This window comes from Eschrichtius robustus, chromosome 8 (assembly GCF_028021215.1).
Source record: "Eschrichtius robustus isolate mEscRob2 chromosome 8, mEscRob2.pri, whole genome shotgun sequence".
Taxonomy (NCBI): domain Eukaryota; kingdom Metazoa; phylum Chordata; class Mammalia; order Artiodactyla; family Eschrichtiidae; genus Eschrichtius; species Eschrichtius robustus.
In genome coordinates, this window is record NC_090831.1 from 101,408,701 (window position 1) to 101,538,014 (window position 129,314).

Here is a 129,314-nt window from a genome sequence, read left to right on the forward strand (position 1 = left end):
CTCCTCCCACCCAAGGTGCTAGTTCCCTAGTTCCCATGCCATCTGGGTGCTCATCCAGACCGGGGGTGGAATCAATGCGACACAAGTGTTATTTCCTAATTGATTATGTTAAAATCAATGTTGCGGTTAAAAACAAAGAACAAAAAACTGCCATAACAGTTATGTCTTTACTTGTTAATAGATTATTGATCTCCATTATTGATATTTTTGGCAGGTGGGACCAGGTCGTAATCAACTTTGATCCTTTTCCAATAGCATAAGATGCTTTCTCAACTGCCGTATGTCCCACATATAATACCTGCTTATTTCGATGGCAGAATTAGTTTCCTATGCCAGAATATGAGCACAGCCCCTCAGAAATTTTAAGTTATATCCCTAAACAGAAACATTTCTTTCCTCCAAGGAGAAAAAAAGTTTTATTTGTACATCTTGATACATAATTCACACAGCATGCAATTCACACAAAGTGCACAATTCAGTGATTTTTAGTATATTCACAGAGTTGCACCTCCTACCACAATCAACTCTACAACATTTTCATCTCCCCCCAAAAACCCCCAAACTCATTAGCAGTCACTCCCACTTGCCCCCAAACCCCCCAGCCCTAGGCAACCACTAATCTACTTTCTCCATATAGAGATTTGACTATTCTGGACATTTCAAACAAATGAAATCATACAATATGTGGCTTTTCATGCCTGGCTTCTTTCACTTAATGTTTATCCATGTTGTAGCATGTTTCTGTACTTAATCTCTTTTTAATTGCCAAATAATATTCCATTGTATGGATATGCCACATTTTGTTTATTCATTTATTATTTGATGGGCAGAAATAGAGATAGCTTTACATCTTGTTTTGATTTCTGGCTGTTATGAATAATGCTGCTATGAACATCCGTTTACAAGTTGTTGTGTGGACATATTTTCATTTCTCTAATACCAAAGAGTGGAATTACTGGAGATCATATGGTAACTCTATGTTTAACCATTTGAGGAACTGCCAACTGTTTTTCCAAGCAGTTGTACCATTTTATATTTCCACCTGCAGTTTATGAGGGTTCCAATTTCTCCACATCTTCACCAGCACTTGTTATTATTTTTTCACAATAGCTATCCTGGTGACTTTGAAGTGGTATCTCATTGTAGGTTTGATTTGTATTTCCCTGATAGCTAATGTATGTTAAGCATCTTTTCACGTGCTTATTGGCCTTTTGTATATCTTCTTTGGAGAACTGTTAATTCCGATCCTTTGTCCGTTTTTTTTAACTGGGCTCTTTGACTTTTTCTTGAATATAGTAGTTCTTTACCTATTCTAAGTACAAGTTCTTCTCTCACTTGGTATATGATTTGCAAACATTTTCTCTCATTCTGTGGGTTGTCTTTTGCCTTCTTGAGGTATTCTTGGAAGCACAGAAGTTTTTAATCATGATGATACCCAATTTATCTATTTTTTTTCTTTCACTGCTTGTGCTTTTGGTGTCATTTATTTAAGAAAGCACTGCCGAATCCAAGGTCATAAAGATTTACACCCATGATTTCATCTAAAAGTTTTATAGTGTTTTCTCTCATATTTAGGTATTTGGTCCATTTTGAGATAATTTTTATATGTGCTGTGAGGTAGGGAGTCCAACTTTATTCTTTTGTATGTGGATATCCAGTTGTTTCAGCACAATTTGATGAAAAGATTATTTTCCTCAATTGAATTGTCCTAGCACCTTTTTCAAAAGTCAATTGACTGTAAATATGAGAGTTATTTCTGGACTCTCAATCTATTCCTATTTTACACTTTTTCTTAGAATTGTTTTCTTAATATTACTTTTGCTTCATTCATTGATATTGTATACAAATACAATCAATTTTTGAATATTAATCCTGTATCATGCAACTTCGCTGAACTCATGTATTAGTTCTAATGTTTTCTTAGAGTATTCTTTTGAATTTTCTTTGTATAACATTAGAGATAGTTTTACATCTTCCTTTCTAATCTGGATGTCTTTTATTTCATTTTCTTGCCTAATTGCCCCAGCTATACCCTCCAGTACAAGGTGAATAGAAATGGCAAGAGTATACATCCTTGTCTTGTTTCTGATTTTAGGGGGGACTCCTTCAGTCTTTCATCATTAACTATGATACTAGCTATGGGTTTTTCATAGATGCCCTTTATCAGGTTGAAGAATTCCCTTCTATTCCTAGTTTGTTGAGTGTTTTTGTCATAAAAGCGTGTTGGATTTGTTGAATGCTTTTCCTGTGCCTAATGAGGGGATCATGCGGATTTTGATTTAGTCTTACCTATTTCCTTTTCCAAACATTAAAAGAAAACTATAAGAAATGTCACTTTCTAAATGAATCATAATTTTACAGAAAGGCATAAAATAGTATTATTGCAAAGCTTTGGTAATCTAAAAGCATCCAACTGAATCAGTTGGAAAAATAAAAGCAAAAGAAAAATAAAGCTGCATGAAGAAATTTTTTTCTTACTAAAAAGATAAAACTTCATCTGCTAATTATCAGAAAATATATTCTTGTAAGAAAAAAGTTGCATAATAAATTAACAAGTAGTACAATCATTATCACTTTTACATACACATGAAGAAATACATGATAGAATTATTAAAGTTCCCTGGTAATTACCGGCATCTCTTGTTCCAAATGTTTTCATATTAAAATAGAGATTTATATTTCAAAAACACCATTGTATTGACTTAATCAAAACATATCGTGCTTTATGTTTTAAAATACCACATTAGCAAGCATGTTTGTTGCATAAAAGTTCAGAGCTGTGTTGGCTGGGAAGATAAAAACAAAATATAATTCTCAATTATGGTGTGATTGTGCTCTGTGTAGTATACATAATGCCTTCTGCTTTAATTCGCTCCAATATTGGTCCATAGATCTCCTTTGAAAAGGGCCCCATCAGGCCTTTAGCTTGAATTTCACCTAGAAGAAAATAAATTTGTAGTTACCATTTTAAAGGTGGTATGAAAGGTTAACTTCTACAGCAAGAGTCTCCATACAGCAGTAAACTTTGAGTCAACAAATTGTTGGAGGCCTAGGGATTTTTCAAAATAGCAGCTTAAATGTCCCCTACTAAACTATTACTTTGGGACTTCCCTGGTGGTCCAGTGGGTAAGACTCCGCGTTCTCCATTCAGGGGACCTGGGTTCGATCCCTGGTCAGGGAGCTAGATCCCACATGCCTGCCGCAACTAGTAGTTCGCATGCTGCAACTAAGAAGTCCACATGCCACAACTAAGAGCCCACATGCCGCAGTGAAGACCCCGTGTGCCGCAACTAAGACCCGGCGCAGCCAAAATAAATACATAAATAAATATTTTTAAAAAATTATTACTTAATCAACACTGTAAGAAAAAGCGGTTAATTGAAAGCACAGCTGGACTTAGGGACAGAGTCTGAATTTATACACTTAACTGCATTAACCACCAAATCAGAGAATAAAGTCTAGTGAGAAAGTAAAGTCAACCTAACTGGTCTGCTTTATTTGCTGATGTCATTTTTTAAAAAGCATAACACCAACAGAATGAAATTAAAACCAGTCTGGTTATTTGGGCACTGGCATCTGTTAGGGTGGCTGAAAGAGTAAGTCTGGGCACTTTCCTTAAAGACTATGATGCCCTCATCCCTCATCACTTCTTCACTCTGGTTCCTCAATAACTAAGTAGTTGGTTTAATTTGATATTAGCTAATATGATACTGTAGACTTTTTTCCCATTATTTCCCATTTATATGTTTTGGTGTTTTTTACTCCCCTCACACCTTCACAGGGGCCAAATGGGGTGTTACATTCAGAGATAATGCTTATTGAATGCAAACATCATCTTAAGGGGAGAGTGGAGGGTTGAAATTTGAATTCATTTAGTTCAAAATATATATTGACTATTGATAATATGTTGAGACATGAGGATTAATAAAACGTGGCCTATATTTTTGAAGATCTGGAAATGAATACCCTCTGCTATTTCAGTGTTACCCCCAAAATACAAAAAATAAGGAAAGAAAAGAAGGCAGTTAACATTCCCTGGGGACCCTTCTATGTGGTAGGAGCTTTATGTGTTATTTCACTTTAGTGTCACAACAACCCTATGAATTAGTCATGACAATCCCCACTTTAAAGGTGAAGGAACTCTGACTCAGAGATGCTAAGTAACTTGCACCCCATCACTCAGTCATCTTGCGACTGAGCTGGGACAGAAATCAGGTCTTACTCCAAAGCCAAGGTTTTTTTACTCATCACAAGGTGATCTCCCAGTCAGCTAGTCCTTAGATCTTCTGAACTGGCTCACTTTTAGTGAAAGCCAGTGTCATACTCAAGACTAATTATTTGATATCCAGGCCCTGAATGACTTGGAGATAATATGGAGACGGACTTGGTCCCCCAATGAAAGAACTTACCGTCAAGTAACATCTTGGCTGCCATAGCAGTGGGTAACCCCACAGTTTTAGCCATAGCTGAAAAACCATTGACATCCCCGTAAACCACAAGATCAATAGTTTTATTTTCTAAATGTCCAGAAGGATGTCTGATTCCAAAGTTGTCTCTCATCACAATCATATCTTTCTCTCCAGGGCCTTAAAATAAATAAACATACAGTTTAAAATGCCGCTATCATTACAACTCCAGTATCGTATTTCATTCCCCTGCTCCTGCCCTTCTGCACTCGTTTCCCTTCCCATTATGTATATCCTTAAACAATTATGTATACTGCTTTTTAGCACAAAGACCAAATTAAAAATTCAAGGAAATGATAACTCTAACCAGGTTCATCTGTCCAGGTGGGAATCACTATAACCCGGTTACAGACACGAGGGTACTGCCATAGAGGCCATCCCTGCTTCTCCCCAAAATGCTCCTTCAGCATTTCCTTAATGTGTCAAAAACTAAAAGTAAAACTAATGATTTTTTCCTTTGCCATATTACCCAAGTTCACTCTTACTTAATAGTTCTCTTATTCTCCCCTCTGGAAAAAGAGTCCAAGTGTTCTTTCCCCATTCCCACTGTGTGGCTCCCGCCCTTCAGTTGAATTCAGGAATTCAGGAATTCAGGAATTCAGGAATTCTTATGATTCCTCTGCTGGGATGTTTAGCCAATAGCCCACGGCCTACCATAGGAAAGCTTCATGGCCAAATGCTTGGAGAGTGCATCCACGAGAGACTCTGCCCGAGGGACTTGTTCATCCCCAAGTAAGCCCAACCTGAGAAGCACGAGAGACGGCTGCATTAGTTCAAGTCCTATACATATGCTCAGTTGGGAAGCAGAAGGGAACGCTCACTGGATTTTGTCTTGAAAGGGCAGAATCACAAGATGACAGTTCAAGTTATAGGACTCTCAAGTTATTGTAAAACAGTAATAATGAGAGTAATGTTTTAACCTTTAGAATCATCCCCAGACTCTCCCAGGAGTGTTGCCTGGAGCTAGACCTGACGCACTGTAAGTACACACTGTTGCAAAGCTTTTCATGAGATTAATTTACAGGTTAGTTCTCCCACATGAAGGATACCAGCAGAACGGGCCACAGCCACATGAATAAGTGTTTTAAAGTAGTTAAAGGAAGACTGGGAGAATGTCCTACAGGAGAGAAAAAATATCCCACCTTTCTCAGGAACTGAATAGTGAAGCTGCTCAAAAATAAGTATTTCCCAAGTTATAATTGCCATTGAATTTCTCACTTTATCTACTTTTTATCCCCACATGAACATGGTATGTGGTAATCTCTCTACAACAGGCCAACATTAGAGCAGCAAATTAATCAAAGACAATGTAAAATGTTTGCTTCTATCTTGACTTTTCTTTGACTAGAAAGCACTAAGTAATCATTGATCCAGTATTTTGCTCTAGGTTGACTGGTGGGTACCTACCATTCAACAGCCTCCAGCTGGGTATTGTCTCCTTCTAGTTTCTTAAAGACAGCTTCCTTAAGCACATCACACTTGGAGGAGGATGAAATTCCCACTAGATCACAGAGGAGCTCTTTCTGGTTAGAAAAACAAAGATACAAATTCTAAGTTCCAAATAAAATAAAAAATGAGCTGAGAAATTATCCTATTAAGACATTGGACCTCAAAAGAACCTCAAATTTTAAATTAGAAATAATTAGAAATAGTAGATTGTGGCACACACATGTGCATACACACATCTGCACACCCACACATCAATAAATGCATGGTATTTCAGAATGATATTTCAGCAATAAAAGAGTCATAACACCAAATCAATACCAAAAAGGTGATACCATATTTACCATCACATTACCTACCTTTGCAGGTCCTCTCCATCACATTATCCCTCATTATCCCTCACCGTCCAGAAGTCAATTTTGGACAGCATAGAGTGGAAGGGGCTTATTGCTGTGGTTGCTAGTAGCAACCAGAGTTCTTTTGTAGGTGCAAGAAATGAGGAAGATTGTGCAGATAATAAAATCTCAAAGGAAGAGCACTTAAACAGTGGTCATAGCTTTTTCTAATTTCTAAACAAGACTTTTTCCAGGCTCCCAAGGAAAAAGTTATGTTCTAGATTAAGGATCAACAAACTAGTTCGCAGGCCAAATTGAGCTCACCACCTGGTTTTGTAAATAAAAAGTTTTATTGGAACATAGCCATGCTCATTTGTTTATGAGCTGTCCGAACTGAGTAGCCTGACAGAGACCACATGACCCATAAAAGCCTAAAAAATTTACAATCTGGTCTTTTACCAAAAAAAAGTTTGCCAGTCCCTGTTCTAGACTGTAGCTACCAAGACAAGGGGACCAGCCCCAAGAATGCCTGCACCAACCTTCCCAATCAAACTGCCTCAATATCAGATTCACTATGGATATTTATTCACTCCTGTCCAACAAGTAAATTTATGAAATCTGAAACTTAGACTGAAAAGACTCTCAGATACACAAAAGAACTGAATTTAAAAGCAACTGGCTAACCAGAATACCCAAGTTTCTTTGGGACACTTAATGGGAGTAGCAGTATTGATTCTTTTCTCTTTGTGATAAATTTCTAGCATTTCTAGCATTGGAATATGGGCACATTAATTTAAGTTGAATGACCAGCTGGTAACAAGTTAATTCCTGGCAGTTAGTGGAAGCTCTAGATTTTAATACAACACAGACATGGGCATAAACTCAGTAATTAAAAACTCAGATTACTCATGGTTACAAATGGTCAAATAAAAGAACTAATGGGATTCGGGCGCTGGGAATCTAGTTCTGCGATACCACCGGGAGCTCTCCTGCTTTCTCAGTTTCAGGAGCCCCAAGCTTAACTCCTGTCATGGGTCCACCACTTAGACAAGCAGCAGAGCCCAGAGCACAGTGCAGAGAGCGAGCCCGTCTCTGCTCAGGGCTGAGGGAGAGATCAAGTGGTAGAAGTTGCTGCAGGAAACAGGCCCCGAGAGTCAGCGTCTGTGTCCTCTCCATCCTCCCCAAACAATGAAGTTTGGAAAGGGGGGCTTTGGGGCTAGGACTTAACTTCCTGCACATAAGCCACAGAATGGGTTCTTTGCTGGTCCAAACCCACGTTCAAACCTGACCATTTCAGAAGGCATTTCTGAAGGGCAGCAGACAATGTGTAATTCCGGAGTCACTCACCCAGCTGAGCGGATTGGCATCAGGTCGAAGGGCAGGAAATGCATCTCTGTTTATAAGACCCAATTTTACAAATCCATTCAAGGCTTTGGCATATCCCTGTAACAAGAGTTATTAAGCAATATGTAAACATTTGCCTTCAAAGAAAAAAATTTTTTTTAATTTTTTGAAAATAAGGATCAATTTTTGTAATTCATTTAGAAAAGAGGCTGAAAATAGCCATTTGTATTGCTAGTATTGATGCAGCCACCCTCGGGTTCAAACCGAAATCAGTAGTGTCACAACAGTTCCACTGGTTTACACAAGAGCCCTTGCAAAACTTGGGTCTTTACTTTTGTTTCTGGGTAATGTGCGAGTGGTATTTTCTGACAGCATAAGGGAAAATTTCATCTTGTGTTACACGCTCAGGTCAGCAGAATTGTATTTAATAGAATAGTTGTTCTCTCTCTTATAATGGAAGGAGCTTGTAAGAATATCTCCCAACGAAGATAATCCATTCTACTGATTAAGAGCCATTATCCTAACGTATATAAGGAGCAAGGGAAAAAGGTAGGCGTTAGAGAGGTATTTCTAAAATGCCATCACTCTGATAAAAATTCCTCACATGTCCTTCATTCTCTACAGGACAGGCCGAGGTTCTTGGCACGTTATGTAGAACCCATCACAATATACCCCTCCAGCCTGACTCACTAATCATCTTCTCCACCGCTCACTATCCTCCAAACAAGCTGCTGTGCTCTTCCAGAGCCCTGGGGCTTGGTGCACGCTGCTCCCATGCTTGGAACATGGTAACCCCTCTTTCTCATCTATGAAATGTTTACTTTTCTCTTAAGACCCAGCTCAGCACACATACTGAGCCCCCTAGGTGAGTGGGCACTCCCTTCTTCTCTGTATTCCTGTAGCATTTCGTACATACCTCTACGATGGCACTTAACACAAACTGTAATTGTCTATTCAGCTGCTGAACTGCAGGCATAGAAAGTATGTGTATGTGTGTCCTTCATCCCCATGTCCTCACCCCATTATCCATCATTCCAATATGCTGAGAGAGAACAAATGACTGGATGAATAGATTCTGAATGAAGATGAAGTGAAGGAAGATCATAATGTCTGTTCTCCTGTGAGCAAATCCCGTTGGGGGCAGGGAGGGAGGGGGGAATGGGAAAGCCCAAATAAGGAGCTTTATAGCCACTGCAATTGAGAGACAGCAGGTGGGGGGAGGAGGAAGAAGAAGAAGAAGAAGAGAAGAAGAAGGCAGGAAATTATTTCAGGAAGCAGTAAAATTATTAAGATATAAAATAGTTCCTGTTGCCACTGGATATTTCACAATTTAATGTGTGAATTCTCACATGTCTGAACGGCTGTATTATTCAAACTGTTCAAAGTTACTAATTAAAGTATTAAAATTCATTTGCTCTAACCCAATGTAAATATACTTCAAAGAGGAGAAGCAAAAAAGCAATACCCCGAGCCTGCTTCTAGGATGTGATGAATGCTGGGGATCCCTTCTTCCAAGATCTCAAATACTGAGACATTTCTCAGCTATTTCTTCATCTCAGAAATAATTTTATGGTGACCTCTAGAAATGAATTTATTATGTGTACTCATTTATCAGTAAGTACTTAGCAAACTGCTGCCGTGTGTGAGACTTGTGCTAGGGGCTGAGGCCATGGAGACGAAAAATGCAGTCCTTACCCATGAAGAAACTACAGTCCAGGAGAAGGGTCAGATAAGTCCAACAGATAAGGCCTGGCACATAGGGAGCAAAACCACGACCACTGAGGACCACGATACACTGGGCTATCATAGGTGCTACGACAGAGGTAAACGCCGAGCTAGGGGAGCACAAGGAGGGGAACTCACGTAGATGTCGGGGAGGGGAGTCAAGGAGAGGAATTAAGAAAGATCCTGTAAGGTGATACAAGCTGGGTCTGGAAGGACTCAGGTGACAAGCAGGTGCAGGAGAGAAGTCAAGGTCTCCCTGTCATACTTGGGTGACAGGGTCTCATCTCTAACGCTGGAAAGAATATTCAGGTTACTGAAGGGTTGCTGACACTGCTCAGGACATGAACTCTGTGACATCTTCCATCCTCTGGGGTTCTGTGGGGATGGCTCTCGTCTGTGCACATCCTTGAGAGCTTTAGTTAATTCTTAAATCTCTTAAAATCCTCTATTTCTGGGTCTATATGTTTGGCAGGAGCCTAAATCTATTGGAAAATCCTAACTCCTATAACCCCTGGGGGAAAAAAAAAACCAGAATCAAGAATCTGCCAGATCTGGGGACAGTATGGCTGCAATTCACACGAGAATTTCTGCTGGGCTTGAAGGCTTGTGAAGCATCCATGGTTCCACGATCTCCTTAGGATGTTATCACTGACAATTCATTTAATTCCTAGACAATGAGGACATCACATTCATGAGAGCACAGGTACCACGGAATCTCACAGGGCATCGAGATCTGAAATCAGGTCTCTAGTTTTTAGAGATCTATGTATTTTAGGTACACTGGTTGTAGTGGGTTGAGTAGTGTATCCCTCGTAACTCATGGCCACTCAGAACCTCAGAGTATGACCTTATGTGGATCTTTGCAAATACAATTAGTTAAGGATCTCAGTATGAAGCGACCTATATTTAGGGTCCTAAATCCAGTGACTGGTGTCCTGATAAGAAGAGGAGAGGACACAGTGATATAAAGAGAAGGTGGTATGAGGATGGAGACAAAGAGATGGGACCAGTATGTCTAAAAGTTAAAGAACATCAACAATTGCCAGCAACCACCAGAAGTGAGGCGAGAGTGGCAAGGGACAGTTTCTCCCTCGACGCCTCCAGAAGGCTTGCCCTGCCCACACTTTGATTTCCGACTGTGACCTCCTGGATGGTGAGAGGATAAATTTCTGTTGTTTTCAGTTTGTAGTAATTTATTATAACCACCCTGGGACACAATTACACTGATTGTCTTAATCTGGTCACACTTGTAACTACCCTTTTGTGATTACAAAACGTGTGCTGGAATCTCTGCAGCAGCGGCGCTTCCTGGGTCCCGGGGCGGCTTCCCTGGTGAGTCAGGCGTGGCTGGCCGCTGGGCAAAAATCAGAGCCGCCTCCGCCCCATCACCCACGATGGAAACCCTCCAAGAAAAAGTGGTCCCGGACGCGTGTGCCTGATGATTCCGCACAAAAGAGGCGCCCAACATGAAGACCCTGGCGCGCCCGGGGGGCTGGCAGTGTGTTTTGCGCTCACCAGCACGTGCACCAGCTTGTCGCTCGTGTACAGCAGCCTCGGCGGCCAGAAGGAGCGGCCCCCGCAGCGGCAGCGGGCAGCGGCGACCGGCAGCGCGCGGCGGTCCACAGAGAGCAGCCCCCTGCCGCGCCCCGAGGCCCCCGCGCGACCGCGGCCACTGCACGGATACCTTGGCGTGGCGGACAAGGAAGATCTCCAACACTTGGCTCAGCACTGGCTGGTTCCCAAGGACGATGGCCCTGGAGCTCTGCGACAGGACCAATGTTTATGGCATGGGGCCCCAAGACTCACTGCAGGGATCCCAATCACCCTTGAGTACCTTCTCACTATTACGAACCTTCTGGACCGGATGAGTGTGCAATGTACCTCTCCCGTGAGCGAGGACGGAAGGGGAGTCATCACCGCTTTATCACAGGGAAACGAGCCTTTAAGAACTGGGCACAGACATTCCATTTTCACTTTTTTCAACCAGACCGGAAACCAGAATCGCCTGCTAGAAGTCATCCTGAGAATAAACCTGTGTTCTGAGGAAGGTGTGTGACCAGACTGAAATCCCAAGTACCCTCTGTATCAGACATCGGGGCCCTGAACTTCCTGAACCACCAGACACGGACGAGGAACAGAACCGGTCGCAGGGAGAGCGTCACTCCTCAAGCAGTGCCATGTACAGATGCCCCGGAGGCCTGACTACAAAGCAGTGCAGTTGGTTTACAAGGGGAAAATTCCAGAACTAATACACCCTAATGAGTGTTGTCCCTTTCAAGAGGGGTTACCTTAGGACAGGAACACTCATTGCAACGACGCTGCCATGGCTAAAAACATCTTGGATCTCTTTTAAGTATTGCCTTTGAAACTGAGACATGAGCAACTCAACATTAGTGGTATTCCTTTGTAGAAATATCACGTTAAGAGTCATTTTTCTATCAAATTGTATCCTAACCTGAACCTTTGTCATCTGTTGGACTCTGTGTGGTTTGTAAAAAGCAGCCTTGAAAGTATGGACATGATTTCTGAAGAGTACATCTTTACTAAAACTAAAAATAGAATTACCATGTGACCCAGCAATCCCATTCCTGGGCATATACCCAGAGAAAAGACATATGCACCCCAATGTTTATTGCAGCGCTATTTACAATAGCCAGGTCATGGAAGCAACCTAAATGCCCATCGACAGACAAATGGATAGAGAAGATGTGGTACATATATACAATGGAATATTACTCAGCCATAAAGAGGAACAAAATTGGGTCATTTGTAGAGATGTGGATGGACCTAGAGACTGTCATACAGAGTGAAGTAAGTCAGAAAGAGAAAAACAAATATCGTGTATTAACGCATATATGTGGAATCTAGAAAAATGGTACAGATGAACTGGTTTGCAAGGCAGAAACAGAGACACAGATGTAGAGAACAAACGTATGGACACCAAGGGGGGAAAGCGGGGGGTTAGGGGGGATGAACTGAGAGATTGAGATTGACATATATACCACTAATATGTATAAAATAGATAACTAATAGGAACCTGCTGTATAAAAATAAATAAATAAATAAAAAATTTTTAAAAAGGGTACATCTTTACTGACTTTCATAAGCAACTGCCCAATATTTATTTATTGAGAGTTTTTTAGTGTGCTCTAGGCCAGTATTTTTATAGATTATGATTATGTGGTAATTTATCCTTCCTAGTTATTTAATCCTGAATGATGGTTGGAAAAGGCCTGGAACAGGGAGGTGAGTTGCCATGTTCACGGTGCTCATTGTTAGAATGTGATGGTATTTGGCTTGGAAATGCTGCGTTGCATTTTTTGAACCCTCAGGCTTCAAGGACAGCTATGACATTTTCCAAAGTGCAGAAATGCTCCAAATGACAGAATTGAAAACCAAAAACTTTGTCGTTCAAACAAAAAAGATACCAACAAGAGAAACTTAAAGACAATTTGCTTTAGTAATAATTGATGTAGGTCACTTCACTTAAGCCCTAGTTTCCTCTTCTGCAGAATGATACCACTGTACCAGAGGACCTCTTAAGTTTCATTCCAGATCTGAAATTCTCTCAACAAGCCTCTCGTTGACCCATGTAAGGACTTTGCACTTGGAACGATGGAGCTCCCACAGTAGCAGGAGCCCTATTTTAGGGGGTCTCCCTGCTACCTATCCCCCTCTTGTGGTTAAAAGCATACTTCCTCCCCAGACCCCATCAGCAGAAATCCATCCCCTGCTTCTCTGGTGCTTCTTGCACCAAAAAGAGTTGGCGAGGGAGAGAATTTTCATGCTTTTCCTTGGCGACAAGAACAAGGAACTGCACTTCTATGCGTTTTTGAGGAGAAGAGAATATAAGGAGATTCCCCATTATACTACTCATTTATCCTATGAACTATTCAGATTCACTCACTGCAAATCTTACATGATGTTCACTGCCGTTCCCTGGTGTTCAGGAGTATAAAGGACTTATTTTATTTAGAACCAAGATCAACTAGTATGAAAGATTTTCATTTACACAAGTAATATTGTTCAAAAATAGCCTTTAAAAAATATACCAATGTTTTCTTTACACATGGCTTAGGAGGCATTAATTTCTCTAATGCCAAATTTGAAGGCACCAGCAAATATTATGTATGGGGACTGACACTGTTTTACAAAACATGACCTGGTTTGTGATTAAAGAAGGTTTCTCACATTAAAAAATAAAAAAATTTTTAAAAATGTGTACTGGACATTCGTATTTATGGTCCTAGTAGCGACACCCCATTTTGTGGTAAAAACATTTCAGATTCACTTTGGGGAAAGTGACACTGACTACATCGTCAGCACTGGCGACATAAAACAGGGGCCAAAGCCGATTGGCACCTTTTATTGCACTGACCTCAGGGGCTAATGAGACAAAAACTCTACTTCTGGCTGTGAAGAAGTACTTTTTGTTTCTCACTGGATTTGAACCTAAGAGGATGCCACCATCTCGCCATCCCTGTGAAACAGGGGACGCAGCCAATGCTTGAAGGAAGAGCTGAGAGGTGAAGAGAAACTACTACGTGCCAGTGAGGTCACAACCCTCAAACCTCAGTACACCTGAAGCTGACCCTTCACCTGCCCCCCCTTCTCATGAGTCAAAAATTCCCTTTTTGCCCCAGCCACTTTGAGTTGTCTCCTGAAACAGTCAATCAAAAGAGCCCTGAGGGGAGAGCAGCTCGGGGCTCTGTGACCACCTAGAGGGGTGGGATAGGGAGGGTGGGAGGGAGACGCAAGAGGGAGGGGATATGGGAATGTATGTATATGTATAGCTGATTCACTTTGTTATACAACAGAAACTAACACGCCATTGTAAAGCAATTATACTCCAATAAAGATGTTAAAAAAAAAAACCCAATTTTTAAGTAAAATATTTACATATAGAGTAAAAAAAAGAAAGAAAGAAAAGAGCCCTGAGAAAACAGATGCCAATCTGGTTTGGTTTTTTTTGTTTTTTATACATTACAAAATGATCACCATGATAAGTCAATTACCATCTGTCACCATACAACGATACTACATTATTATTGACTACGTTTCATACCTGTGACTCATTCATTTTGTAACTGGAAATTTGTACCTCTTAATAGCCCTCACTTATTCCCCCTTCCCTCTGGAAGCTACCTGCTTATTCTGTGTATCTGTGACTTTTTAAATTTTTTTTTAACATTTGTTCATTTATTTTGTTTTTAAATTCCACATATAAGTGAAATCATGTGGTATTTGTCTTTCTCTGACTTATTTCATTTAGCATAACACCCTCCAGGTCCATCCATGTTGTTGCAAATGACAAGAGTTCATTCTTTTTTACAACTGAGTGATATTCCACTGCGTGTGTGTGTGTGTGTGTGTGTGTGTGTGTGTGTATACACCACATCTTCTTTATCCATTCGTCTATTGATGGGCACTTAGCTTGCTTCCTTATCTTGGTTATTGTAAATAGTAAGCATAGGGGTGCCAGTCTGGTTTATCATCTTAATTATTTCAATTATGAAGAAAAATTAAGTGTTCACATCACTTATATCAAAACAGGCAACATGATCATCTCAAATAGAGCCACTTACCTTGTACCTCAGGGTCCCCCGTAATAAAGTGTGAGCAGATGGAATGCCATAAATCTCAGCATATTTGGTACTGTCTCTGTTAGGATAACTTTCCAAATTTAATCCAGGGAAATAATCCATAGGAGTAACCGAATCCAGAAAGGAGACACCCCCTACCACATTCACAACCTGAGGAACATTGAAAAGGCACACATGGGGTTAAGACAGTGTGTATTCCTCTTTGGATTTACCTGCATTATTTTCATAAGAAAGAAATCCAGGTTTTACAAGAAAGCAATAGGGGATTTGAAAAAAATTTTTTAATGAAACTACGCTAATCAACATCCCATATTCAAGCTGTTCTACTAATATCATAATTCACAAGGCCATTGTTCTCCCAAGCTTTAAAATCTGACTTAAAGCATTTCGTTTTTTACTCAGATCTTGTTTCTGATTTTTCCTTGCCCCTGGATGAGATGGCACTGGATTATGTCTCGCTAGAGTTTTGCTTTGTTTTTAAATAAACAATACGCTATAAGCAACAGATACTCAAAGTGGCTTCTGTGCTCAAACAGCAATGGCCATATTCTCACTCTGTTCTTCCTCTTCACTCCCATCCCTCTTCTTGAATGCTAGCTACATCAGGCACCAGTCTTGCACGTACATTCACACAGCTAGCATTTACGGACCACCTGCTATGTGTGTGCCAGGATCACACCTGGGAATAAGGACAGTGATGAATAAGATTCAACTCCTGCCTCCGTGCAATCCTTTGTTCACTGAACAAGCCTTTACTTAATGTCTACCAAGACCCAGGAGCTGCAGTAGAGCAACAATAAAGTGCTCACAGCCTGGACTAGTCAACCAACGTGTGCATGTTGGGAAATGGAGTGGGAGAGATGCCCTCTCACAAGAAGGACAATGCAATGAACATACAGTGAAACTCAAAAACAAATGCTACCTCCTGATCTTACTGCCTCTGAGAAGGTATGTCACCGATTCCCAAGCTCTTCTGATTTCTCAGTAATCCTCGTTCCTACATCTCTACCCCCATCACACACAATCAAAATGCAGTGAAGCATTTTTTTCCGTTAATTTTGATTAAAGGGCTAAATTTTTCTTTCAATTTGTGAGGTTGATGATCATCCTTGAGATCATGGAAAACATTCTGGAGTAATGAAATCAGGGCTGAGAACCCTGGTGGAACTAGACTTTGTCCTGCTTGCACCACTGGAAACAATCTCTGACCACATCTCTGACCACAAGGGAGCTGGTGACGTACCTTCTGGTGGAGTCTGAGTAATTTGCTCAGAGGAGTCTACGGCTAAACTTAATGATTCACAGGTTTATTTGTAGGGAGGTTCTGCGTATGTCATGGTATGAAAGGGAAAATGGAAAGGTATGTGTATGTATAGCTGAAGCCCCAGAAGGAAACGGGCAGTGCTGACCACAGAGTCACGCCTGGAGGGGCCTCCGCAGTCAAAGGCTCACTTTGAAGAGCACCAAGGACCATCAGAAATCCCAAGAGTGAGAATCAGAAGGAAGTGAGGAATGCTTTTCACTTAAGTTTCTTGTCAAACTCTTCTGAACTTCACAGTGAACATTTCCTGAAGAGCCATTTCTGTACTTTTTCTTTAAAACAAATTTCTTCCATCAGGATTTTAAATTTTTTTTTAAAAGTCTAATAAAAAGGCAAATGTTTACTTTTAGGGTCTTCCCATCTATCTCTCTTCTACAACCTATGGCAATTCTAAAGTTTGGTTTACTTGTTTGCAGGTTAGGGATTTTTAAAGAAAAATTCAATAAAGACCACTATATTCCAGCACTGTACTAATCAGAAATAAATCAGCTGGTTCCTAAGTCTATCATGAGACCCTTGTAAAGAAAACAGGGAAATATAAGCTGAATAGTAATGATCCATTTAGAGACTGACGGCTGCTAAAGCAAGTTGACCTCCAAATTACTTGGTCATTTGATATCAATTCAGAGTTGTATTTCTAGTTTCCTATCACGGGATTCATTAATAAGCCCTGTCCTATATGACTTAGATAAGAAAGAGAGACATATTTATCCATTTGGCAGAGAATATGCATTTTTTTTGACTCAACAATGATTACATCCAAGACCCACTCCCAGCAGAAACAGTAGCTCATTACTCGCTGCTGGTGCAGACTGCTCTAAGTGTGACCCTTCCCCACACGTGCGCCCACACCCACACGTCCCCCGACCACTGAGAACCACTGACAATAAGCTGGATTACTAAACCAACAAGACATTTAACACAGACAAGCATTTATGCGGGCCCACTGTGTGCCAGGTGCCTTCTATACATTACCTTTAATCCATGCAATAACCCACTTTTCAGAGGTGAAAACTGAGGCTGAGAGAGTCACCCAGGGGCAGATTTAAACCCAGGTCTATTTGACTCCAATGTCCGTGTTCTTTCTACTATACCATACCGTCCCCTTAACTGTGCTCATCTGTGGATCAGTAGTTTGAAAAGGATATTAATTGACTAGGTACAGCATTCCTGATCATGCCACCAGTGATGCACCTGAAAACTGAGTTAAGAATGGCTGCAGGCGGGCTTCCCTGGTGGCGCAGTGGTTAAGAATCCGCCTGCCAATGCAGGGGACACTGGTTCGAGCCCTGGTCTGGGAAGATCCCACATGCCATGGAGCAACTAAGCCCGTGAGCCACAACTACTGAGCCTGCGCTCTATAGCCCGCGAGCCACAACTACTGAAGCCCGTGAGCCACAACTACTGAGCCCGTGAGCCACAACTAGTGAAGCCCGTGAGCCACAACTACTGAAGCCCACGCACCTAGAGCCCATGCTCCGCAACAAGAGAAGCCACTGCAATGAGAAGCCCGTGCACTGCAACAAAGAGTAGCCCCCACTTGCCGCAACTAGAGAAAGCCCACGTGCAGCAACGAAGACCCAACACAGCCAAAAATAATAAATAAAATAAATAAATTAAAAAAAAAAAAAGAATGGCTGCAGGCAATAGAGAGCAGCAGCTACAAAGGGAAGGCTGGGTGCTGCAGTCAAGGGAGGGGCAGGCAATAGGAAGGGAGCCAGAAAACCTATCTCAAAGCTGTGTTTGCAGAGCAAGCACGATCCTTACTTAGTGTATTTGTTTAGCTTGGGAGTGGCTTGGGATAGGAGGCTGAAGGAGATGATGGCAAAGGTCTGCCACGTCACCCCCAGGTGTCACCAATGTCCCACCACCCATGGAGGGAACAGAACTCAGAGAAGACACAGTCACTGTCTCCAAACATGTGGAAGGAAATCAGATGCATTAGAAACAGGATTAGAAGTTAGAAGTTAGCAATAGTACCAGAGGTAGATCTCATTGTCCTACATCCTTGCAGTTATTTCCAATGAGATACATCCTAATTCCTAGGCCACTGCCTGAGTTGCTGGAAAAGTTTAAGGTTTCAACTTAAAGCAGAAGACAGAGAAGTCACCTGGCTCCCCCGTGATGATTCTGTGTATTACATAAGGCCTGCTCCATGGTGGAGGGTGATGGTGACAGAGGCAATGGAGGGACAAGAGAGGTTTTGAGATGTTTAACAATCTGGGTTAGGAGACAGACCGACACACTTGAATTACTGAGTGAATAATACAGCATCCGGAAAAAGTGTTAGACACAGACAAAGTGTGGGAGTTCAGACAAAAGAGTAGTGAACAGGGGCTGGAGTGGTCAGGAAGAGCTGCATCCACAAGAGGAGACCTTGAAAAAAGTATGCCTTTAGCAAAGAAAAGAAAAGCATCGTGTTTTCTCTTGGTGTCCTCCACAGTGTCAGGGAGATGCAAAAAGCACTCCTCTTTTACAAAAGGAGTTCAGGATAAAAGCGAAAAACTTCAAGAAATTCAACAAATATAACTTTTGCTGCCTGAAAATAACCTCTTGCTTTTCCTGAGCTCCTACCACCATTAATTTCTTTATGCAGCTAATATTTGCTAGAGACTTAGGACATGCCTGATGATCTGCTGTTTAGCAGATTGTAATCTATATGACCTCACTGAGCCCTACTGCAAGAACCCTGCAAGGCTGGTGTGATTATGCTTATCTTCAGGCAAGGAGCCCAAAGCTCAGAGAGATGATATAATCATCTCTGGCCACCCAGCCAGCAATGGCAGAGCTAGAGGACCAAGCCAGACCCACTGGTATCAGGTTCCGTGCTCTTTCTGTTGCACACATTGCACTCCACTGACCTTCTCCTTGTTATCTTTATCTTTTATATGGCCTCCTGAGAATAAGCATTTTGCCCAACTGAAGCAAGAATTCTTCCTGCATTCACATGTGAGTTTATACCTAACATAGGCCAGTCTCTGTTCCATGACTGCAGAAGGTAGGAGGGGCAGTTGAAGAGGAGATCGGCAGTGCCATAGAAAAGGACATGTGCCTGGTAGAACCTGAGACTGAGACCCAAACCTTCATGATTCTTAGAATTGGAGAACTAGATTGCCTGGCCTTTGGTGACACTGAGGGATGTCAGCACTTGGACCAGAACTCAAGGGTCCTGATTCATATCCTGAAACGTGTGAATGTGTCTTTGCAGAATCAAGGTCAAGTGTCTTGCTTGTCCAGTAGTATTTTCAGTGCAGCTGTGGTCCTCTGGTCACTAAATCAGTCCATCTCAAATTCAGCTGCACATTAGAACCATTTGGGAAGTTTTTAAAGATCCCCAAGCCCAAGCAAATCAGAATCTCTGGGGATGAGGCCCAGACATCAGGATTTTTTAAAGTGCCTTGGTGATTCCAGTGTTCAGCCAAGGCTGTGAGCCGCGCTTACAGGTACAGAAGTCAATGGCTGACAGTGACATTCACCTTAAGAAATTCTTTCAATTGACTCCTGTTTTTACACGAAATACATTTAGATCACAGATACACTGAGAACTTATAATACTGCTGCCAGAATTATCTTTTTAAGACCCACATCTGATCAAGTAATTCATCACTCCCTGCAGAGCTGGGACTATGGTGAGGTGAGTAAGGTGCTTAGGGCACAAAATATAAAGAGGAACCCTTGGTCTAGTTATGTTTGTTCCTAAATGTGAATCTTCCCTTACAGTTAAGAGCATAAACTGTGAAAGCAGACAGATGTGATTTGGACACTGCCCAGCACAGTCATGAGCGGCAGTGACTCTGCCAGGCTGGCACCTTCTTATCCCTCGAGGCTGAGCACATCTTCTCTTCCCTGTTCATTTTCCTCTCCCTGACCTCCTCACCAAGGTCAAGTCAAAAGTCAATTGACCTCTCTTCTGCATCACTGTGGCACTTTAGCATACTTTGGAACTTCTCTCATTGAATTATACCTATTTATTCTACTGTCTGCCTTTCCTGCCATGAAGCGATCTGGTAAAAGAGGGGAAAATAAGGCTTCAGAGTTAGTTAGATCTGGGTTTGAATCCCAGCTGCATGACTGTGAGCATTCTCTTTGCACAACAGTTTCCTTATAGTAAAATGATGAAAATAGTACTAAACTCAGAGCGCTCTTACGTTCTGCCACACAGCAGCTGGGAAGAAATCTGAGTTTCCTTCCTTGACCCATCACACCCTCCATTCCGAGAGCCACCCCCATTCTAGTTGTGAGTACTCTGAGATCAGAAACTTCATTCAGCATGACAACCTTTAGTGCCTTGGCCCAAGTCTAACACATAGTAGGGACTCAGTAAATGTTTGTCAGGCTGAAATAAATCGTAAGATGACCAGTAGTTACGCATGCAGAGAAGTTAAGAAGTGAGTGTTTCAACGGCAGAAACAACTTGCAAGAGGGCGAAGAGGAAAGAATGAGGCTGGGCTTTGCTGGGAACCGTGAGGAGACCACACGGAATGGAACAGAAAACACACACTGGGAAACAGTGCAGGAGGAGAGAACGGAGGGCAAGCGGCACAGCCAGCATTAAAGGGCCTTGGTATCGGGGAGAAAGTGTGTGGACTTTCTTAGGCAGTTATTGCAGGTTTGTATCTCTAAAGCTTTGATGATGGGCCTTCACCTTTCCATTGAGCAGGTAGGTGGCGGGCTGCATTATGTTCATCAAAACTCCCACTGGACTCCAGCTAAATTTGTATCTCAAAGGATTGTCTGAATGTTCAGGGGCTGGAAGGCCACCGCAGTAGGAAACATAAGATTCAATCTGTAAAATAAAGTATCAATAAATTAGGGAAATTAACAATTAGTTACGGAGAATAATCTAGCCTAATCTATCCGAGTAATTAATTGAGTACAATGACACAAATAAGGTAAACCTGTTACAGTTTCTCCTTTCTTAAAGTTACAGAGGCTTTCAAAAATACATCCTTAAAGCCAAACACCATTTGATTAAGTCAGTTTATTTATATATATATATATATGTATGTTTATATATGTATTTATATTTTTTAATCATCTAGAGATTGTGGCTAACGTTTTGCTCCATTAAAAATCCAACTATTAGTTCAATTCTGCTTGGTCAGTGCCTCCTGACTTTTAATTCAAATTATATACTTCATTATAATTTGATTATATATGTATAATTATTAGTATTAATTAATATGTGATTAATATAAAATATTATTTCTTGATATGATATATAATTTAATTAATTTGATTCTATATTTGATTATATATATTACATATGTGTGTGTGTATATATATATAACCTGTTTTATGTTATATATATATTATGTTAGGTTAGGTTTAATCTGAGTCATCACATTTTCATGTCCAATAGTTCTTTCTTATGTGTAAAAGATACTTTATATACCAACAGGTTGATAATATTACAAAGAATTTTTCCCACTTTCAAAAGTCAAACCTTATTATAGAATCTCCAAAGCAGTCTAAAATCTTTTATCAAACCAAAATATATATTATAGTAGCATCTACTTCTCTAAAAATCTATTGTTAAGGCTTGGACTTTCTTTTTACCATACAAATATTTCTGCAGTTTCAAAATTTTACTTGAAATTTCTAGTTAAAGTATGAGTTAGAATATAGCAGTTTCTTCTCAAAATAGACTAAAGACCCTAAATGTAACACCAGAAACCATGAAACTCCTAAAGGAAAACATAGGCAGAACACTCTTTGACGCAAATTGCAGCAATGTTTTTTTGGATCTGTCTCCCAAAGCAAAGGAAATAAAAGCAAAAATAAACAAATGGGACCTAATTAAACTTAAAAGCTTTTGCACAGCAAAGGAAACCATCCACAAAGCAAAAAGACAATCTACTGAATGGGAGAAAATATTTGCAAATGATATGACTGATAAGGGGTTAATATTCAAAATATAAAAGTAGCTCATATAACTTAACATCAAAAAAACAAACAACCTGATTAAAGAATGGGCAGAAGACCTGAATAGACATTTTTCCAAAGAAGAAATGCAGATGGCCAACAGGCATATGAAAAGATGCTCAACATTGTTAATCATCAGGGAAATGCAAATCAAAACCACAGTGAGATATCACCTCACACATGTCAGAGTGGCTGTCATCAATAAGAACACAAATAACAAATGTTGGTGAGGATGTGGAGAAAAGGGAACCCTCATACACTATTGGTGGGAATGTAAATTGGTGCAGCCACTGTGAAAAACAGCACAGAGGTTTCTCAAAAAACTAAAAATAGAACTACCACATGACCCAGCAATCCCACTCCTGGGTATATATCTGAAAAAAACAAAAACACTAATTTGAAAAGATACTTGCACCCCAATGTTCATAGCAGCATTATTTACAATTGCCAAGATATGGAAGCAACCTAAGTGCCCATTAACAGATGAATGGATAAAGAAGATGTGGTACATATATACAATGGAATACTATTTAGCCATAAAAAAGAATGAAATTTTTCCATTTGCAACAACATGGATGGACTTGTAGGGTACTATGCTAAGTGAAATAAGCAGACAGAGAAAGGCAAATACTGTATGACATCACTTATATGTGGAATCTAAAAAATACAACAAACTAGTAAATACAACAAAAAAGAAGCAGACTCACAGATATAGAGAACAAACTGGTGGTTACCAATGAGGAGAGGGAAGGGAGGAGGGGTAGAGGATTAAGAGGTACAAACTATTATGCATAAAATAAGCTACAAGGAATATATCCAACACAGGGAATATAACCAACATTTTAAAATAATTATAAATGGAGTATAACCTTTAAAAAAAGAATACAGTAGTTTCTTTAATCAGAATTATAGAAAGATTATTTCTGTACACAAAAATCTGGACCTCTTAATATTTTCCTAAATGGACCTTTGGGTGTCAGTTGGGCTCACCGTGGCTCCCACTTCTTTGGCCTTATCTATCGTTTCCATTGCCAACATATGATCAAGACCAGGGTCCAATCCCAATTCGCCAATGATTGTGATGCCAGCATCTTCCACACTGAAAGAGGTGGAAAGAGAAGGAAGGAAAATTTGGATAGAAAATAAAAACAATTCCATGGAGCTACTTTGTTGAAAACCTACTGAAACTTACCTCTTTTCTAATTCTTTTAGCACCGGGGTGATGTAGCTTGCAGTGATCATGTTGACCTTGCTTGCAATGCATGCCTTGGCCACAAGAGGATGCAATACATAAGGCAACAAGCTTAAAAGCAGAAGGAGAAACTAATCAGAAGCTTTCTTTTCCAACCGTCCCTCCAATGTACCTTGAACTTCACTAAAGTGAAGACATCACACTGATTATTCTCTCAGAGATGATCAATGACTCCTTGAAGACTACAGAATAAATTCATCCTGTTATCATATTTAAAACTCTCCACAATATGACCTTCACTTAACCTTTCTATTTTTCCTCCTTGCATCTCCTTCATAAACCATATATGGGGACCACAGAAGCTATTGTAATTCTCCACTCACAGTCTTTACTTTTCCATTTGTGAACCTTTACTCTCACCGTGTCTTCCACTTGAAATAGTCCCTCACCCACCCACCCCCATCCAGATCATACCTTCCTTAAAGAAATGTCTGAAAAGGTAACTCCTCCAAGAAGCTTTCCCAGATTCCCCCAAATCCAGATCTTCCTCTGTATGCACTCAGCTATCCCTGTGTAACATCTAATGGACTTTATTCTACTCATCCTTATATTTCTATGATTTTCTGTCTTGGGTCCCCTAGTAAAAGGTAAGGTTGCTATTCTTTTTACCTCCACATCTCCCAAATGGCTATCGTTAAACTAAGTCAAAGTGACCCACATGTTACATTAAAGAGTAGAGTCTAGGAAAGGCCAGGGGAAGAAATAAGTTTCAATGGTATTGTTAGGTGTAAAAGCTATCGAAACAGCTAAATGTCTATATGGTGAGCAAAAACTGAAACTGTACTCAAAACTCAACGTTGGGTCTTCTAAGAATCTGGCTCTGGTGTTTTACTTTGGTGCTGGGACTACACAATCACAAAAAAATGAATTTCCATAAATTTACATATAAATGAGTATATTCAGATTCTATCCAAGAAATAAAAAGCATCCTGTCAATCACACAGTAATATTTAAGTTCTACTAGCTTACTGCCTATTTGGCAAAGCAATCTACACAGTACCAATGAAAATATAAATACAAACTTATAAACATTATTACAGTATATCACTGTACTTGTTAAATTCCTCCTGTTTATTTCATATTTTCTCTATTTCACATAAAACTAAACAATAAAACCACGTCTCAGGCACTTATTTCCTCCTCAGGTTAATAGAACAGAGTATTGTTACTTAGATTTATTATCATGCAGAATAAAATTGGGTACATATTTTGCCAGTAACAATATGAAAGCCCTTGATCTCTGTTTTTTGGCTTTTTTAATCAAAAATAATTATTACTAAATATGGTAGCCCTTTAAAAGCCAATGAACGAAATACTTGCAAAACTCTTAGTTGGAAAAGTATTAATAGAAAATGTTCAGTGGCATCATCTTAAAGGTTAGTGGGGATTTTTTGTCACATTCTCCACTTTGAAAACCTGCCTGATAAAAATTTTATCCAGATCTAATAATATTTTTAAATTTGGGCATTATCAGCACTAACCTAATAATATGCTGAGAACTAGAATAATAGAACTTTGATTGATGGTGCCTATTTTGGACAAAGGGATTAGAGTTCATAATTCATTGTGTATGTAATATAGCAACTACTCAAGAGGACGTAATTAATCCAAATAGTTGGAAATGCCACTTGTGAAAACATACACAAAATACACATCTAATTTTCAAAGTAATTTATCAAACTCAATTCCTACTTTGCATTAAATCATTAAAAACCAGAACTGCAAATTAAAACCATGATAATTTGACATATTATAAAATTTTTGTGAAACATATTCTTCACTCATTTTACTTTGATAGTCCCTAACATTGTGTTTACATCAAAACATTCGTTCTCCAACTTAAAAAATGAAAAGCTATTAAGAAACACTACAGGAATGTTTAACAGCATTTCCACTATTCACCACAGAAACTCAACCAACTGAGAAAAGTGAAATATAAAACAGATTTTGCTCATGCTAAATCTTATTGAAGGTCACCAAGTCACGGAATTCTAAATTTTACACCTGTTAATAGATTATTGTCGTGTCCATTATCTTGTCATATTTTGCTTCTGATTTTGTTCAAAATGTGTTTTGTTATGTTCTTTTCTTTTTTAAATCAAAAAACAATGTTATGTTTAGGTACCTATGTGTGGCAAAACAAATTCTCTTTGTTTTATTCAGTAGGCTAGAATTTTCAGTTTTGAATAAGGACTTACTTTCATAATTATAACCTGACAGACAAGATCTATTGGTTATTGATAAATTTTTGCTGAAAAATAATTAATGCACATTAAATTTTTATAAATTGAATAATGTTTTTAAGTGCCCAAAGTGAGTCTATATTAAGAGATAATGCAAAAGTTCCCACTTAGAATTACCTTTCTTTGTGTCTGTTTTCCAACCCCCCTCTTTTTTTTTTTTTTTAAGATTGATTGATTGATTGATTGATTGATTGCTATGTTGGGTCTTCGTTTCTGTGCTAGGGCTTTCTCTAGTTGCGGCAAGCGGGGGCCACTCTTCATCGCGGTGCGCGGGCCTCTCACAAGGCCTCTCTTGTTGCGGAGCACAGGCTCCAGACGCGCAGGCTCAGTAGTTGTGGCTCACGGGCCTAGTCGCTCTGCGGCATGTGGAATCTTCCCAGACCAGGGCTCGAACCCGTGTCCCCTGCATTGGCAGGAAGATTCTTAACCACTGCACCACCAGGGAAGCCCCCCCCGCTTTTTTAAGGAGGAAATCACAGAACTTCCTCCAAAGATATCATTTGAATCTGATCTAACTATGAAAGTCATCTAATTATGAAAGCAGGTTACCTTTCTTCCTTCCATCTTGGAAAAATTATATTCTAAGAATAAATGGCTTATTCTTATCACTTTGGTATTTTCAAAATGAAGTATCTAGCCTTCATTTTGTAGCCCTGTATCTAGAAGTTAGATCTGCATTTGTATTAGATAGTAATGAATGATATATTTCAAGATATGTTCCTCTGCTAAGGCTAAAAATGGTCATAGGGCTAGAGAATCTACTCACTTTCATTTAAGCTTTATAAGTCTAAAGGAAAAAATAGCCACCAAAATATAAGTCATTAGTGCCTCATGACCCAGCAATTCCACTTCTAGGTAAATACCCAACAGAAATGTGTGTATATGGTAACCAAAAGACAAATACTAAATTGTTCATGGCAGCACTATTCATAATAGCCAAATTCTGGAAACAACCTAAACATTCATCAGCAGTCAAATGGATAATAATAGTATATTCGCATAATGGAATATTACACAGTAAAGAGAATAAACTACAATTACAGACAATAACACAAATGACTCTCACAATCACAATGCTGAAGAAAGAAGGCAGCCACAAATGAGGACATACTGAAAGATTCCGACTGTACAAATTGAAAACTAGCAGAAACTAATCTCTGTGTTAGAAGCCAGGACAGTGCTTACCCTTGAAGGATGGGGCTGGTAATAAAAAGGGGCACAAGCAGCACTTCTTGGATACTATTATATTCTGTTTCTGATGTGGATGATGGTTACACCATGTGTTCACTTTGTGAAAATTCTTTGAATTACAAACTTACGATTTGTGCACTTTCCTGGATGCACACGTGAGTTTAAAAGTTTACTGAGAGAAGAAAAGAGGAGAGAAGGGGGAAGGGAGGACAGGGGAGAGGAAGGGAGAAGAGAAGAGTGGAGAGGAGAAAAAATAAGGAAAGAGAAGTAACAGCAACAACAACAAAATGTATGGCAATCATTTCTTACTATTTACTAACCTGATGACAAGATCCTGCGTTGCCACCAAGGAGCTCAACTTCACTTCTTGTTTACCAACGTACAGGCTAACAGGATTAATATTATATTTCTTGCCTAACTGTTCGATTTGATTCTTCATGTCAGAACCTATTCAAGAATTAAAAAGTCCAATCTTTAGATTTCCTTTCACTAGTCAGAGAGTAAAACACATTTTAACATCTCCAAAAATAATTTTTCAAAGTTTAGAAACAAGATAGTCATCTAAAATTCACAGAGTAGCCATGTTTTGAAATCAATTTTACTTCCTCTTCTTTAAAAATTGGGGCTTATTTACCTACTGTTATTTCTATATTGTCATCCCTCGACAGGTATTCCAACACCGGCTCAGATACGTAACCAGATCCAAGAACCAAGACCTTTTTCTTGGTGCCCACTGAAAGTGACTGAACACGTTCCCTATAAATAAAAGGGGGGGGAGGGAACTTTAACAAAAAAACGTTTCAAATAACAAAATGTTGCTGTCCCCAAACCAAACTAAAACTTAGACTGTGAAGCAATATTTTTTTCCCACACTTCTTATAGTAAGAACCTCAACAGGAGTTCCCAGTACCAACATTTTTCATTATTTTAGATCTTGTATGATGAACAACAGATTTTTGAGGTGTATGAGTTCCCTATACCACTAGTTAGGTGCAGATGCTGGACCAGTGCCTGGCTACCCACAACTGAGTAACTTGGTGTCACACTTTATCCTTCCGGGGGACATGATTCAAAATCATGCTGGGGGCCTTACATCAGAACCTTATTTACTCCTCACAACAATCCGAGAAGACAACGATCTGAGGAGGAGATTATTATCATATTAGACACTGTCTTGTGACTTATCTTCAGGGTCACTTGAAAACAGTTAAAACCATAATTTTGAAATCACAAATGCCATGGGTTAAATGTAGAAACCTACATAAGATGAGTCACTAGGCAGAACTTTAATTCTTGAATTTTTCTGTTGTTGGAATTTGTGCCTTCCTGACAGCTAACTCTTTGTCTTTCCTGCAAACTCTGACCTCCAAGACAGTGAATGAGTCTTAGCTGTCTTTATAAACCCACTATTGCTCACTGCGTTTTGCCTTAAAGATGGAAGATCCTCATTAAATTCTTTTGAATCAGAGTCCCAGATAACATTACAAAACCATGGAAATGGCTTGGTGACAGGGACTTAAGCAGAAAGCTCTGTTACTGGAATCTTTTAGGCCAGGATGTCTCTCAAACTTTAACCTTTATTTAACTTCACTTCATTTCATTAATTATAAGTGAATAAAAATAAATTTAAATATAGAATGTTCCTGCCCCCTCTTCACCCCCAGCACTCATATTACTGATGAAGGGAGGACTCCTTTAACTTCCACCCCCATCCCATTTCACCTCCCAGAAAGAAACACTATTACAGATCCTCTCTAACAGCACTTTCTGTACTTTGTGTAATTGAAACACATTATTTTGATGTCCAAAAAATAAACTGTTCAAAATACATTTTTAAGAACTCGCTCCTAGATTTTAATACCGTCCACGCCATCAGCAACCCCAAAGCGCTCCAGGTTAATAATCATTGTGCTAAGGAACGAAGAGAACAAAAGAACAAGGCAGGGATTCAAGATAACTCCAATTTCCTTCCAAAATGCAGTCTTCATTTTCAGTCTCTTGGCACAAGGTTCTACCTGGGAAGGAGGGCAGGAAGTCCTAGCAGTTGGGGCCAGCAGACCTGCCACTACGTGAAATATGGTGTGTAAAGAGCGACTGGTCATGGTAGACACATCATTGGGATTAGTAATGTAAGAAAGAGATCATCTGATGATGAAAAATCAAAGATACACAGAACTATGAAAAACAAATATATGCAGTTTCCCCTATATGACACTCTCCTATGGAGTTATAGAACTAGTTGCTTTTTTAAAAAACAAATTATACACTCTTGTATCATGCCAGAATATTTCACTGACACACAAAAAATTACTGTAAGCTAACAAACACATTTGGAGAAGGCATAACAGTAGTACTTGATCTGGTCGTATCTCTTATTTACTTCTTATAGGTAGAAAAACTGAGAAAGAAGATCAGGCAGTTTGTTTGTTTGTTTTTGATTTTCCCACTCCGGTTTCTCCTGAGAATTCAGTGCATGGGTTATTTTTTTTAATGTGAATAGACCAGTGGAGCAGATATAAACATGGATCAAGTGCAATCAGTTGGAGACCAGAACATTCCAAAGAAATGTCAATGTTTCCAAACTTTGAGTAGTAAAACCAATTATAGAAACCAGGGCCTTAGCTAAGTATCTTCCTAAGAGAACTGTTCTCTCCAGTAGATTTGCCACATTACTTCGTGACACTTTCCTCCTAGTAAGAATCCCCAGGGAAAACTGACCTCTCACGATTTTTTCTTCACTACTTTTCTTAATTTCTAACCAAAAGACCACTTTGCCAAGTATTATCCTAAACAAAAGAGAGTCCAAATCCTCAACTAAAAATCAGTCTGAAAGCACCACAGAAAGGGTTAGCAAGCTCATTTTCCTTTGAGAGAATAGCTGAGACATTACAATATGCAAAATGCTGGAGAAAGAACAAAGACAGAGCTTTTGGAGTTTTGCTTACTTACACCCAAGCCTACATGGATAACAGAAAGCCAGAATGATGCTACAATACTGTTCAAGGGAAAATAATTCACACTGGTTCCAGGCAGTCACTTCGTTTGAATTTCCTATTATTTACAGACATTTTTTTCAATTACATATTGCATAATCCTAGCATCACAAACTCACATGGAAGCATTAAAAAAAGTACTCATGAGATCCAAGATAAGAATAAATGTATTAAACAAGAGGATGTGAATGATGCTTACCTGCTCTCCCGGAGTTTCTGGATATATTTATACTTATTAGACAATGTGCCGTTGGATGTAATCACTGCCTGAATATATACGATACAAGACATTTCTTTAGTCACCACATTTAGTCCCACAAACATGGGCTCATGACTAATAGAGAAAAGAGAGAGTAACAGAGAAAGGCAGGAAGAGAAAACGGAAAGGGGCAAGGAGCAAGGATAGTGGAGGAAAAAGACATTCATGAAAAGAAATTATTTTCATAACTTACATCTCGCACCACAGGAGAAAAATTCTGACTTTCAAGAGGCTGTGTCGCGTCTGATAATATCTGAAAAGGAAATGAGATTGGAAAAAGAGAAATGATATTGCAAAGAAGGCTTCTTGCTATTTTATCCATATTAAAATATTAGTCAAAGGAAAAAAATTAGTTTAGAAAACAGTTTTTTGAAAATCACTGAATTGTATAAATAATTGGTAAAAGAAGTTTTCTATAAGCAATGAATTCTGCCCCCCCAAAACATGTTATTTCAGTACAATTTCCAACTCTAAAACCAACATTTAATCATGTTTGCTTACTGGAAGCACAAAAACCTTATGCTTCCCCACCAGTTAAATGTGTCATGTTGAGCATGCTGGTAAATATCATCACACGCTTTATAACCATAGTCCTCACTCTGAGGAACTCTACCCCTTGCCAAAGGTTCAGGCTGTTCTATTAGAAGTAGAGAACGGGTCTTCCAGACAAAAGAGCCACCAAACCTACAATAGAGAGTCTCCCTCAGGTCAATATTAGTTCTATGTATAGGCATATCAGCATTTCAAAAGTGTCAAGGAAAATGACTTGACCTAGTAGACTCAAAAAGTCATTCATGGGCTTCCCCGGTGGCGCAGTGGTTGAGAATCCGCCTGCCAATGCAGGGGACACGGGTTCGATCCCTGGTCCGGGAAGACCCCACATGCTGCAGAGCAACTAAGCTCGTGTGCCACAACTACTGAGCCTGTGCTCTAGAGCCCATGAGCCACAACTACTGAGCCCGCGTGCCACAACTACTGAAGCCCACACACCTAGAGCCTGTGCGCCACAATGAGAGAAGCCACTGCAATGAGAAGCCCGCGCACCGCAACGAAGAGTAGCCCCCGCTCGCCGCAACTAGAGAAAGCCCGTGTGCAGCAACGAAGACCCAACACAGCCAAAAATAAATAAATAAATTAAAAAAAAAAAAAAAAAAGTCATTCACACTCTTCCCATTATCTTGCAAGAATGAGTCAGATGGCCAACAACAAAAGCCACATCTCTCATGTTAATATCCCAGCATCCCAGTCCTCCTCTTTTCTTCCAAGGCATAGAATCCTTGAATGGACTGCCAAAGGGTAAAGGTCATATAAGTCAGTATGATTGCTTCTGATGGCCAATGAGACAATCATTCCTTCTTTATCCATAGGTTAAGGTCCAGAGCACTCATCCAACTAAGAAAGTATAAAATGTACCTACCAGATGCTGGCAGGACAGTATTTGTTTACTGTATTAAAATACATGTAAAACTACTTCCATGTATCTAAAACATAAGACACCTAGGCTCTCTATTGCTGGGATAATGGCAAAGCCAGGGCATTCTTTGGTAAACTGATGAAATGGACACACTTGGGGTCTCCCCACTGCTTGTTTCTCCCAGGCACCTTTGGAGTATTTCCTTCTCAAGCTGACTTCTCCACCTACCAACCCTGTCTACAAGCCAGGAGCCATTAGTAAGTAGACAATGAAATGAGTTCGCACCTCACTCGGTATATGGTTAAACCGCTGAACTCTTGTGTATCTTTTCACTCTCTCTTTGCTCTTTATCTCTAATTCCACAGCATTATTTAGGCCTTACTGGGACCATGGGAACTACTTTCCACCTCTCTTTCCTCCATTTATCTCCAATCTACAGCACAAATCTGATTATTTCTCCTGTGCCCAGTTAAAATAATCCAGTAGCTTTCCGTTGCGTTCAAGTTAGTCTCAGGCTCCTCTACAGTCTGGCTCTGCCTCTCCTGCCTCAACCCTCCCATTGGCCTCACACCCAGCACTTCAGTCCTGCTAACAGCATGGGGTTGCGTATCTGCATCATGCCCTCACCTGCCTCTGTGCCACACCATGTGGGTGCCTCACATGCTATTCCTCTGCCTGGAACTCCTCCTCTTTGGCCTCCAAGAGGCAGCTGAAGAATTGCCTCCTCTGTAAAGCCTTTACCAAAATCTGCCCCCAAGCAGACCTGGAAAGTAGGAACTGCATTTGGCATCTTGCTGTATGCCTACTACATTATAAAATGGTAAATATTCAATAAATACCTTAGTGGATACATGCAATAATTACTTAAAGTTCAATGGATTTTTTTCCCCCAAGGAAACTAATAATTGTCTTGAACTGCAGTCCTCAAAGATGCCAATCCTCATTTCGTTTTTTTTTTTTTTTGGCCATGCTACACGGCATGCGGGATCTTAGTTCCCCAACCAGGGATAGAACCTGTGCCCCCTGTAGTGGAAGCTTGGAACTTAACCACTGGACCACCAGGGAAGTCCCTAATAATTGTCTTGAGTCCACCTAAAGAAAGGCAAACACAAAAGACAACAAAAGGCTGTTTGATTACTGCATTTAACTGTCTCCCCTGCTAGAATTCAACCACTACAAAACTGCAAGCACAAGCCTCCTGGAACATGTGGTATGTCTTGTCACTTTCACATATAACACCTTTGAGGCTCATCACTCTTTTTTTTTTTTTAAATAAATGTATTTTATTTACTTATATATTTTTGGCTGTGTTGGGTCTTCGTTGCTGCCCTCGGGCTTTCTCTAGTCCCAGCGAGCGGGGGCTACGTGGGTTCCTCATTACGGTGGCTTCTCTTGTTGCGGAGCACGGGCTCTAGGTGTGCAGGCTTCAGTAGTTGTGGCACGCGGGCTCAGTAGTTGTGGCTCACAGGCTCTAGAGCGCAGGCTCAGTAGTTGTGGCCCACAGGATTAGTTGCTCCGTGGCATGTGGGATCTTCCCGGACGGGGGCTGGAACGTGTGTCCCCTTCACTGGCAGGCGGATTCCTAACCACTACGCCACCAGGGAAGTCCCTCATCAGTCTTTACTAAATTAATTTCAAGCTATTTATCCTGGTGTTAAGACCCTTTTAACATGGAACCAACATATTTACCTTAAGTCCACCAGACCAGACAACGCACAGAAAGCTTACGTTAAATTACTCCCACCTTTGCTCCCGTCTCCATCACACAGGATGCCTCCCACACCTACGCAAATGAACAGATCCTATACATCTGCCAAGAGCCAGCTCAAATGTCACCTTCCCTGGCTTTCCCAACAGGGCAGATCGTCTCCCTCCACAACATCATTAGCATCTTTCTGATGGCTGCCACATTCCATCTTATGGCAGAGCTGTACACTCCTCTTATCCCCTTCCTGGACCTCATGCTCCTACAGGTCAGAAACTGTGTTTTAGTTCTCTTCACTTATATGTGTGCCTTGTTCCAACAGACAAGAAATATCTATTAAATTCAACTGAAACAAAACTTCCATATTGGTTCAAAATGATATCCTGTGCCCTGCAATGCTACAGGGTCCATAGGGACCTCAAGTCAAAAAGGAAAATCTGTGGGAAATAGGACAGTGCATATACAGGCATACCTTGTTCTATTGTGTTCAGTTTACTGTGGTTTACAGATATTGATTTTTTTTTTAATTTTTTTTTTTTACAAATTGAAGGTTTGTGGCAACCCTGTGTCGGGCAAGTCTATCAGTACCATTATTGCAAAAGCATTTGCTCACTTCATGTCTCTGTGTCACATTTTGGTAACTCTCCCAATATTTCAAAATTTTTCATTATTATCATTTTTGTTAAGCTGATCTGTGATCAGTGATATTTAATGTTACTATTGCAAAAAGATAATGACGCACTGAAGGCTCAGATGATGGTTAACATATTTTAGCAATAAAGTATTTTTTTAATTGAAGTAGAGTTGATATACAATATTGTATTTCTTAATTAAGGTATGTACATTTTCCTTAGACTTAATGCTATTGCACACTTAATAGACTACAGCATAGTTTAAACATAACTTGTATATGCACTGGGAAATCAAAAAAGTTGTGTGACTCACTTTATTGTGATATTCACTTTATTGCAGTGGTCCAAAACTAAACCCACAATATCTCCGAGGTACTTTAAGTATAGCTCCCGTACCGTTATCAGAAAAGAATACAGAAAATATACTTAATTTTTTAATGGTAAGCAGATACACATATTATTAAAACTACATAGAGATACTCATCAGTCTGCAAAAATGTCCAGTGCTCAAAGATAGGCTGAGAAAGATGTCTCCAAGACAATCCCACCACACTGTTTGGAAGACCTTAGTGACATGTGAAAGGAAGAAGCTGTGACAATTTAGGGAAGTTGGCTTTGTCAACAGACATCTAAGCACATTTCTTAGATGTAGTCACCAATGTGGAAGCAATGGCTGGGATGTTAAGCAGAGAGAAACTGAGAAGAGCTTTTGGCTGACCTTAAACAATAGGGTGACAAAAACTGGAGTTTAAGTTCTGTTGAAAGGGATCCAAATAAAGGCCAGATTTTCATTTGGGATCCTGAAAGACTATATTCTAAATAAATGGTAAATTGAAAAACATCGGTTTTCCAAAGGACCGAAGCCCACCTTTGAATCATGAATTGAGGTGATTTTTTTCCTAGCCTATCCCCCTGCCAGAAACAAAGGAAATCTTCTCTGAAAAAAGTACATAACGTCCAGAGCCTCAAATCATCTCTAAAATTTTATATACACAATATCCAACATTCAATCAAAACTAAACAGGCATATTAAGTGATAAGAATTGACTGAAAACCAAGAAAAAGTAAAACGAAGAACATAAACAGACCCAAAAGTTCATTGTAATTATCAGAAGTGAGTTTAAACTCTGATGATTAATATGTTCAAAAAATAAAATTTTCCCCAAAAAGGCAAAACTAATCCATAGCTTTTAGTCAAGGTAGTAGGTACCTTTCAGAAGGAGAGTGGGAATGGTGCTGGGAGAGGCACAGGGGGGTTTCTGGGATGTTAACCTTGTTCTCTTTTTTACCTATGTAGTGTTCACATGGGTGTCTTTGTGATAATTTACCATGCAGTATACTTACATATCACTTATCTGTGATACTTTAATATTTTATACTATTAGATAATGTAAAAAAATTATATTCTCTTCTTTAAGAAAAATTTTATTTAAATTTTACTTATCCCTCATCAGTTACATGGGCTAACCCTCAAACACACTTTACTAAGGATTTCATTGAATTGGCTTGCTTTTCTCCTAACATCTGTATGCGATCAACTGTACTGAATGAATGGCAATTTTGATTAAGGACAAATTGGAATGGAAAACTGTGTTCTAAGGTCTAAAAGAAATAAACTTGTAGGGCTTCCCTGGTGGCACAGTGGTTAAGAATCCGCCTGCCAATACAGGGGACACGGGTTCAAGCCCTGGTCGGGGAAGATCCCACATGCTGTGGAGTAACTAAGCCCATGGGCCACAACTACTGAACCTGCACTCTAGAGCCCGTGAGCCACAACTACTGAGCCCACGTGCCACAACTACTGAAGCCCACACGTCTAGACCCTGTGTTCCACAACAAGAGAAGCCACCGCAGTGAGAAGCCCGCACATCGCAACGAAGAGTAGCCCCCGCTCACCGCAACTAGAGAAAGCCAGCATGCAGCAACAAAAGACCCAACTCAGCCATAAGTAAATAAATAAATAGATAGATAAATTAATTAATTAAAAAAAAGAAAGAAACTTGTAATTGAAATTTTGAAACATAATAATTTGTGACTTGAAAATGGCTAGTAACAGCTTCTTAGAATGGTAAATGATTTTAGAGCAACCAAACAAAAAGACATTTCAAGAAATAACAGTCAAATCCATTCACAAAGGCAAATTAGCATGCAACATTTTCCATATTTTGGCCTAATGAGGTAAGAGTTGCACTGAAATGCATACTTGTAAGATTCAAAAGATGAATTAAAGCCAGAGGCTCACCGATAGCTCTTCTAGCTACTCCAAAGCTCTGCTGGAGTCAAGCTGATTTAATTAATGTATTATGACTGGGGAGTTCTCTTTCAGGTAGGGACTAAGTTCTAACAGACCATCCCTCCTACACATAACAACTATAAACTCTGGACAAAATACAAACAAAAGTAACAATGTGAGGGCGTCAGAGAATGAAGAATAGCAGGCGGTTTGGGGAGAGTGTCAAAACTCGGAAGAAATAACTAGTGCCGTAGTTGAGCTTGCCGTTCTTTTGTCATTGCCCTGAGGCGGGGCCACGTGGTGTGAGGAGCTAAAAACCTGCAGCAAGCTCACTGACTTTCTGATCTGAGGAAACAGGGCTGAAACCCACAGCACCACAGCCTCTGGAGTGTGAGTGGAAAATGCCAGAAAGGACAGATTCAGATAAAGTGAAGCCCAACTTCCATGTAAGCTCTGGTCCAAGTCTGGAAGGACTGAGCATGTGCAGGTCAAATTACAAGCAATCCAGATAAAGATGAAAGAGCTGAACTTTTACTTGAGCTACCTGTCTCAGGTGAGACAGAGTTTTCAGTTTAAGTCTAGCCAAGTTAATTGCCTGCTAAAAAAAGCCAAATAAACCAAACAAAATCAACACTTTTCAGAGAAATGTAACAATCCAGAACCTCCACAGCATGACTCTTCACCTCATCCAGGATGTTCTACAAAATTATTCAGCTTAAGAAAACGAGAAAGCTATGACATGATCCATTCTCAAGGGAAAAGACAATCAATATATTTCAAGCCCAAGTTTACCCAGAATTTTGGAAATATGAGGTAGACTGTAAAGTGGCTTTTAAAACTGTGCTCCATGTGATAAAGGAAGTTACACTCATAATAAATAAAAAGATAGAAATTCTCAGGAGAGAAAGGGAAAAAAAAAAGTACCAAATGGAAATTTTAGAACTGAAAAGAGAATATCCGAAATAAAAATTCAAGTAAAGGGCTAAAGGAAGTTATTGATTCTTCAGGGAAATGATACCAGAGGGAAATGAAGGAACATCACTGAAAATAGTAAACATCTAGGTAAATTTATTATTACTTTTTTAATATACGCATGCTTTTCACCACTTAAACATTTACAATTACAGAATGTTAGAACTAGAGGGACCATTAAGATTATATATTAAAACCACCTTACTTTACAGGTGAAAAGTGTAAAGGTGAAACATCTGAGGCTCAGAAAGGAAGTGAGTGCCCGGCTCAAGGCCATAAAGCAAGTGATGTCTCCAGTAAAACCTGGCATTTACACTCTCTTTCTCAGGCTACTTTAATCTCTCAGCACCAATTCCAGACACACTGCAGATCCAGTACTGCATCAGCAAGCTTTCTCAGCCTTAACTTCTTTGTGTCTCAGTTTTCTAATCAGTACAATGGGTTGATAATGGTACCTACCTGAAAGGGTGGTCGCGAGTATTTAAAAATTAAAATATACAAAGTAATTTGAACACTGTCTGGAACATACTAAGTGCTATATAATATTGTTTCCAACCATGATAATGCCTGCCACCAGCATTTTCTAAAGCCTGTTACATCTCCCTGCTGACATATTCCAGGAGGAAAAACAAAGGGTCAAAATAGAATAGTTTGTGAAAGAAAAGAAGAAAATGGGCTGGAAGTTGCACTTATTCATACCACACTACCTATTGCCCCATTTTAGTACGAGAGCTCCTGAGTGAAACCATGGATGAAAAGGACAAGAGCCACTCTTCATACCTTTGGAACCACTGCCTGAGGCAGACAGCCATTAGCAGTAGAAATAAAGCAGGATGGGTATGAATGCTTAGGATAAATAATGAAATAAGAAAGCTTTTCTCTGACAAAGAAAATAGAATTTAGATAACACAGTATTTCAGCAGTCAATCGCTGATCACAGTAAATAATACATGACCAGGGGACCTTCAAGATAAGAGGAGTAAGACGTGGAGCTCACCTTCCTCCCCACAAATACATAAAAAATACATCTACATGTGGAACAACTCCTACAGAACACCTACTGAATGCTGGCAGAAGACCTCAGACTTCCCAAAAGGCAAGAAACTTCCCATGTACCTGGGTAGGGCAAAAGAAAAAAGGAAAAACAGAGACAAAAGAATAGGGATGGGACCTGCACCTCTGGGAGGGAGCTGTGAAGGAGGAAAGGTTTCCACACACTAGGAAGCCCCTTCGCGGGCGGAGGCAGGGGGTGGGCGGGGAGAAGCTTCAGAGCCACGGAGGAGAGCGCAGCAACAGGGCTGCAGAGGGCAAAACGGAGAGATTCCCGCACAGAGGATCCGTGCCGACCAGCACTCACCAGCCCGAGAGGCTTGTCTGCTCACCCGCCAGGGCAGGCGGGGGCTGGGAGCTGAGGCTCGGGCTTCGGAGGTCAGATCCCAGGGAGAGGACTGGGGTTGGCGGCGTGAACACAGCCTGAAGGGGGCTAGTGCGCCACAGCTAATCAGGAGGGAGTCCGGGAAAAAGTCTGGAACTGCCTAAGAGGCAAAAGACCATTGTTTCGGGATGCACAAGGAGAGGGGATTCAGAGCACAGCCTAAACGAGATGCAGAGATGGATGCAAGCCATGGCTATCAGCGCGGACACCAGAGACGGGCATGAAAGGCTAAGGCTGCCGCTGCAACCACCAAGAAGGCTGTGTGCAAGCACAGGTCACTACTCACACCGCCCCTCCCGGGAGCCTGTGCAGCCCGCCACTGCCAGGGTCCCGTGATCCAGGGACAACTTCCCCAGGAGAACACACAGCATGCCTCAGGCTGTTGCAACGTCACGCTGGCCTCTGCCACCACAGGCTCACCCCTCATTCCGTACCCCTCCCTCCCCAAGCCTTGGTAAATTTAAGAAAATTGAAGTCGTATCAAGTATGTTTTCTGACCACACGCTATGAGACTAGATATCAATTACAGGAAAAAACCTGTAAGAAATACAAACACATGGAGCTTAAACAACACACTACTTAATAACCAAGAGATCACTGAAGAAAACAAAGAGGAAATGGAAAAATACCTAGAAACAAATGACAATGAAAACACAATGACCCAAAACCTATGGGATGCAGCAAAAGCAGTTCTAAGAGGGAAGTTTATAGCAATACAATCCTACCTCAAGAAACAAGAAACACCTCAAATAAACAACCTAACCTTATACCTAAAGCAATTAGAAAAAGAAGAACAAAAAAACCCCAAAGTTAGCAGAAGGAAACTCATAAAGATCAGATTAGAAATAAATGAAAAAGAAATGAAGGAAACGATAGCAAAGTTCAATAAAACTAAAAGTTGGTTCTTTGAGAAGATAAACAAAATTGATAAACCAATAGCCAGACTCATCAACAAAACAAGGGAGAAGACTCAAATCAACAGAATTAGAAATGAAAAAGGAGAAGTAACAACTGACACTGCAGAAATACAAAGGATCATGAGAGATTACTACAAACAACTATATGCCAATAAAATGGACAACCTGGAAGAAATGGACAAATTCTTAGAAAAGCACAACCTTCCAAGACTGAACCAGGAAGAAATAGAAAATATAAACAGACCAATCACAAGTACTGAAATTAAGACTGTGATTAAAAATCTTCCAAAAAACAAAAGCCCAGGACCAGATGGCTTCACAGGCGAACTCTATCAAACAGTTTGAGAAGAGCTAACACCTCTCCTTCTCAAACTCTTCCAAAATATAGCAGAGGGAGGGACACTCCCAGACTCATTCTACGAGGCCACCATCACCCTGATACCAAAACCAAAGATGTCACAAAGAAAGAAAACTACAGGCCAATATCACTGATGAACATAGATGCAAAAATCCTCAACAAAATACTAGCAAACAGAATCCACCAGCACATTAAAAGGATCATACACCATGATCAAGTGGGATTTATCCCAAAAATGGAAGGATTCTTCAATATAAGCAAATCAATCAATGTGATACACCATATTAACAAATTGAAGGAGAAAAACCATATGATCAGTACATGCAGAAAAAGCTTTTGACAAAATTCAGCACCCATTTATGATAAAAACTCTCCAGAAAGTAGGCATAGAGGGAACTTACCTCAACATAATAAAGGCTATATATGACAAACCCACAGCCAACATGGTTCTCAATGGTGAAAAACTGAAACCATTTCCACTAAGATCAGGAGCAAGACAAGGTTGTCCACTCTCACCACTATTATTCAACATAGTTTTGGAAGTCTTAGCCACAGCAATCAGAGAAGAAAAAGAAATAAAAGGAATCCAAATTGGAAAAGAAAAGTAAAACTGTCAGTGTTTGCAGATGACATGATACTATACATAGAGAATCCTAAAGATGCCACCAGAAAACTACTAGAGCTAATCAATGAATTTGGTAAAGTAGCACGATACAAAATTAATGCACAGAAATCTCTTGCATTCCTATACACTAATGATGAAAAATCAGAAAGAGAAATTAAGGAAACACTCCCATTTACCATTGCAACAAAAAGAATAAAATACCTAGGAATAAACCTATGTAAGGAGACAAAAGACCTGTATGCAGAAAACTATAAGACACTGATGAAAGAAATTAAAGATGATACAAACAGATGGAGAGATATACCATGTTCTTGGATTGGAAGAATCAAACATTGTGAAAATGACTCTACTACCCAAAGCAATCTACAGATTCAATGCAATCCCTATCAAACTACCACTGGCATTGTTCACAGAACTAGAACAAAAAATATCACAATTTATATGGAAACAAAAAAGACCCCGAATAGCCAAAGCAATCTTGAGAAAGAAAAACGGAGCTGGAGGAATCAGGCTCCCGGACTTCAGACTATACTACAAAGCTACAGTAATCAAGACAGTATGATACTGGCAGAAAAACAGTAATATAGATCAATGGAACAGGATAGAAAGCCCAGAAATAAACCCATGCACATATGGTCACCTTATCTTTGATAAAGTAGGCAAGAATATACAATGGAGAAAAGACAACTTCTTCAATAAATGATGCTGGGAAAACTGGACAGCTACATGTAAAAGAATGAAATTAGAATTCTCCCTAACACCACACACAAAAATAAACTCAAAATGGATTAAAGACCTAAATGTAAGGCCAGACACTATAAAACTCTTAGAGGAAAACATAGGTAGAACACTCAATGACATAAATCACTGCAAGATCCTTTTTGACCCACCTCCTAGAGAAATAAAACAAAAATAAACAAATGAGATCTAATGAAACTTAAAAGCTTTTGCACAGCAACAGAAACCATAAACAAGGCGAAAAGACAACCCTCAGAATGGGAGAAAATATTTGCAAATAAAGCAACTGACAAAGGATTAATCTCCAGAATTTACAAGCAGCTCATGCAGCTCAATATGAAAAAAACAAACAACCCAATCCAAAAATGGGCAGAAGACCTAAATAGACATTTCTCCAAAGAAGATATACAGATTGCCAACAAACATATGAAAGGATGCTCAACATCACTAGTCATTAGAGAAATGCAAATCAAAACTACAATGAGGTGTCACCTCACACCAGTCAGAATGGCCATCATCAAAAAATCTACAAACAATAAATGCTGGAGAGGGTGTGGAGAAAAGGGAACCCTCCTTCTTGCACTGTTGGTTGGAGTGTAAATTGATACAGCCACTATGGAGAACAGTATGGAGGTTCCTTAAAAAACTAAAAATAGAACTACCATACAATCCAGCAATCCCACTACTGGGTATATACCCTGAGAAAACCATAATTCAAAAAGAGCCATGTACCACAATGTTCACTGCAGCTCTATTTACAATAGCCAGAACATGGAAGCAACCTAAGTGTCCATCGACAGATGAATGGATAAAGAAGATGTGGCACATATATGCAATGGAATATTACTCAGCCACAAAAAGAAACGAAATTGAGTTATTTGTAGTGAGGTGGATGGACATAGAGTGTGTCATACAGAGTGAAGTAAGTCAGAAAGAGAAAAGCAAATATAGTATGCTAACACATATGTGTGGAATCTAAAAAAAAAAAAAAAATGTTTCTGAAGAACCTAGGGGCAGGATGGGAATAAAGAGACGCAGACGTAGGGAATGGACTTGAGCACACGCGGAGGGGGAAAGGTAAGCTGGGACGAAGTGAGAGAGTGGCATGGACATATATACACTACCAAATGTAAAATAGATAGCTAGTGGGAAGCAGTCGCATAGCACAGGGAGATCAGCTCGGTGCTTTGTGACCACCTAGAGGGGTGGGATAGGGAGGGTGAAAGGGAGACCCAAGAGGGAGGAGATATGGGGATATATGTATATGTATACCTGATTCACTTTGTTATACAGCAGAAACCAACAACCATTGTAAAGCAATTATACTCCAATAAAGATGTTAAAAAAAAAATAATAATAATAATAATACATGACCAGAACATAGGCTGTCATTTAACCAAGCATGAGTGCCTAAAATCCAACAAAATTTTCTGTATTTCTGATTTTTCCAATCTATTAATCACAGTATACTAAGAATGTCCCAAAATATGAATTGACCTAGAAAGCAGAAAAAAAGTAAAAATAAAGTAAATCTTATCTCACATGTCATGAACATTCTTAATAAAGTATGCATAATGAGAGGCAAATGCAATTGTAATGAAGCATGAAGGCAGTTACATATTTCCCATGAAACAATTATGCAGAATATGTAAGATAAGAGTGTCAGGAAGTACTTCGGGGAAGCGCTGGCATTTCATTTTACAACAGATTTCTTAGATACAGGAGACCAGAACATTCATCAGATCACTCCAAAGTCCTATTTAAAGCCACAGAGGTGTTGCTACCAGTCTGCTTACCATTTCTTCTACATAAGGGTAAAGCATGTCTCCAAAGTATTCGGTAGATTCAATTGGAAGCTGTGCCGGCAAATTGTCAATGGAGCACATCAGAATCCCAGAGCCTTCAACACTAGGAGAAGCAACATGCTTTATTCGGATGGACAAAATTTATGTGTAAGCTCTAACTTTCCCAGATGTCTACTCCGTTATTTACACTTCATAATCATTTGTAATCTTCTACCACCGTATATAGGAAAATAAACAAGACTTTTCAAACAAAACTTTTCCCTTCTTCGCAACCCATTGAAATGTAGTATGTGTGTGTGTGTATTTAAGTGCTCAAATCTGAATGTGGTTTTTCTACCAAATTTTTTAATATGCTTGAGCATATCTCTGGAAATTTGCATAGCCTTCATAAAGCTGTGAAATATTGAGTATTTTAGAGTAGTATATCAAAGGAAGTAAATGATGCATTATTATGTATCTCTCCCCATCTAACAGCTTTAGCAAACTCACCTGTCATGAATAATATGCTGATCTGCATCATACATGCAGAAGGGATGCTCTATTGTCGTACACTCAGTCATAAACTCAATAGATCCTCCGGTGTCGGCTGAAATGTCACATATTGCCACAAGTCTGTAAATAACATCAATACCTAGATGTGAACATGGATCTCTGAAGTCTCCAACAGAATTAAAAATGAGTAAAAATGAAAGGTGCTTGAACAATTTTCAGTGTAGATGCCAAATATTTCCTAGGCTCCTTAGCTCTTTTTCCTACAGCTCACCTGTTCAGGAAACTGTTCTTTTGGGATACAGAGAATCTTCCTAATAGGAGTTTTAGTCTCCACAAGCAAAAAGAAAAAGAGGAAGAGGAAGAGGAGGAGGAGGATGAGGGAAGACAAGAAAGGAAAAGAGATAAAAGTAAAAAAAAAACCCTCCTTATACATACTACTATATATAAAATAGATAACTAATAAGGTCTATTGTATAGCAGAGGGGACTCTACTCAATACTCTGTAATGGCCTCTATGGGAAAAGAATCTAAAAAAGAGTGGATAGGGAAGTCCCTGGTGGCTCAGTGGGTAAGACTCCACACTCCCAATGCAGGGGGCCCAGGATCGATCCCTGGTTGGGGAACCAGATCCGCATGCATGCCACGACTAAGAAGTCCACATGCCGCAACTAAGACCCAGTGCTGCCTAAATAAATAAATACTAAAAATAAAAAAGAGTGGATATATATATATATGTATAACTGGTTCACTTTGCTGTACAGCAGAAACAACACAACATTGTAAATCAACTATACTCCAATAAAAAAGAAAAAAAAAATCCTTCCCTAGAGAAATCATTGACAACAGCCTAAAGTTAAGCTAGTTAGCCAACTTTAAATAACTTAGGAAGTTCGACTACACTACCTCCACTCTGCTTAGTAATACATAATTTTACGTGCTATTACACAGAAATCTCTGGAATTATGAATAAAAGTCTCAGCCCAGGATTCGAAATCCTTTTGAGGTCGACCACAATTTTCCTGCCCAATCTGTAATTTCCACTTGCTCATATAAACCCTATACTAGGGCTGCACTGTCCCACTCACTGTCTTAAACTGTGCTTCGGTGGCTCCATGTTTATCAAGCAGCAATCCTATCACTTGAAATCCTTGTTCTCCTCGCTCCTTCCTAGAGACTTTGCTGAGCCCATGCTCCCACTTTCTTCTAAACTCTTGCGATATTGATTGCTCCTAGCATTCCTTTGGAATTTAATTGATGCCAGCTACATGCCTGAGGGTAGCAACCACATTTTTTCTTTATCTCTCAGCTTAGCAGAGTGCCAGGAAGACCAGGAGTTCCACAAATATTTATTTATTAACTAATTCATTCAACATTTAGTAATTATTTGAATGAATATTATATGTCAAACAATGTACTGGATACCTGTGGCCAAAACAAATAGGGCCCCTATCCTTAAGGAGATTAAGTTCTAGTAAGTTCTAGTAAGGCAGGAAAAATCATAAACACAGGAAAATAAAAATCATAAACACATGAATTTCAGGGAAAAATATAGTAACAGACTGAAGAGCGATGGGAATGGAGAAGCAAGAGAAGACCTCTCTAAGAAGCTTACTTTTGAGCTACGTGGGGCGTCACATAAGAGAAGAGAATTTCAAGAAGGAGGGAAGGAAATAGACTCACAAACATAGAAAACAAACATATGGTTACCAAAGCGCAAAGGGGGGGAGGGAGGGATAAATGAGGAGCTTGGGATTAACAGATACACACTACTATATATAAAATGGATAAAAAATGAGGACCTACTGTATAGCACAGGGAACTATGTTCAGTATCTTATAATAACCTATAATGGAAAAGAATCTGAAAAAGGAAAATATGTATATATATGTATATATATATATGTAACTAAATCACTGTGCTGTACACCTGAAACTAACACGGCATCGCAAATCAACTATACTTCAATTAAAAAAAAATAAACTTGCTCCCTAGAGCAAACAAACAAAAAAAAAAAGGAAAAAGAAACCTTGCAATCTCAGTTATCCCAAACATGTTATCATCAAGTCCAGCTGATCACTTAACACAGTTAAGCCCAGAACACTTTTTCTAACTTTCGGGATGTCACCTTATACATATATATATAACTGAATCACTTTGCTGTACACCTGAAACTAACAACATTGTAAATCAACTATACTTTGATTAAAAGAAAAAAAAAGGAGGGAAGGTTAACTGTCAAATATTTCCAAGTGGGCTTCCCTGATGGCGCAGTGGTTGAGAATCTGCCTGCCAATGTAGGGGACACGGGTTCGACCCCTGGTCTGGGAGGATCCCACATGCCGCGGAGCAACTAGGCCCGTGAGCCACAACTACTGAGCCTGCGCGTCTGGAGCCTGTGCCCCGCAACAAGAGAGGCCGCGATAGTGAGAGGCCCGCACACCGCGATGAAGAGTGGTCCCCGCTTGCCGCAACTAGAGAAAGCCCTCGCACAGAAACGAAGACCCAACACAGCCATAAATAAATAAATAAATAAATAAATAAATAAAATTAAAAAAAAAAAAAATTTCCAAGAGATTAAATAAGATAAGGCAGACAACCGGTTATTAATAGTCAAGTCCTGTGCTATGTGGGTCCCCTATGTGTGATACCCTCACAGTGGGCCTTGCTGCTGAAAACTGCCATCATTGCTGAAGTCCTTACTTGTGCGGCAATGCAGGGCAGCCTTCAACACCAGCAGCTGAGGACTTGCCTGGGGCCAGGAGACTCTGAGCATCTTGGCGGGTTAGTAGGCGGGGGGTGTTTTGTTCCCAGTAGATTCCATTAATTAAACAAGTTGTATAGGGTGCAATCTGTAAAGCAAATTCCAAGGTGAGCGAGATAGGAAATAGCCTTTTTCAAAGCAGTGTGCTGAAAGAGAGCTATCAGTAAAGTTCATGAGAAATAATTTAACGTTATTTCTAATTGACTTTGTTATTTGCCAAGCCAGTGGTCACCTTTCGAAGCAAAGACAATAAATACCCACCCAGATTTCAGTGGAGAATTACCTCATTATAGAAAAATATATGAATATAAATACATGAATATTTGTGTTCTATAATGCCTTGCATAGCCAAGAAAAAGGAAATAACAGAAGTTCAAGTGACCAAGTGCTCTATTTCCAGCTCAGCCTCTAGTAGCATGTGATCTAAAGCATGCTACCTTAACTTCTCTGGGCTCTGTTTTCCTTACCTGCCAGATGGGGATAATGCATACCCCATTCCTCAAAGGAATGCTGTGAAGATTAAATCAGATAACATCTGTAAGCTCCATGGGCAAATGTGCTACATGCATGCATACATGGTAACTAGGTCATTATAAGTTTTGGGATGCATCCAATCACCAGTATTTCTGTGATTGGGGAAGAGAAGGGATGGAAACTTACTACATTCAAAATTTTTCAATTTGAAACTAATTTTATGATTCCTGTTTCTCAAGCATCTCAAGCATTCTCAAGCCACAGGTAAAGAGTTCTTCTTCTATAATATGCTCTACATGCTATAACACTAAATTTCATACCAGAATCTTAAAATGTTATATTGTTCAAATACATTTAAAATTATTGAAAACATTCCTGTTCACAATTAGATGCATGCATTTTTTTGTTGGTTTATTTTGAGGAGGACTGTTGCATGACCAATGACTACAAAACACACAAATATATTATCCTTCTTATAAGATGAGACCAGTGTGTCCCCAGCAGAAGGATTTGAATTGGAAGTAACTTTTGTACAGTGGAGATGGGTCTTCTATAGCCATACTGTTTCACTCTTGTCCCCTGTAATCAATGGCATGTATTCCAAGATGGCTGGCTGAGGTTGATTGCAATTTGTGGCCATAGAAGGGATAGAACTATGTTGAGATCAACTCTCATAGACACTGTGGTTTCTCAACAGTACTAACTAATTCAGGGTAAATACAGAAAACAGTAACCCACAGGAAATGGTTTAGAGCAATTGGGCACATGCAGACCTGAAGGAGAAACAGAGTCAGTGAAGCAATGGGCATACCCATAGAAACCACCAAAGCCACGAAGCAAAGGCCACTCCAAACACCAAGAAAAGCCAACAACACCTAAGGACTACTCATAATACCCAAAGGACTCACAACAAGTCAATATGGAGAACTGAAAACCAATGTACACAATCACAATCTCTCTCCTTAAAAACAGCCTAACTATAGTGTATCATGAGCAACCAACTCAAAAGCTAGGTATGATACTCACATCAGTATTAAAACGGCTTATGTAGCGCTCAGGATATTTGTCATACTCTACAGGATCATATATACCATCTGTTTTCCTGACGAGATGATGATGGCGACTTAACACTGTCCCGTACACTTTTCTCAGGTCTTGCAGAGGAGAAAGAAATTAGTAAAGTGGGTCACAAATGATAAAGGTTTATGGTGATAAAATATTATAACACTGAAACTGTTAAAAACAGTAAGAGATACATACACTCGCCCTCCCCGCCCTCCCTACCTCCATTTTGGGAAACTTCTTTTAATTCATGCGGCTCCACATATTCACAAGGTAATTCATTGAAGATTTCTTGGGCTCCCTATAAATAATGCATGAGTGAAAATCTAAAAATCAATCAGAAAAGAGCCAATACGTTTTCCTGCAAAGGTTCCAACTCATTTTCCCCACAATTTTATAGCTCAACTTGCCCTGCCCTGCAACTGAGACCACAACACGGAAGCACAGATGAGCCTCTTGTATGCAGCCTGCAAACCAACTTTTATTCCCATTTAAACACCACTCATTGGACGGGGCTTTAATTTTTTTACTTAAAGTTATTCAGCATAGAAGCAAGGAGGTTTAGAACTGACAGTACAATAACAATATTTCTATTTAATTTTTGCTCCATTGCAGAAATTATTTCAAGTGGGGAAACTATATATTTCCTACTTATATCAGATGGCTATCTCACAGTATAATATAAATAGTGATGTCCTGTTTGTAAAATATTTTCGCTGAAGAAAGATCTATTTTGCAATTACAAGTTCCTCTAGGGGATCAAAAATACATTCTCGAAACTACCCCAGAAGGAAGAAAGTAACAATTGTAGTCTTGAGTTAAGCTTCTTAACATCTTTTGGCAAAACTCCAAATCTTGTAAAATTTACATCCTGGGGTCACTTCCAAATTTGGGGATATCTCAGTGATGGAGGTAAAATAGAGCACCCTAAGAATAGACCTTTACACAACAGGAGTTATCCCTCTAAAAAGAAAAAAAGAAAAGAAAAGAAAAAACATTCAAAGCCTCTGACAGCTTGGAATCAACTCAAAGCAAAGACACTAAGTTTGGACCAGTACTGCACTTTACTATGGGAAAAGTACATAGGTAAGAAAAGTACCAAGAACAGAATGCCCAGTCATGGAAAAGAAGGGCTCTGAAATGCACACAAAATGCCCACATCCTTTGGGTTAGTGTCAGAGTTTCAGACTGCTTTACAGAAAGAAGACAGTTGGAACTTACCTTAGATACATTACCAGTCCCCGTGAACACAAATGTTAAGGGCCCTATCGACTTTGGCATCAAACCCAGAGATATTTCGTAGCCAGCGTCTCGGACAGCTTGCACAGCCTGACTGCTGTTCCTGTAGTTATGAGCCATGCCAATGTGCTGCAAGCAAGCACACATGGGCCACATTAGTCGACCACCTGAGACGTGTTTCTATTCTTAAAATGTGACACGCGTTTACAAAAAAAAATAGACACAATAAACATCTCACCATAAAAGGTGTGTGATGTCCCAAAGCAAGGAGCCTTAAACCCATTCCGTGTAAAATGTTGATCATCCCTGTTGCAGAATCAGACCAACAGAAAGACCATTAGTTGGGAGGAGTTGAACCTGTTCTCTCTACCTGTTCTCCAACCTGCTCCGTGCTCTGAGGAAGCACAGACCACAGCATCTCAGATTTGGAAGGGGCCCCAGCAGTCATCTTCTCCACCCCCTCAACTTTCTGCCATCGAAAGTGTTAAGCCAGCTGCACCCCGACCTGTCCCCTCCACATCCAATCCTGCTGAAACGGAAAGAGCGCCCCTCTTTTTCTCTAAGGTTCATCTCTCCACCTTTGCTCCAGATCCCATCCTTTCCTGTCTCTCTCAGGAATTTACTCTTGAATTATGTCCTCTCTCTATCCCTCTCTATTGGTTCATCCTTATCAACATTTAAACACGCCTCCATTTCTCTCATACCAAAAACAAATGAATAAGCAAAAACGAAGTCACCATTAACCCTATGGCCCCTCCCCCCGCACCATTTCAGTGACCTACACGGCTAAACTCGGTGGACACTTTTCAGATCTTGACTTACTTGTCAGAGGTATCTGGCAATGTAGAGCCCCTCTTTGTTGGGACTCTCTTCCCTCAGCTTGCCTGGCTTGAACATTTTCACCCTACATTTCTGCAGGCTACTCTTCCCATGCCCATTCCTTTAATATTAGTGCCCCTTGCCCTTTGCTTAATATTGTTCACCCTCAGGATTCTGTCCCAGGCTCTATTCTCTCCAATCTCTACATTTTTCCCTTACCTAATCTCATCCATTCCTAAATTTCAAGTACTCTCTGTATGATGCTGACTCCAAGTCTGTATCTCTAACGCAGGTATTTTATTTCAAGACCCAACCAACCACCTTACGGATTTCTCAATCTGGATGTCCTTCACAGAGCAGAAACTTAGCATGCCTGGAACGAAGACCTCAGTATCCATTCTCCCCTTTTCCGGAAGGGAACTTTCCCTCTCCACATCCCTGACCAATTTTCTTTGACCTTTTTTCTGATGTCAACCTTTAAAGGAATAATTTATATACAACAAATCACACCAATTTAAAGTCTATAGTTTGATAACTGTTAACAAATGTACACACCCATATTACCACCAACATAACCAAAATACAGAATATTCCCATCACTCCAGTCAATCCTCCCCAAACTTTGGCCCCAAACAACTACTGATTTTATTTCTGTCTGTATAGATTAGGTTCTTCTACAGTTGCATACAAATAAAATTTTAAGTATTTACTCTTCTTTGTGTGTCTGCTTTTACTCAGGAAAATGTTTTTGAGATTCATGCATACTTTGTGTGTATAAGTAGTTTGCTTCTTTTTATTGCTGAGGAGTGTTCCATTCTGTGGATGTACCACAGTTTATTTATCCATTCCTCTGCTGATTGTCTGGGCTATTATGAATGAAGCTACTATAAATAATTCTTTACAAAAAATAATTTGTTTCTCTTGATAAATGCCTATGAGTGGAATTTATTTTGTACATTGATATGCAAGTGTTTTATTTCTTCTTGAGATGTGTCTTTCAAGGATTTGCCTATTTTATCAACGTTGTCAAATTTATTGGCTTATTCATAATATTCCCTTATCATTTTTAATATCTGTGACATATATATAGTGACTATTCCTCTTGTATTCCTAAAATTGGTAAAAGTGGCTTCTCTCTCTTTTTTTAAAAATCAATCTAACTGGAGGTTTATCAATTTTATTGATTATTTTTTTAAAAAAAGAACTGGCTTTTGATTTTTATTTTATTATTTTTTTAAAAAAAGAACTGGCTCTATTATTTTCCTGTTTTAATTTAATTGATGCTCCCTCCTATCAATATTATTCCCTTCCTTCTATTTGCTTTGGGTTAATTTATTCTTCATTTTCTAGCTTCTTCTGATGGAAGTTTAGATTACTAATTTAAGAACTTTCTTCTTTTCTAATAAAAGCATTAAATGCTATAAATTTCCTTCTAAGCACCACTTTACCTGCATTCCACAAATTTTGGTGTGCTGTGTTTTAAATTTTCATTCCATTCAAAATATTTTCTAATTTTTCCCGTGATGTCTTCTGGACTCATGGGTTATGCAAAAATACATTGTTTATCTTCCAAATATTTGGAAATTTTCTATATATCTTTGTATTATAATTCCAAAATCAATTTTATTATAGTCAGAGCACATACTCTATGATTTCAGACCTTTTAAATTTATTACAAATTGTTTTGTGACCTAGCATATGGACCATCTGGATGAACGTTCCACATGAAAGGAGTGTGTATTCTATTCTGCAAGTTGCTGGGTGGAGTGCTGGGTGCTCAAGAACTTTCACTGATGTCAGGGCGGTTGATAGTGTTTTGTGTCCTCTATCCCTACAAATTTTCTGTCTACTTATTCTGACAATTACACACCTTCAAGTAGTCTAATCTGATATAGAGTTATAACATGGGGTGTTTCTCAACCAAAGATGGTTCAAAGTACTAACTGGGACAAAAATCAAGTGCTGTTTTTCCCCAGACTCCAGCTTGTATCCTTGCTAGACTGCCCCTCTGTTGGTTCCTGTGACCGTACCTCTTCCCCCTCTTTTACCCTTTCTTCCATTCCTCAATTTCTCATCACCAAACTGACCTCTCTTTCCAGTCTTCCAAACAGTAAAAATTCAGAGCGTAAGCATAGGTGTTGTCCTTCTCCCTGCTCTCTTTTTCTTAATTTTTGTAATAAATATAGTTTCATGATTTTATTTTATTCCCCTGATATCCATCACCCTTAGTCGCACCCCCATGCTTATTTTTATTGGTGGAAATGAACACTCCCAACCCCTTGCCACAGAAAAGAGAAAACACGGTTACTCCCCAGGCAAATTTAGAAAATGGGTGATGTAACAGCCCTGGCATACCTACCTGCCACACCTGCCCACTGTCCAAACGCCACTACCCGTATTCCTCTATGATCCACCATTTTCTCATAATCAATAAGTCGGATTTCCTGAAGAAACAATAAAAAATTTCTCAACCAGACCCATCCAGCTTAATTTGAATGAGTACAACACATATATGAGCAAGTGATTATTTCCCATTATTCCCTCATAAAATATATCTTGACTTGCTAGGTGCATCATGCAATATTTAGAAAATGCTGGGTCACAAACCAAAGATAGGTCTGTGATGAGAGATGAAGGAATGGTCCTAGCAGGGTGCTAACACCCCTTGATGGTAGGCAATGAAATAACAAAGGCATGATTTCTTTTCACTTTTAGCCCAGCACCATTGACAAATATATCCACATACTGCCCCCACTCATCCTCACATCCTTCCCTCTAGTCTCAAAAAAAACAAGTCTTTCCTGAGACTAATCCCTGTGAGCTAGATGCCAGCTTTATTCTATGTCCTCCAAGACCGCTCAAACTTTTTCTTTCTTTTCTTTCTTCCTTCTTTACAGTGTTCCTTTCCCTCAGCCATTCTAAATACACCCAGGTCTCTCTTCTACTTTAAAAATAACAACTATACTCCCTCTCAAGTCCATACACACAAATCTATCTCATTCTCTCTCTCTCTCTCTTTCTCTCTCTCCTTCTGTCTCTCTTAGTATCTCTCTGTTTCTCTGTCTCTCTCTTTTTTTTCTCTCTCTAGCCTTTCACAAGCAAACTTTATTTTAAAAGTAGTACAAGCTGCCTGTTCTTCACTTCCTCACCTTCACTAAAATCTTGTCCTTCCTCTTTCCTTGGGAATCTTCCCTCTCTTGGAAATGTCCTATTAATTCATGTTTCAAAACTGCTGACACATTGGAATTATAGAATGTTTTAAATAGTCTATTTCCTCAAAGATGATATAATTTTTTCCATGTGCTTGGATTTAAGAATATTTAATATTAATCCAACTCCAAGTAATTTGTTACAAAATGTTGCCCAAAAGCAGCCCTGCTGGGTCTGTTTTCATTAATTTTCTCGAAATGAATGAAACTTCATATAACCAAAAAGAAAAATGTTTCTAAAGTACTTTTTGAGGTGTTTTATCTACTGAAAGTGAAACATTCTTCTTATAATATTATTTCCTTGAATTACTTTTTGAATTGGTTCTTATGAAACACTGTAAATTAACTACAGTGTCTGTTTAGTGAATCTGAAATGAGTAGGAATGTATTCTATACGCTTATGTAAAATACATTTTCCTCCATTACTTTTACTGTTTGTGAAACTCTCCTGTCCTCTACCTATGGTCAGATTCAAGTCTAGTTTCTAATGTTCTAACATCCTTACCCCAGGACTTAGACCTTGGACTTCTCCATCTACACTCACTCCTTACCCTCATCCAGTCTCACGGCTTTAGATACCATCTAGTCTCTGACAACTGAAAAATGTGTATCTGGAGAAGCTGCCCTCCTGAGCTACAGACTCACATCCAATGGCCCACTCAGCATCTCCCCTTACACATCTAATGGGCAAATTAAACTCGACAGGCCCTAAGCTCAAATCTTGATCCTCCCATCCAAGCCTGCTCCTCGTGCAGTAGCATCATGTCAATCTAAGGCAACGCCTTTAAGTTACTCAAACCAAATTCTTGGAGTCACCTCTGACTCCTCTCTTTCCCTCATAGTGCACATTCATTTCATCCATGGATCCTGTAGGATCAGATCTCTAAAATACATCCAAGATCTGTCCATGTGTCACGACCTCCATTCCCGCCGCCCTCAACATCATTTGTAGCCTAGCATCTGGACTAGTCTAGACTAACAATCTTCTTACCAGTTTTGCTCTCCTTCTCCCGCCTCCAACTTTTATTCACAGAGCAGGCAGAATAAGCATTTTAGAATATGATTAACTCTAGTCCTCCATTCAAAAAGACTGTCTGTCGGGCTTTTGCACTACTATTCTCTCAGGTTGGAAGGCTTTTCCCAGATGGATATGGCTTGATCCTTTGCCTCTTTCAAATTTTTGCTCAATGCCAATATTGCAATGAGGCACTCCCTGATCATCCTATTTCAAGTAGCGTTATCACCTCCCCCAGCGCCCAGCACTCCTTTTTTTCTTCTGTATTATATTTATCTCCATTACACATATCGCCAAGCGACATATGAGGTGTTGTTTATTTATTCTAGTGTCTCCTCGCACTAGACTGTAAGCTATATTCATTGCAGTGATCAGCGTCAGACACATTGTAGGCACTTGGTAAATACTTGTTGAGTGAATACTCTGTATTTTAAATAGACGATAGTTTTTCCACAGTATTTATATCTCAAAAAAAGTTTCTTTTCCTAATGAATGTTAATAAATGTAAAAATAGTTTCCAGTACAGTTCTGGTACTACAGAGCTGTGCAGCCTCAGTCAAGTCACTTCACCTCTCTGGGCTCCATTTGAAAAATTAGGGTGGTAAGTTATATGATCCCTGAGGTTCCTTTTAGCTCTAAACTTCTACTTGCTAATATTTGAACTATTAACCTTATAACTTAATAATCATTTGGAGCAAATGCTTCTATCATTCTTCCCATTTCAGAATACAAAGGAATGAAATGTGTTTGGTTCCTCTTATCACAAACTCCAAACTTGCCCAGCAGAGCAGCCCGAAGAGCAGCAGAACTATTCAAGCACTAACTGCAGATCACCTCTCCTACTGAGGTGAATACGTGATGTATTTTCCAGATGCTGAAAGAAAACTGAAACTCCACTTGACAGTTAAAAGTTAAAAAAACTACATGCTTCTATGTTAACATTTATGAATATTGGCCACTAATTACCTGTTTTAGGATCTCATCCAACAAACCCATATTGGCCTCCTGAGCCTTTATGGTGTGGGAGAAGAATGCATAGGTCTTCTTAGGCATTAATCTTTCCTCTGGGGGTCTTTTAACTCCCAAAATTAAACAAGCTTCAGAAATATCCTCCTGAAGAATGCCACCAGCTTTGACATATTCCTGGGAATGTAATTTTGATTAAAAGTTATTCTCCTGATTTGTTGTATTCATATTTTCTTTAATAAATAAATGTAGCAGTTAAAGTCACAACCTTTTGAAGGAAAAAAATATAAGGAACAAATAATAGAAAAACTACTTCTAATATTCTTACTTGTTGGCTAAAGATCAATCTAACATGTTTGACTTTTGTACCAAAAACAAAAAATTAGAAAATTCAGCACATACTTTAAGCTAAGAACAGTTAATAGTTTGACCATAACCGCTAGCACATGTGATTTAAATATACATGTGAAATGTATATTTTGTACCAACAATGCCCTGAAACATTAAATGCTAAATGGTAATTTATTACTCAGGTATACTTTTAAAGGAAAGACGTATCTGCAATATTTTCTTTTCTTTTTTTTTTTTTTTTGTTGTTCAGTTAGTATTTATTACTTCCCTACTCTGTTCCGTGGACTGTGCTAGAGATGGGATAGTACACAAAGAAACAGAGACAAGATCTCTCCTGTAAAGGAGCTCACAAAATATTGCAAAAAGAAGTCAGAGGCACAGTGCATGAGGCTGAATTCAAAAGAACATTATGAGTAGCATAATCTAAGTGATATATTAATTTAATGGATATTGAGATAACTCCCAGGTGAGATGATCAAGGAAATGTGGAAATTTAAATTAATCTAAAAGGGTGGGTAGGATTTGGAGGGATGGAGATGGGAAATACAAGGTGGTAATATCAGTAAGAGGTATTGAAGGAATATATACAAATATGGAGACGGGAAAATAAGGAAATGTTTAGGGCATAATAAGTGAATCAATTTAGAAAAATAGACTGAATATTATCATGGTGAATATGAGCTTTATTGGATAAAAATAATCATTGATATTTATTAATAAATTACTATGTGCTTTGCTAAGCTCTTTGGGTGAATTATCTCATTTAATTCTCAAAACTCCCATGAGGTAGGTACAATTATTATCCCTATTTTATCAATGGGAAACCTGAGTCTTACACATTAAACTGAGATTTCAGAGCTAGTACATGCAGGCAATAGACAATCACTTCAGATTTTTAAATAAAGGGGTAGCATGATCCAGGCAGAATTTTTAAAGCATCTTAGGTGGCAGTTGAATAAAATGAAGATAGGGCTTCCCTGGCATTGCGGTGGTTAAGAATCCGCCTGCCAATGCAGTGGGCACGGGTTTGAGCCCTGGTCCGGGAAGATCCCACATGCCGCAGAGCAACTAAGCCCATGAGCCACAACTACTGAGCCTGCGCTCTAGAGCCCGTGAGCCACAGATGCTGAGCCCACATGCCACAACTACTAAGCATACGGTCTAGAGCTCACACTCCACAACAAGAGAAGCCACGGCAATGAGAAGCTCACGCACCGCAACAAAGAGTAGCCCCCGCTCACCGCAACTAGAGAAAGCCAGCACGCAGCAACGAAGACCCAATGCAGCCAAAAATAAATAAATTTAAGAAAAAAAAAATGAAGATAAATCTAGTTAGGAATCTACTTCAAAGGAAAGTACAAATGAATAGGAAAGAAAGTAAAAGAATGAACATATGGTTCATACCTGGTTTCTCTGAACAATCTATTTGCCCAGTTATAGTAGACTGGTTAAACAAATCGTGATAAATAATGGAGTAATTATAGCAGCCATTAAATAGAATGAAGCTGATCTCTATGAACTGACATGAAGTGATTTCCAGGATATACCGTAGAACAAAGCAAGGTGCAAAAGAGTATATACGGTATACAACGTTCTGTATAAGATTGAAGGGAAAATAAGAAAACACATACATACACACACATACACATATGCTTATTTTTGCAAGAAGAAACACAGGAATGATAGATCAGAAATAATAATGAAAACAGTAACCTATAGGGTGGGTGGGAATGGGATGTAAGGGATTAAGATGAGAGCAAGACTTCTCTGTGTTGCATCTTTTTATACAGTTTTAATCTTTGAAGCTTGTAAATGTTTAACTTATTTGAAAAATAAAATTAAATCAAAAAGGATTTAAAGCAAATATTAAAATGTAATAGAAACAAAAATAAATCCAACTGGATATCACATTGACATGTAACCACAGAGAAAAACTAATTCAGATATCTTTTGAACACAGCACTCTGAATATTCTTTGTGGGATGTATTCTAAAGGCCAAAAAAAAATTCTTCTAAGAAATATTAAATTCCATTCAATATTCTCTTATTGAGGTATAAGTAACATTATATTAGTTTCAGGTGTACACCTAAATGATTCGACACGTGTATATATTGCAAAATGATCACCACAATAAGCCTAGTTAACCATAAGCCCAGTACTGTTCTAGATTAAAAGAACTAAAGATACATAATAATGAATACAATGAACCTTAATTAAGCCTTGATTAAAATAAAAACCATAAAAGACATTTGAGACAATGGGGAATTTGAAATGTGAGATGTGAGATGATATTGTGGAATTATTAATTTCTTAGGTGTGAAAATGATACAGTGGTTACGTAGGAAGATGATTTATTCCTAGGAAATGTATACTGAAGCATTTAGAAATAAAGTGGCACTGTCTGCAGCATATTTTCAAATGGCTCAGGAAAGAAAAAACACGTGCATGTATCTAAAATAAAAATAAAAGTCAAACCTGTGTCATGAGATTATTGTGAAGAATGAACAGAATGATGAATATGAGGGGCTTCACCTGGTGGCTGGCAAGGTAAACACTCATGAACAAACTCTACTCAGTGAAGCATTTCCTGCAGACATTTGTCCTTCCAGTCCTAGAACCAGGGTGACACATGAAGGAGAGAATGACTGAAGGACGTCATCTCCTAAAAGCAATGCTTTTATCCCTCAGCTGGAAGAAAGCATGGGATGGGGCGAAAATAACACTTATTGGCTAAATTCTGGGCTCAAGAAAGGATTCTAACTAGAAATCTCATAACTATATAATCTCATTATAACCGAAGTCAAGAAATATTGTCACGTGGTCTTTAAGCGACACTAGCAAACATTTTATTTTCACTCAGATGCTCCCTATTTTTCATACGCAGGGTCATTTCAGTCCCACCTATTTTAAAAAATTGGAACTATTTACCTTATCGTGAATGGCCCGCCGATTGGAAGGCTGTATTAAGACCTTGTACCCCAGATTGGTGATCCCTTTGATGTGCCGGGGAGCCAGGGGAGCCCGCCTCTCCCAGGCGTTCACATCCTCCCGCCTCAACGCCATCACCGCCTTGTAGTGAAGCCTGGAGAGGTTGAGGCCCAGCCTGCCCAGTTTAGTCCTAGGTACTCGCAGCATCTTGAAACCTGGTGACTGGAAAGAAATTGTTAGAGCAGGACAACGAAAGGCAAGAAGGCTCACAGGTCAGTTCTGGTCTCCTGAGAAATCTGCTGTAAAATCCAACCAACTCAGGTGATAACAGATTCAAGATGAAGAAGGGAGAGGGAAAACCTGGATGATATGATGATAATTTGCTGGTCATTTGGATACTGTTCCTTTACCCAAACAAACCCAAACTTCTACAAATGAAGTTACTTCCAAAAAAAAAAAAATGTCCCAAGCAACTTATGGGACACTAATCAATATCTGCTAAGCTGAAATCATTTTTTTTTAATGTCTGTTTTATCAAACACATTCAGCACAAAAGTTTTAAGCAAGTTAATCTACAATGCAAATACAGGAAGATAATTTATGCCAATTTTGATGACATAAAGTTTAGAATCCTTTCATAATGTACAAGATCCTTGACAATCTAGCTCCAACCTCTTTCGAGTTTCATCTCTGACCATTTCCTAATCTAGTTCTACTCAAAGTGTGTTTTACAGCCTGTTGTCAGTCAGTGAACTGCTTTGTACTGGTCCACAATGAGATATGTACAGAAATAGAAAGTAAGCACTTAGAAACCTTTATATGACAGGATCATTTTTCTAGTAATTCATTGGTATCGAATTTTATAAAAGCATTGGTCCTGGCAGATTGGAAATTTAAGAAAACAAAACAAACAAACAAACATGTTTTTCACCACAGGTGTTAGAAGCTGAAGAAGCACCTGACAACCCCAGCCTCGCTTCACTGACCCTGTTGTTGCTCTAAACATTCTCTTTCCAGGCTTCCCTGGTGGCGCAGTGGTTAAGAATCCGCCTGCCAATGCAGGGCACACGGGTTCGAGCCCTGGTCCAGGAAGATCCCACATGTCGCGGAGCAACTAGGCCCATGCGCCACAACTACTGAGCCTGCACTCTAGAGCCCGTGAGCCACAACTACTGAGCCCGCGGGCTACAACTACTGAAGCCCACGCGTCTAGAGCCCGTGCTCCGCAACAAGAGAAGCCACCGCAATGAGAAGCCCGTGCACCGCAACAGAGTAGCCCACGCTCACAGCAACTAGAGGAAGCCCGCGCACAGCAACGAAGACCCAACACAGCCAAAAAGAAAAAAAAAACCATGCTCTTCCCCTTTCCAGAGTTTCCTCTACCAGACCACCTCCCCCTGCTATTATATTAAACCCACACCTGTCTCAGTTTTCTGCTATTCCAGATTGTGTAACTCTATTCATTAATTCAATTAAGAAATATTTACAAGAGGCTTACTATGTGTCAGCACAGCATAAATTTTACAGAAAATTTTAAAGCACAAGTATCAAACAGTATTCTGTGCCTCTTCAAATGGTTACATAAATTTAGTAGTCAGAAGTCATTTCAGACGATAATTTGCTGGTCATTTGGATGCTGAACCTTAGTTTTCTATGTTTAAGGTTGGCATCAAAATATAGAGACTAAATGATTTTACATCTTCTAGAAATTCCCTAGCATATAGCACAATTCTTATGGAACACATTTCTGTTACATCAGACTACAATCTCTAAATCAGACCCACCTTATAGACAGGGAAGTTTTGTCCAACAATGGAATGTACAAGTACTATTTCCTGGGGGCAAACTACTTATCACCCTAGATAGAAAACTTGTAGGATAACTCACAACACAGACTAAAAGAATAAAGCAAACAGCAAAGAGTCCGGCTAAGAAGGCTTTAGGAAGAAAAGGGGCAGGGAGAGAAAACACTGCACACAGCAAATGAACATGCCGATCATGAGTTCAGGCTAACTCTTACTCAGGCCAAAATACGGATGATCGACATTGCAGTAAAAGTCTGTTATATACTTTATCTAACTTTTTGGTTTACTTATATAGTTTCGTTTTTAAAAGAGACTATGCTAAGCCCAAATCCAAGCCCAAGCCCATAACATTTATTCTCCCCCAAGCCAAAGGAAAATCTGCAACGTCCCATAGAACTTGAATCCCTATGTTTGTAAATGAAATCAATTCCAAAGACAAATGAGTCTTCTAAACACACTGAGAAGCCCAGAAAATGGTCCCATCTTCCCAGCAGGGGCTGCATCTCACATACCATAGTTGACCAAGTGACCCTAATCCTCTATACTTAGTAGCAGTTCTTGGCACAAAGATTAGGAAACATATCCAAATAATTCAGTCTCCCTCCTCAGCCCAAGCCTGATTTATAACCACAGCTTCCCCTTTCTCAGCAACACTCCCTCCTCCTCCTCTTCCTCCTTCTCCTCCTCCACACCTCCTTTGCCTGGAGTCGGGGGTACAGCGTGGGAGGAGAGACATAAACACACACACTCATGTAATACACACATACACGTTTGCAGAGGCAGACCTTCCTCGGGACCTAGGAAAGGAAAGTAGCAGGCAGAGGCTGGCCTTCTGCGTTTTATTTGGGAAGCTACTTTCACTTTCACTTTTTGTAGGGAATTCTTGAATCACAATTCCTGACACTTTGTTTTTAAAGAAATAGAACAATAGTTACCATTGATTTAACATTATATGCCAAACACTATGCTGAGCGCTTTACAGACACTATTTCATTTCCTCCTTGAGAAAATCTTATTAAGTAGATACTATTATTAGCCCCATTTTACAGATGAAGAAACTGAAGTGAAATCCAACTAGAGCTGTTGCTTTTAAGCAGAAGCAGAATCCCTAGGTTAATATTCAACACTCAGGATTTTCTCTTCTTTGCCGAAGCCTGCAGATCCACACCTCGGACATCTGACATATGTTACTCCTGCCAGCTCAATTCAGAAATAAATCAGATCCATATGGCATATGATTAGTTCTCCCACAGCATGGGGTGCCTCCATCAACCCCTTTCTATGTGTCACCAAAAATCCTTCCTGAGTCCCTGCCAAGGTAAATTCTAAGTTTCTGGATGCTTAGAAAAAAGATGATTATAGCAGGTCTGATTATGTTAGTAATTGCTTGAACCTTGACACTTGGTCTCAGCATAGAACTTTCTGGGACCACCATTCATTTCATTCTCAGGTAATCAAGAAATATGTAACAGTGAGAATTTCTGAATTACTCTGAGGTATGGCACTGCAGGTGTCTGACATTTCATGGAAATGCCCAGGTGGGTTATTCTGGACTTCCCTGTCCTGTATTTCATGGGCTTTTCCAAGAATATCGGGACATAAATGTCATGTATATTTCTGGCAATGCCTTCAAGTGGAAGCAAGGCAGTAAGACTCCGGACTTATTCACTGGCTCAAGTGAGGTTACTTAACAGGGCTGCATGCTGATAACAGCCTCTGGCATGAGCAAGGAGAATGTGGAAAAGCAAGAGAAGGAAAGGAGAAGGAAAGGAAAGAGGAAAAATAAGGAGGAGGAAGAGGAGGTGAGAAATAAGGGGAGAAAGAGAAGTGTCACACAGTCAGGGTTGGAGAACAAGACCCTTTCCCTGACAATTTCTAAGCAGTCTTCCCTTCAACACATGAAGGGCCAATGTTTCAAATGGCATTAAAATAAAATTTAAAAAGATTCTTCTCTATGTTTTTGTAAAACAAGAATAGCACTACGGTATACCTTTTCACATACCTAGGATTGATTAGGAATTTGAAATGTCCCTAAAAGTCATAGGAATATTGCAGTGAATTGCACAGATGCACTGAGATAGGCGGACAATTAGTGGATGGAGTCCAACAATAGGAGAACATACTATATGATATCACCTTACCTCTTTCCCATTTTTTAATGGGGGGAAGACTTAAGAATTTATTTTAATTTACCTATTGTGCAGATTACCTACCTTTGTAATGCACACATGAGAATTGGGGTGGGAGGAGGAATATGCTTAATTGTTCTTGGTATTTTCTAACGTTTTCAAGAGAAATGAGGAAAAAAAATGGTCACTAGAGAAAAAGATAGAAGATAGATAGATAGACAGAGAGACAGACAGAGCTTGGCACTCCCTACATAACCCACTGTTTTCTTTCAGTGACCATGAAATAAACCACAGTCACTGTGTACATCATCACCCTAAATAACATGAAGGAACAAAAGATTTTGTGAGGTGAATTTATGAACGATTATATTTGAGGAAAAGCCACCTTCGATGGTAGAGGACCTCTTATGTAGTTAGGAAGGTCCTTTTAAATGACAAACAGACTGGTTTTTCTGTACAATTACATAGATTAATATAGTAGTAGCTAGTCATTTGTTTCTAGAATGAATATTTTTCTAATATTTTAATAAAAATATAATAAAAGCCAGACATTTCCTTGATGAGCTATAATTTGCCCATTGATTATGGGAGAAGTGTTTTGATTTTCTTTCTTTAATTAAAAATAAATTTGGGGTTACTTAAGGTATGCATAGCATGATGTTAGGTTCTTGTGAAGAAGCAGCAATCCAGTCCCCCATTCATTTTCATGAGATCCAACAGGAGCAGGATGAAACAATTTTATACGATTAAATGACGTCAATCAGTATCTGTTGGTGACTTATCCATCACTAATTATAGCTGAATATTAGAGTCAGAATGGATGGGACAAAAGATAATCTAAAACCAGATAATACAAATGAAGGTAGCGTGCCCCATATAAATATGGGATTTCCCATGTTTCATAAACAGCATTTTCCAAGCATCTATGGATGAATCATAATAAAACAGTCTGCTCTTTGGTTGGTATAACTTTTCAATGTAACTGGATTAGGTTACATTTATCTGTTATTGTTCAGGTAGTACTTATGCCAGAAAACAGTGTACTTGATTTGTGCTGGTTTTCACGGGTTAGCGTGGTAGGTGGATGAAGAAAGCTGAGATGTACAGAGAGCTTTTTATCCTTCCATCAAATGTTCAAAAATCCTTTAAGTCTCTTCAATCCTTTCCATACTATCAACCTAAACAGAAAACGATTTAAACCTACTAACCACCTACCAAAGCCAGAACAATGTGCAAGCAAATACAAGAGCTTAAGTACGAAAAAGAGTTAGGCTTGGCCCCTTCTCATTTCTGTTGCTTCCACTGAGACATGTAAAAAGGATTACGAATTCATTATTAAAGAAATTTTAAGGCCAAATCATCTATCTTCAGCCCCCAAAGTCAGAGATGCGCTCTTTGTCCTTATATTTTAGATCTTTGAAATAAATCCACTAGAACATAATTCAGTGACTCACACTAAAACCATCCAATCACATGGGGAGATTTCTCAATGCCAAGTTATTTGCAAATAATCAGGCATACATCTTGGTTAAATATTGAGACACTAAGGATGGAGTAGCCTTGAGTTGACTAAAATAAATAATGAGTGAGAAATGCAAATGATTTATATCCACACTTCCAGTTTATTCAAAAAATGCAAGTGTATTTAAAAAGCCATGGTTTCCCAGGAAGTCCTGGTACTATAAATAAGGGTAGGCAGCTGCACGGCCATGAGTCTTGGCCTACACTACATACTTGGCATCCAGACCATAATAATCCTGGAGAGGTCCAAAACAGTTCCAGATTAATAGAACACCCAGTGATGGCCTGGAACTAATCCAAATACCTCCCAACTCCAAGGTTTGCTAAAACTGGGCTTGGGCATGCCGCAACACTGTCGTCCATACTTTTATTTCCTGTTGCACAGCTATATTCTTTTAATATTAAACTCCTTACAAAATAGTTAGCTAGAAGTAAAAACAAGTAGACTTGGGGAGTGTTTATTAGTGCTAAGTAATCTGGTCTAAGAATATTCATATGTTCTCAAGCCTATAAGCTACTCAGTCATCCAAAGACATAAGACCTCTGAGTCTCCTGGTCTCTAGCCCACAAATGTAGCTTCACTGAGATGGAATGCAAAGTTAGTTCTGAATTGGAGTCTGATCCAAAATGTTTATCTGCTTATTTGTCTGTCTCTTTGTTAAACTCTAAATTCTTGGAAGAAATGAATTGTGTTTTCCTCATCTCTGTATTCCCAGTGACTGCCCCATAGGAGAACTCAAATGTTTTGCGAAAGAATGAAGAAATAAATGAGCAAATTTAAATGAATGTCATAAAGACCAATGTAGCAGAGAAAACAGAATAGACTGATGAATAAGAACAGGGACTCATATCTCCCATCCCCCCAACAATGCCCCACAAAAGATCGACTCTCTTGCTGAGATCTCATAGACCAATGAATATTTTGAAATGCAAATAAAAATGGTAGCAAAATCCAGACCTGGTTGCTGAGACATATAACTAGATATGGGGCTCCTTACCTGACTTCAGTTTCCTAATCCAGACTGGAATATAATACTAAAGTCCTTTTCAGCTCTAATATACTGATTCTATTAAGGATAGTAGCGACCAGGCACTGTGGATTACAAAAGCATTAGAATTTTAGAACATAAATAGGCACTCTGACTCATGAAGATCCAGCTAAAGTACAGTAAGCAGGGAAACAAAAATACCAAAAACACTATGGAGGAAGACAGGATATTCACTTAAATTACCTGGATTGACTGCAGTGACCAGGAGCCCAGAGCTTAAAACAGGAGGGGGTACCTCAAAGGAATTCTGACTCCTCTCCTGCACAAATGGCCTGGGTTCCTCGGCTTCCCACTTACTCTATGACCTCGGTGAGTAACTTAACCTGTCTGTGCCTCATCGGCAAAATGGGAATCATACTAATATCTACCTTTTAGGGCTATTGTGAAGTTTATTTGCGCTAATAGGCATAAAGTGCTGAGCACTGCCTTGCATGCCATAAACACTCAGTAAATGTTAAGAAAAAGGTTACAAGCCTGCCCACTCCTCAAAGGTGAGCACAGGGGCTTCCCTAGTGGCGCAGTGGTTGAGAATCCGCCTGCCAATGCAGGAGACACGGGTTCAAGCTCTGGTCCGGGAAGATCCCACATGCCGTGGAGCAACTAAGCCCGTGCACCACAACTGCTGAGCCTGCGTGCCACAACTACTGAAGCCCAAGTGCCTTAGAGCCCATGCTCTGCAACAAGAGAAGCCACCACAATGATAAGCCTGTACATCACAACAAAGAGTAGCCCCTGCTCGCCGCAACTAGAGAAAGCCCGCGTGCAGCAACGAAGACCCAATGCAGCCAAAAATAAAGTAATAAATAAATTTATTTTAAAAAAAGGTGAGGGACTTCCCTGGTGGCGTAGTGGTTAAGAATCCACCTGCCAGTGCAGGGGACACGGGTTTGAGCCCTGGTCCGGGAAGATCCCACATGCCACGGAGCAACTAAGCCCATGTGCCACAACAATTGAGCCTGCGCTCTAGAGCCCGTGAGCCACAACTACTGAAGCCCATGTGCCACAACTACAGAAGCTCAAGTGCCTAGAGCCCGTGCTCCACAACAAGAGAAGCCACCGCAATGAGAAGCCCGTGCACCGCAACAAAGAGTAGCCCCTGCTCGCCACAACTAGAGAAAGCCTGCACACAGCAACGAAGACCCAACACAGCCAAAGATAAATAAATAAATAAATAAATACATTTAAAAAAAAAAGGTGAGCACAACCATCACCACTGACAGAAGACACCACTTTCACATACTCTGGGTCACACTGTGGGAAGGCCTTCACAATGGCTCCATATTAACCCCTCCCCCTTCTTATTTTTTTAGAAGCCCAGTAAGCCTTCTCTTTACCGTCACCCTTTAGGCATGAGTGTTCAAGAAAAATAAGTTATCATTTTAATACTGTATTTCATCAAATTTAAAACATGTTTTTTCACATTTTAGCACCCCCGAAATGGGGATGCATCTTAGAATTGGTTGCATCTTAATTCTATGAACACGGTAATAATGTTGTTGGTTATTTCCCATTCCAAATGTACAGCATTTCTGTGATTCCATGAATTCCATAGAATTTTTTTGTGGCCTCATCAAAGAAATTTGCCACTGTTTGTAATGTTATCTCTAAGAGAAAATTAGAAAAAGAATATTTGGAAAAATGAAAACTTTTTTGTTAAATTGGTGTTGGTTACACACCAAAGATCATTTCCAAAATCCTGAACCAAAGTCTGCTAATGATTAAATAGAGGATTAGTTAGTAAAGGGGGAAATTTTTCAATTACAAATAAATCAAAATTCTGATGACGCTGTCACCACTAACAAGTGAGACTGATAACAAATATGATTTTCTGGAGAGTGGGAAAGTCACTTGGGGACATTGGCTTAACCTTTGTCGTCCTAGCTCATTTTCCAGAACGGCCACGTGGCTAGAAGGTAGTGTGGCCCTAGGTTCACTCATCTTTATAGCAAAAAAAAAAAGGGGGGGGGGAGTTCAAGTTACAAGACACACACACACAGAAGCGTCCACACCAAGTGCCATGGGTTTCTTGTTGTTTTTTTTCTTCCAATATAAAGTATATGAAAGCCACGTGTCAAAGTCAGTGATGGTTCGGTCCTGTGCATAGCTAGGTCGGCGTAATCACAGCTACGTCTTTTCCGCATTCCGATAGCTGACGACCCACAATATCAAAAAATGTTCATCTTTGTTCGAGTGACTAAACACACTCTCTCCCTCTCACCACACCCACTCCCGCTCTCCTAAAATCAGTGCCTAAAAAGCATATTTCTTCCAGAAGTAGTCGGGCCATTTAGCCCCACTGAATTAAACAGGGTGGGTAACTGCTTCTAACCGCGCCCCCTCCCCGCGCAAACGCTCACATTGGCCCGCACAGCCCCTGCGGGGTCTCCGCAGTTCAGATGACGCTGACATCCAAGGCATCCAACTTCCTCACTTCTCCCGCCTCTGTTGGAGGACGGACTGGGAGCCGCAGCTTCCGGGGGCGGAGTGGGGGGGGGGGGTCTCCATCTCAGAGAGAACGGCCTGCCCCACACGGGCAGGGTGGGGAAGTTTGTGATCCGAATTTGGTGAAGCAGGCCAGGGCTGAAAAGGTCAACCAGTAACTGCGCCGAAAGAAATCGGGGAGGGGGGACGAGGGGGGACCGGGGGGGTCCCGGGGGGGCCCCTCCTCCGTCAACCACCTCCCACAGCTACCTATCTAAATAAGCACACAGTCCCAAGAATTAACAGAGGGTTTGCTCTACAGCTTCAATACCAACGTTTTACTCCCCAGCAACCGCTCCCCAGCTCAGCCCTTGCCAAAAAAGAAATCCGAATTGCCATCCCATCCCTTCTCCCTCCTATACAGAAACTCCGGAGCCGCGCCCGCTGCGCCCCACCTCCCAGCCCTCGAGTGCAGAGAAACGCTAGGCGGGGAGGCCTGGCGAGGAGGCCCAAACGCTCGCCACCCTCTTCCGTACGCTCGTCCGGCAAAGGCCGGAGTCCGCAGAGCTCCCGGGTCCCCAGCGGCGCGGGGAGGAGGAGGCAGAGCTCGCCCGCACCGCCCGGCGGACTGGCAGAGCCCCGCTGGCGATCTGCAAATTCTTCTCACAGGCGGAGCCCACCGCCCATCTGCTCAGCCCCCTCCGGGCACCCTCCCCCCGCTCACCTCGTCCGGTCCCCGCCGCCTCTGCGCTCCCGCGTCCGGGCAGAGAAGGATCCGAATTCCCAGCAGAAATTGGGATGGGGCCCTTGAGGAGGAGGTGTTTGCTCAACTTCTTCGGAAGTCATGCCTCTTCCTCCGCAGCCAATCAGCGCCCGCCCTGAGGGAACAACCTTCTCCTCCACCAATCGGCGGCGCTGCCAGGTGCTAGGTCATGCCCTGCCCCTGCTCCTCCCCGAAAATCCTTCTGCCTTTTAGATCTCTGACCTACGTCCTTAGCTGGGGGCGTCACGTCCTTCCAGGACTGTTATTGACCAAGTTTGTAACTGTCCATAGCGGGAGACAGGCCGAGACGGAGAAGGACGAAAATAGTCCGGACATTACACGCTCAACAGATGCGTGTATCTCCTGGGAAAAAAGTTTCCGTTTCATGTATATCACGCTTGTTTAGCGATATGCACTTTTCAAAGCATTTTCACAGCCTCATAACAAGACTGTGAAGCCAGATGACAGTTTTTAAAGCCATTTTAGAGTCCAGCAAACTGAGACTGAGAAATTAAGTGTTGTGTATCCACATCCAATGAATATTAATTTTCATTAATGAATTTACTAATTTGAATAATGAATTTTCATTTTTATGAATAGTGTGTAGCCCCAGAAGCTTTTTGCTCAAGTCAATGAGATGATCAGAGTCGTGTGCTTAAGGGAATATGGTCTAGATAGTGTATAGAAGGGGGTTGAGGAAAAAGTGATAGTAAAGGGATTTAAAAGGACAGAGTCAACACCACCGGTAAGGCTAACAGGCTAGAGGAAAACTGAAACAAATTTGGTGTTTCAGGCTTGGCTAAGTGGTGATTAGGAAGTTGGTGATATCAAGAACAGTGCAGTAAAACATAGCAAGGAGGGAAGGCTTTAGAGGAGTGATTAGGAATATGATTTGGGATGTGTAAAGCTAAAGATACAGAGGAAAACCCCAGCTTCCAGAGAAGCTTCTAATTTTCTCTGTAATTGGAGATATGAGTGGAGTTTATAAAAATGTTCTAGGTTCAAGATCGTTGACATGAGCATTTAATAGTTAAACATATCTGTGGCAGTATGAGAAAAGTATGTGTTGGAGAAAGTTACAAAAACAGAAGAGAATATTACCCTCTGGCCATTGATTCCCTAGGAAGACCACAGATGGACTTCAAGCGTTTTTTCAGCTTCTAGTGCTGAGGCTAGTCTTCACAAAATGCATTTCCCCCTGACCCTCTAGGGCCATTTAGCCAGGACTTTTAAAGAACATTGGACTTTGTCACATATGCATGGATTCTTAATATTCATTGGATGTGGATACAGTACATTTACATCTCAGTCTCAGTTTGCTGGACTCTAAAACTGTTCTAAGAACTGTTATCTGGCTTCACAGGCTTGTTATGAGGCTCTGAAAACACTTTGAAAAGTGCATATCGCTAAACAAGTGTGATGGTCGTGAACTCAAAACTTTTTTCCAGGAGATACACATATCTGTTTAGCGTGTCATGCCTAGACTATTTAGCCCAAAGTCTTTCACACAATGTGTGAGTTCCTTCAAGATATGGCCAAAATCAGCCATCTCAGCTTTATTTCGACAGCAGCACCAGCCTGAAAAGAACAGTGAACCACAGTCTGTGCTTTGTTATCTCCTAAGGATTAAGAGCCTGGATCAGAATCCTTACTTTTCCCCCTCAAGGTAGAAATCATGGACAAGTTACTCAGTTTTCAAAAAGGTCTTGGTTTCCTTACCTGCTAATAGGAAAATAATAGGAACTACTTCATGGGGTCATTATGAGGATAAAGCAAGATGATGGCCAAAGTGCTCTGCCAAGTGTTTAGCTAAAGAAACAGGCAATTATTCTTCATTTTCCCAAAATCTCACGCTGTTTACTTCTCTGTGGTTCTCTGTAATTCCAACGGGGTAAATTAGGAGACATTAAGAGAGTGGGTACAGGGATAAAGGAGGGCAACAAAAGATGGTGACGCGCCCCAGGACTAACAATAGTGAGAATACCTGTAGGCCTTGATAGGGCCAGGGGAAGAGTCAGTTACCAGAACTCAGGAAGAGCTCTAGCTCTGGTGTAGCTGAAGCCATAGGAGAGCCACCTGACAGTGGTGACTTTTGACAGGCATGGAGTTGCCTAAGGAATCAATAACCCTGCCCAGAGAGGGAGTTACCTAAGGCAGAGGTCAATAAACTTTATTCTGTAAAGGACAGAAAATTAATATTTTAGACTTTGCAGACCATTACGTCTGTGTCACAGTTACCCAACTCTGACATTTGGAGAGTGAAAGCAGCCATAGACAATACTTAAATGGATGGGCATGGCTGTGGGCCAATAACACTTTATTTATAGAAATAAATGGCAGGCTAGATTTGGATCGAGGGTCACAGTTTGCAGACGCCCCGCCTATGGAATGAATAACCCTACTTCCCTCTCCTGCCCTCCCCTCTCCTGCTAGTGCCTTCTACAAATTGAACCCAAGGAAAGCCTGAGGGTTGGGACAGTCCATAAAGGTCAGTCCCTCAAGGACAGAGCAGGTACAGAAAGGGGCAGAAGTTCTACAAGGTTCAAAGGAACGTATTCAGCACAAAAGGTATTCAGCAAATGCTTGTTTAAATGAATGATTGGTCACTGTGAATTACTCTGCAAATGGTTGAACACTCATAGGAAAACTATCAAAATTACATCCTTTAATGGGCAAAGCCAGGAAAGGGTCCTGGATTATGGTGACTCCACCAAGAGACTGTGATGCTCTGTTAGCCTCTCTCTTGCTTTATTTTGAAATCCCATGCACTTCTGACCTGCCAATGAAACATTAACCTGGCAAAAAGAATCCTTCCTTTGAATTCCAAACTACCTCTCAAATGCTTATGGTGTTCAAGAATTTTGCAAAATATGCACAAGAGAAAACCTGTTCCTTAAAATGGGGAATTCAAATGTTATTCATCGTAGTGACATTTGTTGTAATAAGCGTGACAGTTCTCAGAAATGTCTTCACAATGAAAAGAGACAACAGATGCAAGAAAAACAAGTCTTGGATACACCCCAAGTGCTTCCACAGTCAACTTTGGCAGTCAACCCCTCAGACTCCTTCAATATAGGAGAATTCTTCTTCCGCCTCTGTGGGGTGCTGAGTCAATACTCCTGAAATTGGAAAGTTGATTCTAGGCCACTCAAGCTGCCTCTCTTTCTCCCACATTCTTTGGCTTTCTCTCTTCCCTCGTTGTTCCTTACTGTGGTTTTGTTCTTCCTGAGAGGCCATGAGGGTAGTAGTCAGGCATGTGAGCATTGGAGTGAGCCAGACCTAGACTTAATCCCTCCTTTGCCAACTCCCTAGTAAGTCATTTTCCCCCACCAGGACATTGGCAAACATCATAATGTTCTCAAGAAGACTAAGTGACGCACATTCTCATTATATGTGTGCTCTTATTGGGGTTTACTGTTTTACTCTGTCTCCTCCTCCCTTCCCCTTTCTTTGTATGCAGAACCCATTTTTAATCTTAAGTGAACTTTGCCATAAAGAAAAAAGAGGTGGACATTTGTTCTATTTTTTAAATTAATTAATTAATTAATTAATTATTTTAATTTTTGGCTGCGTTGGGTCTTCGTTGCTGCACACGGGCTTTCTCTAGTTGCAGTGAGCAGGGGCTACTCTCCGTTGCGGTGCGCGGGCTTCTCATTGCGGTGGCTTCTCTTGTTGCAGAGCACGGGCTCTAGGCGCACGGGCTTCAGTAGTTGCAGCACGTGGGCTCAGTAGTTGTGGCTCGTGGGATCTAGAGCGCAGGCTCAGGAGTTGTGGCGCATGAGCTTACTTGCTCCACGGCATGTGGGATCTTCCTGGACCAGGGATCGAACCTGTGTCCCCTGTGTTGGCAGGGAGATTCTTAACCACTGCACCACCAGGGAAGTCCCAAGAGGTGGACTTTTGTTCTCTTGATCTCTCAAGACTTTATATCTCTCACATGAACAGCAAATTTCACAATATCACCTATATCAGCCCACCCTAATAAAATATTTGATTATTATAAATAGAACTTTCTTACAGACAGGAAGTACAAAGTCATATGTTGTATAACATAAGAAGTAGTTTAGGAAAGAAAACTTTCTAAATGACAATTACTATTGTTGCCTAACTCCTAAATTATCTTGGGAATGAAACATACCTTCTTTACCATCAAGGAATTTAAAAATCTGATTAGTTAAGATAAGAGCAGGAACCACCCACAGAAAAATCACAATTCCTGCAAACAGGTTCTGGGTGGAGATAGTGATGTCCTGGGGGATTGTATTTTCCCCCCACCCTTAGAAGAAAGAAGCAGAGAAAACTAATTTTTAGTTCACCTCCTCTACCATTACCAGTCCTTAGGGAGCCTTCCTGAAAAAAAATTTTAAGAAAATCCCAAGCCCCCTGGCATTTCCAGGGTCAACATTTGTTGGTTTCACAAAGTCCCCAAGCGTCCATGGCCTCCCTCGAGAGTTACTTATGCAAGCATAACTCACTGGACAGGTTTGCTGTCCATCATCACCTGCTTAGTAACTGTTATTGTAAGTCTACCAGGACTTCTAAATGTTCAGTTACACATCTCTGCATTTGATAGATTGAGTGACAATTATATGCCATGATAATACAAGCACATCTGGAGGATGCAAATTGTGGAATATATCTCCCTGACCAATAATGGATCTAATATATTCAGATTGAGGAAGAAAATCCAGTGTTCCTCCTCTCAGCCTCATTTGAATGAAAATCTCAAAAGAGAAGATGTCTTAAAGGCCTGAGAAAAGATTGGAGAAAGGAGGGAGGAAGTATTTAAAGCAAAAATAAAATACAAGTGTAGTTTTTCTGGAGTAATTGCAAGTGTAATTGAGCTGGAGACAGCCAGCAGGCCAGGATGAGGAGGTAGGAGAGTCAGGACTTTCTCACTCTGGTTCTAGTCTGGGTTAGGGACTGAACGAAACCAATCTTTTAATATTGTCATCTCACTATAGAGATAGGAAGGAGAAAAGAATATAAAAATTGTTTTTTGCAGTGTAAGAAGTAGCAGCTAGGAAAAATAATCTCAGCATAGACAAGGTCACATCAGGAAGCAGGAAGTCAAGTAGAGAAAGTATCCCTGACATTCAACTGACTCTCATGATCACTGCCATCTGTATAGCTCCTCGGAAACAAACGTAATAAAATTGGAAAGGAAGAGAGAAAGAACATCAAAGGAAGATGTTCTCATTGAATGGTGTAATAATATGGACATTGCCCATGACAGGCACAGGCTTGTCTGGCATTATTATTTATCACTATTGAACGACACCCAACCCCCTAAAACAAAACAAAGGCAAAAGCCTGAAAGACAAGAATTTACTCAGTAAAGAGAGTACTGCCTGGGCCTATATACACAGGTTAACTCCAAATATTTGTTAGCTGTTTTATAAACACAGTTTAAATAAACACTTTCCCTACCCTAAGAAGCTAAATGCCAACAATGCCAAAGATGTGTTGAGACAAACACCACAGCAATGAATAAACTCTTAGGAGTCCAAGACTTGTGCTCTATCTTTGGAATCTCAGGTGTCCCCTGCCCGCCCTACTCCCACTAGGCCCTGAGGGATCTGTGCAATTTTGTGAAAGTAATAGATTTAAACCATGGATGAAACAGGCAACTGAAAGAAAGAATAAAATGAGGACGAGTGGAGAAAACAAGGATAAAGAATGAAGTGAGTGGAAGGTGAGAGGCCAGCAGGAGAAGGATTACAGCAAAGTTTACTCACTGCATGCAAGTCCCATGAGAAGGAGACAGGAGGATGAGTGCCACAGAGGACACAAAAGGGTTTCAGAAAGGACAAATATGTCAAAGGTTTGGGGAATAACACTCACATCTTAGAACACCTCTGTTGAATTTTAAGAAGGAATTAAGTTCAAGAAATCTTTCCCTGCTAGAAACCAATTCTGCTTCTTCCCCTCTCTTTCTTGGGCACAGGCTGCCTTGCCTGCTGACATCCTCAGCTTCTTCTCAGCCTCCTGGCTGCCGTGAAAGCTCCATGGCTGGAGGAAGCCTGGCTGTGCCATCTGCTGAGCCCACAACAGCGAAATACCATCTCCCTTGTCAGGAAAGGAACTGTGTTCCTACCACCTAATGGAATTCAGTGGCCTTTGTAATGGGTTGAATGATGTCCCCCCAAAATTCATGTCCACCCAGAACCTTGAAATGTGACCTTATTTGGAGGTAGAGTCTTTGCAGATATAACGAAGGAAAGAATCAAGTTGAGATCATATTTGTTTCAGGTGGGATTAAACTCATTGTTAAGTGTCTTTAAAAGAAAAGGACACGTGAAGGGAAGAAGCCCAAGACAGAAGCAAAGATGGAGTTATGCTGCCACAAGCCAAGGAATCCCAGAAGCCACCAGGAACTTGAAGAAGCAAGGAAGGATTCTCCCCATAGCACCTACGGAGGGACCATGGCCCTGCCAACACATTGATATCGGACTTCTGGCCTCCAGAACTATGAAACAATACATTTCTGTTGTTCTAAGCCCCCCAGTCATTGGCACTTTGTTATGGAAGCCCTTAGGAACAGCCTTAATTCACCAAAGAGCTAGATTGTCCCCCAATGTTGTGGTGATTGCTCATGTGTCACTGTCTTAGGACACAAAACAAAATAAAATCACGCAATGAATAAAGAAGGTAGAAATATGCCCTAACTGCATAGGCAGGAATATAAATCACGCAATGAATAAAGAAGGTAGAAATATGCCCTAACTGCATAGGCAGGAATATAAATCACGCGATGAATAAAGAAGGTAGAAATATACCATAACTGCATAGGCAGGAATATAAAGTCAAGATCACTTCTTTAGATTGATCTTCCAAAGATTGTTTGCTCTAAAGGTCTAGAGAAAATGAAGCTGAGCTACAACTGTGAGCTCTAAAATCAATTTGAAATACAGGTACACTGAAGCTGGTTGATTCTACTTTTAAAAGACTTATGCCTATGGATTTTGGAGAAACACCCTTATACCTGCAGTTTCTACAGACTCATTTAGCAAGAGTATTTCATTTACAAAAATGCCTATATGAAAAGAGAATGGTGGAAACAAACATTTTTAATCACTTCATCTCTGACAAGTCTTCTGTAACCCATGCTTCTTCATTAGGTAGACTGATAAAAAGCATATCAGAGAATTGGTGAATACTATCTTGCAAATGGTATTATTGTTATTATTATACTTGGTACACTGGGCACACTAATCTGACAATGTGAGAAAAAAGTCAGAAAAGTATCACCCTCAGGTGAAACAGATGACCAGCACCAAAATGGAGAGAAGAGAGGCCAACTTTAGAAATTGTTTTTAAATGAATCGCTGAAGGTACTAAGGAATTTTCCAGGTCTCTTTCAGGAGATCCTGTTGTCCTCTCAAGATCTCTATGGGATACAATAATGTAGACAAACTGTAACTTAATTGCTTGTTTTCTGCCTGAAGCAATGATATGGTAACCCCAGAGCTGTGAGATGCGTGGAATCTAAAAAAAAGGTGAACAGAGTCTTACCCATGAAGGAGAATCCTCTGCTCAGGCCAGCAGTGTCCATATCCCTGTGCTAGAGACACAGGAGAAGATCCAGATTTGGGGGAGCCCAAGATATCATCTGTTGGACTTCCTTCAATAAAAAAGACAAAATTATAAATTCAAAATTAAGTACAAGAATAAATTCTTACTTATACTAAGAAAAGAATTCACGATGGATTATTAGAGGCTTGAAAATTCAGGTCCCATTCTTCTGAGATCTCTTTAAGCAATTTACTAAAAATGTTTACATAGAAATACTTACTGGTTGCAATTCTGGCTTCCCCTCTCTACCTAGAATACTCTACAGTTCCCAGTCACGCCCAGCACTCACAGGACTCAGGTAAGGGAGGGGCCGAAGCTGAAACCTGTTTACTTGATGCTACATCCAATTCTGCAGAGAGGGTTGTGTCCAGCTGTAACAGAGATTTCCCTGCCCAGGACAGAATGTACTGTCAAGCAGTGACATGAATTTCTTATCAAATATTAATAATAAATTGACATTTTGGCTTTTGAGTTCAACCTGCATGAATCAGCCCCTAAGAACCCAAAGTGCTGATAACAATGAGGGAGCTTGAATGTGGAGACTCTAGCCAATAACGTCCTCCTGAGAATCCTTGGCTGAACAACTAGTCACACTGTGTCTTTGACATCTCCAACAAGGACCACCAGCTCCATAAATACACTTAGCAAGAAATACTGGACTCTTCCCCTTCCTGGACACACACAAACACACACACACACACACACCACGAGATACAGCTCACTCCGTTCTTTAAGGATCAATTTTGATCTCAGTTTAAGATGAATTTATATCTACTGCAGCAGTGCTCAACCTTGGCTGTTCATCAGATTTACAAGTAAGAAAATGCTCTAGTAAGAATGTATACAGGGCTTCCCTTCCCTGGTGGTGCAGTGCAGGGGACACAGGTTCGAGCCCTGGGCCAGGAAGATCCCACATGCTGCGGAGCAACTAAGCCCATGTGCCACAACTACTGAGCCCGCGCTCTAGAGCCCGCAAGCCACAACTACTGAGCCTGCATGCCACAACTACTGAAGCCCTCGTGCCACAACTACTGAAGCTCACGCGCCTAGAGCCCGTGCTCCACAACAAGAGAAGCCACTGCAATGAGAAGCCTGCACACCGCAAAGAGGAGTAGCCCCTGCTTGCTGCAACTAGAGAAAACTCGCGCACAGCAACGAAGACCCAATGCAGCCAAAAAAATTAAATAAATAAATAAATTTATAAAAAGAAAAAAAGTATGTATACAAAATAAATTAAAAAAAAAAAAAAGAATGATCAACTCCAATGGACCAAGGGATAAATGAATGCCTTAATTAAAAAGAGCCACATCATGTTTCCCTGAGACAAGTTGGTAGCAATGCTGGTCGTGAAATGCGGAGTGAAGGAGTGTTGTGCTTTTTAGAAGATAATGAGTAAAGTTTCATGCATATTTGGTGTGAGGCACCTGCAGCATATACCGAGGTAAAGATGTTTAGTAACCATGTACTACAATTACGTTCACACGTGTCTTCAGCTCCTAGTAAGTTGTGATCCCCATGAAGTCAGATAATAGATCTTATTCACATTTATATCCTTGGTATCCAACTCAGGACCTACAGTATAAAAGGAGTTCAATACACATTTGGTGAGTGGATGAACAAACAAACTACTATATGAAGTAAATGAACCAGTGTTTGATAGTCTGTTCAGGAACTGAGTCATCGAGACTGAAGCTTTTCTGTACACTTGCCAAGTCCCAAAGAGATGAAAATTCTGGCGTCTGAAACCCTGACACCTGCAAATCCTGATTCCCTTATTTTTCCACTTGGCTAGCAGGTTCTCCCAAAGACTACCTTCTCTTGGATTCTTGGCTCCCTTACCCTTCATTCCTATCAATTCACACCACTACTCCTTGCTATGACTCTGTAATGCTGATTGCTCATCTAGAATACCGTTATCTGTGCTCATATTCTCTGTACTCCCTGCTCTGCCTTCCTAGCTGCATTTTCTCCACTACTTGCAGCTGCATCCCACTGCCAATGGCTGTCCTTACCTAGTCCCTCTCAATGTGTCCTTCCTTCCATGGTGTATCAATGTACTAGCAAAAAAGAAATGGCAAACACAAAGGCTGTAACTGAGAGAGTTCCATGAAAACGGCATGGGCAAGTCTTCGTGAAACACTCAGGGATCAGCAAGAGTGGGAAATCATTGCTACCTCACAACTGAAGGCACAAGAATGGGAAATAGTGTTTCCAGAGCCTAGAAGAAGTTTGGAGCCATAGAAGAGGAACTGAAGGACAGAAGCTCTAACTATAGAACACAGCCACTGTCAAAACCGTGGCCAAGCAAATGTAAGGGTGCAGAGGGAATAAATAACCCAACATGCTTCTCCTTTCATCCGCCAATACCCTGCCGCCGTCTCCCTTTGGCCAAAACCAGCTGGAAGCCAAAGGGCAAGGGCAGTCTGGTAATGTAATCCATAGAGGTCAGTGTCTGACGCACAGAAGGTAAAGGGCATGGTATGGATCAAGGTATGAGGTGGGGGTATGCAAACAGAGAATAACCTATACAGTCCATTCATTTTGCTACTCAGCTTTTACTCTTGACCTTTGCCTAGATGAAGAACTTGTGACCCCCATACAGGAGAAACACAAAATATCATCAGTCATAGTGCCATTGTTGAGTGATGTCAGTTCTGTCATACTTCCCACCACTGGAATCTAAACTGTGATGTTAGCCACCATTAGCACTCTTCATAAAATGTAAGAAGGAAAGGGGGAAAACAATTAATTTAAAACTGCTGCAAAGCTTTCTTTCGTTGGTTACAAGATCTAAACGGATAACAGTAGCTTCCATGTTTTAGCACTCATTCCCTTACTCTCTACCAGCATCTTGGCTGAACGGAATTCTTTATCTAGTGGGGTTACCTAAACATTCTTGCCTGCAAAATCTGTGTCCTTGGTGTTTCCGATTTATTGAGCTGTTGGAGTTTTCCATTGACTAGTGTTTTGAACTGGGAATTCTAGACTTTAGGTTTATCTTTTATGTACACTCTCCAGAGTAGACAGAGTGTCCAGTCCATTCCTCAATCCACCCCATGGTTGCCATAGCAACTAAGTGAAAGACTATTTGATCCCTCACTACTTTGTTCTCTCCCTCTAACTCCATCACATGCCACCTTTAATGATAATCTGAGTAATGTGATATTATTACATCCCATTTCCTCCCAACAAGGAGGGTATCTATGCATTCAAATACGTGAGCATCACAACCTAAGCATCCCATTTTGAGGATCACTTCTGAGACCAGTATCAGCCAGGGTCACAGCAGGAAAAAAGATAGCTCACTCAGAGTCCCTTGGCATATTTTTCTTCCCATACTCCAAATTTTGGCCAGAGTATCTCATCAACCCAACTCAACAGGAAATCTTAGGGCAAACCCTAGGGTTGCAATCCATAGAAGTCAGCCTCCTGGGTGTGGCACAGAACAAGTTAGAAACCTGGAGGGTGGATGTGATGTAGCACTCAGATAATAATCAGCATACCTGGTCACACTGACATCTTTTAAAAAACAACTTGTTTTTTAAGTTATAACTCCTGAATTATAACATTTAAGGTTGAGAAGGTTTTTAAATCTTCTTTACAGAGCAAACATATCAATATTTATCCCTCTAAATCAATTAACATAAAAGACTACATGAACATGTGTATGTAAGACTCTCTGTTCTAGAGGCCTGGGACACCACTATCTAAATCTACTTCTCAATGGAAAGATTACTCGGCAAATGCCAACATGTCTTATAATTATTTTACTTTGATTATATTTTCCTTCTGAGGTTTAATGAGTTTGAATAACTTGCTGATGCAATTTTGTTACAATGGAATTTAGCAGTTTTAGAAATAATTTATTATAAATTATATTTGATATAATTATAACTAGAAATATTCTTCAATAATACTCTACATGTTTGCTAATGTCATTTGGAGCAAACAAAATTACCAGAGCATATCTGGACTTTTTTTTAATCTCCTGGCACTAATGAATATTCAACTCTTAGCCTTATAATAGTAACGGTCCTTGGAACTGACATTCTTCTCTTTGTTGAATTTTTGTGACCTGTTATGATGGCTTGTAAAAATGGGAACGATAGGTGTGGGTTATCCATGTAAATAATGTTAAAATACAGTGTAATGTAAACACTAAGGAATATTTACGGATGCTAATGTGTTTCAGTTGGAGAACTTATAGAGCTCTGCTACTGATGGATGGAAATTCAGTTTAACAGCACTGATTATACTTAGCCTTGAAATGGAGTGGAGAAGTGGGAAGTAGAGAGCTTGGGAAGAGTAATGTTTGGAAAGGAGAAGGATAAGTGATTGGAGGAGCTAAAGAATCACCAAGATAAGATCTTACTGAGACTCAGCATCCTGGCTGAAGAACCACCATTTCCACTGAGAAGATTTTATCTGGATAATCAAATGTGGACTTTGATTAACCACAGGACCTGCTTCTCCAGACTCTGACGTAGTGGAGAATATGTAGATTTGTTGAAATATCCCAATATAAACTTCTAGGGACTTGAGTTCTTTTACTTTAGCTCTTGGCATAGTATTCCTAACAATATTTTGATGATTGGCTTATGTTACTTTCATTCCATGGAGAACACTGATTCTTGTGACGATGTATTTAAAGCAGAAATGTAGGAAAGCTATTTATGTAAACACAAATATTGGATTCTTACAGGAAATCAATGAGTTCTTAAACGTTTTTTATAGGGTATCAGTGAAAAATATGCTGCAAAGATCCTAAAATACATGAAAACCATAACCTTAAAGGTTTCCATGAAAAAAAGAAGTATGAACAACAGAGAGTGGTGCAATAAAAGTGCTGAAAGTATAGGTCAGAATCTAAGAATATAATGTATATTTTAGAAAGTCTTAAGAGAGAAATAAAATTCGTATTTTATAGCAAGACAAGAAAAATTTAAACATAAAAAATTTTCTCTGTCCTTTGGCCTCCTCTCTCCCCTCTGCTGTGCACTGTGTATCTGCATTATGCATCAACCAAACCTCCCCCATGGGCAGAAATACCTGCTCAACCATAAAGAACAACCTTCTTCTAGCATCAACAAGACAACTCCTTAAAAGATAACATTCTTTCTTGATCTTGTAAAGGGTCACAACGACCCACCACTTTGTACTTACAGACCTGGGATTGTGTAAACTGTCAAAAATACATCATTTAAAGTTCAGCTCTCTGTCTCAAAAAAATTTTTATAACTGTGCCTTGACTTCTAATGGACAGGACAGTTCTCAGAGCTTTCTGAGAGGCTGTTCCCAGGATATAATCCTCAATTTGGCTCGAATAAAATTTTCCTCTTCTTTCTTAGATTGACCAATTGATGTTTTTGTTGACACAAGAAAGAAATTTAAAAGTATAAATGTATACAGGGATAAAATACAAACAATGAGGTAATTATATGGTAATAAAATGATAATAAGAAAAGTACCATGTTTGAACACCTATATGCTAGATATTGTGAAAAGTGCTAAACCTATAATATCTCATGCAGGCCATGCAGTATCACATGGGGTAGATATTAATAGTAGTTGCAATCTATTTGAGAAAACTGAGGCTCAGAACAGTTAAGTGAAGACACTCAGATCCCTGCTGAGGAGCTAAAGTTAGGTCAATTCCCTGGTGGATTCCAAAGCGCATGCTCTTAACCACTATGCTATGATTCTTCTCAGAAAAAAATAATTTGGGAATTTGAACCGGGACTAGTGGGGTTTTTGTTTTGTTTTGTTTTGTTTTGTTTTAGTAAGGTGACTGCTTTTCTATACAATTTCCTGTCATAGAACTTGCCTGCTACAAATGGCCCTGAAGCATGAAAGCTTTTATCTTCTATGGGTGGCAGCCTCTCTGATTCTGGGTACTTTGCTTCTCTCATCTTCAAAATCAATAGAAAATACAGTCCATCTATACAAGATGGTCTATTTATTTCCAAGGCTGTAGACTTCATGCTGTCTGAACTGAAAGACATGGGTAGATCCAGGGTCAGGGGTGGAGAAGAAGCTGTGTTTGGAACATCCTGAAGGAATTATTTATAGATGAACAAATAGAAAAATTATTAGTTGTCAACAAGGACCTTTGGAGAAAAATGTGGGAAAAGAGCAGAGGTGTTTGAAGATTACCAGTAGTACACAAATGAAAGTAAAATTAAAGTTCTAAGAGGTAAAAGGGAGGGGGGTAGTGGATGGAAAAAGCTCAGATGAAGTAACATTTGGGTCATACTTAGGGCATATCAAATATAAAACTGTGAAGAGATGAAATGTTTGGGAAGAAGGAGATTGGGGACCAGCAAAGTGGTTGGAGAAAGTGGGTAAAAGCAAACCAACTCTTTTATTTTGCCTAAATGAACATAATCAAGATGAGATGTGTGTAAAATAGAATAAAGATACTCACTGCTCATGGGACTTTTCCCTAGTCCTTCACCCCCACCAAATCTGACATCCCCACCAGAAGGAATATCTGCAGCTATTGTCAAAATAGAAGGAGGAGTGGGGAGGGGGAGGAGGAGAAGGAGAAGAAACATCACTGGATTAAAATTCAGAGGTCTGATTGTGATAGTTCAGAAATAAAGGATGGGACAAGCCATCCCAAGATATGTTTTAGCTCTTGGCTGCCAGCTTCTCACACAGCTGACTTTAAAGCTTTAATAACCATGTTAAGAGATTGCAGAGGATTCCCATCACCCAGCCAGGATGGATTTATTCCCACCCATTCATATCCATCTCACAGAGCCAAAGAAAAATTTGAGGAAGAGTGGGCAAAAAGCTTCATCTCCTGCATCTCTCTTACAGCCTCTCACCAGCAACACCTACTACTGTTCCCCACAACTGTCCATTGTAAGTGAGGGAGAGGAAGCAGGAAAGAGGTGGCTTGTGTTCAGGCTACTGCTGCTGCTACAAAGATAAATAGATTTATTCCAATATGTGTATATTTAAAACAACAGTAGCATGACCTAACTATTATGTGTATTATTAGCTCAATAAATGGGGAAAAAAGAGATGAAAGTGGAGAAAAGGAATTTCCTTTTTTCCCCTATTCATTATGATTATCAAATTTGTCCAGGGTTTACTGTTTCACTTGGAGCCTCATCTTAGTATTTATACTAGTTTACAGCTTGCACAATGAATGCATTCCATTGCCTTTATTGATGTTGTACTAGTTTGCTAGGGCTTCCAAAACAAAATACCACAGACTGGATATATTAAACAGAAATTAATTTTCTAGGGGCTGCAGATCCAAGGTCAAAATGTCAGCAGATTTGGTTTCTCCTGAGGCCTCTTTCCTTGGCTTGCAGATGGCCAACTTCTCACTGTGTCCTCATGTAGCTTTTCCTCTGTGCAAGCACATACATACATTTATTTATTTATTTATTTATTTATTTATTTATTTATTTATTTTTGGCTGCGTTGGATCTTCGTTGCTGCAACGGGGGCTCTCTCTAGTTGCGGCGAGTGGGGGCTGCTCTTCTTTGCGGTGCGCGGGCTTCTCATTGCGATGGCTTCTCTTGTTGCAGAGCATGGGCTCTAGGCCCACGGGCTTCAGTAGTTGTGGCACGCAGGCTCAGTAGTTGTAGCTTGTGGGCTCCAGAGTGCAGACTCAGTAGTTGTAGTGCACAGGCTTAGTTACTCCTCGGCATGTGGGATCTTCCCAGACCAGGGCTCGAACTCGTGTCCCCTGCATTGGCAGGCAGATTCTCAACCACTGCTCCCCCAGAGAAATCCTAATCTCCTCTTTTTATAAGGACACCAGTTAAACTGGATTAGGGCCCACCTCACAAGCTCATTTTAACTTAATTACCTCTTTGAAGTCCCTATCTTTAAATTCAGTCACATCTGAGGTACTAGGGGTTAAGGGCCTCAACTCATGAATTTTGAGGGGGACCCAATTCAATCCCTAGCAGATGGTACGTTTATACTGCAACATCAACTGTTACCAAATGCAAGTTCGTTTGTCCAACAGAGTGAGGCCAAACAAAACTAAACATCAAAGTTTGGAGCAGAGAAAGCTTTATTGCAGGGCCAAGCAAGGAGAATGGGCAGCTCATGCTCAAAATACCCCAAACTCTCCACTGGTTTTTGGAGAAGTGTTTTTATAGGCAAAATTGGGGGTGAAGGCTGCTTTGTCTACATTATTGTTTCTTGACTCTTCTTCCTTTGTTTCTGCATTTCCTCCCTTTCCTAATTAGTAACTCTACCTTTTCGAAATCAAGGAAGGTCTGGGAGGCTGAAGCCTTTTTCCTACAAACTAAAAACGGGGGACACGGAAAGGCTTTTTTACCTGGGAGGGTCCCACAGGGTCCAGCTTGGTTTCAATCCCCCTTTTCTTTGATAATCCTCAGTCTTAAGGGGAACAGGTGTTCAGGTGTTAGGCAAGAAAGGGAATAACATTTGGATAGAGACATTAATAATAAACTCGGCAGAGGAACTCGGTTTTAGGAAGACTTGGTTTCAATGCCAGGCTACTAGTTACACCTCCTTTCCCTCCCCTCCTTGGTGAGTGTTCAGAGTTAACTGACAGAATTTTTATTGTTAAAGCATGTGATGAAGTAACCTAGTGACAATAAATAATTTTCTGGAACTCTTTTGGGGTATGTTGATACCTATCATAAATTACCTAGTTATAAAATTATGGGCATGGGACTTGAGTCTGACTGTGTAGATGGTAGAGAACCCTGGGGAGCACATGTTGGAGTAGTAGAGAAGAAAAAAGGGACAGAGTATGATCTGAAACCAGTAGGATCCAATACAAGAGAAAGTTTGAAGTAAGAAAAATAAGAGCAGGCCTGAAGAAGTTTCCAAATCAAAGCATAGACAGTTGAAGAGATGTTTTTTCAGTTCTCATAACTACCAGCATGGGTGTAGTCATGAGACTACCTAGAGCACTTCAGAAGCAGAAGAAAAGTACATAGACATGAAAAGGAAGACCTATCTTGATGAGAAAAATAGTACAGAGGTAGAATCAATAGAACATTGAAGATGCCTGGAAAACGGAGGAGAGAGAAATGGCAGAACTGGAAACAGGAGAATGGCAGAATAGTGACTAATATGGTAGTAGGCAGAGTTGAGGTGTTGGGTTAGATCAATTGAATGCAATGTTCTGGCAAGATATCTAAATGACAATGTATAGTAGGAACCTAGGAACTAATGACTAGAGTTAGAAAAGTTAAGGTTGTACATAGGATTTGGTATCTGTAGGCATAGACAGCAAAAAAAGAGAGGACACAGCCTTGTAAAAGCCTACATGCAAGGGGAAGACGAGAGCAAGGCATGAGAAGAGAGTGCGCCAGGAGAGTGTGACACAGGGGACTTCGAGAGAAGAAGGAGCTTCAAGGAGAATGTGGATGTGGGTAGATGGTTTTAAACCTGTTTTATGTTGCATGAAAATTTGATAATTTGTAAACTTTTGGAAATGTGATACAGTGAAATGTCATGTTGATACTAAGCAACACAACAAACTCTGTTTGAAAGATGGCCCCTGGACAGAGAGTTCTAGGTATGAATATACACACTTGGTGAGAAGCCATAATTTTGGCCTTCAGTGAGTGCAGTGACTTGCAAGGACCCTGGAAGAGATGGCTAAGAAGTTGTTAGAAGAGATGGGCTCATGTGGAACATGGGTTTCTAAGCCAGGGCTGCTCCCACCCTGGCTCAACATGGATCTTGTCATCTTGCATGAACTGTCATGGGGGAACCAGGGCCAAAGAGCATAACCCCCAGACAGGTAAATAGACTGGTGGGTTAATGGCTGCCACGAATACCAATGAAGTACTGAAACAAACCAACAAAACTATCAGAATACAATTATATACTCAGCCCTCCCCTGCCAATAAAATCATTCAAAGACAAAGGTGAAATAAAACCATTTTCAGGCAAACAAGAACTAAGGGAATTTGTCACCAGCAGTTCTGCCTTATGAGAAATATTAAAAGAAGTCCTAAATAAATGAAGAAAACCGAAAATGGCAAATGTGAGGGTAAATATTTTTTTCTAGGGCTTCCCTGGTGGCATAGTGGTTAAGAATCCGCTTGCCAATGCAGGGGACACGGGTTCAAGCCCTGGTCTGGGAAGATCTCATGTGCCGTGGAGCAACTAAGCCCGTATGCCCCAACTACTGAGCCTGCACTCTAGAGCCTGTGAGCCACAACTACTGAGCCCACGTGCCACAACTACTGAAGCCTGCGTGCCTAAAGCCCGTGCTCCACAACAAGAGAAGACATCTCAGTGAGAAGCCTGCACACCTCAACAAAAGGCAGCCCCCCGTTCGTTGCAACTAGAGAAAGCCCCCATGCAGCAACGAAGACCCAATGCAGCCAAAAACAAATAAATAAAAAAAGTAAATTTCTTAAAAAAATAAATCAAACAAAAATTTTTTTAACTTTTAACTTTCTTTAGAAGGTAATTGACTGTTTAAAGCAAAAAGAATAGCAATGTATTATAGAATTTATAATAAATGTGGACATAAAACGTATGACAACAATTGTGAAAATATGAGGAGGGATGAAATATACTATTATAGGATTCTTACATTTATTACATTGTATGTGAAGTAGCATAATATCATTTGAAGGAAAACTGTATTAAATTGAAAATGTGTGTGGTAAACTCTAGAGCACTAAAATAATAGTGCTACCACTAAACCACTAAAAAAAATAATATAATAAAGAGATAATTAATAAAACAAAGGGAGGGAAAAAACGAATTGTGGAAAAAAATAATCTAAAAGGACACCAAGAAATTTTTTGAGTTGATGGAAATGTTTTATGTCTTGATTTTGGTTGTAGTTGTATGACTGTATACGTTTGTAAAAACTCATTGAGATGTATACTTAAAATCAACAAGTTTTATCATTTGTAAATTAAACTTCAATAAAGATGATTTCCAAAAAAGTGGGCAGAAGCTGTTCCCAAATTGTGGTCCAAAGAAAAACAGCATTATAGGCTAAATGTTTGTGTCCCCACCAAATTTCATATATTGAAGCCCAAGCCCCCAGTATGATAATATTTGGGGGTGTGGCTTTTGAGAGGTAATTATACTTAGATTAGGTCATGAGGGTAGGACCCCCCCCCCCATGGAATTAGTGCCCTTAGGAAAAGAGGAAGAAAGAGAGAGATTTCTTTCTCTCTCCAGGAGAGCACATCAAGGAAATGCCACGTGAGGACACAGCAAGAAGGAGGCTTTCTACACTCCAGGAACCTCACCAGGAATTGAATCTGCTGGAGTCTTGATCTTGGACTTCTCAGCCTCCAGAACTATGAAGAATAAATTTCTGTTGTTTGAGTCACCCAGTCTACGGTATTTTGATATAGCGACCCAAACTGACTAAGATAACTGGACTCTTAGTGAGATGTTAATCAGTACTTCAAGAACAATAGATCTTCTAGTTCTAGAAGCTTGGGTAATGTTGTGCCGTAAGTTATTCTCTCAGAACTTCACAATAAACAATAGCACGTTAAAGAATCTAGGAAATACCTTGTTATAACAAAAAAGGAAATAAACCTATTTGAGTTGGGAAAGTTTTTTCCCATCAAAACTATTAATTTCTCCTGGAACTGTTTCCCTGAATAAACTAGTTTGAGAAGTTCTGGTGTTCAACATTCCTCTGAGAAATTTGTCAGCAAGTAAAATGAGATCACTGGGTCTCTCATCTGACTGAAAAGGAAAAAATAAAACTAAGAACATATAATCATGACTTGATTTTTAAATAAACATACAGTAAAAGTTACCTTTTTAAATACAGTTCTATGAATTTTAACCCATGTACAGATTCATGTAACCACCACCACAGTTAAGATACAGGACAGTTATATCATCCCTAAAACTTCCTCATGTTGATAACATCCTTTGTAGTAACATCCTGCTCCCGTGTCTAACCCCAGGCAATCACTGATTTGTTCTCTGTTGCTATAGTTCTGTCTTTTCAAGAATGACATAAAAGTGTAATCATACTGTCTATAATGTTGAGATTAGCTTCTTCCACTCAGCATAAAGTCTTCAGAAACCATCTAAGTTGTAGTGTGTATCAATAGTTCATTCCTTCTTATCGTTGCATAATATTCCACAGTGTCAATGTACCACAGTACATCCATTCACTCACTAAAGGACATTTGGGTTGTTTTGACTCTTGGCAATTATGAATAGAGCTGTAAATATCTGTGTACAGGTTGCTGTGTTTTCATTTTACTACCTAAGAGTGGGATTACTAGGTTTTAGGAAGTTTAACTTTATAAGAAACTGCCAATAGGGACTTCCCTGGCAGTCCAGTGGTTAAGACTCAGCACTTCCAAAGCAGGGGACACAGGTTTGATCCCTGGTCAGGGAATTAAGATCCCACATGCCGTGTGGTGTGGTCAAAAAAAAAAAAGAAAAGAAAAGAAACTGACAATCTGTTTTCCAGAGTGGCTCTACAATGTTTTACTACCACCAGGAGTCCAAAAGAGTTCCAGTTATTCTGCATCATCATCATCATCAGGACTTGGTATGTTTACTCATCCTAATTTTAGATATTCTGATAGATATCCAGTAGTGGTATTAAAAATGTGGCATTATTTTGTGTTTTCCTAGTGGCTAATGATGTTGGATATCTTTTCATGTGACTATTTGCTGTCCACATAACCTGTTTTAGCAAAGTGTCTTTTCAAGTATTCCCACATTTTTTATTGGACTGTTTTCTTTCTCTTGAGTTTTGAGATATCTTATATATTCTGGATATAAGTCCTTTGTAGAACATCTGGAGTGCAAATATTTTCTTTCAATCTGTAAATTCTCTTTTTTATTCTCTGAAAAGTGTCTACCACAGAGGAAAAGGTTTTAATTTTTATGAAGTCTAATGAATATTTTTCTTTTGTGGACTGTGCTTTTGATGCCTTGTCCAGAACTCTTTGTTTAACCCCAGGTCATAAAGATTTTTCCTAGGTTTATTTCTAAAAATTTGTATGATTTTAAGTTTTACATTTAGATTTATGATTCATTTAAATTAATTTTTGCATAGGTGTGAAGTTATGTCAGGGTTCTTCTTTTTTTTTTTTTTTTTTTTTTGCTTGTGGTTGTCTAATTGTTCCAGCATGGTTTGTTGAAAGGTTCCCCTTTCAACATTAAATTGCCTTTGCATCTTTGTCAAAAATAAATCAACTGGGCTTCCCTGGTGGCGCAGTGGTTAAGAATCCACTTGCCAATGCAGGGGACACGGGTTTGGGCCCTGGTCCGGGAAGATCGCACACGCCACGGAGCAACTAAGCCCATGCGCCACAACTACTGAGCCTGCATTCTAGAGCCTGTGAGCCACAACTAGTGAGCCTGAGAGCCACAACTAGTGAGCTCACATGCCACAATTGCTGAAGCCCGTTCACCTAGGGCCCATGCTCTGCAACAAGAGAAACCACCGCAATGAGAAGCCTGCGCACTGCAACGAAGAGTAGCACCCACTCACTGCAACTAGAGAGAGCAGGCACTCAGCAACGAAGACCCAATGCAGCCAAAAATAAAAATAAATAAATTTATAACAAAATGTTATATGTCAATTATATATCAATAAAAAATGTTTTAAATCAGTAAGGTGGAATCAAAGATTTTAAAGATAACTCTCACATATTAAAAAATAATAATAAAAATAGAAGTGAAATCTTATCATTAAAAAAAAAAAGACTAAAATACTTGGGAATAAACTTAACCAAGAAGGCAAAAGACTTGTATACTGAAAACTACAAAGCACTCTGAAAAAAAATTTTAAAGCACAAATAAATGGAAAGACACCCTGTGTTCATGGACCAGTTTCACCTTTTTTTTTTTTAATTTATTTATTTTATTTATTTTTTGGCTGCATTGGGTCTTAGTTGCTGCATGTGGGCCTTCTATAGTTGTGGCGAGCGGGGGCTACTCTTCCTCATGGTGTGCGGGCTTCTCATTGTGGTGGCTTCTCTTGCTGCGGAGCTCAGGCTCTAGGCACGCGGGCTTCGGTAGTTGTGGCGTGCAGGCTTAGTTGCTCCGCGGCATGTGGGATCTTCCCGGACCAGGGCCCGGACCTGTGTCCCCTGCATTGGCAGGCAGATTCTTAACCATTGCGCCACCAGGGAAGCCCCCAGTTTCACTCTAAAGCAGAGTGCCGTTCACATGTGTGTCCTTATCCTTCTTTTCTCCTAACTTAGCATATTATTCCACAATATCAACTTTTTACCCACCTCTTGCACCCATGATTCCTCCCTGTGCCCTAGTTTGAAAATCATTAACAATTGGAATTGCTGTTTAAAGCTGAGGGGTTGCAAACTGCTGCTGGAGGTGGTCAGAGGGAATAATAATCATAACTTAATACTCCTTTTTCCTTATCCTGTGATATAAAGGGTGAAAATGGTCTCCACTTGGGGTACTGTAAAATATAACTGTGCTTTCATCAGACAAAAGTTGGGATTTGGTTGAGAAGGGAGATAAAGGGATTGTTTGGAGTATTTCTGAGTTTGTTGACAACAGAATATCAGTTGAAAGGAAGGGGAGAGGTGTTGTCAGGAGGAAGTTTCAAGGAGATACAGGCCTGAGCTGGAGGCACAAGAACAATTAGACTGAACTAGATAGGGAGGAAAAAGTGGTGAAAGGTAAACTGGAGGGTTCTCAGTGACATTTTAGTTCCTGTAACTTGCCTCTCCTCCCTTCTGGGACTGCCTGATGAGAGATTATATTATCAAAAATCAAATAGATAAGCAAGAATTTATTGCCAGTTTTATTAACACCAGGGCAAGTACCCTATATCTCAATGGTAAAAGATGGATAAGAAGATACAGTTAAGTTTTAAGTTGAAGGGAGATCTCTTACTCTGGAGATCTTACGGGAGGGAAGGGCAGGTAGAGGGTGGGATACTGCACGGAGCACACATCTAATCACTAACCCAACCAGCAACAAAGATTAGAAGGGGCAGGCCTACTGCATCTACCCAGTCTTCTGCTTGTTGTGAAGACACTGTCCAATTTATCTAACTTTTGTTTAAATCCAACAGCGTGTCAGAAAGCCAAGAGACTATGCCACCAAACGGCATTGATTTAGCACAGTGACTTCGACTCCACTGAGTCAGGCTTGCAACTCTCCCTCCTACGGAGAGGAATGAGTATGGGGTGGAAAAAAAGGAAGGCCAGAAGGACTCACTTCAAACCTCCTGGGAAGTATGGAGTGGAGATAAGACCTAAGATTTGTAGTGAGATTGGTATTTCGAGCCAAGGACCAGGAGTCCATGACGAGATAACAGCCGGTTAGTTAGAAGGCAAGAACGAGATGCTGTCTGAATTGTTTAGGAGACAGTCACTAAATGAGAGCCACCAGGCTTTCATTTATGACGTGTCTCATTTGTTGCCTCGATCCAAAGGACATAGAAAATGACCAAAACTGGGGCTTAGACATTCACTTGAATTTCCTAAAGACCCAATGGCTGAGCTCTAGTCATATCAACAGTGCCCCACTAAACACCCAAACCTTTCACCTTTTTTGTTTCTCTGCCTCCCCACTCCCTAGGCTGAAACCCTGTGTGAGCATTAACAGGCAGTAGGGTCCTGGTTTAGCTCCCCCAGACTTTGCTTAAGGGACTCCCTCAGCTACCTCCCCATATTCTCACAGATCCGTTTCAGACGATCTATTGAGAAAGGTTAGGAAAGAGACTTGTTCTAGCTTCAGTGGAGGGGGTCACAAGTTCATATCCATTTATGCCTCCAATAATTCTATTTGTTGCCTTTGCATTGTGTTCCAAGATAATGAATGCCTCCATAGTAACAAAAGTCTGAAAATAAACTGTTACCTTGATTTTCACATGTTCAAAGAAAAAATCCCTCAAAGGCAACCAAACCAGAAGCCTCAGCAGTGAATATGCAATAACGGCTACAAGGTGAACAGTGCTTTTTATTCCATTTTCTAAGCAACACCACTGATTGATTCTCTTGGAAAGGAATTTAGATTGGATTAGGTGATCTTTTTTTTTTTCTTCAGTTGTATAGCTTGTTATTAGCAAATAGAACATGCAGTTGCTTTTGAACAATGCAGGTGATAGGTGACTTTAAAGGAGATTTATTATATTGTGATACAAATGCTTTATAAATGCAATTTTATTTTAAAACTTCCACCTTTTCCTTTTCTCTGGTTACAACTGTCAAAGTATTCTGAAAGCAGAAAGAGCGTGCATACCTGGAAAAAAATATAACAAAATATTCCAGATATAATAAACACTTTATAGGCTGAATTCAAAGGACTGCTGTTGCTGTACTTTTTTTTTTTTTTTTAACCAATCACCTTTTCACTGTGCACAACATACTTCAGGGACAACCCCACTTACACTGTGTGAAACCAGAAAACCTTAGCAATGAAATAAAATTAGGAAAGACTATATCTATCAATCATGAGGAAATTGAGTTCTGGCAACTGGAACTTAAGTTCTGGCAACCTTGGGGGTTCAAGATTCCTAGTGTTCAGCAGTGATATCTTCGTAAGGGTCCAACTGGACCCCCATATAGAACACAGGTATGTGCAAACACAGTCCTGTAAACTCAGAACTTCAATGAGCTCAGCTTAAGTCCTGAAAGGACAGCTCCCTAAACATCTATACTGGCTTGATTGGGTATAATTTTTAAAATGAAATATTTTTATTTCAATTTTCTGGACCCTGTGATTGTGGTTTTAGAGAGCCAATAAATAGCACTCCGCTCTTCCATACCCCAATAGATGCAGGAATCTGACAGAGATCAAAGCATAATCTTTATTATTGATAAAAGGTAGAAGGAAGATGTGGCTTAAATGTTCAGCCTCAATAGATTTCCTAACACTTTGTCACTGTATTAAACTTTGACCCTCTAATTGGTCAAAGGATGGAAACTGTCAATAACAAATTAATCAGTCAATCTAAGAAAGAAATGAGAAATTTTATTCAAGCCAAATTGGTGATTATAACCCAGAAACAGCTCTCAGAAATCTCTGAGAACTGTCCCACTCATTAGAAGTCAAGGCACAGTTATTTAAGTTTTTTGAGACAGAGAGCTGAACTTTAAATGATGTATTTTTGACAGTTTACACAATCTCAGATCTGTAAGTACAAAGTGGTGGGTCATCATGACTCCTTACAAGATCAAGAAGGAATGTTATCTTTTAAGGAGTTGTCTTGTTGATGCTAGAAGAAGGTTGTTCTTTATGGTTGAGCAGGTATTTCTGCCAATGGGGGATGTTTGGTCGATGCATAATGCAGATACACAATGCACAGTAGAGGGGAGAGAGGAGGCCAAAAGGCAGAGACATTTTTTTTTGTTTAAATTTTTCTTGTCTTGCCATAAATTGTGAATTTCATTTCACAAAACTAAATTTTTCATGGTGAGAATACTGTAGTGTGTACAGAAGTAACAATACAATGTTGAACACATGAAACTTATATAATGTTATAAACCAATGCTATCCCAATAAAAAATAAATAAATAAACTTACTCTCTATGGGCACAACAATGGATCCATGGTACTGGGAGCAGGCAGAAGAAGCAATGACTGTACTGCTAGGGGTTGATTCATCCTGAGTGAAAAGGGGGAAATTGAGGTTGCAAGTACATAATGAGAGGAACGATCCCTGGGACACCTCTTATTACTGTCATATCCTGTGAGTAAAGTCCATGGAAAATGGCAACAATTAATTCAAGCAGAACTTCTAATGGCTCAGACCCCTCAGGAATGAAGCTTAGGGTCACTTCACCAGGCAAAGGGTCATGACCAGTTGAGGTAAATCCTCGGGGCAAAGGAAATATAGAAGGGGTAGCGAAAGGATGTCATTATAAATATTAGCTACAACCATATGACCTGTTGCAGATATGAGGAATGCAATACTTATGAGCGGTTTTACTTATTTTTATATGAACATTTTTTTCTTACCTCTTTCATCCTTTATTATCTAATATAGGTTGTATTAATAGTAGATAACTAAGTATTTATCGGGTTATCAAAAAGAGAGCGTAAATCAGATGGGAGAAGGATGAATACCCAAAGACAAAAAAGAGATGTAACCTCTCCTGGGGAAAGGCTTAGATGGTTTTTCAGCTATATGTGATAGAGTTGCAGCAAGTGAGATGGAAGTATGACTTTCTTACTGTCATAATTTGAGACTAACTTTGGTTTAAGAAATGTGAATGCATGCCAAGTAAACAGCGATTGGACTGTGGTGGCTTGTCAATTTGGCTAGGTTGAACAACATTTTTTTTTTAATGAATTTATTTATTTTTGGCTGCATTGGGTCTTCGCTGGTGCACGTGGGCTTTCTCTAGTTGTGGCGAGGGGGAGCTACTCTTTGTTGCGATGCGCGGACTTTTTTGTGGTGGCTTCTCTTGCTGTGGAGCACAGGCTCTAGGTGCACAGGCTTCAGTAGTTGTGGCACACAGGCTCAGTAGTTGTGGCTCTAGAGCGCAGGCTCAGTAGTTGTGGCACATGGGCTTAGTTGCTCTGCGGCATGTGGGATCTTCCCAGACCAGGGCTCGAACCCATGTCTCCTGCATTGGCAGGTGGATTCTTAACCACCGCGCTACCAGGGAAGCCCTTGAACAACATTTTTCAGAATTCTTTTTTGTGTAAGTTTTTGATTAGTGAGAGTCCGAATAGAGTCTTGTGAAAGATATGAGAGCAGAAGGGTATACATATATATCCATCTGTATATAGATATAGACACCTATAAATATATCCATAACTATGTATATAGTTATTTATAAATAAATCTATATATCAATATAGATGTAGATTTTCCCATCCTGACTGCCTGAGCTGTGGACTTCAAGATCCAGTATCAAATATGATGACAGTGACTTCATAGAAACAGCTTAACCAGCTCCACAATTGTTCTATAAGGACAAATCCCTGCAACAAATCCTTTTTAGATATAGATATAGATCTTGTAGGGTTCTGCTTCTCTAATTGAATCCTGATACAATACATTTCAACAATAAAACCAACAGAATTTTCTGACATACTGAACTTAGTGTACAAGAGAAAGAGAGGGATCAAGAATGATTCCAAAGTTTTGGCCTCAGAAATTTAGAAGATTGGAGCTGCCAATTACTATGAAGGAGAAGGCTGAGATTGAACAGATCTAAGGGAGAGAGTCAAGAATATGTTTATAATGATGTTATTTTGAAATGCCTACTAGACATCTAGATGGAGGTGTCAGGTGAGGACCCGGATTTACAAGTCTAAGATGGTGAGAAGCCCCCAGGTGGGAGGGTTTGACTGAAGATAAAAATCTGGAAGTCATCCCAAATTTAAGTACTTAATATTTAAGTACCGTAGATAACTTAAGCCATGGAAATGGATAAAATCACCTAGGGAGTGAATGTAGAAGGAGAAGAAAAGCAATCTGGCACTGGGAAAATGATAGAGGAAAAAGAGTTGGAAAAATGAAGAGGATCCATCAAAGGAAACTAAGAAGACGCAACCAGTAAGGTAGAGAAAGTAGTGGTAAATGCTTCTGATAGATGGAGATAGATGAGGACTTAAATATACCACTGGATTTAGGAATAGGAGAGGTCATTTCTGACTTTGAGTGGAACAACTTTAAGTAGAGTGATGGGGATAAACGCCTGACTTGAGCAGATTCATGAGAAAATGGGAGGAGGGGAAGTGCAGACTGAAAAGGCTGTTAAAGGCAAGTTCATGTGCCTGATACACAGTGAGGCCAAACAAACTGCACGTCAGAATTTGGAGCAGAGAAAGGTCTATTGAAGGGCCATGCAAGGAGAATGGGCAGCTCATGCTCCAGAAACATGAATTCTCCAATGGTTTTCAGGAAATTGTTTTTATAGGCAAAATTTGAGGCGAGGGCTGCAGGGTGTGTGACTTTCTTCTGATTGTTTGGTGGTGAGGTAACAGGGCGGTGCTCCAGGAATCTTGTGCTCAGCATGAAGTTACCATCCTCCACCCGGGTGGCGGCCTTAGTTTCTGCAAAGGAACTCAAAGATATATTGTTAAGGTATATCCCCTGAGGAGGAACCAGGACCCTGCTTTGTCTCTGCACTATTGTTTCTTGACTGTTCCTCCTTTTTTTCTGCATTCCCTCTCTTCTCTAATTAGTAACTGTTTGAACCTGACCTTTGGAACTCAGGGAAGGTCTAGAAGGCTGAAGCCTTTTCCTACAAACAAGAAATGGAGGGCACAGGAAGGCTTTGGTACTCAGGAGGGACCCAGATGGTCCTGCTCAGGTTCACTACCTTTCTGAAAAATTTTGCTGTCAAGGGGAGCAGAGAAATGGTGGAAGCAGGTGGGAGATATGGGATCCAGGGAAACTTTTTTAGATGAGAAATATTATAGCATGTTATATGCTAATGTGAATAATTAAGTAGAACCATACAGATTAATTATCAAGAGAGAAGGGGAGAATTGCTAGAGCAATACCCTTGGGAAGGTGAGAAAGAAATGGAATCCAGGACACAAGAGGAGAGATTGGCCTCAGATGGGAACATAGGCTGTTCATCTCCTTCAAGGGGTAGAAGACAGTCGCACGGGTTTAGGTACGATGCTTTAGTAGATTAGGTAGTGGGGTCCTGTGGAAATCCGTTGGTAATTACTTCTATTTTCTCAGCAAAGAAAGAAGCAGGATCATCAGCTGATAATGTGGTTTGGGGAGGGAAGGGTTGGAAGTTTGATAAGAAAGGAGAAGAATGAAGTATTAATCAACAAGAGTAGGAGTGTGACAGGACTAGAAAAATGTGGTAGAATCACTGGAGCTTAAGCAGACATAAGTGAAGGACAGAGTCTGTTTCAGTATGCTGCCCTGTGGACAGAGGACCTGGACCCAACTCCTTTTTGCACAAGCAGATCTGAAAAGGAGAGAATGTGAAGGGGCAGAGCCAAACATATTCAACTCCAAATTGGATGACGCATATTCTTCGTTAAAAGCCACTGGTCAGGTAAGTCAATCCTCTTCTCAGAGGAAGAAGAGAGCAAAGGTCCCTCTTGAACCTTTTCCTCCTTGGGAGTGAGGAGGAAATGCCCTTCCTTCTAAGAAAACATGAGGAGTGGGGGTAGGTGTTCCCCTAACATGCAGCATCATTTTATAGCACCCCAGTGGGATACACATCCTGCACACTGTATTAAGGGATTCCTTTGAGACACTTCTTAAAGAATCTGTCCAATTTTATGCAAATATTCAATAGTTCTCCCTGCTGGGATTCATTTTAATTACTATAACAGAAGAAAAATAACTTTTGGCTCCAAAAGTAGAAATCTGAGATACAAAGAAAGTATAGGCTCTAGCAGGTGTTTTTTAAAGATATTACTAAATTCCTATTTTTTAACTCACTAAGAGGACTCCTGGACTCATAGGTCACCAGCAGTGACTCTTCACCAGCCCCCCTTCAGTTTTCAGAGACCTACCCTCACCCATTTTATCAGTCACCTTTCTCTATGTGAGGTTATTGCCCAGAGCTAGAGCTAGAGTTACGGAACTTGGACAGGCAGGCCTATGGTTGAGGGCCCCCAGATTGAAAATGTTCTAAGTAATCCACGAGTCAGCTTGCTTGTAAAATTGGGAAGCACGACCCTGTAAGTAAATCCTACATGGAGCACAAAGATGACATTGAGACAACTTCATGGTCAAACTGGATTTCATCAAGATTCTGAGGTTCCCAATACAACTGGCTTTGCAACAGTCCAGGGTACCTGGTATACAAGAACGTGTAAAGAGGAAAGGCGAGTGGTGAAAAGAATCCCTTTAGGAGGATATAGAACTTCCAGACACCCCAGAATATCCTAGGTGTTGGCCATAGTAGAGAAGGTTATGGTTTCCGAAGAGTCTCTCCAACAATAAAATGACCTCTGCCTGAGATCTTCAAATGATAAAAACAAAGTTTTAGCCATTTAAATGTAATCGAGTTATTTAAAGATAGCTAACAATTGAAAATGTTAGGATGTATGTAAAAACAAATGTGTAAAATGGTAGTTCATGTTATTGGTGTATGTTCCATTCATAGGAGAGTATATTGATATTATTTTTGTACCAGATATTCCATCAGGAACAGAACTTTCCATAGAAAAGGGACTCTGCAACAGAGTAAGACTTGAAACATAAAACTAGTCCTGAGAATTCTCTACCCGTTTGCCTCGTTTGCCATCAGAGATTATGAGATGGAACCTGCATGTTCAAGGCCACAGATAGAAGGAGTCAGGGTCCTGGATGATTGTAGAACTACAGCTACACAGTTCTAAATTGCCTACTCAGACTTTAACATGAGAGAGATCTGTACCTCTATCTTATTCAAACCACTGTTATTACTGAATGTCTTTCAACAGCTGAACCTATAATACAAGTCCTAACCAGGTCGTCTCATTCAAAAAAAGTGTTTTTAATACGTATGGCTGTTCCTCAACCTGGATGACCAAGAACTTCCTGGTACTTGAACAAAATGCATTTGTCAGCAGGCAGAGAGTTTCCTACACAGTGAGGATTTTCACTCTTCATTTTGGCCCCTGGAGAGATGGGTCTCATATTTTTCCTGTGAACAACTGAAAATTTCAGACTTTTGCAAGGCTCTTGTAACTTGAACAAAACGTTAAAAAATTTTTTCCAAATACACGAATATAAAGATTTTATTTAACATAGTGTAATATAAAAATCTTATTTGTCTAATGCAGTTGATGCCAAAGTATAATATGTATTTGCAATTTAGATCTTAAAAAAATATACGTTTTCCAGCTCTCAGACATAATGTAGGCAACATAGGCCCATTTTATAAATGAAGCAACTTCAGAACATTTGTCTCCCTTCTCTTAATTCAATATTTTTTCTATATTACATCATGTTGTAGTTAAATGTAATTCCAAACTTAACGCCATTTTTCTTTTATAGTTATTGGTGTCTCTGTGAATTGTAGGGTATAATAAGGAACTAGTTTACAGTTTCAACATGAAATTCTCCTCACAATTGCTCTTATGCAGCAATTCACAATTTCACCACTGGACGGCACCAGATTTTATCTTTTAAAGTTGATTTTTCAATTGAAATTGAGACTAGTGCACAGCAGTAAAGTAAATATTTAAGTTACAGGAGTTAATCAAGAACAAAATACTTCAATCAGGTAAAATCACATCCTAATCCTCAAGTCAATGCTAAAAACTAACATTTCTGCACCAAATGTTTGTAAGTGAAGAAACAAAATATGTGTATAAATGAGCATTACAATTCAAAAGTGCTGACTCAAAGTAAATTGTGTGTAACAACACCAACGAATGTTTAACCTTGAAATTAGATTAATCCAAAGGAAAACTGTTCAAATACATAAGTCACAATAAACTTTAACAAACTCGCAGTACAAAGACAGAAAGTAATGCAAATATGCTCCAGCCACATGAATTCAAGTTGGAGACTATCCAAAGCTTATGATAACCACCAATTTTCCTGAACTATCTGCTCTAAGAGTTCACTCCAGTGTTTCATTCCCTTGGTGGGTTTTCTCAGTCTTGCTGTGGTCTATGAAGTCATCCTTTGATTTCCCTATCAAAGTGACCTTCTCTTAAAGGGAGTGAACCTTCAAGATGTTCTTGTCTGGTGCTTCTTCTTTCCTCTTCCCTCTGATGGTAATTTACACATCTGATCCAAAATTGTACTTTAATCATGTTGCAATATATACGTATATCAAATCACGTTTTACACCTTAAACTTCCACAGTGTTACACGTCAATTGTATCTCAAGAAACCCAGGGGAAAAAATGTACTTTATATACTGACTGGTTGGGCATCGTAACCAGAAGCCCACATACTACCAAGAAAAAAATATGCACAGGAGAAGGAGGAAAACCAGAAAAAGATAGTGCATGGAAGGCAAGAGAAAACTCTCGTGGGACAATTCCTTCCGTCCAGTTGCTCAGACCAGAAATACTTGGAATTATCCTTGACGCCTCTATTTTTCTCACACTGCAGATTCAATTCATTACCAAACTCTATTTTCTCTACCTTCAAAACATATACAGGTCTGTTATGGTCTGAATGTTTGTGTCCCCCTAAAATTCTTATGTTGAAATCCTAACAGCCATTGTGATGATATTACGAGGTGGCGCCTTATGGATGTGCTTAAGTCATGAAGATGGAGCCCTCATGAATGGGATCGGTGTTTTTACAAAACAATCAAAAAACCCCACAGAGCTCCCTAACCCCTTCTGCCACGTGAGGATACAGTGAGAAGTGTGCAACCCAGAGAGGGCCTTTGCCAGAACCCTACCAGACTGGCACTATGATCTTGGACTTCCAGTCTCCAGAACCATGAGCAATAAATCTCTGTGGTTTACAAGCCACCCAGTGTGTGGTAGTTTATTATAGCAGCCTGAACAGACCAAGACAAAGACCCACTCACTTCACCCTACTCCTTCTCCTGTAACCCTGGTTCCAAGCCACTACCATTTCTTGCCTCAATTATTTCTATAAACTCACGACTGGTCATGCTGTCACTGTCTTCCCTCTTACAATCTACTGTCAACATAATGATCCTTTTAAATGTGAAATATTACTTTGCTGCTTAAAATTCTCCAATGGCTTTTTCTTCTTCATTGATTGGAAAGGTTGCAATTTTTAAGGTGAATCTTTATATTTCCTTATATCAAAAATTATACGTGTCCAATGTGATAAAGTCCATCATTTCTAAAATCAGTATTATAGACAGTGAAATTCCCGAGTAACCCTCTCTTCCTAGTAAAAACTACTATTGACAGTTTGATGGGTATTTTTTAATACAGATGGGATCATAATATAATATTTTTTTTGCAAATTACTTTATTGGCCTAACCTTATATTTTTGGACAATTTTCCATGTCAATATATCTAGACCTACCTCACTCTTTTAAATAGCTGTACCACAATTCAATAGTATATCGAATGGCTCTGCCATGATTTATTTAACAATACTTGATATAGAAATATTGGGGTCATTTTCAAAACAATTTTTTTACTAATACTTGATTCTCCTAGTTGCCACTCCCCTACTCTACCCTTTCCTGTGAGGAAAAGCGCCTCCTCCCCCCAGTTCTCCTAGGGTTCTACATAGAGATCACAGTGCCTTGATATGACGCTCACTTCCCCTGGCCACAGCACAGATGATCATCTCCGCCTTGCAGATGAGACAAATGAGTTCAAAGAGCCGTGATAAGACCTCACATGTTTAGTAAGTGCATAAAATAAAGTCAAACCCAAGTCTGCATGACTCCAAACCTGTGTTCATTTTCCTATGCTGCACTTTGATACAAATATAAAGAATTCTGTTGAAAACCATCTGAATATAGAAGCTAAGTGGATTCTCTGGGACTCAGGGTCTGGACCCTGGTTGGGTTTGTGCTGTTTTCTAAGCAACAAGAGAGGGGAAATCCCCACCCTGGCATCTAAATATTCTGACTCCACAGGACCACACGTCAATGCTTCCAGGTCTCCTGATATTTGGGTTTTGTTAATAAACCATGGACTGGATGTTTTATATTTTGTCTGGGTGTTTGGGGACTATAGAGACCCACAGAGTGTGATTAAGCACATACAGTGTTCACAGTGAGATGCTCTGTTAATTGCAGCATTTGTGATTCAAGGAAAGAGGAAAACTGCTAGCGATAGAAACATTCATTTATTTGGACCTGATAAAGCAGTCAGATATTGTTGATATTTATAATCTAGTATGTGCTTATAGTGATAAGGAAAAAAGAATAAGGCTGCTAATTCCCTTGCATTGTATGGAACTCTTTTCGATAGCAGACATTTGTTTCCCTGTGGTAGGATTCTCTCTTCTAATTCTTCTAGAATTACTGAAGTCCAGAGCATACATAGCTTTTACGTTCCTTACCCAGCCCCCATCAGGTCTCCAGTGGACAGTGTTGCTCTAACAGAACATACTTGCCTGAAGCAAACCTGGGAAGTGAGTCGTGCTGCTTTCCTTAAAGCATCTATCTTTCCTATTGTAATAAAACCAATCAACAACAGTGGTGATGAAGATGACGTGATAACAGCTAACATACATTGAACATCAATGCATACGCTCATGCTCCGTGGTCTGTGGCCCATACCTTATCAAATGTTCTTACATCATTTGAGGTAGGTATTTTTATTACCCCCCTTAAGGAGGAGGATACTGAGCGCCTAGGAACTGCCAAGGTAAGCAATAGGGCCACAACTCAAGCCTAGATCAGCCAGGTTCTTGATGCCCTTGTTCTCGCACACCTCTTGTGTAGTCCCAGGAAGCCAGATGCTGCCATGACTGGTCCTCCTCCATATTCCACATTCCATCGCCCCTTCTATTGTACTTTACTTGGATTAGAACTTGCCAGTTCTGTGCCTTACTTCTTGGCTGGAAAGTTTTATTAACTGATCTCAAGGACAAAAATGCCCTTGGTTTATGGATTCTAGTGTCCATTTTAAGCACAGTTATAGGGACTTCCCTGGTGGTCCAGTGGTTAAGACTCCACACTTCCACTGCAGGGGGCCCGAGTTTGATCCCTTGTCAAGGAACTAAGATCCCACATGATGTGCAGTACGACCAAATAAAATAAAATAAAATAAAATGTCATGACCATAATATAAAAAATAAAATAAAAAGTAAACACAATTATAGGTCTTAATGTAATTGTCTTAATGTAAAGATGTCGTTTCTTGAAGCAAGAGTTGCTGAGCTCTGTGGCAGGAGATCTGTTGGGCAGGCAGAGATTTCCAGATTTGCCCCAAAGATATTCCCAGTGAAAGGGAGGAAGCAACAGGAGCAGCAGAAGAAAGCTCCTTCTGTAGGGCAGTCCTACTCCAGGACGGTTCCTGCCATACATTACCCAACTAAGTCTCAGTCCTTACACCTAAATGAATTCTCTGTCTCCCTATTTTTGTTAAGTCCATTTCAGTACTTCTCCCACAAGGAAATATGCTGAAACTGTAGGATACATAATACAAGCTACTCGTAAGAAATAAAATTCCTCTACATTGAATCTTGAGTTCCATTATCATTAAGAGTCAATGGAACCTCAATTTCTAAGGATACTTTTAAAAATTGTACCAAGGCCTATGATCTCCTCCCAAAACTCCTCCCTAGTTTGATGAACCAAACTTGGAACAGTTATGCCTAGAAAGAGAAATGGAGTTTCAGGTTTCCCAAGAAAATGATTGATAGTTTATTTTGCTTTGTAAGCTTCCTTGCATATCTTTCATATCTGTATTTTATTCCTATATGGTCACAACTCTTGCAATTAATAAAAACAAAGCTTAAACTAGCATAAACCAAAAAGGTAACTAGGAAGTTCAAGGGATGAACACACAGACAAAGCTGAATTCAGAGGCTCCAATGATAGTATCAACCTTGGTCTCTTCCTTTCGTGTCTCAATTTTGCTACCTTCTACACTGGCTTTCTTCTCAGGCATTTTTTGTTGTTTGTTTTTTGTGAGATGACCCATGGGTAGCTTCAGGCTTAAATTTTGCTAGCATAACTATTCATTCAAAGATTTTCTTTTGCAATAGCTCTAGCAAAAATCTCAGAATTCAGTTAACTGACTTGGGTCCGAAACCCAGATTTGAAGCAATCACAGTAGTTGGAAAGTGAAACTCTCCAAAAGGCCAGGCCTGGGACATATATGCCTACTTCTAGGTAAACCCCAATCCAACACATGAATTGAGAGTGGGGTGGTCAAGTCCTCACAGAGTAAGAAGAGGTGTTGGATGGGAAAAAAAAAGGTCTTTACTCTACAGTGTCTGTGTCCTAATCAGACTGTAAGCTTATCAAGAACAAGGACTACCTCTGATAATTATTTGTATTCCCCAGATAGTACTCAAAACAGTGCTATACGTGAGAGCCCATAAATAAATTTTTATTTACAAAGTTTCTAGCTGCCTGAATACAATGGGTTAAAAGGGGCCTTTATCAAAAGATGGTGACATCACCGTGTCCACCAAAACAAAAAAATGTGAAATTCAAACAATAAAAAGTATTTTCTCTTTTTTTTGCTAAAAAAAGGTGGGGGGACTCTATATAGATCAAAAGATACAGTATTTCCCTCCCTAAATAAGTTATTGTTTAAATGCCATTAATATTTATTGAGCAAAGATCATTTACAAGGCACTATATATAGTATTTTATGCATATTATTGCTTGTAATAATTAGTCCAACCCTGTGGGGAAGTATTGTTATTTCTTTTACAGAATGAGGAAATTGAACTTCTGAGAGATTAAGTAATTTGCTCATAGTCTTAAAGTTAACACATGGTGAAGCTTGGAGAGATTTTTGATTCTACCGCATTCTCTGCACCAGACCAAAAGTGGACATTTAGAGACCACAGATGTGTTTGGACAGAAAGTTATGTTAAAAAATTTAAGTGGATGTTAAAAAATTAAAATGGAATGCTTTTAGGAGAGACATTAATCACCTGTTTATTGTATAAACCAATTTTTATTGACTTACCGCTGACTTCATCACACAGTTGTGATACCTGCATGGTCTCCAGAAGCGTGTGGGTTAGGGAACTGCACAGGACCATGATGGACTTAAGCCATTCATGCTCCGTAAGCTCCCATCAGTAGCATTTCCTTGTTAAAGTATGATACTTATACTGGCTATACATTTGGGGGGAAAATTAAATTAGATTCTGCTCACACTATACAAAAAGTAAATTCGAAAAAAAATACCAAAAGAAAACATTAAAAGATAACATAGGCAGGACACTCTTTGACATAAATTGTAGCAAAATCCTTTTTGACCCACCTCCCACAGTAATGAGAATAAAAACAAAAATAAACAAATGGGACCTAATGAAATTTAAAAGCTTTTGCACAGCAAGGGAAACCATAAACAAAACAAAAAGACAACCCTCAGAATGAGAGAAAATATTTGCAAATGAAGAGACTGACAAAGGATTAATCTCCAAAATATACAAACAGCTCAAGCAGTTCAATATCAAAAAAACAACCCAGTCAAAAAATGGGCAGAAGACCTAAATAGACATTTCTCCAAAGAAGACATTCAGATGACCAACAAACACATGGAAAGATGCTCAACATCGCTAATTATTAAAGAAATGCAAATCAAAACTACAATGAGGTATCACCTCACACCAATCAGAATGGCCATCATCAAAAAATCTACAAACAATAAATACTGGAGAGGGTGTGGAGAAAAGGGAACCCTCATGCATTGTTGGTGGGAATGTAAATTGATACAGCCACTATGGAGAACAGTATGGAGGTTCCTTAAAAAACTAAAAATAGAACTATCATATGACCCAGCAATCACACTGCTGAGCATATACCCTGAGAAAACCATAATTCAAAAAGACACATTCATCCCTATATTCACTGCAGTGCTATTTACAATAGCCAGGGCATGGAAGCAACCTAAATGTCCATCAACAGAGGAATGGATAAAGAAGATGTGGTACATATATAGAATGGAATATTATAATGGAACGAAATTGGGTCATTTGTAGAGACACGGATGGACCTAGAGACTGTCATACAGAGTGAAGTAAGTCAGAAAGAGAAAAACAAATATCGTATATTAACACATATATGTGGAATCTGAAAAAATGGGAATAGATTATCTTATTTACAAAGCAGAAATACAGACACAGACGTAGAGATCAAAAGTATGGATACCAAGGGGGAAAGGGGGCAGGGTGGGATGAATTGAGATATTGGGATTGACATATATACACTATTGATACTATGTATAAAATAGATAACTAATGAGAACCTACTATATAGCACAGGGAACTCTGCTCTGTGGTGACTTAAATGAGAAGGAAATCCAAAAAAGAGGGGATATATGTATATGTATAACTGATTCAGTTTGCTGTACAGTGTAAACTAACACAAATTGTAAAGCAACTATACTCCAATAAAAATTTTTTAAAAATAAAATATTAAAAGATATTTTCATAATTTATTGGTGGAGAAAGTCTTTGTAAGCAAGTCATAAAAGTAAGAGCTGCTCTTAAAAAAGGCTGAAATATTTATCCAGACAAAATTGAGGACTTCTATTTAATGGAAGGCATCACAAACTTATAACAAACTATGGTGAACAAAGAGTGCTTAAAAAACTGACAGAATCAGAATAGACTACGTGGAATGTACCAATGTCAATTTCCTGGTTTGGACAGTGTACTACAGTTACACAAGACGCTACCACTGGCAGAGGCTGGGTGAAGAGTGTAACCACCTCCCTATGTACTTTGTGTGTGTGTGGTGGGTGGAGTGGCAAATTGCTGTGTATCTCTATGAAATGGTTAATTTTATGTGTTAAATTGACTGGGACCCAGAATGCCCAGGTTAAACATGATTTCTGGGTGTGTCTGTGGGTTGTTTCTGAATGCGATTAGCATTTGAAGCAGTGGACTTAGTAGATTGTCCTTCCCAGTGTGTGGGCATCATCCACTTCACTGAGGGTCTGAATAGAACAAAAAAGCAGAGAAGGGGGCAATTCACTCTCTCTGCCTGACTACTTGAGCTGGGATACCAGTATTCCCCTGTCCTCACTGGGACTTATACGCTATGGGCCCCCTGGTTCTTAGATGATATCACTGACTTTCCTGGGTCTCCAGCTTGCAGACAGCAGGTTGGAGGACTTCTCACCCTCCATAATCACATGAGCCATTTTTTTTAAATAAGAAATCAGAGAGAGAGAGATACATATGTAAATTTTTATGTATATCCATATACAGCTGACCCTTGAACATGACAGGTTTGAACTGCATAGGTCCACTCATAAGGAGATATTTTTCAATAAATATGTACTCCAGCACTATATGATCTGTGTTTGGGTGAATCCTTAGAAGCAGAACCGCAGATATGGAGGGCTGACTATAAAGTTATACACGGGTTTTTTACTGCATGGGGGCATTGGTGCCCCTAACCCCACATTGTTCTAGATATATATATATATATATGTCCTGGAGATATATATACATATATCTCCAATTTGTTCTGTTTCTCTGGAGGACCCTAATACACTATAATGATTTCAAAATAATACATTAAAAAATAAATGCGTGCATACTGAACAAGTTTTTTTTTTTTACTTGTGTTTCATGGGAAGTAATAAACATAAGGGTATCTAGAGAGAAAAAAAGCAAATAAATTAAGGTTTCCATGGAACCGCACTGTCAGTACTGTCCAGGCTCTGAAGCCAACAAAACTGCCCTGAAGCCCTTGCACTAGGCAGGTCCCGGCAAGTTCCTTAACCCATAAGCCTCAGTTTCTCATCTGTAAAATGGACCTTATAGTAACTATTGCTTTGGGGATACCGTGAGAATTAAATGAGCTAACTCCTGTAAGGCACTCAGTCTTGTGCCTGCCAAATAGTAAGTATTCAATACATTTAGTTATAATTAAAATTCTATTCATTCATATTTAAGTATATTATGTATCAATGCCCACATGGTTTTGGATTTTTGTCATAGTTTTAAACCTGGTACAAGTATAAAAAATGTTATGAGAGCTATTTTCAACCTCATTTTTGTACTAGAAAATAATTTATGAAATCTTTCATGGGAAACCTTTGGAGATTTAATTTTCTTCACTCTCTGTTTCTCAGCGTGCTGGAAAGTGTATTATGCCATTGGCTATTTAGTCTTGGAATTTCATTCACACTGTTCTCAGGAAGTGTTGCCAAGGAGCACAGATGAAAATCAGAATTGTGAATCTTTTTTATCCAAATCTCACTGCTAACTCCATCTCTGATGGCTGATCATATTAAGACTAAAGTAAATCGTTATAATGTGACCTTCAACTTGCTGATCTTTTTATTAAAAAAGCATTATTTACTCAAATGGCAGCTGGGAGCCCAGAGCCCATGGCTACTTAAAGCATTTTCTAATACAGGCAATTTTCTGCCCTAGAGACAAAACATGAATGGACCAGCTATTGGGATGACGAGTGGCGGTGAGGGGATGGGGAAGGGATGACAGAAAACTGGATAAAGGATAAAGACATAATTAAATGTCACTGACCAGTCTCATTATCATTAGGACATCAGATTTTCTGGAAGCTTGGTTTACATAATGAACTACCGAAGGCTGATTGGATGAAGACGATCACCACTGGGTAAAATTGGACAGAAAGAAAATTCAGGAGGTTTAAAATTCTTCATGTAAGTCAATCAGCTCATCAGTTCAAACTGTTTTATGACTAAATTTTTTAAAACTAGAGTTAGAATTTATATTTTTGTTTAAAGCTTCAGGTAATAAATGCAAAATATTAATGAGATTTAAAATTAAGTAGCTGTGAAACAGTATGTTCTAGTTAATTGAGGCAGAATTTTAAAGCTTCTGTCAGGAACACCAAGGGACTCTAAACAAAATGATGAATTCTCTGATCAAAGAGGACAATTTGCCTTGCGAGCGGAGGTCTGCAGCAAGAGCAGGGGTGCTGGGAAGAGGTTGCAACGTCTTAGCTCTACTATCAATTATCCTATCATCCAGGCATTTGAGATTTATCGACTCTGACTTGTAAAAGTTGTTAGAATCACCCCCAAAATTTGATTTGCCCCAACTGACCAGAGTGTTATGGTTTTATTAAGGACCCAACTCTGGCCTCAGCTCAATTTCACAAAGCTCTTACGGTTAAGCTGCCCTGGGCGCTGCTCCCAGAGCCCACTGAACAACGTCTCTGGACATGGAAGACTCCAATTATTTCTTAATATTAGTCAGGACTCTTCTGAATGTGAGTGACAGAGCTCTTACTCCAACCAGCTTAAGGAATAGAAAGGAAATATATGGGATCATAGAACCATTAGAAACTAATGTTCACTTTACTACTGGACCCACTTTCCCATTCTTTCCCCCTTTAACATATACAACGTCATAAGCTACTTCACTATTATTTACCAGAATTTTCTATAAACATGTGGACTAATTACTTATCATTATGGCATATATTAAGTAAACTTAGTAATGATAAAAGCTATAGTAAGCAACTACTATATTGATAAGGAGGAACAAAAAAGATCTCGAGTAACTGACTCAACTCAGTCCCTTGCCCAGCCTAGGCTAATCACGGTGACGGGGGTTCAGACATTCTGATTGGCTGTGTTCAAATCACGTGCTCCAATCATGTGCTTCCCAGATGAAGGGGGAGGGGGCTGCTAAACAGACCTAAAGGTGTTCAACTTTAAATGTGGGTATTTTAAATGTGCTAGGCATTATAATTGAAATGAAAATAATTACTATAATTATACTTACATATACTTATATAAAATATAATAATAATACATTATATAAAATGTAATATATATATTAATTATTAAATATATTTATAATGGTAGATATTATATTATAATATATAACATAATTATACTTATATAAATATTATAATTAATAAGCATTGTAGTTATAGGATTGCTTCTCATCCTTACATCCCCCCCTAGGAATTAGGTGTTATTCTTACTTCATGGGCAAAAACACTGAGGATTCAAGAGGTTAAGTAGTTTCCCAGTCTCACTGGTAGTGAGCGGAGGTATGGGGGCTTGAACCCCCGCAGTCCAAGTCCCTCTTAACTGTTACACTGTTCTGCTGGCAGCAGAGTCACAGCCCTTTTTCTTTTTTCTGCTGTTTATCTAGTAAACATCTGCAACCCCTCTGGTCTTCAAATATTTGGTCTTCACATTTTCTTAATGAAAGAGTGAAGTGATTTTAGTAGTCTGATCTATTATTAGTCAGGATATCAGGGCAAGGACAGAAGGACTTAATTTACACGAGTGAGGAAACCAAAACACTACGATGTCTAGTAAAGACTGGACTCTTCTGTCCTCTCAGCAAGGAGCAACACAGAGCTGAGAGCTCACAGGGGCATGAAGAGGGCAAGAAAGAAGAGGCCTCCCAACAGCAAGTCCGGGTTAGGGGTGCAACAGTCAACAGTAAGATGGCGGAGTGGTTCTCACTTTCTGATATAATTATTTGCCCAGCACATCCATTCTAGAGCTAAGCTATCCATACTTATACCCTAGTTCACGTTGACGTCAATAATATAGCTCAGATTCTGTAAGGCAAATCAGGTTTAGTCTTCTTTTTGTTACCTGAGCTCCCCAAACTCATGACTACTGAAAATGGAGTCAGCATACTGGTAACTTGCATTATGTGAATCAAAGAATTGATGCTCAGGACGTCATAAATAGCACAAGAAGTGGATAAATACAACCAGAACTTCCTTGTTATCAGTCTTTGATCATAACACTAATGTCCCTAAGGTATGTGAAGGGGTTATACTAAATTCTTATCGAAATTTTCCTTCAATTGTTGTCTTTATTAACTGATTCTGAATTGGTGGTCCAGAGATAGAGGTATATTTTATTAAATGCTTATACAGAAGTATAAATATTATTCAAGGTATATGCATAGTAAGGTGATAAATGACTTCCCTAGACGTGTATGCAAATTAAATTAACATTGGGAGTGAAGTCTTCATTTTCAAGAGAATCCCACACAATCTACTGCTTTCGCTCCTGCTGAGAGTGTTAATTTATTTTTTCTTAACTAGAAAACCATAAGAAGAGCTCTTTTAGGACTGGGTTTTCTATTTATTAATTTCTTTCATTGATTCTAAGATACTTTAACAACAACCTTGCATCAATGGTCATGGTATTTTCAAGCTGTTTAATGTAATGTCAGACAATATGTTTCATAGTAGTATCCCTTTGGAGTGTTAGGCAGTTTGCCTCCCTGTATAAGCTATCAAAAGACAAACAGTAGCAAGTATTTATCACAGCCTCAGATGTCCAGGGATTGGTTGGAATTCTTTGGTCAACAACAGATACAGAGAGATGAATGTTAATTTTCCAAGCATTTAGAAAGCAATTCAGGTGAACATGTTCAAAGGAAATATTTAGTATTAATAGTGGTTGTTTATGACTTTTCCCTCTATTCACAGGAACTCAAAAACTCAGGAAAAAAGGTAGTGGCACTGCTCTGCTTGTTGAAGGTAATTTATACTATAGCTAGTAAATAAAGACACCTAGGTTAAATGATTTAACTATGTCTTCCATGCCTAAGACTCCAATTTGAAAACTGTTTCTGCTCTAAAATTAACTTGTAGCTTTAGATATTGTCAGGGTAGGAGAGTATAGCTATACTCCTAGTTGTGTGATCTTGGGCAAAAAACTAGTTTCTCTGAGTTTAACTCTTCATATACCTAAGGGACGTAATTTGTAACTTACAGGATTACTGAGGAGATTTAATAAGATAGCGAATGCAAAATATTTAGTACACTTCTTGACAAACACTTGATGTTATATGGAATATACCCCACAAAGGCCAATTTGAGCCATTTTAAAAATTGAAAAAAAATTATGTAAGTTAGCATCTAACTCTAGAATAGAGAACATACAGGTTGTTTTTACAAGTAAATTTTTTACTGAAGATGAATGAATACATATAGTAAAGTCCACAAGTAATAAGTACATTGCTCAATAATTTTTTAAATTAACTTTTATTGGAGTATAGTTGCTTTACAATGTTGTGTTAGTTTCTACTGTACAGCAAAATGAATCAGCTATACATATACATATATCCCCCCTTTTTTGGATTTCCTTTGCATTAGGTCACCACAGAGCACTGGGTAGAGTTCCCTGTGCTATACATTAGGTTCTCATTAGTTATCTATTTTATACATGGTATCAATAGTGTATATATGTAAATCCAAATCTCCCAATTCATCCCATCCCCCCTTTCCCCCTTGGTATCCACGTGTTTGATCTCTATGTCTGTGTCTCTATTTCTGCTTTGCAAATAAGATCATCTATACCATTTTTCTAGATTCTACATATATGCGTTTTAATATATGACATTTGTTTTTCTCTTTCTGACTTGCTTCACTCTGTATGACAGTCTCTAGGTCCACCCACATATCTGCAAATGACCCAATTTCGTTCCTTTTTATGGCTGAGTAATATTCCATTGTATATATGTACCACATAAACACACAAGGTAACCAAATCAAGAAATAGAACATTACCAGTATTTCAAAAACCTATTCCTCTGTTCTTTCTCCCAGTCTCTACTCCCTTTTCAAAGTTAATCAGTGTTCTGACTTCTAACACCATAGATTAGTTTTGCCCATTCTTCAACTTTATATAAATGGAATATACCACATGTATTCTTGTGTCTGGCTTCTTGCCTTTCAACATTATTGAGATTAATCCATGTTGTTGTATGTGTCACAGTACTTCATTTTCATTGCCCTGGTGTATGGATGTACCACAGTTTACTTTTCCATTCTAATGTTGATGGATTCTTGGAACTATTATATTGAGTTAATGCTATTATGAAGATTCCTAACATAATGATAGTATAGGATAATGCTATAATGCAATGAAGATTCTCTGTACATGCTTTTTAGTGCATATATGTATACATTTCTTTTTCTTTTTTTAAGTTTTTTTTAACATCTTTATTAGAGTATAATTGCTTTACAATTGTGTGTTAGTTTCTGCTTTATAACAAAGTGAATCAGCTGTACATATACATATATCCCCATATCTCCTCCCTCTTGTGTCTCCCTCCCACCCTCCCTATCCCACCCCTCTAGGTGGTCACAAAGCACTGAGCTGATCTCCCTGTGCTATGCGGCTGCTTCCCACTAGCTATCTATTTCACATTTGGTAGTATGTAAGTCCATGTTGGGTGTAATTTCTGTTGGGAGTGGAATTTCTGGGTCATAGCGCATGCACAAGTTTATTTTCAGTAGATACTGCCGAATTTTTCCAAAGAGGTTGCATCAATTTACACTCTCAGCAGCCATGTATGGGAATTCCACATGCTTGCTAACACTTGGTACTACCTGTCTTTTTTACTTTAGCCATGTGTCAGGTGTGTAATGATATTTAATTTTAATTTTAATTTCCCTGAATTGTAATGATGTTAAACACCTTATTATAGGCTTATTGACCATTTGGAACCTCTCTCTTTTTTGCCCCTTTATTTCTTTAATGTTTTTCATAGGCATGGAAATTTATTGAAAACTGACCCAAAACCAAACAAAAAGCCAAACCTGCTGCCTGGAAATCATCAGGTAAGAGAAAAGAGAAACACCATATCATAGGTATTACAATAGTTACTCTTTCATTTTTTCATAACATCCAGACAATAAAAAGCACTTGCAAGTAAATTATAGTGAATGGTAACTCATAAAGAGAAATGAAATTTCCATAAAAATTTTATGGAAATGGAAATTGAGAGAGAAAAGAGCTAACATTCAATTTTAAGTGATTGACATTCTTGATATCAGTGATAAGGAAAATAATATTCCAAGGTTGATATATCTGTGGAAGTATAAGTTGATGTTGTGTATGGTGAGGTGGCATTCAACTTTCTTTTTTTTTTTTTAATTTAAGTATAGTTGATTTACAATGTTGTGTTAGTTTCAGGTGTACAGCAAAGTGATTCAGATATATATATATAGTCTTTTTCAGATTCTTTTCCATTATAGGTTATTATAAGATATTGAATATAGTTCTCTGTGCTATACAGTAGGTCCTTGTTGTTTATCTATTTTGTATATAGTAGTGGAAACTCTCTTTTGTGAAGTACCCGTTCAAGTTCTGTGCCCAATTATCTAATGGTTTGTCATTATCTTTTTGATTTGTAGGTGGCTGATTTTTTTATACTCTGGATATATCTTGAATCAGACACATGAATGCAAAAAACTTCCTTCCCTCTAAATCTTTACTTTTAATTTCTTAATGACTTTTTTAATAAATAAAATTATTGATTTTAACGTGGTCTGATTTATCAGTCTTTTTTCTTTTAGTTATAAGTCATATGAGTAACAAATAGCATTAAAAACAAATAACAGATTCAGAAGACTGGGGCTTTAGATGTTGAAATTAAGATACATAATATAAAATTACTAGATAGAAAACACTTAAGAATAAAAAATAGAATTTTTTGAATTAGGAAAAACTATTTAAAGCTTCTGAGATGATTTGAAAAATTTTTTTTATTTGTATTGGAAATATGGTGCACAGAATTTATTTAATCATAACCCTTTAATCATGGCACATTAGAATCATTTGCCCAAGAATGGCCTTTTTTACGTTATTTCATTTTAAAAACATAATGAACATTTGGAAATTCACCACCTAATGCAAGAATTAGAATATTAACAGTAACTTACATTTACTACTACCAGTAATACCACCTCAGTGGATAGGTTAACAGCTTGTTAAATGCAGTTGAAAGCAAATTGAAGAACCAAAAAAGAGAGCTTAAAAATTACCCTTATGCCAAAGACCTACTGTATAGCACAGGGAACTATACTATATGCAATATCTTGTAATAATCTATAAGGGAAAAGAATCTAAAAAAACATGTATATATATACATATATATAAAACTGAATCACTTTGCTGTATACCTGAAACTAACACAACACTGTAAACCAATTATACTTCAATAAAAAAAGAAAAAATTTACAATAGTGCAACACAAAGAGACAGGAATATGGAAAATAGGAAAAGAAATTTAAGAGATGAGAAAGTTCAATAAGATGGTCTAATTGGAGTCTAAGAAAGAGACAATAGGGAGAATGGAGAAAAGTCAAAATATGAAGAGGTAATGCCTAACAATTTTCCAGACCTGATAAAAGATATCATCTCATTTTCAAAAAACATTAAAACCAAAGCATAATATATAAAAATTCACTTACAGAAATATTGTAATGAAATTGGAGAACAAAAAGATTGAAGCAAACATTTTTCAATTTAAAACTTTACATTTGTAAAACAGCTGGAGAGAAAGGACTAATCAAAAGCAACTATGCTAGTGCCCATTGTTGCTAGAGAACAGTAAAATAATATATTTAGAGGTCACTGAAAAAAACAAAAACAACTAACAACTAGAATTATAAAGTCATCAAAACTATCTTTTAAGAACAAAAATTTTCTTTAATATATGTTTGGGCCTGGTGTTGTTTTTGTGGGAAGACAAAGAAAAACTGAGCACATAACAATAGAGCCCCACTAAGAAACTTCTTAAGATGTACTTCAGGAAGAGCAAAACAAGTCCAGAAAGAAGGTGTGAATGCAAAAAGAAATGAAGAGAAAAATTGTGATTGTACATAAATCTAAGGCAGCATTGATCTGAATTAAGATGTGCCAAGATCTTTGTCTGGATTGGGGATTAACAATTAATTTTGAATTTTATTAAATATAATAAAAACCACTTTCCCAAAGAGATCTGTATGTCCATATTCACTGGCAGCATTAATCACAATAGTCAAGGAATGGAAATAATCTGTGTCCATTAATGAATGAATGGATCAAGAAAATATGGCATGTATTTACAATGAAATATATTCAGTCATAAAAAATAAATATTTTCATTTGCGACAACATGGTGTGACGTGATTTATAAGAAATATTTATTTGGGAACTTCCCTGGCGATCCAGTGGTTGGGACTCTGTGCTCCCAATGCAGGGGGCATGGGTTCAATCCCTGGTTGGGGAACTAAGATCTGCATGCCTTGCGGCAAAAAAAAAGTGTGTATATATATATATATATATATATATATGTGTGTGTGTATATATATATATATATATATATAAAGTGTATATATATATATAAAAGTGTATATATATATATTTTTATATATATATATATATATATATATATATATATATATATATATATATGGTCTTTATCCCCATTCCAAGCACAGAGCTCCTAAAACCCTTGGAGGTTCCTGAGATGAGAGCAATATAAGTGTCTTTTGTTATATTAATGAGGTGGCTTTTGGAAAGCTGGTTGCCAGGGGAGCCAGCCACGTGATTGGAGATTTAGAGCTTTCAGTCCCACATCCATGATCTTTGGGAGGGGAGAGGATGAAGGTTGAATTAATCACCAATGTCTCTGTAATGAGGTTTCCATAAAAACCCAAAAGGACAGGGTTTGGAGAGCTTTCCGGTTGGTGAATCTGTGGGGATTTGGAGAGAGTGATACACTCAGAGAGCACATGGAAGCACCAGATCCTTTCCGCCTTCCTTGCCCTAAGCATCTCTTCTATATGGCTGATCCTGAGTTATATCCTTTTGTACAAAACAGGTAATCTAGTAAGTAAAATGTTTCTCTGAGCTGTGTGAGCCACTCTAGCAGATTAATGGAACCTGAGCCGTGGGTCATTGGAACTTCTAATCTATAGTCAGTCAATCAGAAACACAGGTGACAACTTGGACTTGCAGTTGGCATCTTAAGTGGTTGTAGGTTGTGGGGGGGGGGAGTGGGTGCAGTCTTCTAGGAGTGAGCCCTAAAGCTATGGAATTTGACGCTACCTCCAGGTAGCTATTGTTAGAATTTAGTTGAATACTAGGACACCTGACTGATGTCTGAGAATTGCTTGGTGTGGGAAAAAACGCCACACATTGGAACTGGATGCATAATTGGACATGGATGAACTAGAAGGGCCTTATGCTAAGTGAAATAAGCCAGGAAGAGAAAGGCAAACACTGTGTGTTATTGCTTATTTGTGAAATCTAAAAAAAAAGAAAGAAAGAAAGAAAAAAAAAAGTCAAATTCAGAGAAATAAAGAATAGAAAAGTAGTTGCTAGGGGTTGGGGGGTGGGGGAACTAGGGATAAGATGGTAAAAAGGGTGCCAACTTTCAGCAGTACAGTGAATGAGGATCCAATGTATAACATAGTGATATACTTGATTACACTGTATTATATAACTGAAATTTGCTAAGAGAGTAGAACTTAAATGTTTTCACCCGAAAAATCCCAGAAGGTAACTATGTGAGGCAGAGGATGTGTTAATTAACCCAATGGGGAGAATCCTTTCACAACGTATACATATATCAAGTTATCATGTTGTATACTTTCAATATATTACACTTTTGCCAATCCTGCCTCAGTAAAGCTGAAAAAATAAATATCTGTTTTGCATAAATAATAATTATAGTTCACATTTGCTGAGTGTTATATCAGGAAAGTATGTAACATAAATAACACATTCAATCCTAAAAACAACCTCTGAGGCTTATTAGCCCCATTTTACAGATGAAGGAACTGAAGCATGAAGAGATTAAATAATTTATTCAAAGTCACAGAACTAGTCATCAGAGGAGACAGGATTCCACCCCAGTTTTCTGGCTCTAGAGCCTGGTTGCCTAGCAGCCCTATGCTGTCTTAACTACAGTCCAAAAAAAGAATTTTTAAAGCATGTATTTTTATATGCTTAGAACATTTTCCGGGAAAAATAAAGTAGAAATTATCAAAATAGTAGTTCCCTTTAAGGCAAGTGCCTTGGGAAGGAAGAGATTTTTTTCTTCCTTTCAATCTTTCTATTTTTGTTGTTGTTAATTTATGTGGAAGGAGGGTTAAAAATCATCATGCATCCAAAAGAATAAATGAAACATATGTTATGAAGCATATATTTTGAAGCATAACAATGAAATGAATTCCTGTGAATCACGATCTTAAAAACACAAACATTACCAATGCTATTACATTTAGACCCCTGTTTACATTGCTTTTTTTTTTTTTACATTACATTACATTTAGACCTCTTATTACATTTAGACCTCTGTTGTAACTTCCTAATCATGTGAATGTAGTACTTTAATTTTTTTAATTAAAAAGTTCAACTAGAAGTATTTTGATGGTGCAACTACACCATTTTTCTCACTGGCAAAGCCCATTAACAATTCCCAGGAAATAAAAATAGAATCTGGATAATAAAATGAAGTCTAACCTTGTTTTGCTCTTTTCCTTTGTGCTTAGTCTTGTTTCACTTGCTCAAAGGGTGTCTGCTGCATGCACAGGCCTCCAACCCGGTGCTTCAGACCAGAGTTCCTAGTGCGAAACACCTTAGCTGGGCAGGCTATGCGCTGAAGCATTGCACACAACGCTGCAATTCAGGACGGTGGGCAGCGGGCCAGGTGCAGAGGTGCTGCACCCGGCACTGCGATCTGGATCCGTGAACAGCATGCTGCACCTGCCCCCCACCGGCGAGAACTCGGCCCCTTCTCCCTCCCCGCTGATGTGAACCCTCAAACCAGCCCCGCCCATGAGCTACAAGAGCTGGACAGCGTGCGCTCCAGCTGAGCTCGCCCTTCTCCATTCTTTGATCAAAGAATAAAGCTTTGCTTCGCTCCTGAACCAACTTTGGTCTCCTATTGGAGAGAGAGGCACCGGGCAGGAGAACCCTTGTTGGGTACTGACTTGGGAGGGTCAGTAACATTTTTGTCTTCTTTATACGTTTCTAAATATTTTTTTGAGAAACCAAAGACTAAAGCGGGGAGGTGAATCAGAATGTTACATTTTCAAAAACGTAGTGGCTGTGAGTCCAGTCACACCCAGGGATGTGACAGCACATTAACCCTCCCAACGCCCTTGATTAAACCCATGTGGATCTCACGTGAGGCAATGTGAAACACTATTGAAATATCCATTGTAAGTTTATATAACAGGTTATTTTACAACCTCTCAAAGGGAAGTGAATTCCAAAGGGGGAAAAAAGCGATTTTATGCAAGTACTTCGCTTAAAAATAATAAGTGTATGAAAAAACTACCCACAGCTAGAGACTCTTAACACTATGAAGGATAGTATAAGAACTCATCTCTGCTGTTACCAGTAGCTTTTGTCACTGTACTCTTTGTCTTTGCCAACATCACTTTTGGTTTAAAAAAAAGAAAAGAAAAAAAGCACCTGAAAACCTTGAAACCCAACAATCTTTCCCACATGATTCTGGGACAAACAAACAAGTATTGTTCAACTGCTCCATAATAAGGTTAAGGACCTTTAACAATAATGTCAGCATATTGACGATATTGTCAAAAGCTTTTTTATAATTCTGAACACACAGGCAGAATAAGTTGTGTCATTGGTGCTTTTAGGTGGTCTTTCAAAAACCTTTAAAACCTGGTACCATGTGAAATCCTTAGCACTTAATGGAGAAGTTTCAATTCTTGAGAACGCTACTTACATGGAATAATGTTTTTCATTAGCAAACTGAGTGCCAACAAAAATTTTTAAATAAATTCAAGTTTCTTAGATATACATTCTGTATAATACATTCTTTTTAAGTGAAGTTTACTTCTTTCATTGCAAACTGTTGAAAGGACATTTCAGGAAATTGGATGTGAAGATGCTATCTGAAACACTACACACACAAACTTCTATCCTTCAATGTAATCTTAGCATTGCTGGCACAGGGATGCCTTGAACAGAAGGATCTGAAAAGTATGAGCCAACACAAGCCATGTTTCTAGAATAATCTATACATTAGATAGATAGATAATCTGACACATCCCCCATTGTCCTCCTCCTAGTATGTATCCACTGCCTTAGCCCTCTCACCCCACATCTGCACCTTGTTGCTCTGTAGCAGTGTAGTGTAGTGGCTAAGAGCCTGGACTTGGAAACCAGACTTTCCTGGCATCTAATCCTGACTCTGCAATTTACCACACTTAGCTCTGTGGTGATGGATGAGTTAGGTAACCTCTCTGTGCCTGTTTTGTCATATAGAAAACAGACATTATAGTGCTGTTACAAATATTAAATGTTACTATATGTAAAACACTTAGAACAGCACCTGCCAGATAAGTGCTTAGTAAACGTTGGCAATTATTACCTCATATACACTCTGTCTTCTGTATCCTAGGCCTCTAATCTTTTCCATAACACCTATCTGCTTTTTTCACTTTTCTTTTTCCCCCAACAAACACCCACTCATGACCTTAACCAAAGTGCTGCTTTGAGTGGGTGTGAGTGTGGAAAGGAGACCCACAATATAATCAAGACTGTTCCCTGTTACTCTTCCATCTGGACAATTTCCCCTGTTGCATCTTGTAAGTAATAAAAATAAAAACAGTTTTCAAAGGCCTATTTCTTGAACTAAACCATGTCATGATGCTGGTAAAATAGCACATTCTGTGAGAGAATTAGTGATGAAAAACACATGAAGCTCTCTCTATCTGCCAAAGTCACCTTTTCACTCATAGTGCTGGCGATGACACTTCTCCCGTGGCTTATGGGACCCGAAACCTATAACAACCACACAAATGTGGTCTGCAAGCCCCCAAAGTAATTAGCTTTGTGGGATGATTACTTTGCTAGCCTTTAAAAACCTTTTTCTATCTCCACCTTTACCCTGCTATCCCAGAAAGACCTAAAGTATGGGATAGAAAGAGCTTGCCCGATTTTCCCGCTATCGTTACGATCACAAGTCATTAGGAACACAAAAGGTTTCATTCAGAGAAAATACAAATAACGACACTTAGTTATTGCCATCAGAAACTAAAACTCCCCCTGTTCCAGTATCTCCCTCTCATGGATGTTCCTTCATATCCGTCCTGGTCATGGGTCAGCCTCTCAGCCTTTCACATGTATTTCCTCAAACAAGTACAGTACCATTTCTTTCAAGCCTCAGCTGGGTGCTTTGGATTACTTTAAACCCACCACTTATCCTCCAGAGCCTTTAAAGTTTCTTTCATTGCTGTGATCCCATAGGCCCTGTCCTATGCCTACAATATCGTCCCTTCTAGATGATATTTGGGTGAGGGGGCAATAAGGGCCAGAGAGGGTTGCTAGGCAATCGCCAACCATCTTGGGCAATAATTTTGATGTCTTCTTCCAATCAATTCACAGATTGCACACCACCACCCCCATACTCAACAGGTTTTTTTTCTAATTCATACCATATTCTCTACCGGTGACATGCCACAGCTGAACTTGTTGGTTACAACTTGTGAATTACAACACGGCCTACTTCTACTTCTAATCCTAATCAGCCCCTGGCTTGGTGACCAGGTCATCTCCCTCTACTCTCTCAGTAGAGAGAGTGACTCAAGGGAAGAGGCTGAAAGAACTTTTTATTCCAGTTCACCATGGTTCATTAAGACAACCTTAGGAGAGATGGGATTGACCTTTCTGATTACCTATAAATTCTAGGCCTATAGAGAACTAAAGTAAACCAGATCTTTGGATGGTACCTGATTCCATGAAGCATAGACAATCCCTTTTCACAGGGGATTCTGCTTTTTCTGAGACCTGTTGTAGATTATCTTGAAACAATTTAAATGAAGTTTCCAATAAAAATCCAACAGTACTGTTCCTAATTTTAATTGACACTTCTAAGTATTTAAAAGACTTTTAACTACTGTTTTAACTAGTTTTAACTACTACTATTAAGTAGTTAATTAATTCACACTCCAAAAGGCCAGCTTTAGTAACACTGTAATAACAGGAAAACCTAGTAGACCACAAATGTCTCCCAATTAGGAAATGTGTGATATGGGGAAAAATTGGATATCGTGTGTGTGTGTGTGTGTGTGTGTGTGTGTGTGTGTGTGTATGTATTCAGTAGGAGAGCCCATAGAGTTCATTTTATGTTAATTGCGAAGATGAACACAAAATCTGGGATGGAATGAAGCACAAAACCCCAAATATTAGGTTCTTTAGGTTCCAGCAAATACTTCATGTACCCGTACTCTTTTTTTTTTTTTTTGGCTGCATTGGGTCTTTGTTGCTGCGCATGGGCTTTCTCTAGTTGCAGCGAGCGGGGGCTACTCTTCGTTGCAGTGCGCAGGCTTCTCATTGCGGTGGCTTCTCTTGTTGCAGAGCACAGGCTCTAAGCACACGGGCTTTAGTAGTTGCGGCACTCGGGGTCAGTAGTTGTGGTGCATGGGCTTAGCTGCTCCGCGGCATGTGGGATCTTCCCAGGCCAGGGCTCAAACCTGTTTCCCCTGCATTGGCAGGCAGATTCTTAACCACTGCGCCACCAGGGAAACCCACAACCTGTACTCTTTTTCTTTTGATAATTCCTATTAAACAGGATGAAAGGGGAACTATTTAAATGTGTAATAAAACTTGAACTGTTGTATATATATATATATATATTTTAAACTGATGGGAGAAAGTAAAGTCAAAGCAATGTAGTTTTTTTTTTTAAACTGAGACTTTTCAAGATATCAAGGCAAATACCAGAACATTTTAATTATAAGCTTTTATGACAGCGCGAGGACAAATAGCTGGTTTGGCTGAATATTTCCTTAATGGACTTGCTTGATCAAGTAAATAGCTTGGTTTGCTACAAAGTAGATCTATCTTAGACTTTCTGAATTTTTCCGATTTTTACAAGACCTATTTTTTAACACCTTTCCAGTTGCCTGTTTGTTATTTTCCTCACCATGGTACACAGCATAGGGGGGCAATATAATGCCTGGTCTCTAGCCACGATCTTTTCATGCAGTGTAAAAACTGGCATCTTAAACAAGTACTTGCTCTCCTGAGTATAATGACAGCTTTACTTCTGTAGTTCAATTAGATAAGTCATGGCATCTGATATAAATTCTCCTGCTAGATCTAATTGGTAATGATTAAATTTCACCAGTAGGTCTATTCCATATTACTTTAGAGTGTACCATCCCAACTTAACCACAGGTAATAGATGCTGTTCTGGAAAGGACTCTCAAAGAGAAGCCTACTTTGCAATTACAGGACAGCGTGAAACTTGCATCTGTCTGCCCTTCTGGGTTCAGTAATCGCAGCCTTTGGGTTTCAGCCAGCTAACAAAAGACAATATATTGCCATCCTTCTTATTAGATTATGCAGTTGACAGCATGATGACCCATGTGCATGAGCAAGGCTGAAAAGAAGATGAGGGAGCAGAATTTTCTCTCTTCACAGCAAGCCTGTGAAGAAAGTCATTTGAATTTTGGCAAATGACACTGCCCTGAGAGCGTCCCTAGGTGTAGTTCGGCGTCTGCACTCGTCAGATTGTATCCCCAAAACATTTGCTTTACTTGTTTGCGCTTTGCCCCCAGCCCCACCCCATGTTGTCAGCTTCTTGGAAGCAGGAAATCCAGTGTGTATTCCTCTGTGATCCCTAGGGAACCGGTGATCTTCTCTGAACAGTGGGTAATCAATAAGGACTCGTTAGGCTAATTTGTTTGCCACTCCTGTTTGCCAACAGCTCACAGCTACACTGCATTGCTTGATATAGTGCTTCAGTGAATCCCTTATGAGTCCTTCTAACAGTGTCACATAATGGAAAAAGGAAGGAACAGAGGATTCTAATACCTGGATTTTGGTCTCAATTTGCTGCTAACTTAGGTGTTGTGGGAGATGCTCAGAAAAATTCCCTTCTTTGGGCTTTCAGAATCTTTGATATCCTCCCACAGAGAACCTTTAATGTCACCTTTTTAAAGAGGCCTCTCCTAACTTAGTTAAAATTACAACCACTACCAACTCCAACCCAGAAACCCTCTCCCTCATCCTTCCTTTATTTTTCTCCATAAGACTTAACACCATTTCACATATTAACTTATTTTTTTTTACTATCTCTTCTCACTAGAATGTAATCTCCATGAAATCAGGGACTTTTGTCTCTTTTAACAGAAGTATTTCCAACATTTGGAACAATGCATGGTGATTGTAGGCACTCAATGAATATTTGTTAGTAAGCAATATATAACTACATTCTACTCACGGAATGAGGAGATGGAATTAATAGATTGGGACTGGACTAGGGTCCATTGCTCTCTGTGGGCTCTTTTCCCAGAAGATAGGACATATATTGCAACAAGGGAAGAGAACATATAATATTTGCAAATTTCTTATTACAAGTCCCTCTTTGTTTAGAAATTATGCAAACCTACTCTTTGTGTTTCTTCTGGACAATAGGGAGAAACTTTCCCTCTAGCATTCTGTTTAATAGAAATTATCAAGAAAAAAATGAGCGATGACTAGATTCCAGGTTACATAAAGCATTTGCTGGAATTTGGCATCCCAGAGAAAGTTAACAAAAGGGGGTCATAATCACTCCTTCAGGAGATAGCACTTCAACACATCAGAGACTCAGTTGGAAGTTTCAAGAACCTCTTGTAGTCCATCCCCAATCCTGAGAAGATAACGTCATCTCATGGGCCAGAATCTTTCAATAATTGCAGAATCCCACCTTTAGGCAAAAAACCGGAAGTAGCAGTGAAACATCTCAGTATTGCTTAGAATTCTATTTGACAGGAAATAAATGGATTGAAAAGCTCTTTAGTATGTTCTGTGTCTTGGTGTCCTGCAATTTTCCATTTTATTGTCATTTTAAAGAGTTAGAGAATAATGTAGCCCAGAGAGAGAAGTGCTGTGAGAAAGAGGCTTGCAAATTCTGGCAAGTATACTTCATAATAATTCTTCCAATCCTTCCCCAAAGGGTCCTATAGTTAGTTACTTGGGTAATTGCTTACTGGGGAGAGGGAACGCACAGTTTGGTTTGATGTTTTGTTGTAGGACTCTTGGACAAATGGTCTGGGTTGAAATTGATATTCAGGGACTCGAAGTGCCATTAAAGCCCAATTGCTAGAGTGGAAACATATGGGAACCAAATAATAAATGGTGTTCTGGCCTAGATTTGACTCATGGTAGGTCCACTGGACCCACTTCGATCAAGGACTTACCCAGTGCCTCAATGTACATATTGAATACTTAGTACTTGGGCAGAATTAACACAATAATTCCTTGACATGTGGGATAAGAGCACCTGCAGTGAAGAAGACCAGGTGGAAACTTCTGAATCTTCCCTTACTCTCGCTGAGATAGCGAACAAAAAGCAAGGGACTTCCACTTGCAGTTAGAATACAGAAAGTAACAAGAGACTATTGTTCCAACCCTATTGTCAACAAGCTGAAAAAGCTAACCTCCCCGCAAAAAAATAAACATTAAATCATGGCTTTATTTAACAACCAGAGAGCTGAGGACACAAAGAAACCAAAGTAAACTGAAAAACATAAAGTGACAAGAGGCTTCCATCTCTTGCAAGGCAGTGGGAAGACGAGGAATGCACCCTTGGTAGTGGTAAGGGGAAACCAACTGACCTTTAACAAGCTTCTGGAAGCAGCAATTGGGGATTGGAACCCTGAGAAGCCCAAGCCAAGAGAGAGTCTGTGCCTACTCAAACTTTCCTACAGGTTTTCACGGAGTGCAGAGGGGAAGACACACAAAAGACTGGTTAAGGTGCGGGAGAGTCAAGAGAAATACCCCCTGAAGTGCTCTCCACCAACCCAACAAACTGGTAACTAGGCTTTGGAGCACAAAGATCTCCGGATCTCTGGCAAATTTGGGCACAGCTCAAAAAACAAGCACTACTGAAGAAAAGTCCTGATGTTTCCCCCAAAATATTTAAACCAGAGGTGAATCGAATTTAACTAAAGCTGCAACAAAGTTGGGACTCAGTTCAATTATAGATTAGATTACCTTAGTGTCCCATACCAGTAGCCTGCCAGAAAAAAAAGGATCATCATATTATTTACTTCAATCTCTATTCTTCTCTTACATGTAATGTCTAGCCATAGAATCAAACTGTGTAAGACACAGAAAGAAGCAAGAAAAAACCATCTGCAGCCAAGAGAGGAAAACCATGAATAGAAGCAGATTAAGAGATATCGCAGAAAATACCCCATCATTATAAGATAGTGATTTTAAAGTAATTATGATAAATGTTAAAAAGAGGTAGTGTAAAAGATGGACAACACGTATACATGTATAAATAGATGGAGAATTTTAGAAGAGAGATGGAAACTGTAAATAGAAGTTAAATAAAATTGCTAGAAATGAAAAATATGAAATCAAAATTAAGAATTCAAGAAATGTTCATCAACTATGCTTCAACAAAAATAAATTTAATTAAAATTTTTAAAAAATAATTCAAGCGATAGCCTTAACAGTACACTGGGTACTGCAGAGGAAAAATAAGTAAACTTGAAGATAAGTCAATAAAAATTATTCGCATTGAAATGCAAAGAGAAAAATAGGTGAAAAATGAAACAGAACATCTTACATTTCTGGAACAATACCCAGGAGTCTAATATACATATAAATGGAGTGCCAGAAAGAGAGTAAGAAAATGGAACGGAAGAAATGTTCAGAGATAATTTTTCCCCAAATCATAAAATATATCAATTCAGGGACGCAAGCAGCTCAGTGAACCACAAGCGGAGTAGAGTACACACACACACACACACACACACACACACACACACACACACACACGTGTTACACAGTCAAACTCCTGAAAAACAGAGACAAAGAGAAGATCTGAAAAAACAGCCAGAAAAAAAAAACACATCATATACAGAGGAAAACCAGTATGGATTATGGCTCACTTCTCCTCAGAAACAACAAAAAAGCCAGTGGAATAGGCAAAAAGACAATGAAAAAAAAAACTTTAAAATGCTGTAAGAAAAAAATTCCTAAGCTAGAATCCCTTTTCCAGCAAAATTGTCCTTCAAAAATGAAGATGGGGACTTCCCTCGTGGCGCAGTGGTTGGGAGTCCGCCTGCCAATTCAGGGGACACGGGTTCGGGCCCTGGTCTGGGAGGATCCTGCATGCCGCGGAGCATCTAGGCCCGTGCGCCACACTGCTGAGCCTGCGCTCTAGAGCCTGCGAGCCACAACTGCTGAGCCCGTGCTCGGCGACGAGAGAAGCCACCGCAATAAGTCCACGCACTGCAACGAAGAGTATCCCCGGCTCGCTGCAGCTGGAGAAAGCCTGCACGCAGCAACAAATACCCAATGCAGCCAAAAATAAATAAATAAATAAATAAATTTTTTTAAAAACATGAAGATGAAATAAGGATATTCTCATTAGTGACAACCTGAGAGATTTTGTCTCCAGAAGACCTTCAGAAAACTAAAAGAAGTTTCTCAGGCTGAAGAAAAAGACTGTCAAATGGAACATTGGATATGAGGAAGGGAAAAAAAAACCTATATATATACATATATATATATATATATATATATGTATATATATATATATGTATATAATTTATTTAAAAGACTATTGATTATGATAAACAAAAACAATAACATTGATAATATAGGGGTTATAGAATATACAGAAGTAAAATACAAAAGAATAAGAGAACAGGTGTCAGGAGAAGGAATAAAAGCACTTGTTTTAAGATTATTACACTTTTTCATGAGATAATAGAATATTATTTGAAGGCACATTGTGATGAGATAAAACAAACAGAGATATAGCTTAAAACATAATCTAGGAGATAAAATAGGATACTTAAGACGTTCTCACTTCATCAACCATAAAGCAGCAAAGCAGGTGGGAATAAAATACACATAGTAAAATGAGGGGGGAAAAGTAGACAAATCCACATTGTTAGTTAGAGATTTTAACAGGTTTTTCTCAATATTTGGTAGAAAAGGTAACCCCACCCAATCACTAAAGATATAGAACGTTTGAATGACATTATCAACCAATTTTAATTAACATTGAGAGAAAACCACAAAGTTTCATAACTTTGTGCATAAGAACAATTGCCAAGATAAATGACATACTGGACCATAAAACAAGTCAATAATTTAAAATGATAAAAATAAAGCAAAGTATGTTCTCTAACCGTGATGGTTTTAGATTAGTAAAAACAAGGCATCTAGAAAATCCCTAATATTTGGAAATATAGCAACACACTTCTAAATAACCCATGAGTCAAATGAGAAAAAATTACCAAAAAATTGGAAAATATTTGTACTGAAAGATCATGAAAAGATAATGAAATATTAGCATATCAAAATTTGTGAGATAGAGCAAAAAAAGTAGTGTTTTGAGAAAAATGTACTGGTCTAAATGCCTATATTAGAAAAGAAAGTGTAAAATAAATTATTTAAGCTTCCACCATAAGAAGTTATTTTTTAAGTAGAGCAAATAAAATCCAAAAGAATGGAAGAAAAGAAACAATAAAAAGAATGGAAATCAATATAACAGCAAATAGGCAAACAATAGAGAAAAATCAACAAAATTTTTCAAAAGTTGAAAAGTTCAATTGAATTTATAATCCTCTAGCAAGACTAATCAAAAAAACAGAAGAGACAAATTACTAATATCAATGTAGAAGGGGACCACACTACAGATGCTACAAATATTAAAACAATAATACATGAATGTTATGAACAACTTCAATGCCAACAAATTTGGCAAATAAAGGAAAAGAACAAAAACCTTGAAAAATACAACTTTCCAAAATGGACAGAAGAGAAATCAAAAAATCAAGTATCCTTCTATCTATTAAGGAAAGTGTATTTGTAACCAAAATACTGTAACAAACAACTGCAGGTCCAGATAGCTTCACCAGTGAATTCTATTAAACATTTAAGGAAAAAATAATTCTAATCTCACACAAACTATTGATATTTCAGAAAACAGAAGAGAAGGGAACACTTCTTAAATCAGTTTAACAGGTTAGACCTGAAAGGACATTAACAAGGTATAAAAGCTACAGGATAATATCCTTTGGGAACATGGGCAAAAAATAATCTTAACAAATTTTTAGCAAATCAAATTCAGCAGTGCATATATAGGATAATACCACATGATCATGTGGGATTTAACTCAAATATTTAAGATTGGCTTAACATTTTTCTATCAATCTATGTAATTCACCTTATTAACAACATAAAGGAGAAAATCATATTATCATCTTAATAGACGGAGAGAAAGTATTTGTCATCTTAGTAGATGGAAAAAATGTGTTAATGATTAAAACTATTAAGCACACTATAAAAAGAAGGAAATTTCCTTTTGATAAAGGACATCCATGAAATACTATATCTAACGTTATACATAATGTGAAACACTAAACTCTTTTTCACTAATATTGGGAACATTGCAAGGAAGGCCGGTCTCACTTCTTCCAGTCAACTTTGTAATATAAGTCCTAGCCAATGTTACAAAGCAAGAGAAAGAAATATAAGAGACTTATTAGAAAGGAAGAAGCATAATCATCACTACTCTCAAACAACATGCAAATACACATAGAAAACATAATTAAATCTCTCCCAAAGTACTAATAAAACCACTAATAAAATAAAATACTAATAAATAATACTACTAATAAAAATACTAGTACTAATGAATTTATTAATTTGGTTGAATACAAAGTCAGTATGCAAAAATCAGTTGTAATCCAAAACACTGTAAAATTACCTTTTAAAAAATATAATTTGTAAGTCCATCATAAACACCGTATAACTGGGAATAAATCCAACAAATGATACATAGTACATCAACATTGGAAACTACAAAGCATTGCTGAAAGAAACTAAAGAAAACATATACAAATGAAAAGACATACCACATTCATGGATTAAAAGATTCAATATCATAAATATTTCCCATCTCTCCAAATGCAGTGCAATCCCAGTAAAAATTCCAGGAAGGATTTTTACAGAAATGTACAAGCTGATTCTAAAATGTATATGAAAATAAAAAGGACCTAGAATATCCAAAGCAATATTGAAAAAGAAGGACAAAGTAAAGGACTTTCTCTGCCTGACTTAAAGTCTTTATAGCTACAAAAATAAGACATTTATTAAACATTGAATTGGCCTAAGCATCAATGAATAGATCAATGAAACAGAATAGAGAGTCCAGAAATAGATCAACACACATATGGTCAATTCAATGGGAAAAGGAAAGTCTTCTGAACAAATGACTCCAGAACTGGGAAAACATATGGAAAAAACCAGACCTCTACCCTTGTGCAACCATACACAAAAATTAATTCGAGCTAGACCATAGACCTAAATGTAAAAGCTAGATCCATAACGTTTTAGCAGAAAATATAGGCATATATCTTCATGACTTTGTGGTAGGAAAAGTTTTTTTTACATCACAAAAAACATTAATCATGTAAGAAAAAAAGATAATTTAGATTTTATTAAAAGAAAAAGTTCTGCTCATCAAAGGCACCTTTAGAAATGAATAGGGCTTCCCTGGTGGCACAGTAGTTGAGAATCTGCCTGCCCATGCAGGGGACACGGGTTCAAGCCCTGGTCTGGGAAGATCCCACATGCCGCAGA

The 129,314-nt window shown here is 39.2% G+C and overlaps 1 protein-coding gene across 3 annotated transcripts; it reads right to left on the reverse strand.

Moving 5' to 3' along the window:
* Positions 1-388: 388 nt before the first annotated feature.
* On the reverse strand, positions 389-68,021 carry AASS (aminoadipate-semialdehyde synthase). 3 transcript variants are annotated; one of them, XM_068549375.1, is made up of 24 exons: positions 67,904-68,021; positions 58,255-58,476; positions 54,975-55,151; positions 52,144-52,228; positions 49,204-49,271; positions 48,948-49,094; positions 47,949-48,027; positions 47,691-47,818; positions 46,130-46,278; positions 43,427-43,549; positions 42,929-43,040; positions 30,297-30,356; positions 30,044-30,111; positions 27,486-27,607; positions 27,172-27,298; positions 23,358-23,468; positions 23,156-23,264; positions 20,886-21,026; positions 14,902-15,069; positions 7,595-7,690; positions 5,874-5,989; positions 5,121-5,209; positions 4,410-4,586; positions 389-2,937 (listed from the first exon to the last, which is right to left on the reverse strand). In XM_068549375.1, exons 2-24 carry the CDS (start codon positions 58,459-58,461, stop codon positions 2,819-2,821), a joined length of 2,778 nt encoding a protein of 925 aa, XP_068405476.1. In that variant the 5' UTR covers positions 58,462-58,476; positions 67,904-68,021; the 3' UTR covers positions 389-2,818. The 3 variants fall into 3 exon arrangements, with proteins under 3 accessions (XP_068405476.1, XP_068405479.1, XP_068405478.1); XM_068549378.1 differs by having other exon boundaries at positions 58,255-58,469; positions 67,904-68,006; XM_068549377.1 differs by lacking the exon at positions 67,904-68,021 and adding an exon at positions 67,116-67,207.
* Between the last annotated feature and the right edge of the window lie 61,293 nt (positions 68,022-129,314).

Excerpts from the sequence above, each read along its gene's own strand:
- AASS (XM_068549375.1), bottom strand. The coding sequence starts at position 58,461 with ATGCTGCGAGTACCTAGGACTAAACTGGGCAGGCTGGGCCTCAACCTC. Across the intron at positions 46,279-47,690 it reads TAAGCCGTTTTAATACTGAT|ATTGCACCCTATACAACTTG; the intron begins GTGAGTATCATA and ends TTTGCTTTACAG. Across the intron at positions 43,041-43,426 it reads CAGCATATTATTCATGACAG|TGTTGAAGGCTCTGGGATTC; the intron begins GTGAGTTTGCTA and ends TGCTTCTCCTAG.